The 144179-nt window shown below is 36.3% G+C and overlaps 2 protein-coding genes and 2 long non-coding RNA genes across 4 annotated transcripts; 1 reads left to right on the top strand and 3 right to left on the bottom strand.

Moving 5' to 3' along the window:
• Nucleotides 1–60687: 60687 nt before the first annotated feature.
• Nucleotides 60688–74215, bottom strand: LOC121416437. Its single transcript, XR_005970170.1, has 4 exons — nt 74140–74215; nt 73165–73359; nt 70692–70892; nt 60688–60841 (listed from the first exon to the last, which is right to left on the bottom strand). It is a non-coding gene; the product is annotated as an uncharacterized LOC121416437 (long non-coding RNA).
• A 1936-nt stretch (nt 74216–76151) lies between these two features.
• LOC121416718 lies at nt 76152–101425 on the bottom strand (the record flags this gene model as incomplete). The annotated part of the gene is made up of 6 exons (XM_041610177.1): nt 101383–101425; nt 93188–93303; nt 92646–92825; nt 91586–91702; nt 84762–84965; nt 76152–76286 (listed from the first exon to the last, which is right to left on the bottom strand). Coding segments are annotated over exons 1-6 (795 nt in total), but the record flags the coding sequence as incomplete, so codon positions are not given.
• A 20402-nt stretch (nt 101426–121827) lies between these two features.
• On the bottom strand, nt 121828–124812 carry LOC121416434. Its single transcript, XM_041609934.1, has one exon. The coding sequence runs from the start codon at nt 124810–124812 to the stop codon at nt 121828–121830; it is 2985 nt and encodes a 994-aa protein (XP_041465868.1).
• A 6902-nt stretch (nt 124813–131714) lies between these two features.
• Nucleotides 131715–134206, top strand: LOC121416436. Its single transcript, XR_005970169.1, has 3 exons — nt 131715–131754; nt 132649–132775; nt 133277–134206. It is a non-coding gene; the product is annotated as an uncharacterized LOC121416436 (long non-coding RNA).
• The last annotated feature ends 9973 nt before the right edge of the window (nt 134207–144179 follow it).

Here is a 144179-nt window from a genome sequence, read left to right as displayed (position 1 = left end):
GGTGAACCCAGCTGGGTTCACCGTATAAAATACACACATACATGTGTTTAGAGGATGGAGAGCCAGAGAGAGAGAAAGCATGATGGATTGTTCAATGAAAATATTAATCCATATACTGTTCACATTATTGTAAGTTTGTGCCAGATGATCCAACCATCTTGGAGGATGGCAATATCCATATAGAGGAAAGTCATTCGTCTATAGATCTGGACGTCTTTATTTTGTCCAATATATGGTCCACGGTATGACCATAGACCAATAAATCATAATACAAATGTTCATTTCATCTACTTCAGACCTTGTAGTTTGAGCTAGGGGTTAAACCCTTGACCCATGGAGCTATTAGCCCCATTCTCAACCACTGCCAGGAGGACTGGACATGACTTGTGTCATGCAGAACATGGATATATAACTTCCACATCCAAGTAGGCAATATATGCAAGCATTGCCCGCCAGTAATAGTATTTTCATTAGAGATAATCAATACGCACCTTGTGAAGAGAAATGTACTTAAAAGAAAAAATATTAATTGATTAATGTTCAAATAATAACGCGTGAATTCATAATTTAATGCACTCAAAATGTTTTATTTTGCCTATTATTTTGCATTCTAAAAACGAAAAGTTCCTCTGCGGTCTTTCCGCTTTTGCAGTCAATCATGATATAATATTTTTTTTTGTTTCTAATTCATTTTATCTCGATTTTTAAGTATACATATTTTTTTTATTTATTGTGAATATCAATCATTTCAGATTCTCATTATTCATATGTTACTGTGTACATAATATTGTGCACAATTAAGTCTATGACCGCAATCATGTTTCTTATCATTAACGGCTCCGTATATGAACTGTATGATTTCATTAACTTTAATAATATAACTTTGATCATGAACCGAACCATCCTGACATTCACTGGCGTGGATGTTAGCGGTGTGTGTGGAAGCGAGTGACATATTCTTTTCTTCTTTTTTTAATACTTCAAAACAGTTAAGTGTATATATATGATCAATGTCATTAATGAAACACTTATACGATAGGACAACAACATTTCCGACATATCTCTACAATTTTATTCATTTTATAGGGTAATTACATCATCTCTGCATAGTTTTAAAGATTGTTCAAACTCTGTCCTTTTCGCAATATTTTCCTTTTCATTTTAATCATCGTGATATTTCCAAGTTTTTTTTTGAAGTTGTGGCCTGTAATGGCATAATCATTTCATAAGACATCCCTATACCCGATAACCATCGTCTAAATATCTCACCTCTAAAAAGTTAGGAAACTAGTTTTCATTTCAATTTTAGTTTTATTTTATTGTTCACATGGAAATTTGTTCTGCTCATTATATTAACATTTGTAATAATTACCTAATACTTAAATGATTCGACTTCAAAGAGCAATTTGTTTTTGTTTTTTATCCTTATTTGCCAACTGTGATGTAACAACTAATTTATATTTCGTTTTCCAATTCTTATTAGAGTTCAAGTCCACCTCAGAGCAATGTTGATTTGAATCAATAGAGAAAGATCAGACAAGCACAATGCTGAAAATGTTATCAAAATCGGATGTAAAATAAGAAAGTAATGACATTTCAAAGTTTCGCTTATTTTTAACAAAATAGTTATATGAACGAGCCAGTTACATCCAAATGAGAGAGTCGATGATGTCACTCACCCACTATTTATTTATTTTGTTTTATTGTTTGAATTATACAATATTTCACTTTTTACGAATTTGACGATTAGGACCTCCTTACCTGACGCACACAATGTTAAAATAATGGAACTCCACGTGTTCAGGTAGGAATAAAACTTCATTTCACATGACAATGATGAGAAAATACAAAAGAAATAGTGAGTGAGTGATGTCATCAGTTCTTTATTTGCTTACCGACCGAGATGTGCATATAGGCCTAACTGATTTGTAAAATGAAGCGAAACTTTAAAATGTCATAACTTTCTTATTACATCCGATTTTGATCAAATATTCAGTGTTATGTTTGTTGAATTTTTTCTCTTTTTATTCAAATCAAGTTTTTGTTGGGGTGGACTTGTCCTTTAAGTTTTCGTTCTTCTTGCACTTACTTTCTTCTGTAATAATATGCACATTACTTTCTAAGCAATCTTCAAGGCTCACTCACTACGCTCGCTTACATACCCCTTGAACGACGTTTTAGATACTATTCTGCCTTTAGCTGCTAAAGATCTAATTTCCATAGCAATAGCCATCTGGAAAAAAAAATCGAGAGAGGCCTTATCTGTTAACACGATATTAAATTCAGAAATGGTAGTATTATTGTTCACGGAGCCCCATATGCGTGTGATAAATACTGTAAACTACACATTACTTGAAATATGGTTTGGACAACATAATTCTGTCCTTTGATGTAGTAATAATTGAAAACTGTTTCACTCGCCTAGTTCCCACATTGATTTATATCATTTACGCCATCAAATAAATAAAGGCACAATCTATCTGGGTCGAGGGGACCAACCTGAAGCGAGCGGACATACTCAGCAGACACTTTGATATCGCGATATCACAGATTGTCCAATTTCCGCCGATGTGAACACACGGCGATTTCCCGTTCTAATCACGTGTAGTCTCTCTTTCGCAGACCCTTATTTCTATTTTCAATTGAAGTTGTCTCTTAACCCTTATAATACCAATATTGTTAGTTGCTACCTTTTTTTTCTTTTATTACAGATTCAAACATCCAACCGAACATGGCTTGTCGGCGAAATACCGGCAGGAAGAAGAAACATTTTGCCGTGAAAGAAGAAGCAATAAGTGGATGCCCGAACTTTTGAGAACTCTTCATGATTTAAGATTGATTTGTTTAGAGAATTCATCTTTGCATACTCGAATGAAAGCATCGTATTTAGATTATTAATTTTAGTACTGAGGCTGTTAGCATTAAAAAAATATGCCGTTAATGGGGAAATGTGTTGAAATCTCAACCCTTATAATATTAATATGTACATGCGGATAAGCAGGATTTTCTTTTACTGTTATTTGGTAGATAAGAGAAGTTTAAAAAATGTATTGAATATGATGTGCTATTGAAATATGTTGTAATACGAATTAATTGGACCTACCCAGGAAAATTGATATGAATAATGGAAGGCCCAATTACCACCCCTTCTAATCCATTTTTGCTACCTGATTTCAGTCCATTAATTTTACCAAAGACATTTTAAAATTGTGATTATGCTTGTGATTGTAATTGCAATAAAACTAATAAGCAATAATAAAGTAACGTGACCTCATAACTTTAATTGTCCGGTATAGTTGCACAATTTTCATAGGGGGATCTAAGGGGCGGGGAAACCCGAGGCGCCCCCCCCCCCCCCTCCCCGAAAAAAAGAAACAAAACAGGAAAAGAAAGAAAAAAAGAAAAGAAGGGGAAAGAAAGGAGGGAAGAAAGAAGAAGAAAAGAGAAGGAGACGAGTGAATAAGACACTGGCGTTAATCCTGGGGGGATGGGGGGTATATCCCCCCCCACTTTTCGAGGAGGTGGGATGGCTTGTACAAACATCCCCCCACTTTTTACGAAAGAAAATAAAAAAAAAATCACAAGAGATTGTTGCTTTATTGGTAAAAATCCTTCCTAAAATACCGCTTAACAAATAAAACAATATTATTGAATCATAAAATGCAAATAAAGAGCCAGTTCACCATTTCCAAACGAAATACTTATGCCCTTATTATAACATTGAAGAGAAGCCCTCGTTTCTTCCCTTTCATCAATGTTGGGGTCTTTGGGAAGGGATTAAGATGGAAAGTCAATTTTTTTTAATGTAATCTCTAATAAAACCATTGACCATCATGGGGTAAGAAAAATAATAATATTGGAGGGGTATTTGCCATATGGACATACAGTGGCGTAACTACGGGGGCACGTACCCCCCCCCCCCCCTCTGGCTGATCCCCCCAAAAAAGGGGGAAAATGAAGAAAGAGGGAGAAAGGAAGAGAAACGTAGTGGGAAAGAAGAAAATATTATTCATTATAATGTTATATTACATTATATTATAATTATGTGATGTTCAGGGACCTGGGAAGCGGGGGTGCTGGGGGTGCTTCAGCACCCCCAGAAATTTTCCTGGGGGTGCTGCGTGTATTATTTTCCATAGGCAGCACCCCCACGAAATCAGGTTCCCTTTGTGTTTTTTTTTCACTCAACGTTCATGGGGGTATATATGTTATGATTTAAATAATTATCCCATCCGACAATCGCAAATCATTTACATAGTCTTTCACATATTCCAATAACATCCCTGCAATAACGCGACTCAATCAAGCTCGGCACTCAGATACAGACGTGGTCGCACGCGAACCATGCACTACTCGATAGCAGGGAGGGACATAGGTGTGGCTGGACTTCAAACTTCTAGGTTTTATGTCGAATCAAGTATGTGCGCTTCCGACCGCCCGTGTTTTGTATAAACAATAACAATTAAGACAGACAAAATAAATCAAATTTCAGTCTTTTTCGCCCTGCCCCATGGCCCTGGGAAGCGGGGGTGCTGGGGTGTTATTTTCCATAGGCAGCACCTCCTGGAAATCTAGTGGTAAGTTGATAAATGGCAGAAATGTCATGAAAAAACGTTTTGTAGAACCCCCCTACTTCAGAATTATCCATCACAGAATTTAAAATAGTGTTTAAATTCACCCTTTTTCAGATCGGAATATCAAATATTTTCTGCTCGCGCTTCGCGCTCGCAATATTGATTTTTATAATTGAAAAATGTATTTACAATACCCAGATACTAAGTCTAACTCTAAACACGCACGTTTATTCAGATACGAAGCTTGTTTTGGGGCTACTCTGGGCTGAAAATATATCAAATAAAATTTCATGAAAATCTGATAACAAATATTTAAGTTATCTAATTCTAAATGGTGATATGCATGTCATCATGAATATTTAACATTTTTTTTTTAAAAGTATTTTTGGTAGGGGGGACACGTCCCCCTGTCCCCTCCGGGATTTCTACCTATGTGGGTTGAAGATGTCACATCCCCATTATCCTGTTTCTTGTGTTTCTTATTGCATTGAATAATAATCGTTTCATTTTTTCATACCAGTGTGAATGATATCTCTCCCGTATATTGAAATGAGTTGCAGCAAAGAATATCTCATAGACTAAATCGGTTGTCAATTTAACTGTTTTTGGTTTTTGAAGGGAAAATATTGAAGAAACATAATTTCATATAATAAAATGCAAACGAACAAGTGGGGATATGGCATCATCAGTTTGCTCATTGAATATTAATGAAGACATGCTTAAAACTTTTTCACCGGAATAATGATAATCTTTAAAATGCAATTACTTTGAAATTCTTTGTCGGATTTATATCAAATATTTATTCTTACATTCGTCTGATTTTTCTTCATCTGTTCAAACCATATTACATTCAGTGTGGAGTTTTAGATCAAAATATCAATAATTTTCTGCTCGCGCTTCGCGCTCACATTATTAATGTAAAAATATATCAAATTACCCATCATTTTCTTGATTGATAAAACATGAATAGAATGTCCCAATTATAGGTCTGAAATCTCAATTTTGTTCTCGCTCGCATCAATTTTATAGTTATATATTAAAAAAGTGCTTAGAATGTCTCGTGTTTTTTTGTCTGAAATCTCAATTTTGTTTCCACTCTTGCATCAATCATATAGTTATATACCTATCCTCTTCATTATTAGAAAAGTGCTGAGAATGTTTCGGGTTTTTTTGTCTCAAATCTCATGTCCCGTTTTTAGGCCTGAAATCTCATTTTTATTTCCGCTCGCATAAATTGTATAGTTATATACCTATCCTGTTCATTATTAGAAAAGTGCTTAGAATGTCCAGTATTTAGGTCGGAATGTCAAAATTTTCAGCTCGCGCTTCGCGCTCACATAATTTGGTTGTTGATATATGTATCGTCTTAATGGGTAACTGCAAATAGTCCTTATAACACTTCCCTTTCGATCAGACCAGAAAGTATATAAAATATATCTGCTTGCACTGATCACTTTCGCAGTTATTATTTTATTATACATGCATCTTGTTCAGGACCACAAACATTGCTCAAAATGTACAATTTTTTTCAGGACAAAATACATGAAATCCCCCCCAAAAAAGCTTGTGCTTCGCGCTTTAATTTTATATCTATATTCTTTCATAAAAAGAAAGCTAAAGAGTGACTGTCATATATGATTTTATGTATGTACATGTGTGGGGGTGTCCTTAGAGGTGTGTGCGTAATTATGGAAAACTCGATTGTGTCCCCCCCCCAACCTTTGAGGAGAGATTTCAGCACCCCCACTGAAAAAATCGTTCCCAGGTCCCTGGTGATGTTACATCACATAAGAAACATTTTTATCATAACTTTATGAAACATAATTTGCCCAGGGCCTACGTCTCCATTGTTCCTGGTGCTCGCATTGTCTGTTTAACGAGATATATAATCCTGAAGTACTAAAACATCCCGTTTTCAAGTCAATAAAAACCAAATATATTTCCTAGCACTTGAGTTATCATTGTTTTATGTAGTGACATATGCTTCTTTTACATGACTCAAAAAGTGATTGCCCCATATGGCTTATTTCGAAAGGGTGGGTGCTGTCCATAGAGTTAATAACTCTATGGTGCTGTCGCGTTAGGGTGCGTCAACGCGAACGCGAAGATTCGTCCAAAGCCCCCCCCCCCCCCCCGGTTTGGACGAAAGGGTGTGTTTAATAATAATGAATAAATAAATACAAATATTTATAAGAAAGCTGAACAAACAAAAAAGACGAGTGATATGTGAAATTTGCATAGGAACATAAATCATCATATGGCACAAACATTCTTTTTAAGGTAAAAAAAAAACAATGACGGCATGCTGCATGAGGATTTTTCGGTGGAAATGTTTTATGGTGTAATATTGATACATGTAAAATTTATGACTGATTTCAAGATTCTTTCAAATAAAAAAAGTAACTTACCTTCAATTTTATACTTTGCAGGTGTGTATTTATTACAAAGAAAAACATTTGTATACCTGGAGATATTTGCTGTCCCCCAAATTATAAAACTTACGGCAGATGAGTCCTGGAAGGGCAAGGCCAAAATTGATGTCGGGTCAGCATTCACAACGTTTAACTATTTAGACCCTACCTTACTATATTTTACACTTGAGACCCTGCCTCAGTATATTTTGTGAGATATATCTGTTGTGTATGTGTGCGTGTTGTGTGAATAATAATAATAATAATATGTGCGTGTTGTTTGTATAATAAAAATAATAACAATAATAATACTTATAATAATGATAATAATAATAATTTTCACCCCAAAGAGTGAATTTATGGATATGAATTTGGAGTGAAAAATTGGCGCCAAGTGGCTTATTGCAAGGGTGGGTATCTGATTTTATTATCATTATTATTATTATTATCATTATTATTCTTAGATGAACTTTTCTTTCTTTTCCTCAAATTGTCAATGCTTTAAATGATTGAAAATCCACTATTTTACGTGCAACTTTGGCAATGTTTAACAAAATACCTTATATTCAGCTTTCTTATAAATATTTGTATTTATTTATTCATTATTATTAAACACACCCTTTCGTCCAAACCGGGGGGGGGGCTTTGGACGAAAGGTCGCGTTCCAGTGAACGCGACGCGACGTGGCGCTCCCAACGCACCCTTTCGGCCAAACCGGGGGGGGGGGGCTTTGGACGAATCTTCGCGTTCGCGTTGACGCACCCTAACGCGACAGGACCCACCCTTTCGACATAAGCCGCCCCATATTAAGATCTTCGTACATATGAAACATTTCCTGTCCCTGATTACGTTCGCATTAGTGGATTGGTGAGATATGTCTGCTCTTCATGAATTTCTAAAATCAGTCCTTAAAATGTCCCTTCTGATCTGAATATAAAAAATTGTCTAAATTTTCAGCTCGCGCTTCGCGCTCGCAATATCTGATTAGTGAGATGCGTATGATAATCATGATTGCAATGACTACAAAAAGTGTTTCATGAGTTCAGATGTAATTCTAATAAAATCAGCAAGCGCTTGGCACTCGCATTAGATGACTTGGTGAGATATGCATACTCTTAATGGATTTCTAAAATATATTCCTTAAAATCTCGCAGTTTGGGGTCAAAATATGCGAAAATTTCAGCTCACGCTTCAGCTCGCTTTATTTAACAAGACGGGTACCTATCGTGATGACCAAATTTGATTATAATGTCCCTTTTTAGGTGTGAATATAAAAAATTCAGCTCGCGCTTCGCGCTCGCATTATTTGATCAGTGAGATACATATCCGTTTAATGACATTATCCTTAAAATTTCTCAATTAGGTCAGTATAACTGTCAAATGAGCGCCCTTCGCGCGCTCACTCAGTGAATCAAATATTTTGCTGGTGCCCCCACAATGCCGTGACCCACGGTACACCACTGTGGACATATTAATGACAATTCCTTGCATATCTAAATACATGATTGCAAAAAATGTAAACAAGTTTCACTCGCGCTCGCATGGCCTGTTCGTTGAGATACATATCTTGCTAAATAGGCTGAAATAAATTGCTTTATCTGGTTTTGAAGTCAATATACGAAACATATTTCATCGTGGACATCGAGCTTTTATTAATTTGTTTAATTTACAATTGAATTTTGTCAAGAGTGCTCTGTAAAATGTCCTTTTTATGATGTGAATTTCATTTGCAACTTTTTGTGCTGTGTCCTGGTATTATTTGATTTGCCAAGTAGGCCTACATAATTGTCTTAGTTTATTTCAAAATATTCTTTATATCAATTCTGTAACAAACTTCTTAAAATCACTTTTATTACGTTTATCAAAAGAAAATCATCTCGCGACTTGCGCTCGCGTTAATAGTTAGAAATATATCAACTCATGAATCTATTCATAATTTCAAAAGTGCTTAAAGCATCCAGTTGACTTGCCTCATAATAACTATCAACAAATTTCACTCAATCATAAAGCTTATTACATTTTCATTCATAAAATGTACATGAATGTCTAATAACTAAATTGTCCCCTCTTCAGAAAGGAATATGGACGCGCTTAGAAAGGGAAAAGGAAGATAGTCATCATTTTCATAATGATGACCAAAATAATGTCCTTACGGCTAGACCGTCCAGATCCTAGGTTTAAATAAAGATAGAGATATCAGCTCGCGTTCCGCACTTGCTCCATTAACAATGATTAAGGGCTCTATCCACATACATTTAACAATTTGCAATTTCCCTACACAGTGCTTTAAATAGTGCTTAAATTCACCCTTTTCATACCGGAATATCAAATATTTTCCGCTCGCACTTTGGGCTAACAATATTTATTTTTATGGGGAAAAAATAAAATGTATGCAGAATTACCAGATGCTTTCTAACTCTAAAACACGTGCACACTAATGTCTTGTGATTTGAGTTACGCAGCTTCATTATTTATTCAAAACGTGCTAAAATAATATAACGTTGGCGCTCGCATTAATGTTTGAACATCCCTTTTTATGATTCAACAAACATGAAGAAAGCGTCCCATTTTTAGATCTAAAATCACAAATTTTTCGCGCTCGCATCAATAATTGTTGTATTTTTTTTACCTAATTTACCGTTTATTTCTAAAATTGCTTAGAATGTCAATCTTTTAAGTCACAATGTCAAAAAAATTGAACTACAAGTTGAAAGATGTATCGTCTTACGACTAAGTGCAAATCGTCCTTCACAGGTTATTTTTCGATCAAGCCAGAACCCATATTGAAATAATGCCTGCTTGCGCTTCGCGCTCACAGTAATTATCTTTGTACATACGCATGTTCTTCAGGTTCGCAAACATTGCCCAATTATTATATTCAATTTTGCGAACAACGATCATGAAGGTCACAAAATAATCAGCTCGTGCTTCGTGCTCTCACTTTTTAAATAGGGCTATGATATTATTACTTGTTTTTTCAAGTTGTTTTTTAAGAACAAAGCTAAGAAATTACTCTAATGACATCGGCGTTTTGCCAACCCCCCAAAGTAAATGGGGAGAAAAAGAAAAGGAATAAGTAAAAAAATATAGGCCTATAATTTTTCAAATGTTACTTCAAAGTCACACAAACTTTGATTTTGTGATTGGAATGTCATAATCTCGCTGCGCCCGCTCGCAAATTTTTATCAAATTTAGGCAATATTCCATGTTGAACCCCCCAAAAAATTTTAGCTCATAACGCTACTAAGAAAACACCTTCCAAAAAGCAAACCAAAATCAAATTTGAGGGGCAGATCGGGGAAAATAATTTTATGGGTGAAAAAATCCAAACATGCTCCTTCATTTTTATGATGGTATTTCATATCACGTTTCCACTCAAATACCTTTTTTTAACTTTTTTACACGATTGTGGTATTTTGCTCCTTGTATTTTAATTTCCGTAGTGGCTCCATTGTGGAAGACCGCCGTCTACGTAGGGTCCTCATATTACGTGTATTCGGAAGCACGCGTCTAATGGGATCCAGGAATTTCGGGATTCCCCTTTGGACCCGTACCTAAAATGACGTAATGGTTGGAAAAATAAACACTGGATAAGACAGTAATGGACGCCTGACAATTAACCCCTGGATTAAAAATTTTTGTGCCACCTGTATCGCTTTGGATTTATTAGAACTTGGTATTCCTGGAGTTTGAGCCTCTTTAAAGGTGACTGAACTTATTGGGGGCACTTTGAAAATGGCATGAAACCCCGATTTCGGCCTGATCATGGCTAAAGTGCCGCAATTAGCATGGGTCTTTAATGGACGCCTGACAATTAACCCCTGGATTAAAAATTTTTGTGCCACCTGTATCGCTTTGGATTTATTAGAACTTGGTATTCCTGGAGTTTGAGTCTCTTTAAAGGTGACTGAACTTATTGGGGGCACTTTGAAAATGGCATGAAACCCCCATTTCGGCCTGATTATGGCTAAAGTGCCGCAATTAGCATGGGTCTTTAATGGACGCCTGACAATTAACCCCTGGATTAAAAAATTTTGTGCCACCTGTATCGCTTTGGATTTATTAGAACTTGGTATTCCTGGAGTTTGAGCCTCTTTAAAGGTGACTGAACTTATTGGGGGCACTTTGAAAATGGCATGAAACCCCGATTTCGGCCTGATCATGGCTAAAGTGCCGCAATTAGCATGGGTCTTTAATGGACGCCTGACAATTAACCCCTGGATTAAAAAATTTTGTGCCACCTGTATCGCTTTGGATTTATTAGGACTTGGTATTCCTGGAGTTTGAGCCTCTTTAAAGGTGACTGAACTTATTGGGGGCACTTTGAAAATGGCATGAAACCCCGATTTCGGCCTGATCATGGCTAAAGTGCCGCAATTAGCATGGGTCTTTAATGGACGCCTGACAATTAACCCCTGGATTAAAAATTTTTGTGCCACCTGTATCGCTTTGGATTTATTAGAACTTGGTATTCCTGGAGTTTGAGCCTCTTTAAAGGTGACTGAACTTATTGGGGGCACTTTGAAAATGGCATGAAACCCCGATTTCGGCCTGATCATGGCTAAAGTGCCGCAATTAGCATGGGTCTTTAATGGACGCCTGACAATTAACCCCTGGATTAAAAAATTTTGTGCCACCTGTATCGCTTTGGATTTATTAGGACTTGGTATTCCTGGAGTTTGAGCCTCTTTAAAGGTGACTGAACTTATTGGGGGCACTTTGAAAATGGCATGAAACCCCGATTTCGGCCTGATCATGGCTAAAGTGCCGCAATTAGCATGGGTCTTTAATGGACGCCTGACAATTAACCCCTGGATTAAAAAATTTTGTGCCACCTGTATCGCTTTGGATTTAGTAGGACTTGGTATTCCTGGAGTTTGAGCCTCTTTAAAGGTGACTGAACTTATTGGGGGCACTTTGAAAATGGCATGAAACCCCGATTTCGGCCTGATCATGGCTAAAGTGCCGCAATTAGCATGGGTCTTTAATGGACGCCTGACAATTAACCCCTGGATTAAAAATTTTTGTGCCACCTGTATCGCTTTGGATTTATTAGAACTTGGTATTCCTGGAGTTTGAGCCTCTTTAAAGGTGACTGAACTTATTGGGGGCACTTTGAAAATGGCATGAAACCCCGATTTCGGCCTGATCATGGCTAAAGTGCCGCAATTAGCATGGGTCTTTAATGGACGCCTGACAATTAACCCCTGGATTAAAAAATTTTGTGCCACCTGTATCGCTTTGGATTTATTAGAACTTGGTATTCCTGGAGTTTGAGCCTCTTTAAAGGTGACTGAACTTATTGGGGGCACTTTGAAAATGGCATGAAACCCCGATTTCGGCCTGATCATGGCTAAAGTGCCGCAATTAGCATGGGTCTTTAATGGACGCCTGACAATTAACCCCTGGATTAAAAAATTTTGTGCCACCTGTATCGCTTAGGATTTATTAGAACTTGGTATTCCTGGAGTTTGAGCCTCTTTAAAGGTGACTGAACTTATTGGGGGCACTTTGAAAATGGCATGAAACCCCGATTTCGGCCTGATCATGGCTAAAGTGCCGCAATTAGCATGGGTCTTTAATGGACGCCTGAGAATTAACCCCTGGATTAAAAATTTTTGTGCCACCTGTATCGCTTTGGATTTATTAGGACTTTGTATTCCTGGAATTTGAGCCTCTTTAAAGGTGACTGAACTTATTGGGGGCACTTTGAAAATGGCATGAAACCCCGATTTCGGCCTGATCATGGCTAAAGTGCCGCAATTAGCATGGGTCTTTAATGGACGCCTGACAATTAACCCCTGGATTAAAAAATTTTGTGCCACCTGTATCGCTTTGGATTTATTAGGACTTGGTATTCCTGGAGTTTGAGTCTCTTTAAAGGTGACTGAACTTATTGGGGGCACTTTGAAAATGGCATGAAACCCCGATTTCGGCCTGATCATGGCTAAAGTGCCGCAATTAGCATGGGTCTTTAATGGACGCCTGACAATTAACCCCTGGATTAAAAATTTTTGTGCCACCTGTATCGCTTTGGATTAATTAGGACTTTATTCCTGGAGTTTGAGCCTCTTTAAAGGTGACTGTACTTATTGCGGGCACTTTGAAAATGGCATGAAACCCCGATTTCGGCCTGATCATGGCTAAAGTGCCGCAATTAGCATGGGTCTTTAATGGACGCCTGACAATTAACCCCTGGATTAAAAATTTTTGTGCCACCTGTATCGCTTTGGATTTATTAGAACTTGGTATTCCTGGAGTTTGAGCCTCTTTAAAGGTGACTGAACTTATTGGGGGCACTTTGAAAATGGCATGAAACCCCGATTTCGGCCTGATAATGGCTAAAGTGCCGCAATTAGCATGGGTCTTTAATGGACGCCTGACAATTAACCCCTGGATTAAAAAATTTTGTGCCACCTGTATCGCTTTGGATTTATTAGAACTTGGTATTCCTGGAGTTTGAGCCTCTTTAAAGGTGACTGAACTTATTGGGGGCACTTTGAAAATGGCATGAAACCCCGATTTCGGCCTGATCATGGCTAAAGTGCCGCAATTAGCATGGGTCTTTAATGTACGCCTGACAATTAACCCCTGGATTAAAAATTTTTGTGCCACCTGTATCGCTTTGGATTTATTAGAACTTGGTATTCCTGGAGTTTGAGCCTCTTTAAAGGTGACTGAACTTATTGGGGGCACTTTGAAAATGGCATGAAACCCCGATTTCGGCCTGATCATGGCTAAAGTGCCGCAATTAGCATGGGTCTTTAATGGACGCCTGACAATTAACCCCTGGATTAAAAATTTTTGTGCCACCTGTATCGCTTTGGATTTATTAGAACTTGGTATTCCTGGAGTTTGAGCCTCTTTAAAGGTGACTGAACTTATTGGGGGCACTTTGAAAATGGCATAAGACCCCCATTTCTACCTGATTATGGCTCGAATGCCGCAATTTGCATGGGTCTTTAATGGACGCCTGACAATTAACCCCTGGATTAAAAATTTTTGTGCCAATTGTATCGCTTTGGATTTAGTAGAACTTGGTATTCCTGGAGTTTGAGTCTCTTTAAAGGTGACTGAACTTATTGGGGGCACTTTGAAAATGGCATAAAACCCCCATTTCGGCCAGATTATGGCTCGAGTGCCGCAATTAACAAAGTGCCCCCAATAAGTTCAGTCACCTTTAAAGAGGCTCAAACTCCAGGAATACCAAGTTCTAATAAATCCAAAGCGATACAGGTGGCACAAAAATTTTTAATCCAGGGGTTAATTGTCAGGCGTCCATTAAAGACCCATGCAAATTGCGGCACTCGAGCCATAATCAAGCCGAAATGGGGGTTTTATGCCATTTTCAAAGTGCCCCCAATAAGTTCAGTCACCTTTAAAGAGGCTCAAACTCCAGGAATACCAAGTTCTAATAAATCCAAAGCGATACAGGTGGCACAAAAATTTTTAATCCAGGGGTTAATTAAAGACCCATGCAAATTGTCGGCACACGAGCCATAATCAAGCCGAAATGGGGGTTTGATGCCATTTTCAAAGTGCCCCCAATAAGTTCAGTCACCTTTAAAGAGACTCAAACTCCAGGAATACCAAGTTCTACTAAATCCAAAGCGATACAGGTGGCACAAAAATTTTTAATCCAGGGGTTAATTGTCAGGCGTCCATTAAAGACCCATGCAAATTGCGGCACTCGAGCCATAATCAAGCCGAAATGGGGGTTTTATGCCATTTTCAAAGTGCCCCCAATAAGTTCAGTCACCTTTAAAGAGGCTCAAACTCCAGGAATACCAAGTTCTAATAAATCCAAAGCGATACAGGTGGCACAAAAAATTTTAATCTAGGGGTTAATTGTCAGGCGTCCATTAAAGACCCATGCAAATTGTGGCACTCGAGCCATAATCAAGCCGAAATGGGGGTTTGATGCCATTTTCAAAGTGCCCCCAATAAGTTCAGTCACCTTTAAAGAGGCTCAAACTCCAGGAATATCAAGTTCTAATAAATCCAAAGCGATACAGGTGGCACAAAAATTTTTAATCCAGGGGTTAATTGTCAGGCGTCCATTAAAGACCCATGCAAATTGCGGCACTCGAGCCATAATCAAGCCGAAATGGGGGTTTTATGCCATTTTCAAAGTGCCCCCAATAAGTTCAGTCACCTTTAAAGAGGCTCAAACTCCAGGAATACCAAGTTCTACTAAATCCAAAGCGATACAGGTGGCACAAAAATTTTTAATCCAGGGGTTAATTGTCAGGCGTCCATTAAAGACCCATGCAAATTGCGGCACTCGAGCCATAATCAAGCCGAAATGGGGGTTTTATGCCATTTTCAAAGTGCCCCCAATAAGTTCAGTCACCTTTAAAGAGGCTCAAACTCCAGGAATACCAAGTTCTACTAAATCCAAAGCGATACAGGTGGCACAAAAATTTTTAATCCAGGGGTTAATTAAAGACCCATGCAAATTGCGGCACTCGAGCCATAATCAAGCCGAAATGGGGGTTTGATGCCATTTTCAAAGTGCCCCCAATAAGTTCAGTCACCTTTAAAGAGACTCAAACTCCAGGAATACCAAGTTCTACTAAATCCAAAGCGATACAGGTGGCAGAAAATTTTTTAATCCAGGGGTTAATTCTCAGGCGTCCATTAAAGACCCATGCAAATTGCGGCACTCGAGCCATAATCAAGCCGAAATGGGGGTTTTATGCCATTTTCAAAAGGCCCCAATAAGTTCAGTCACCTTTAAAGAGGCTCAAACTCCAGGAATACCAAGTTCTACTAAATCCAAAGCGATACAGGTGGCACAAAAATTTTTAATCCAGGGGTTAATTGTCAGGCGTCCATTAAAGACCCATGCAAATTGCGGCACTCGAGCCATAATCAAGCCGAAATGGGGGTTTTATGCCATTTTCAAAGTGCCCCCAATAAGTTCAGTCACCTTTAAAGAGGCTCAAACTCCAGGAATACCAAGTTCTACTAAATACAAAGCGATACAGGTGGCACAAAAATTTTTAATCCAGGGGTTAATTCTCAGGCGTCCATTAAAGACCCATGCAAATTGCGGCACTCGAGCCATAATCAAGCCGAAATGTGGGTTTTATGCCATTTTCAAAGTGCCCCCAATAAGTTCAGTCACCATTAAAGAGGCTCAAACTCCAGGAATACCAAGTTCTACTAAATCCAAAGCGATACAGGTGGCACAAAAATTTTTAATCCAGGGGTTAATTGTCAGGCGTCCATTAAAGACCCATGCAAATTGCGGCACTCGAGCCATAATCAAGCCGAAATGGGGGTTTTATGCCATTTTCAAAGTGCCCCCAATAAGTTCAGTCACCTTTAAAGAGGCTCAAACTCCAGGAATACCAAGTTCTACTAAATCCAAAGCGATACAGGTGGCACAAAAATTTTTAATCCAGGGGTTAATTGTCAGGCGTCCATTAAAGACCCATGCAAATTGCGGCACTCGAGCCATAATCAAGCCGAAATGGGGGTTTTATGCCATTTTCAAAGTGCCCCCAATAAGTTCAGTCACCTTTAAAGAGGCTCAAACTCCAGGAATACCAAGTTCTATTAAATCCAAAGCGATACAGGTGGCACAAAAATTTTTAATCCAGGGGTTATTAAAGACCCATGCAAATTGCGGCACTCGAGCCATAATCAAGCCGAAATGGGGGTTTTATGCCATTTTCAAAGTGCCCCCAATAAGTTCAGTCACCTTTAAAGAGGCTCAAACTCCAGGAATACCAAGTTCTACTAAATCCAAAGCGATACAGGTGGCACAAAAATTTTTAATCCAGGGGTTAATTGTCAGGCGTCCATTAAAGACCCATGCAAATTGCGGCACTCGAGCCATAATCAAGCCGAAATGGGGGTTTTATGCCATTTTCAAAGTGCCCCCAATAAGTTCAGTCACCTTTAAAGAGGCTCAAACTCCAGGAATACCAAGTTCTAATAAATCCAAAGCGATACAGGTGGCACAAAAAATTTTAATCTAGGGGTTAATTGTCAGGCGTCCATTAAAGACCCATGCAAATTGCGGCACTCGAGCCATAATCAAGCCGAAATGGGGGTTTGATGCCATTTTCAAAGTGCCCCCAATAAGTTCAGTCACCTTCAAAGAGGCTCAAACTCCAGGAATACCAAGTTCTAATAAATCCAAAGCGATACAGGTGGCACAAAAATTTTTAATCCAGGGGTTAATTGTCAGGCGTCCATTAAAGACCCATGCAAATTGCGGCACTCGAGCCATAATCAAGCCGAAATGGGGGTTTTATGCCATTTTCAAAGTGCCCCCAATAAGTTCAGTCACCTTTAAAGAGGCTCAAACTCCAGGAATACCAAGTTCTACTAAATCCAAAGCGATACAGGTGGCACAAAAGTTTTTAATCCAGGGGTTAATTGTCAGGCGTCCATTAAAGACCCATGCAAATTGCGGCACTCGAGCCATAATCAAGCCGAAATGGGGGTTTTATGCCATTTTCAAAGTGCCCCCAATAAGTTCAGTCACCTTTAAAGAGGCTCAAACTCCAGGAATACCAAGTTCTACTAAATCCAAAGCGATACAGGTGGCACAAAAGTTTTTAATCCAGGGGTTAATTGTCAGGCGTCCATTAAAGACCCATGCAAATTGCGGCACTCGAGCCATAATCAAGCCGAAATGGGGGTTTTATGCCATTTTCAAAGTGCCCCCAATAAGTTCAGTCACCTTTAAAGAGGCTCAAACTCCAGGAATACCAAGTTCTATTAAATCCAAAGCGATACAGGTGGCACAAAATTTTTTAATCCAGGGGTTATTAAAGACCCATGCAAATTGCGGCACTCGAGCCATAATCAAGCCGAAATGGGGGTTTTATGCCATTTTCAAAGTGCCCCCAATAAGTTCAGTCACCTTTAAAGAGGCTCAAACTCCAGGAATACCAAGTTCTACCAAATCCAAAGCGATACAGGTGGCACAAAATTTTTTAGTCTAGGGGTTAATTGTCAGGCGTCCATTAAAGACCCATGCAAATTGCGGCACTCGAGCCATAATCAAGCCGAAATGGGGGTTTTATGCCATTTTCAAAGTGCCCCCAATAAGTTCAGTCACCTTTAAAGAGGCTCAAACTCCAGGAATACCAAGTTCTACTAAATCCAAAGCGATACAGGTGGCACAAAAATTTTTAATCCAGGGGTTAACTAAAGACCCATGCAAATTGCGGCACTCGAGCCATAATCAAGCCGAAATGGGGGTTTTATGCCATTTTCAAAGTGCCCCCAATAAGTTCAGTCACCTTTAAAGAGGCTCAAACTCCAGGAATACCAAGTTCTACTAAATCCAAAGCGATACAGGTGGCACAAAAATTTTTAATCCAGGGGTTAATTGTCAGGCGTCCATTAAAGACCCATGCAAATTGCGGCACTCGAGCCATAATCAAGCCGAAATGGGGGTTTTATGCCATTTTCAAAGTGCCCCCAATAAGTTCAGTCACCTTTAAAGAGGCTCAAACTCCAGGAATACCAAGTTCTACTAAATCCAAAGCGATACAGGTGGCACAAAAATTTTTAATCCAGGGGTTAATTGTCAGGCGTCCATTAAAGACCCATGCGAATTGCGGCACTCGAGCCATAATCAAGCCGAAATGGGGGTCTTATGCCATTTTCAAAGTGCCCCCAATAAGTTCAGTCACCTTTAAAGAGGCTCAAACTCCAGGAATACCAAGTTCTACTAAATCCAAAGCGATACAGGTGGCACAAAAATTTTTAATCCAGGGGTTAATTGTCAGGCGTCCATTAAAGACCCATGCAAATTGCGGCACTCGAGCCATAATCAAGCCGAAATGGGGGTTTTATGCCATTTTCAAAGTGCCCCCAATAAGTTCAGTCACCTTTAAAGAGGCTCAAACTCCAGGAATACCAAGTTCTAATAAATCCAAAGCGATACAGGTGGCACAAAAATTTTTAATCTAGGGGTTAATTGTCAGGCGTCCATTAAAGACCCATGCAAATTGCGGCACTCGAGCCATAATCAAGCCGAAATGGGGGTTTTATGCCATTTTCAAAGTGCCCCCAATAAGTTCAGTCACCTTTAAAGAGGCTCAAACTCCAGGAATACCAAGTTCTAATAAATCCAAAGCGATACAGGTGGCACAAAAATTTTTAATCCAGGGGTTAATTGTCAGGCGTCCATTAAAGACCCATGCAAATTGCGGCACTCGAGCCATAATCAAGCCGAAATGGGGGTTTTATGCCATTTTCAAAGTGCCCCCAATAAGTTCAGTCACCTTTAAAGAGGCTCAAACTCCAATAATACCAAGTTCTACTAAATCCAAAGCGATACAGGTGGCACAAAAATTTTTAATCCAGGGGTTAATTGTCAGGCGTCCATTAAAGACCCATGCAAATTGCGGCACTCGAGCCATAATCAAGCCGAAATGGGGGTTTTATGCCATTTTCAAAGTGCCCCCAATAAGTTCAGTCACCTTTAAAGAGGCTCAAACTCCAGGAATACCAAGTTCTATTAAATCCAAAGCGATACAGGTGGCACAAAAATTTTTAATCCAGGGGTTATTAAAGACCCATGCAAATTGCGGCACTCGAGCCATAATCAAGCCGAAATGTGGGTTTTATGCCATTTTCAAAGTGCCCCCAATAAGTTCAGTCACCTTTAAAGAGGCTCAAACTCCAGGAATACCAAGTTCTACTAAATCCAAAGCGATACAGGTGGCACAAAAATTTTTAATCCAGGGGTTAATTGTCAGGCGTCCATTAAAGACCCATGCAAATTGCGGCACTCGAGCCATAATCAAGCCGAAATGGGGGTTTTATGCCATTTTCAAAGTGCCCCCAATAAGTTCAGTCACCTTTAAAGAGACTCAAACTCCGGGAATACCAAGTTCTACTAAATCCAAAGCGATACAGGTGGCACAAAAATTTTTAATCCAGGGGTTATTGTCAGGCGTCCATTAAAGACCCATGCAAATTGCGGCACTCGAGCCATAATCAAGCCGAAATGGGGGTTTTATGCCATTTTCAAAGTGCCCCCAATAAGTTCAGTCACCTTTAAAGAGGCTCAAACTCCAGGAATACCAAGTTCTATTAAATCCAAAGCGATACAGGTGGCACAAAAATTTTTAATCCAGGGGTTATTAAAGACCCATGCAAATTGCGGCACTCGAGCCATAATCAAGCCGAAATGGGGGTTTTATGCCATTTTCAAAGTGCCCCCAATAAGTTCAGTCACCTTTAAAGAGGCTCAAACTCCAGGAATACCAAGTTCTACTAAATCCAAAGCGATACAGGTGGCACAAAAATTTTTAATCCAGGGGTTAATTGTCAGGCGTCCATTAAAGACCCATGCAAATTGCGGCACTCGGGCCATAATCAAGCCGAAATGGGGGTTTTATGCCATTTTCAAAGTGCCCCCAATAAGTTCAGTCACCTTTAAAGAGGCTCAAACTCCAGGAATACCAAGTTCTACTAAATCCAAAGCGATACAGGTGGCACAAAAATTTTTAATCCAGGGGTTAATTGTCAGGCGTCCATTAAAGACCCATGCAAATTGCGGCACTCGAGCCATAATCAAGCCGAAATGGGGGTTTTATGCCATTTTCAAAGTGCCCCCAATAAGTTCAGTCACCTTTAAAGAGGCTCAAACTCCAGGAATACCAAGTTCTATTAAATCCAAAGCGATACAGGTGGCACAAAAATTTTTAATCCAGGGGTTATTAAAGACCCATGCAAATTGCGGCACTCGAGCCATAATCAAGCCGAAATGGGGGTTTTATGCCATTTTCAAAGTGCCCCCCAATAAGTTCAGTCACCTTTAAAGAGGCTCAAACTCCAGGAATACCAAGTTCTACTAAATCCAAAGCGATACAGGTGGCACAAAATTTTTTAATCCAGGGGTTAATTGTCAGGCGTCCATTAAAGACCCATGCAAATTGCGGCACTCGAGCCATAATCAAGCCGAAATGGGGGTTTGATGCCATTTTCAAAGTGCCCCCAATAAGTTCAGTCACCTTTAAAGAGGCTCAAACTCCAGGAATACCAAGTTCTAATAAATCCAAAGCGATACAGGTGGCACAAAAATTTTTAATCCAGGGGTTAACTAAAGACCCATGCAAATTGCGGCACTCGAGCCATAATCAAGCCGAAATGGGGGTTTTATGCCATTTTCAAAGTGCCCCCAATAAGTTCAGTCACCTTTAAAGAGGCTCAAACTCCAGGAATACCAAGTTCTACTAAATCCAAAGCGATACAGGTGGCACAAAAATTTTTAATCCAGGGGTTAATTGTCAGGCGTCCATTAAAGACCCATGAAAATTGCGGCACTCGAGCCATAATCAAGCCGAAATGGGGGTTTTATGCCATTTTCAAAGTGCCCCCAATAAGTTCAGTCACCTTTAAAGAGGCTCAAACTCCAGGAATACCAAGTTCTACTAAATACAAAGCGATACAGGTGGCACAAAAATTTTTAATCCAGGGGTTAATTGTCAGGCGTCCATTAAAGACCCATGCAAATTGCGGCACTCGAGCCATAATCAAGCCGAAATGGGGGTTTTATGCCATTTTCAAAGTGCCCCCAATAAGTTCAGTCACCTTTAAAGAGGCTCAAACTCCAGGAATACCAAGTTCTACTAAATCCAAAGCGATACAGGTGGCACAAAAATTTTTAATCCAGGGGTTAATTGTCAGGCGTCCATTACTGTCTTATCCAGTGTTTATTTTTCCAACCATTACGTCATTTTAGGTACGGGTCTAAAGGGGATTCCCGAAATTCCTGGATCCCATTAGACGCGTGCTTCCTAAATAATTATGAGGACCCTACGTAGACGGCGGTATTCCACAAAGGAGCCACTACGGAAATTAAAATACAAGGAGCAAAATACCACAATCGTGTAAAAAAGTTTAAAAAAAGGTATTTGAGTGGAAACGTGAAATACCATCATAAAAAGGCAGGAGCATGTTTGGATTTTTTCACCCATAAAATTATTTTCCCCGATCTGCCCCTCAAATTTGATTTTGGTTTGCTTTTTGGAAGGTGTTTTCTTAGTAGCGTTATGAGCCAAAATTTTTGTGGGGGTTCAACATGGAATATTGCCTAAATTTGATAAAAAGTTGTGAGCGGGCGCAGCGAGATTTTGACATTCCAATCACAAAATCAACGTTTGTGTGACTTTGAAGTAACATTTGAAAAATTATAGGCCTATATTTTTTTTACTTATTCCTTTTCTTTTCTCCCCATTCACTTTGGGGGGGGGGGCAAAACGCCGATGTCATAAGAGTAATTTCTTAGCTTTGTTCTTAAAAAACAACTTGAAAAAACATGTAATAATATCATAGCCCTATTTAAAAAGTGAGAGCACGAAGCACGAGCTGATTTATTTTGTGACCTTCATGATTGTTGTTCTCAAAATTGAATAATATATAATTGGGCAATGTTTGCGAACCTGAAGAACATGCGTATGTACAAAGATAATTACTGTGAGCGCGAAGCGCAAGCAGGCATTATTTTAATATGGGTTCTGGCTTGATCGAAAAATAACCTGTGAAGGACGATTTGCACTTAGTCATAAGACGATACATCTTTCAACTTGTAGTTCAATTTTTTTGACATTGTGACTTAAAAGATTGACATTCTAAGCAATTTTAGAAATAAACGGTAAATTAGGTAAAAAAAAACAAAAAATACAACAATTATTGATGCGAGCGCGAAAAATTTGTGATTTAAGATCTAAAAATGGGACGCTTTCTTCATGTTTGTTAAATCATAAAAAGGGATGTTCAAACATTAATGCGAGCGCCAACGGCATATTATTTTAGCACGTTTTGAATAAATAATGAAGCTGCGTAACTCAAATCACAAGACATTAGTGTGCGCGTGTTTTAGAGTTAGAAAGCATCTGGTAATTCTGCATACATTTTATTTTTTCCCCATAAAAATAAATATTGTAAGCCCAAAGTGCGAGCGGAAAATATTTGATATTCCGGTATGAAAAGGGTGAATTTAAGCACTATTTAAAGCACTGTGTAGGGAAATTGCAAATTGTTAAATGTATGTGGATAGAGCCCTTAATCATTGTTAATGGAGCAAGTGCGGAACGCGAGCTGATGTCTCTATATTTATTTAAACCTAGGATCTGGACGGTCTAGCCGTAAGGACATTATTTTGGTCATCATTATGAAAATGATGACTATCTTCCTTTTCCCTTTCTAAGCGCGAAGCGTCGATATTCCTTTCTGAAGAGGGGACAATTTAGTTATTAGACATTCATGTACATTTTATGAATGAAAATGTAATAAGCCTTATGATTGAGTGAAATTTGTTGATAGTTATTATGAGGCAAGTCAACTGGATGCTTTAAGCACTTTTTAAATTATGAATAGATTCATGAGTTGATATATTTCTAACTATTAACGCGAGCGCAAGTCGCGAGATGATTTTCTTTTGATAAACGTAATAAAAGTGATTTGAAGAAGTTTGTTACAGAATTGATATAAAGAATATTTTGAAATAAACTAAGACAATTATGTAGGCCTACTTGGCAAATCAAATAATACCAGGACACAGCACAAAAAGTTGCAAATGAAATTCACATCATAAAAAGGACATTTTACAGAGCACTCTTGACAAAATTCAATTGTAAATTAAACAAATTAATAAAAGCTCGATGTCCAAGATGAAATATGTTTCGTATATTGACTTCAAAACCAGATAAAGCAATTATATCAGCCTATTTAGCAAGATATGTATCTCAACGAACAGGCCATGCGAGCGCGAGTGAAACTTGTTTACATTTTTTGCAATCATGTATTTAGATATGCAAGGAATTGTCATTAATATGTCCACAGTGGTGTACCGTGGGTCACGGCATTGTGGGGGCACCAGCAATATATTTGATTCACTGAGTGAGCGCGCGAAGGGCGCTCATTTGACAGTTATACTGACCTAATTGAGAAATTTTAAGGACAATTGACAATTGAATTTTTTATATTCACACCTAAAAAGGGACATTATAATCAAATTTGGTCATCACGATAGGTACCTGTCTTGTTAAATAAAGCGAGCGCGAAGCGTGAGCTGAAATTTTCGCATATTTTGACCCCAAACAGCGAGATTTTAAGGAATATATTTTAGAAATCCATTAAGAGTATGCATATCTCACCATAGTCATCTAATGCGAGTGCCAAGCGCTTGCTGATTTTATTAGAATTACATCTGAACACATGAAACACTTTTTGTAGTCATTGCAATCATGATTATCATACGCATCTCACTAATCAGATATTTCGAGCGCGAAGCGCGAGCTGAAAATTTAGACAATTTTTTATATTCAGATCAGAAGAAGGGACATTTTAAGGACTGATTTTAGAAATTCATGAAGAGCAGATATATCTCACCAATCCACTAATGCGAACGTAATCAGGGACAGGAAATGTTTCATATGTACGAAGATCTTAATATGGGGCAATCACTTTTTGAGTCATGTAAAAGAAGCATATGTCACTACATAAAACAATGATAACTCAAGTGCTAGGAAATATATTTGGTTTATATTGACTTGAAAACGGGATGTTTTAGTACTTCAGGATTATATATCTCGTTAAACAGACAATGCGAGCACCAGGAACAATGGAGAAGTAGGCCCTGGGCAAATTGTGTTTCATAAAGTTATGATAAAAATGTTTCTTATGTAATGTAACAAAACATAATTATAATATAATGTAATATAACATTATAATGAATGATATTTTCTTCTTTCCCACTACGTTTCTCTTCCTTTCTCCCTCTTTTCTCATTTCCCCCTTTTGGGGGGGGGTCAGCCAATGGAGAGGGGGGGGGGGGGTATGTGCCCCCCGTAGTTATGCCACTGTATGTTCATATGGCAAATACCCCTCCAATATTATTTTTCTTACCCCATGATGGTTTAATGGTTTTATTAGAGATTACATTTAAAAAATTGACTTTCCATCTTAATCCCTTCCCAAAGACCCCAACATTGATGAAACGGAAGAAACGAGGGCTTCTCTTCAATGTTATAATAAGGGCATAAGTATTTCGTTTGGAAATGGTGAACTGGCTCTTTATTTGCATTTTATGATTCAATAATATTGTTTTATTTGTTAAGCGGTATTTTAGGAAGGATTTTTACCAATAAAGCAACAATCTCTTGTGATTTTTTTTTTCATTTTCTTTCGTAAAAAGTGGGGGATGTTTGTACAAGCCATCCCCCCCCCTCCTCGAAAAGTGGGGGGGGGGGGGTATATCCCCCATCCCCCGGGATTTACGCCAGTGTCTTGTTCACTCGTCTCCTTCTCTTTTCTCCTTCTTTCTTCCCTCCTTTCTTTCCCCTTCTTTTCTTTTTTTCTTTCTTTTCCTGTTTTTTTTTTTCGGGGGGGGGGGGGGGCCTCGGGTTTCCTCGCCCCTTAGATCCGCCTATGAAAATTGTGCAACTATACCGGACAATTAAAATTATGAGGTCACGTTACTTTATTATTGCTTATTAGTTTTATTGCAATTACAATCACAAGCATAATCACAATTTTAAAATGTCTTTGGTAAAATTAATGGACTGAAATCAGGTAGCAAAAATGGATTAGAATGGGTGGTAATTGGGCCTTCCATTATTCATATCATTTTCCTGGGTAGGTCCAATTAATTCGTATTACATACATATTTCAATAGCACATCATATTCAATACATTTTTTAAACTTCTCTTATCTACCAAATAACAGTAAAAGAAAATCCTGCTTATCCGCATTTACATATTAATATTATAAGGGTTGAGATTTCAACACATTTCCCCATTAACGGCATATTTTTTTTTAATGCTACCAGCCTCAGTACTAAAATTAATAATCTAACTACGATGCTTTCATTCGAGTATGCAAAGATGAAACTACTTTTTGGTAATTCTCTAAACAAATCAATCTTAAATCATGAAGAGTTCCCAAAAGTTCGGGCATCCACTTATTGCTTCTTCTTTCACGGCAAAATGTTTCTTCTTCCTGCCGGTATTTCGCCGACAAGCCATGTTCGGTTGGATGTTTGAATCTTTAATAAAAGAAAAAAAAGGTAGCAACTAACAATATTGGTATTATAAGGGTTAAGAGACAACTTCAATTGAAAATAGAAATAAGGGTCTGCGAAAGAGAGACTACACGTGATTAGAACGGGAAATCGCCGTGTGTTCACATCGGCGGAAATTGGACAATCTGTGATATCGCGATATCAAAGTGTCTGCTGAGTATGTCCGCTCGCTTCAGGTTGGTTGCACGGGGGAGGAAACTTTCCATCTCCTGCGATCAAACGAAGTCGGGAAACTCTTTCATGGAATTTGTAGACGTGTTTCGTAAACAATAAAATCTTGCTATAAGTCAGTGCTAACAATAATGGAACCCCGCCTTGACCCCCTGACCCATGGTCTGCACGCTTTATAGTAGGTCTAGTATTAATAGCTCTATGGTCTGAGGCATTTATACTTTCTGGCAGGAGACGATTTTTTACATGCTATACATGCATGGAGGGAAGGAGAGGGGGTGCAAATGGAGCTTCAAAGCTTACCACTTAATATTATACATCTCTTTCGGAACATAGCCCCTTGATTGTTATACCAGTGAGAAGAAAACAAAATAAAAAGAAAGTTGCATAACATACGAGAGAGGCAAAATAATTTTTCTATTAAAAAAATACTCCCTGCTAACATAAATAATTGTTTATAGCCTAAATGATTCGTAAAAAATATTTTTAGCCAACACGCCAAATTTAGACTCTGAAATAGTATATTTTGCTTTAGAATTCAAGGATGAGACCCCCCCCCCCCACTTCGGATCGTCGGGTGTGCCAAAAATGTGGCAGCCAAAAGGCATATGCAGCGTGCAACGATCTTTGGTCGATATCATGGTGCGTGTGCTTATCTGATTTATTTTTACATGAGTCATGGCAGGCATAACTTTAACATAGGGGCAATGATTTTCTTTTCTTCAGCTGATTTTGTTTTCTGTTATGTTGTCAATTACAGCTGAGATTCCGAAAAAAATATACGGTAATCAAATGTAGACCGTGAGTGTAACCCCGGGGAGTGTAACCCATCAGTATGTCAGTGATCTTATAAATTTGCAAGGAATCCTGTCCTCCTAGCGCCGAACAGTATTGGATTAAACGAAATAATTAGAAGTACAGCAATCACACCACATTGGTTTGCATAGCTTAATACAGTTAGCATTTAAAAACAATCAACAGGAACCATGATCGTAATATTAAGGCTGTGTGAAACATTTTAAGCCAGAATACTATATTTCCTACGTTTTTCAGTTTCATTTTACAGCTATAAATGATGTATCGATATTTTTTGTTGCTTCCCAAACTTTCTGTTGGCCAAGAATTATTCATTATCGTCACAGTTATTATCATTGTGTTGTTGAATAACTATCATTGTTTTCTCGTACAAGATATATTATTCCAGAGGTCTTTTTTTAATTTACTTAATCTACTGATGGGTTACTTTTCTGTACATTGTTTTTTTTCTCTTATCCTCTTAATCGAGGTATTTATTCACAATAACATGTACATTTATATACAAACAATAAAAAAAAGCCAATTCAATTCAATAATGCAATAATTTTTTGGATATCACATTTTTTCAAAATTCCGAACTTGTTTTTTGTTTACATAAATTTTTTAAATAAATAATCATAGTAAGTTTGAATTCAATCCATAAAGAATTCGCATTATATCTTTTTCCTTTGAATATGCTTTTTATGTAATTTCGATAAATAACAAATTGGGCAATAACACAAAATAGATTACACATAATATTGCTGGCATTTTGCAGATCATAACCTATAATTAATGTTTTTTCATCTATAGAAATAGTAATCTTGAAAATATAAAATACCAACCTTTCTATAACTTTCCAAAATAATCGAACATATTTACAATGCAGTATGAAATGAAAAGTGGTATCAACTTCTCCACAAATGTTACATGTGTTGCTTTCTAATACATGCCACTTAAATAAATTGTCTCTTGATGGTAAAATCTTGTTTAAAAATTTAAAACTAAACTGTTTAACTCTGTTATCCACAATTAAATGCAACTTGAAATAAAATGCATGGCTCCAATTAAAGGAAATTGGTAATGAGAATAGATTAGACCAAAAAGATAAAATGCCTGGTTCTTCCGATACCTCTGAACACAATAAAGAATATATCTTTCTTGTTGGTAAAGATTCTAGAGTTATTTGTACTCCACTTTTTAATGAAATTAAAATTCGTTCACTTTTCTTTAATTCTAGTACACGATTTTCCTTAAACAACTTATTCAACCAATAAACAGGAAAAGACTTTTTTAACTTAACATATTCTAAATCAAATAAAAGCTGAGACGAATAGACAGATTTATTCAAAATAATTGGTGATAACCACTGACGATTTGTAATAACATCTTTTACCCTAATTATACCTGCATGCTTCCATTTCTCAAATATCAGCATACGTTTATTAAAAGTTATATTGCTGTTATTCCAAATAATTTCATTTTCAATGTCTTTTACTCCAAATATACCAATATATCTTAACTTAGACCAGCTACAAAAAAAATCATAGTAAAAACTGGGCATATTTGCTTTTGTACAAATAAAATGCATATCTTTTGTTGAAATATTGTATTCAAAACATAGAGGAATTTCACCAATCTTTGATAACCAATAATTAAAAAGAAATTTCCAACTACGTTCGCTTTGCTCTAACAGCTTGCTTATCCACGAAATCTTAAGTGATTCAATTTTCGATTCTAAGTGGACCATACCGAGACCACCTTCGTTTGTTTTATTTATACAAACATTTCTTTTAACCTTTTCTTTTGAAGAATTCCAAATAAAAGTATATAACATTTTATTTAGAGATACTTTTCTGTACATTGTTAATCCATAGATCTGTAATTAAACTTTTATAAAGGTGCACCCCCGCACGGACCTCAACATTTCTTAACTACAAAATATGAAGACTGGATTCCCCTTAAGCCCGCGGTGCTAAACGATTCGTAGCGATCCGAAAAGCAAATAAATTGTAATAACATTTGATGCAGATTTTATATAACATTTCATCCAATAAAATCTTAGCGTTCAAAGTAGTGGTAATGAAATCGAAATTCTATCTTGTTCGAGCCTTTGTGTACGAGAACAAATTTATTTTGATAATGAAATTCATCCCCATAACCTCTAAATTATTGATTGTCCTACATAGTAAAAAAAATATATACAATGCTGTTTACTATACGAACCTTACAGTAATTGTGTAAAATGATTAAACAAGGGTTAGTGTTTTACTCTTAAGCAACAAAGTTTAATTTTCAATATCTTATCTTCAATAAATTAAACAGGATTGTTTAAATGGTTAAACAAATACTGCAAGGTTCATATAGTAAACAGCGTTGCATAAAGTCTTAAAACATACCATTGTTTACTTTTGATAAATTTTCAATTTGATAATGTTCTAATAGCGTCCCTTTTCCTTTTGCACAAGTTTTCCTACTACATGTATAAAGATTCTGGAAACACACATTTTAAATTACTAAATATTATATCGAGCCTCGAGGAAAACGAGGCTGTTGCTAAAATCAAATGATAAGCTATGTACATTAGTTTCATGTCAAAGCTTTGTGAGTGCAGTGAGTGCCATTTCGGGAAAAAAAATGTGCCCTTAACCCTCCCCCTTTTCAACTTCGCTCCACCACCCCTGGAATTCTGTGAGCTCTTATTAAGCCATACGGGCCAAATATGACTTTCCTTGTCTGATGACAGTTCACCGTTGATTTCCTTCAATTTAAAGGTACACATATGCAAAATGTTAGGAAAAATACTGTCCACACAAAAATTGATTTGAAATTTTTATCCAACTCTGGGTAGTTTTCAAACAAAGCACACATTATTGGTTTAAAACTACCCAGAATTTGATAAAGTTTTAACCAATTGTTGTGTGGACTGTATGTTGCCAAACAGTTTTGAGAGTGGGTTTTACAACACTTCTCAAACGCATGGTTTGACCGATGTAGATTACTGAAATTAAATTGTTAAATGCTGTAATTTGAATTAAACCATCTTGATCCATATCCCGTTATTGTATACCAATGCAGATTTTCTCTTGAATATGATCGACTGTATTTTGTTTAAATAATAATAATAACACATTGATATAAAGTCATTTTATATATACTATTTAATTTGTATTCAACTTTGATCCTGCCTCATTTAAACTATGGTATAACAGCATGGGGGAATTGTGCTGACTGCCTCCTGAACAGAATTTTACTTTTGCAGAAAAAGGCTATTCGTATTATTTGTCATGCTGATTTTCGTTCACACACTGACGAACTTTTCTATAAATATAATATTTTAAAGATTGGTGACTTGTATACAATCTCGGAAAACTCATGTATAGTTTAGATAAAAATGAACTTCCAAATATTTTTTATTCCATGTTTACTAAAAATGTCGATATTCATCATTATCCTACTAGGTCTGCCGGGCTCTTTCATCCACCAAGAGCTAGAACAATCCTCTTGAATAAAACATTTATTTTTACAGGTATCAAACTATGGAACTCCCTTATAGAATCATTACGTAACAAACCAACACATTTAAGTTTCGGTCGAGGGTTGAAGAAAATTTTTATCCTTCAGTATAAACCCCAGAACTCAAACATTTCTGTGTAAGCAGCTACCACCTCTTTTGTTCTTCTTCCCTTATTTTCTTCCTTCTTATCTTTCTCCCTCTCCTCTCACATTTCTTTTTTCTCTCTCTCTTCCTGTCATCTTTATGTCTAGTTCTATTGCTTTTATAATCTTTCTGTCCGTCTATGTTTTGTAGTGTGTTTTGTTATGTTTCTTTTCCTTTTTTCTGCTGTCTTGTCCTGTTCTGTTTTTGTTTGTGTGTGTGTGCCATTTTGTTTCTTTTCCTTTTTTTTTTGCTGTCTTGTCCTGTTCTGTTTTGTTTTTTGTTTGTGTGTGTGCCGTTTTTGTTTTTGTCTTTGTTTTGTTTTAGTATTCGTCCTCTCTTGTCCAAGTGATTGTCTGTTCAAACACTCCTGAACTTAGGTTTTTTTATTTATACAGCAGGGGCACGATATAACATTTTTTTCTGTTAATTGTAACTTATTTAGTAAACATAAAAAGCTTGACCCACTGGTATTCTTTTTCATTGTACAAACCTTTTTAATTTACGAATTGAATTTCATCGATCAAAGATATACTTTAACTATTTATTGCAGGGAACCCATACTAACAAGCTTTGCTTTCCAGTGGGTTCCCTTTTTTCATTTCTGTATATGATATTTTTGTGTTATGCTTTACATTGTAACTTTTGTTAAATTTGGAATGAAAAAGAATAAATGCAATCAATCAATCAATCATTTTTCGGTGCTCTTCCCACCAATTATTACCACTGCAACTTGGCTGTTATAGAGCTGTGGGATAACTTTGTATTCTTGATATTAAACAGATCATACTGGTGGAATTTTTTAAAAAATATATCTTACCAACCACCAACAAATACAAATTTCACAAATACAAATTCAATTTAAAAGGCTTCGGTTCATAAATAACTCCATCTGTATGGTGATGTGTTGTTCTAATAGGGAATACACGACTATGTTTGTGTTCTCTTTAATCCGTTTCAATTATGCAAATTAACTTTTAATGGATGTCATGTAAATTGTATAATATCCAGTTATCTCTATAAATCATATAAACAATCTTCACTTGATTTTTCTGTAAAATGTGCAAAGAATTCTAAATCATGTCAAGCCTGACAATTCCAGCCTGCTGCTTCTACGGCTACGCCTGACACATCCCGCCTTGAGTTCCGGGGGAATTACAGTCCGGGACGGGCATCATTCCTGCTGGATATTTTGAAAGATTTTATGCCATATGTAATATTTATGTTTTCTCCTTGTTTTCGATAAGATCCGTATAATTGTCCCGTTAACAATATAATCAAATGTCATTTCAACAGAGTTTTCGTTAGATTTGCTCCTCTGAAATTACATGCAACATGTTTGGGCCTATAAAATGAGGTCATTTTGAAAGCTGTAAGAAAATTAACCTTTCTCCAGCTTCTTAATCAAAGCACTCGCTATTCGATAAAAAGAAATTTTACAAGGCTGATTTTTTTTATGCTGACTAATTAGACATATCAATAATTTATTTCAATATTTGCATGATTTTATTTGCATTTGATGATTTTTAAACAAATATTTTTGTTTTGAAATTTACGCCCTCTATGGTTGAACATTGATTCAGTATGAATATTATAGAATTATTGTAACAGTTTTCTTTCTTAAAATAGTTTAAAAGTAACATGATTTTATACCATAATACAATGATATTATAGTTCATTCCTTTCCCATCTTTTTAAGACTGGATTCAATGTATAAAAACTTCTGAAATATGGTCATTTTGTGATGTTTGAAGTCAAAAGGCCTACTTTTTTCCATTACATTATGCATGTACTGGTAAAAGGGCGAATGCGATGTTTTTCCTTGTCTGATTATACTTCACTGTTGCTTTCTTTAAATTTACAGGTTCACACATGTACTGTAGTATAAACTTCTCAAACACACCCATGCATCAAACCAAAGTTTGACAGACTTCCCAAATGAAATTGTAAAATGCTATCATTATTTTGAATAAAAGTTAATAATCTTGATCCATATCCCCGTTATGGCATCGACCAGATCTTCTTTTGAATAGGACTGTATTTTTTATAATAATAACTAAAAATACACTCTTAAACTGTTGGGTAACAAACTGTCCACACAACAATTATTAAAAAAATAAAATTCTGGGTAATTTTCAACCAGTACTGTAGTTTCACCCAAAGCACACATTAGTTTAAAACTACACAAAATTGAATTTTTTTTTAACCAATTATCGTTGTGTGGACAGCATGTTGCCAAACATTCTAGGAGTGTGGGAAACATTCTAGAATATCATATATTGCCAACCACCAACAATGTTTGACAACTGTTCGCTATTCAGGAACACCTTTCACAAATACAAATTTAATTTAAAAGGCTTTGGTTCATTTAAAATAACTCCATCTGTATGACTGAATCTCTGATATATCGAGATCTTACATCAATACATTTATATGTTATATACATTATATAGACATCTGTTTTATTTCTTAGATAGCCCTTAGCCTACACTTTGAGAACCACCTAAATGGAAGGGTCACGGTGATGTGTTGTTCTGATAGGGAATTACACGACTATGTTTGTGTTCTCTTGAATCTGTTTCAATGAATATGCAAATTAACTTTTAATGGATGTCATGTAAATTGTATAATATCCAGTTATCTCTATAATTCATGTAAACAATCTTCACTTGATTTTTCTGTAAAATGTGCAAAGAATTCTAAATCATGTCAAGCCTGGCAATTCCAGCCTGCTGCTTCTACGGCTACGCCTGACACATCCCGCCTTGAGTTCCGGGGGAATTACAGTCCGGGTCGGGCATCATTCCTGCTGGATATTTTGAAAGATTTTATGCCATACGTAATATTTATGTTTTCTCCTTGTTTTCGATAAGATCCGTATGATTGTCCCGTTTAACAATATAATCAAATGTCATTTCAACAGGGTTTTCGTTAAATTTGCTCCTCTGAAATTACATGCAACATATCCAGGCCTGTATGAAAATGAGGTTATTTGAAAGCTGTAAGAAAATTAACCTTTCTCCAGCTTCTATAACAAAGTATTCGCTATTCGATAAAAACAAATCGTGCAAGGTTGATTTGTTATTCTTATTGATTAGACAAATCAATAAATTATTTCATAATTTGTATGATTTTATTTGCATTTTACTGATTTTTAAACAAATATGTCTGTTTTGAAATTTTACACATTCTATGGTTAAACATTGATTCAGTATGAATAAAATTGAAAGTAATATGCCTTTATACCATAATGCAATGATATTATAGTGTATTCCTTTTCCATCTTTTTAAGACCGAATACAATATATAAGAACTTCTGAAATATGGTCATTTTGTGATGTTTGAAGTCAAAGGCCTATACATTTTTCATTATAATTATGCATGTACTGGTAAAAGAGCGAATATGATGTTTTTCCTTGTCTAATTATACTTCACTAGTGCCTTCGTTCAATTTACAAGTTCACACATGTATATACACTTCTCAAACACGTAAAATGCATGCATTCAATCCAAAGTTTGACAGACTTCCCAAATGAAATTGTAAATTGCTATAATTTGAATAAAAGTTAATAATCTTGATCCATATCCCCATTATACAGCAGTATCAACCATATCTTCTTTTGAATAAGACTGTATTTTTTGTAATAATAACTAAAAATACGCTCGTAAAATGTTGGGTAACAAACTGTCCAACAACAGTTTTCAACCGGTACTGTAGTTTTCACCCCAAAACTACACAATATTTAATACAGTTTTAACCAATTGTTGTGTTGCCAAACATTTTAGGAGTGTGGGAAACATTCTAGAATAACATGTCTTGCCAACCACCAACAATGTTTGCCGACTGTTTGCTATTCAGGCCCACCTTTCGCAAATTTGAATTCATTTAAAAGGCTTTCCGTTCAATTGAAATAACACCATCTGTATGACTGAATCTCTGAATTTATCGAGATCTGCACATCCATCTCCTGTCTGTTTTGAATATCACTGAAGTTTTTTAACCAAGTTATATAGAGGTTATTTCCAAGCCTCGCCTACACTCTAAATTACAGGGATTTAAAATAAGTCCACATGGACTGTAGTTAGGGACCAATCGAATTCCAGATTTAGTTTGAATCCTTAAGATTCATTTCTAAATCTCGAAAGATTTAAATTTAAATAATTTGAGATTTAAATTTAAGTCTTTGTGATTAAAACTAAGTCCAAAAATCGATTGGTCCCTAACTACAGTCCATCTGGACTTAATATTTTAAATCCCTGTAATTTAGAGTGTACATGGAAAAGTAAAAGTCCCGCATCTAGCTTGCAGCATGTATATGCCTTTCATAATCATGTTGAGCTCTTTTTTCTTCGTACTCGAGTTATATAAAGAATATCAAAACTAGAGCAGGTTAAAGTTTCAGAAAAAGTTCTAAAATTCAGAGGTTCAACGCCATTCGCGGGAAGGAGTATTTGCTCCCTTTGCACATTTTACTGACAGATCAAGTGAATATTATTTATATGAATCACTGAGATATAAACTGGATAGTATACAATTTGCATAACATCCATTAAAAGTTAATTTGCGTATTTGAAACGGATTAAAGAAAAAAATGAACACAGTCGTTCACCCAAAGCACACATTATTGGTTTAAAACTACACAAAATTGAAAAAAAAAGTTTTAACCAGTTATTGTTGTGTGGACAGCATGTTGCCAAACATTTTAGGATTGTGGGAAACATTCTATATATCATATCTTGCCAACCACCAACAATGTTTGACAACTGTTTGCTATTCAGGCCCACCTTTCACAAATGTGAATTCATTTAAAAGGCTTTCAGTTCAATAATTAAAATAACTCCATCTGCATGATCTGTATATCACTGAATCTCTGAATTTATCGAGATCTTACATTTGAGAAACTCAATACGTTTGGAAGTGTGTCACGGTGATGTGTTTGTTCTGATAGGGAATTACACGACTTTGATTGTTTCCTATTTTAATCCGTTTCAAATATGCAAATTAACTTTTAATGGATGTCATGCAAATTGCATAATATCCAGTTATCTCTGTAATTCATGTAGATAATCTTCACTTGATCTGTCTGTAAAATGTGCAATGGGAGCAAATACTCCTTCCCGCGAATGGCGTTGAAGCTCTGAATTTTAGAACTTTCTCTGAAACTCTAACCTGCTCTATAGTTTTGATATTTTTATAAATTTATAACTCGATTACGAAGAAAAAAAGAGCTCAACATAATAATGAACGGCATGGTGCAAGCTAGATGCTGGACTTTTACTTTTCCATGCTGAGGCATGGAAACCTCTGTAACTATGATTAAAACACTATTCAAAACAGACAGGAGATGGATGTGCAGCGATATAAAAAGTTTCATCACATATACATTTTCATGTAGCATGACACGAATTAAATGCCTCCGCCCCTGTGAGCAGATACTTTGCTCAAAAATTGCTTGCTGAAAAGCGGAAGAAATAGTATTTTGGAACTCGGGGAGTGACGGAAGTGTTAATCCGCTCCGAACAGAAGAGCCGAAATTTTGTGTATTTATGTGCAATGAAAAAAATACTTTTCATACCCTTACATCGTGTATACTTTACAATTTCTGGCAAGATAGGGGAAAACTGAGTAGAAAAAAGGTGTGGGAACTAATGGAAACCAAAATTTATATGGAGAGAGAGGAGAACGTCTGGAATATAGGTTTTATTCTTTGGACAGAAAGAAAAAAACACAAAGCCATATAGAGGACTGTGTATTAAACGTTTGTTCTATCATGTGCAAAGGGACCGTGTTCATTATTAGCTGCCATGGCATTTGAAGCTTCATATCCCAGAGCAACAAATAGACAAGGTTCTTATTCCCCGGTCTTATTCGCGTTTCACTGTTCATTTGAAATCATGATCATGTTCACAACTTTTACTATACAACATGGTGATCGGTCCAAACACACCCATCTTTCGAGACGGTGGCACCTTAGTCTACATGCAGACCCACATCTGCACCTCAGCTGATTCAACGAGTCTGCACAGCAGACTAGGTCTACTGAGGCTGCAGAAGATGGATGAGGCTGCAGAAGATGGATGAAATGGCTCGCTTCGCTCGCCCTTTCAGGCTGGTTTGCTTCGCAAACCAGTAGCAGATCCCACCTCACGAGCCATTCAGAGTCTGCATAGCAGACTAGTGGCACCTTTGTTTTCCCTCTGAAGTACCCATAAAAAGGCTAAGGGTTAAGGTCGAGAATAGTTTACCTACATCATGGACCCTACCACGTAATAGGTCCATGATGTGACCATAGAGCAATACATTGGGAACAACTTAAAGGTCTAGTCCACCTAAAAAATAGTGTAATTTGAATCAAAGAAAAATCAGACAAGAATAATGCTGACAATTACATCAAAATCGGATGAAGAATGAGAAAGTGGGGACATTTTAAAGTTTCGTTTATTTTTCACAAAATATAGTTATAGGGCCTATGCACAAGTCACATGCAAATGACAAAATCGATGATGTCCCTCACCCTCACTCACCACTTCTATTGTGTTTTATTGTTTGAAATCTACAATATTTCAATCTTTACAGATTTGACAATAGCTCTATGCTGTGACTAACAATTATTTACCATGTCATTACCGAGTCATAAAAGGTTTATTGTTTGAACATGTTTCTTAATAAGAATAAACAAATCAATCACTCATTTCATCATTTGGATAATTTTATTTCCATTTATTGAAAGACGTTCAAGTGCTAATTGATGCCTCTCCATAGCCATAAGACACAATATGAACAGGCGCGATTCTAGACGAAAGTGTTTTTTTTTATTTGGTGGGGGGGGGGGGGCGCTTAGTTGGGAAAATTTTGACGTTGGTTTACTCATTACACTGAAAATGACCTATTGCTGCTAGCCTTATACTGACCAAGAAGCTGTACACCCCCTCCATTAAAATATTTGTAATATGCGAGGGAGCGTAGCGACCGACAGACGAAAAAAAATCAAACTTTCAAAATGCTTGAGAACACCCTAATGGGTGTTAGGGCATTTAACGATAGGGGGGGGGGGGCTGGGATTCATGGGACTGGTACGTTCAGGATTTTTCATATTTTAGAGCCCTTAAATGCAAAAAAATGTATTATACAGAATAAAGCAAGATATTGGGTTTTAATGTCAATGACACCCTTTTATTACGAGGGAATGTGGTGACCAGGTAGAAACATGTGGTGACCAGGTAGAAACATTTTGAAGTGAAACCTTAATTGCATTTGGAGCACTTTATGAACATCCGAATACATCTGCAACATCGTTAAGTTACTTAATTGGATACTCAGCATGTATACAGGCTGCAAATGAATGCACCCCAATAATCACTGCCTTGTATACATAAGTCAACACGATCGAGTATTGTAGAAAATAGAATCAAATCATTCTACATGTTATGATGTTGCTTCTATCAGGAGGCCGCGCGATCTCGTGAGACCGCGACGTTTGTAGAACGAGCTGACAAAGGTGTGAACATATAGGTATATTACAGGCAAAAATAAGTATGTCCCACTGTTTTTTCGCATGTTCTTATAATAACAAACCATGGTTTTTCATTTGCTTTCCTCGGATGAATAAAAGTTTTGGCATTGAAGATTATAGCTCTTTATTTTCAATTAGTCTCAAGCCAATTGCCAACTCGTCTATCATAATTATGATTTACCATCAGCCTTTCCACTATCCACATGGTCTAATTGCCAATGTATCCACTCACCATATTAACCAGTTGGTTAAAAAGCCTGTAGTATTTTCAAAATCTTATCGCTTTCCATTTCTCAAATTTGCCCATCATCTTCGAGAGGACATCACCCTTGGATACAGGTTACCTCCACTCCTTAGCAATAAACATGCCAACAAGTGGTGACTCTCAAACACCGCACACTCACCTGTGACTCATAAATTCTCTGAATTGGTACCCCCTCTCTCTCTCTCTCTCTTTGTTTACATTCTCCATCTCATTTGGGATGAAAAGTATTCCATGTACATGTACTTTCTTTTCTGGCACACTTCTCAAGGTTTCCTACTTTAGTAAACACGTGTTTTGAGAACGTCGTCAAATTACTTTATACCCCAGGCTTTATATTATGTGGACTTCCATCATCTCACTTGGAGCAAACTTCATCCACTTCATCTCACATACCAGTTATCGTACTACCCTTTTTCTCCGTCATTTCACTCAGAGAAAAATCCCAAATACCGCTTGTGCTAGTCAAGTTATTTTTTGGTAATCTGTGTGATCTTGTGTATATTTTATACACGTATAAATACAAATACTGGGATCGTGCAATAATAATTGGACACATTGAAGAATTGTCTGTCGGATTTCTCTACACGACGCATAAAGTCGGTAAGTGGAGATTGGCTTCCATTTCCGCTTCAAGCCAATTACTCCATATAGCACTTGGACTAAATAGTTATCGGCTTGGCCTTTAAAGTCAAGGACACTTTCCCCTCAGTACACCGTTATTCAAAAGCAGAACTGAACCAAAGAAATATCAAGATTGCTTTCGTGATTCCGACCATGTTCCAACCACATACATTAAAAAATTGTGCCACGCCCATCCACACCCTTTCGATCGGTCACTCTGCCAGCAGCCACTGCCCTGCAAATATGGTCAGTCCAGCATTCAGTGACTACTAAGTACTGAAGCTAATGAAATATGGAGAATAATACCAACCACGTTCCGCCAAAAGAGGCAAAAACAGTGCAATGCCCTGCCAAAGGAAAACTTATCCGGCACGGTAAGTGGATCAGTTATCATATTTTATGTTTGGGTGTGCGTATGGGTGTATGTGCGCGGGTGGTATGCCTTTAAAAGAAAACTTGCAAATTAACTACAAATAACAAAGCAGGAACTAGGGACATGTACATAATGGTGTAAAAAGACATAAAATATTGGAGAAGTGGATGATTGTAACAGAGTAGTTCTCCCGGAGACGCTACACATAAATTGTTATATTCCTTTACTGGCATACCTTGGGTTGCGGCATTGAAGGGGGGGGGGGGGGGACCGGCAAAAATTCCAGGTATTTACTTTGACTGACCTATTAGGGACAGTGCCATTGAACGGATATGTATCTCACTCATCAAATAATGCGAGCGTGATGCGCAATCTCAAGTTTTGATATTCAGACCTAAAAAGGGACATTACAGCAATTTTTGTAATCACGATACGTACCTGTTTAGCTAAACAAATAATGCAAGCGCGAAGCGCGACCTGACATTTTCGTGTATGACCCCAAACAGAGACATTTGAGGAATACAGTTTAGGAATCCATTAAGAATATTTCGGCCTACTGTATATCTAACCATAGCCATCTTATGCGAGTGCCAAGACCAAAAAAGGAAAGAGATAAGGGTGAAGTATGATATTTTATTTTCTGAATATTATGTCAAAATCTATCACAAAATTTGATCTTTTTTGTTTGCTCGCTTTGCTCCATCGCAACTTTTTTAAAAAGATAATTTCTTTCCGATACGCCATATCTGACCCCCTCAAAAATTTTGCCTCATTAAAGGGGAAGTTCACCCTGAAGAAAACTTTGTTGTAAAAATAGTAAAAAATATTGGTGAAGGTTTGAGGAAAATCCGTTAAAGAGTATAAGAAAGTTATTAGATTTCACAATTTTGGATTTGTGACGTCATAAACGAGCAGCTGCCCCATGTGTTATATAATATAAAATGTATGAATTTCAAATTTTGTATGGTTCATGATGACTTAATTTTGTTTTCTTTTCATGATCGGGTGTGAAATGATTTGTCTATTGATATACAAAAGTTACAGTGAAAACCATTTTCAATTTTCTGAGAAAATGGCATTTCATTGATTTTTTACCATTCGCTATGTAGGAATGCTGCTCGCATATGACGTCACAAATCAAATAATTGAAATTCTAATAACTTTTTAATTATTTGATGATTTTTTCTCAAACCTTCGGCAACATTTTTTATCATTTTTTCTGCTATTTTTACAATAAACTTTTTGTCAGGGTGAACTTCCCCTTTAAACCACTGCCCGTTCATACCATGATATGACTGGTAAATCCCCCCCCCCCTTCACCAACGACGCCTGTTACGCCCCTGCACACAATGACCTAAATAGTTTGCAGGCACAGACCCTGATTGAAACTTTGATCAACAGGTGTGTCTCCACGCAAAGACTAGCAAATACAAAACTTTCTGTTTCACACAAGGCATATAGGCTGCAAGTCAGACCCTTTACTCGAGTAAGGGTTTGCACAGCAGACTATGTCGTAAAGGGCTTACACGTGATGAAATTTATCTTTACCTGTTTTTTTTTTTGTAGAATCTGATCTATAAAGTGGGCATGTTGAAGGTCGCACGCGCCCGATGATGTCGCTAATCACGGACCCTACTAGTATTTCAGGGGAATCCAACCCAAATTCAAACGGTTTTGACTTTAAGAAAAAGAAAAATCAGAAGTTGAAAGGGGAAAGTTGAATAGCGGACAAAGTGCTTCTCTAACTCCTTTACACCATTCTGTTTTATTTATTTTGCCCTTTCTACCACAACATTTTATGATCAACGCTGGATTCCCCTGTCCATATTCAGCATGTTCAGGGGGGGGGGATATAGTCCCTCCATACTTACAAATGTTGATGTATATGTAATAAACACACTCACACAAATCACACACTCAAATGGACCCCGCCCCCACATACAAATTATTTGACCCTGGGATTTGACCTATATTCATCGTCAGTTCTACTCAAATCTCATCGCGTAAATATTTGTAATATTAGTGCAACATAATGTTGAATTATTAATTTTTACCATGGATCCTATAGAACCATGATTTTACAAAAAGAAACCTCTGCAGATTATAAGTATGTTTAATTTTAGACATTCCCTAGACAGTCTCTTTTATTCAAACATCCTTTATCGATCGAATCTTGCCATATATACTCGGGTATAACCACCAAGAATTACCCTACTTAAAGGAATGGTCCGGGCTGAAAATATTTATACCTAACTAAATAAAGTGAAATTTTCAGTGCAATATGCTGAATATTTCATCAAAATCGGATAACAAATAACGAAGTTATTGAATTTTGAAGTTTATCAATATTTTGTGAAAACAGTTATATGCACATCGTCATGGGGTGGCCGATGATGTCACATCCCCACTTTCCCTTTTCCTTGTGTTATTACATGAGATCATAAGTGTTTCATTTTTCCATGCATGTGTAAATGATGCATGTCTCTCATTTATGATAAAATAAGTTGCGGCAGTAAATAACTACATGTAATGAATTTAATCGGTTGTCCATCCAATTGTTTTAGTTCATGTTAGAAAATTTTTGAATAAACCTAATTTCATATAATAAAATTCAAAAGAAGAAGTGGGGATATGACATCATCAGCTTACCGAATGTTATAAAGACATGCCTAGAACTGTTTCACTGGAATAATGCAAATCTTTAAAATTCAATAACTTCGTTATTGTTATCCGATTTTGATGAAATTTTCAGCATTTTGCTTTGTGAATTTTACTTTATTTTTCAAGATATAAATATCTCCAGTCTGGATCATCCCTTTAACAATTTATTTTGAGAAAAAGTGTCGCCTGCCTGCAAAGAACTCTTACAACATTTACGTAGGACCCGTTTATACTCACTACGCCCCAATGCTTCCTGTCAATAGAACTAGCTTGTAGCTTGATCGTGCCCCCTTGATTAGATGCCTCCATTATTGTTGTTTCCTTCTTCTGTTGTATCATTTTCTCTCTTTTATTGAAGCCCCACCCCATTTATCCATGGCCATCTGCTAAAAAATTTCGTCCGTTTTATATTTGCGTTCATTTTGAGTGTTATAAGCCTCTCGCTCCTTTGCTGTTGATCTCATTTTAAACGCATTCATTCAATATGTCATATATGCCTAATTTCAGAATTGTTTAGTTTATCTTATGAAAATGTCGATATGAGATTATTGTATTGAGTTTGCTTTGCTATAACACGATGATTTACATCTGTACGCTCATTAACTTTGTTGACTTTGTTTAAAATTGAAAATAAAACGAATAGGTGAAAACTGGGAGTAATAATTCTTTAGGGTGTTGTCTGAGCTAATGTTTCCTTTATTTTTTTATTCGCTGCGAATAATGATTGTTCAGCCACAGATGCGATGAATGCATGCAGTATGTACTTAACAGAGCAAAAATATACTTGGGTATACTTTGTATTTTTTTGCATCTATTTTTTCAATTTACAAGAACTGAAGAAAAATCAACTGTAACTTTTAACCCTTTTTTTGCCATTACGCTTTCTACAGGGATCTGTGGAAAATAGCACAGAACAGTAATTGATTTAAAATGTGATAAAGTTATAACATTTACAAATTCATGAAATATTATAGAAGTCATGCTGTGATATGATACTTTTCGAAGACAATTATGATGAAGAGTTTTCCTAGTAAATTTCAGATATGAGAACAGCCACTATCTAACAGCACAATTTTCTTTCCTGTTCGACGGTGCCACAAAATTCTGGGCCTTTCAGATCCGTAGAAGTATAAAACAACACAAACGTGATACTGCCAAAGGATGCTGCAGAACACCGTCTATCAAAAGCTCTTTTCAATTTCAAACTTATTCTAATATTTTTTTATATCGGTTTTTATGTACAGTTCACTGCATAAGCCTGCACTTTTTTTTTTAATTTCATGAAAGCCTGGGACTGAGATTAAGCGCACTAGTGGCCACGATCGAGAGGGAACGGATACTCCCTGTAGGATCGTAAATCCCATCAGCGAAGTGATTCGCTTGGGCCATTCAGGGTCAAACGGCCATTAAATTCTAGGTGTGGCCTTCGAGAGGATCATAAAAACTAACTTTACTCTCGAAAATTTTGAGATGAAAATCCGTTAAAAATAGTTCAAACTGAGACACTTTTTCGGGAGAAGTGGCTCTCGTTTTATTGAGAGTAAAACGAGAGCAATTCCTGCTCGTGTTCATAGTGATAGTCACGACTTCAAAAACTGGAGAAAAAAAATCCCTCGATATTTCATCAATCGGACTACGAATACGCTTTATAAGGACTACAGAATTTTCAGAAACATGTCGACCTGTGATCTTATCGTTTGGAAGGATTTGGACTTTAGATTGCCTAAATTTTTGAACTTTTTTACAACCAACTGGGTGGTAAGATGGCGGCTAGTGGGCTCTCCCGATGTTCATCCTACGCTAGCGTCAAAGCAGGCGCACACGAACACAAACGTCACGCTATGAACACGGAAGGTAGGCCTGTTTTTATCAAGCACAGTGATATACCTTTGTCCAAAGACAATGCCGTAACAAGCCCTGACTAAAACAATTTCCTTCACGAAATTTCGAGGCATTCACAAGATAGGACTTTGGAGGTCATACTTGTCGGATCAGAAAAGTAGAATTGACCTATATCAAAAAGGTCTAGACTTACCAAACTCATGTGTCACTGTCTTTGAACTAAACCCATATGCATACTTACCTGCTAGCAAGGGCAATCTAACCAGAGTACTGATCAAAGATTTGCCATTATCTGGTCTTGATGATGTTATCATGAATGAATTCCAAGCTAGGAAATTGAAAATAGTGGAAAAGATCATACTGCAAAGACTTCGAGTCGTTTGTAAACTGACAGAATTTCTAACCGGGAACAGAGTCTTATACATCGAAAACCCCTCCCAATCCCTGCCAATGTTTGTCAATTTTGGCGCCTTCAAAGCGAGAGTCTTCTACCCAAATCAGATCACGGACGACAATACGACCACGGTTTGTTCGAATTGTCTGGAAATGGGCCATCACCGTTCCATGTTTAAGGATGAAGTGATCTGCCGCTTTTGTCACAAACATCATGAACATGGCTCTATCAGAGAGACTGCACGACTACAGACCCGGACCCTTACCACCTTCTACCAAACGTTTGTTTGTTGAAAATATTTATTAATGGCGACCAGTCATATTTGACTATTACCGCCAACTCGTTGGGCCAACTATTCTTTTCTTTTTTCGACGTGTCTTTAAAAAATCGTTCCTCTCCTTCTCTCCTTTTTTTTCTTTTCACCCTTCCAATGTAGCACAACAATTTAAGCATGATCACGTTATTCTTGCAGAAAGAACGAGAAGCAGTTAGCATTGTCACGGAGAATGTGGTTCCCACCTTCGAGCCGCAATCTTCGAACGACGATTCTAGCAACGACACAGAGATGACGAGAGCGAACCGTCAAGATCGACGTCACAATCGAAGATAAGACGTTTGCTCTCCGCTACACGCAACCCGCAACAAGATCTTTTCAGCAACAACTCGCCTCTTCTACAAGACCAAGCTTCTGGAGTTTCTTACAGCGATACACCAGAGTTTGTTCGACCTCGTTTAAAATCTGGAAGCGTCAATAGTCAAAATAGGAGGCAGAAAGGAATCAATAAAGAAATGAGCATATTTGAATACATCTACATCCCTTTTTCCGATGTCAGTCTGTCATCTGATCAGTCTAAATGTCAGCGGACTTAGAAATGAAGAAAAGAGATGACAGATATTTCGATGATTGCAACGACAAAAAGCTGATATAATCTTTGTACAATAAACATATAGGACAACTATAGAGAATTTAATCAGAAATGAATAGCATGGACCATGTTACTTTGACATGGATCGAATCATTTCATCAGGAATTTTAGTTCTTTTTAATCAAAAGTTTATGTTGATGTTATTTCCGTAAAACAGAATAATTATGGGAGAATGATGCTTCTGAAAATTGTTATTGATACTATGCATGTATAACTCTTGTTAATATATATGGACCTACATAAATAAAAAATAAGGAGAGATTTTTTAGAAATTTACAACTTTTTCTTACTAGGAATGGTGTGAATTATTCATATTCTAATCTCATCTTAGGTGGAGACTGGAATTGTGTATTAAATGCTCGTGATGTTCAAGGTACCTACAGTAAATTGAATAAAAAAACACGAAATTTTTGTAAACTGTTAAAACAATATTCCCTTTGTGATATTTGGAGAAGAATGAACCCATTATGCAGGCAATTTACATGGAGAAATCAATCTCTACGAATCGCATCAAGACTAGATTATTGGCTTGTAAACAAAAATGTACAGCCCAGAGTAATAAAATCAGATATTAGACCGGCAATAAGAGCCGACCATAATGCAATATCGCTTAAGATTAAAATTAAAAACAACAATAAAGGTCCTGGGTATTGGAAAATTAACACTATTATTTTGAAAGATGAAAACTATTAAGACAACGTTCGTAATATTAAATATAAGGTTCAAACTAAGGATTTATCTTCTTCCGAAAATTGGGAACTATTGAAAATAATGGTTCGTGAATTCACACAAACATTTTGCAGTAAAAAGAAGGAAAGGAAAAAAGAGAGAAAAGATTTTTACAGGAAAGAAGGATTTTCTTGAAAAACAGATTGATGAAAAAAATAATAATATTGAAACAGAAATGAATTGTAAATCAGTAAAAGAACTTGAAAATACTTAAAAATCTGAATCAAATGGTGCAGGTGCTGTAAAAATGTTACACGCTAAACGTGTGGATGTTAAAAGAATCACTGGTTAAATATTCGTGTTAACTTCGCGGCTTTTCCGAGACATTTGTAAAACGTTACCGATCTCAGTTTGGAAGTACAACGTACACGCAGGTGTAATGCATACAGTTTGCGAAATGTGATTGATGGACATCAGGATATGTTTTCACATTTTCCTCTGCACAAAAAGTTTCGTTACGCACCCCCCCCCCCGCCCCCTAAAAATGCATCTACCAGAGAATAATTAAAAACACTATTGATTCAGGGAATTCATGATGCTTTATACAAAATTTGAAGACGCCTATATTTTTAATCATTTCTTATCACTTGATTATGGTAGGCCTCGTTGGCAGATATAACATAATGAGACTCCTCTAAAGTCTGGACACGTGCCATTCAATCAAACCTTTATCGTGCAAGTTTTGCAGCCTATCTTCTTTATTCACTTTTATCTCAAACCGAATCACTGAAAGTATCACGCATAGCTAATCTTTGGATGTGGCATCTCTGACATGTGCTATCAGACAGAAGCAATCAACATATCAATTTTCGCATACATTCGTAATTCCGAAGCTTCGTAATTCCGAAGGTTCGGTTATTCCGAAGGTTCGTATTTCCGAAGGTTCGTAATTCCGAAGGTTCGTAATTCCGAAGGTTCGTCAATCCGAAAACGAAATAAGGTTCGTAATTCCGAAGGTTCGTCAATCCGAAAACGAAATAAGGTTCGTAATTCCGAAGGTTCGTTAATCCGAAAACAAAATGAGGTTCGTAATTCCGAAGGTTCGTCAATCCGAAAACGAAATAAGGTTCGTTAATCCGAAAACAAAATGAGGTTCGTAATTCGGAAGGTTCGTCAATCCGAAAACGAAATAAGGTTCGTAATTCCGAAGGTTCGTTAATCCGAAAATTAAATAAGGTTCGTATTTCCGAAAATGAAAAATTATTCATTTTGGTAACAAAAACGGTGTTGTCATTACAAGATTACACGATATTATGCAATGACGATCGATGATACATGCATGTGTTGTGGCCAAAAGCATGTATTTCATTAAGAATAGGCGCCCTGATCAAGCATAGGCTAATTTCGATTTTATCTGAGCAATTGCTGCCTAAGCAAATGGTTTAAAGATGCAGGGGATCAAGTGTGTTGGTCGCGTGCGAGTAACCTCTAGATAATAGGATTTGTATTGGAGGGGATGTCATTTTTAATAACAGCTTCTGCTGGTAATAAAAATAATAATAATGATCCTTGTGAGATGTTGAAAGCGCGAATCGCAAGCTCAAACTAGTAGACATTTCATGTAACAAGACGTGAACTTAAACATTCTGAACAGTTTTTTAATCGTGAGAAAGATGTGTATCTTTCTAAAGAAATTATTAACTCGAGGGTGAGCTGTAATTTGTTTATATACTGACCTGTTTTAAGGACTGCATTTAGTGACTGAATAGAATATATATCTCACGAACTAAATAATGAGAGCGCGAACCGCAAGCTTAAAATTTGTGATATTCCACCTGAAAACTGGACATTTTATATTTTTTTGTAACCAGGGATAGAATGAGTTCCTCAATAAACAATACTTGATGCGAGCGAGAAACGTGAGCCAATATATTCCGATTTCCAACCTGAAAACTGGACAATCTAAGCATTCTTGCAAAAAAAAATAATAGCTGGGAGAACAGTTTTCAGAACTGAAGTGGCTTCCCTGGGTAAATAATATCTATATCATTATTATCATTCTAGGCCTTCATGAAATTTCCAAAAGTTTGAGCACGTGATTCGATCGCAACATCTCACAAGGATGCCCTTTTAACAGTAATTGACCAAAAAGGCGAATTTTACATCTTCAGATTTGATTTCTTCCCCCCCCAAACCGCTTGCTCGCTACGCTCGCAGAAATGGAACGTAAATATTTAATTTATCAATCAGTGATCACTTAAATTTTTTGCTCAATTCAATTACTACAAAACACACAACCTCTTTACACAGATAATAATCTCATGGTGAAAATATACGTTTGCACCAAATTGCCCCTATTGGCCGCTTTTTGGCTTTGCCCCCCCCCCAGGAAAATATATTCCGCCGCCACTGGTTGAAACACGCATCTTCTTCATGGCTAACTGCAAAAAGTTCTTTAAATGTCCCCTTTAGATCAGGTCAGAGCTTATATATTTAAAATTTCTGTTTGCGATCTTGCTCGCAGTTATTATCTAAAGTTAGTTACATAGGCATTTCGTTTTGAAGATCACAAACATATTGCCCATCATATTAAAAAAAATATATAGCTCGCGCTCGCATTATTTAAAAAGGGTTTATCATGTTATTACATATTTACTTTATTTTATAAGTATAAAGCTAATGACTACCCTTTCAAAGAAACAAACAAAAATCAATTTTAAGCTGCCGATCGAGGAAAATGTGGCTGAAAAAAATATTGCCCCCCCCCCTATTTGACGAAAGTTGGATCCGCCGGGAGGGAGGCAGGGGTACTTGCACCCCCAAAATGAAATAAAAAACAGGGAAATGAATATTTTCCAAAATGGGAAAGTTCCTTTTTCAAAAATAAATATGCCGTTTTTCGTGTTTTTTCGAAATAAAATACTCTTTTTAAAGTATACAAGTTAAGTTTTCAGGCTGGAATATTGCACATTTTCAGCTTGCGCTTCGCACTCTCATTCGATTGGTGAAATATGCTTCCTAAAGAGGCTACTAAATGCTTTCTTTAACAGGTTCCTTTTCTTGTCAGTATGTTTAAGCTGCGTTTTGCGCTCGTGTTAATTTTTTAGTTAGATGCACATCTTTTTAATGACAGCAGAAATCTGCTCGGATTTTTATTCTATTAAAATACCCTAGAGTTTTAGCTTGTGATTCACGCTCGCAACACCTCGCAATTATGCCATTTTAAGAATAATTGACCCCCAAAACATTTTACAACTTCACCTTTGAATTTGTTTTACCAAGCCGCTCGCTCATTACACTCTCTCCCAAAAAATAAAGCCTAAATATACGTTTTGCCATAATAAGAAATCACTTCAAAAAAGGTTTTTCTCTACTTAATCACTATCAAACACACAATGACTTCAAGCAGATGATAATCTTAAGGGGAGAATATTACCAAAGTGTCCATTTCGACGTATGAGTTTCATTTTTTGGTTTTACCCCCCAAACGAAAATTCGTTCGGCCGCCCTTGCCTTCCCATCCTCATAACGATTGAACGGTAAACAGTGTCCCCCGCCCCCACCCCCTTGCCTCTGCTTTCCCGGTTTTCATTTTTCGGATTAACGAACCTTATTTTGTTTTCGGATAAACGAACCTTATTTAGTTTTCGGATTAACGAACCTTATTTCGTTTTCGGATTAACGAACCTTATTTCGTTTTCGGATTAACGAACCTTATTTCGTTTTCGGATTAACGACCCTTCGGAAAAACGAACCTTATTTTGTTTTCGGATTAACGAACCTTCGGAACAACGAACCTTATTTCGTTTTCGGATTATCGAACCTTCGGAATAACGAACCGTCGGAATAACGCCACAAATGTTCGGATTAACGAACCCTTTTTCGTTTTCGGATTAACGAACATCGAGGTATAGGCAATTTACGTGTTTCGGAAATACGAACCTTCGGAATAAAGAACCTTCGGAATTACGAAGCTTCGGAATTACGAAGTGTAACCTCAATTTTAATGTAGTTTAGAGTTCTTTCAACCAAGATCGGCTAATGGACTAAAAAAATCATATAGTTAAGTCTAATCAAACGTTCAGCCAAGAGATAAATTGCAAAATGGAAGAAGCAACAACTAAATATTCAAATAAATGAAACATTTATTTATTCCGACTGATATTTCATCGAATTTCATCTAAGATATACAAATAAATAATACGATAAACAAATAAATGTGAATGCAAAATTTTTTTTGTACATGGAAGTCGTAGAAAAACAGAAAGCAGATACTTGTGTAGGGATACGCCTAAAAACGAATAACTATTAAAGAGTTAATATAGAAAAGGGCTAGGAGAAGGAAAGGAAATGGGAGAGAGGGGTAGAAAACGACCAGAGATGCGAGCAAGTAGAAGGGAACGGGCATGTTTTACTTTTCATGATATCATTTATTTATTTATTGTTTCATGTGTGTTCACATCATCCACAATCTCATATGAAAATACAGTGATACATGATTATTACATAAAGACAATATTACATAATCTCTCATTAACAGAGCACACAAAGGTCTTGCAACATAAGCTTGAAGCTTGAGTCATTACAAAACCATTATTTTACACTAACCAAAAAAAAACCTGATGAAAGGGTATATATGTATACAGGTACATGTATATACAATATTTACATAGAAGTATACAGAGAAGATGAAACAAGAATAGAAAGGAGGGTACCCCAATTTATATAAGAATATATGCATAATTTGTCAAGCAAATACAACGACATGAATTATCTTCGAAGAAAACATTATATGCCTACATTTTCATCATAGTTTCGAGATGAGCATGCTCTTAACTGCCTTCTTAAAGGAATATGTTTTACGTAAATTGCGAATACTTTGCGGTAAAGAATTCCAAATATCTGGACCATTATGCCTTATCGACTCATGGGCTAATGCGGTGAGAGGATTGTTTAAGTGTATATTAGATGCCTGTCTTGTGTAGTGTGAGTGAACTGCACTATTCGTTTGAAACAGAAGTAAAAGAGACCGGCAGGAGTCCTGCGTTTTATCGAAACATGAATATGGCAGTTTGAAGAAAATGTATGTCGTCAACTTTCAAACACTTTAATTTTACAAACAGAGGATTTGTGTGGTCTCTAAAACCAGATCGAGTACATATTCGAATAGCTTTCTTTTGCAGAAGAAGAATATTATTTGTCAAACCCTTAGCTGTTGCCCACATATTGCAGTACAAAATGTAAGGTAAAACAAGAGTATCGTATAGCATCAATAATATACACAACAAAAAAATAAGTCCCCCCCTAAACAAACATCAATAATTTCCGAACCAATGGGTGTTTTTTATATATTTTTACATGAGCGTGTAGGTAATTTTATAAGCTACCCTCTGAGTAAATGTTGTGGACGTATCTTACGTCATGCTTCAGTGAGCACCGTCAGAAGGCAAAAATGTCACTTTTCAAAAGTCACAAGCAAAATATCATGACTTTGATTCCATTTTATTAGAACTAATTCCACATTCTCATCATGAAAAATAGTCAGAAGGCTTGTAAAAGGTACTTTCTAAAAGACAATACAACTTTTTAAACTAAATTTCACGGTTGAATAAACTCAAGTCCAAATTGGCTATAATTGGATTTTTACACATTTCTATCAATAAAAATGCTAGAATATGATGACAGTTATTTTGGGGAAGACTATCTTCAACAATATTCATCGTTTCACGGTTCAATGAACATTTATTGGAAACAAAAAATGCGATTTTAAAATATCGTAGGCAAGTATTGCTTTATTTTGGTAACTGAAAATGATCTTTTCTCAACTTTTTTGTTATGTTCATGACCAATTAACATGCTTCAATGATTCAAGGTGTCAAATTAAACATTTACGCTTGAATGAACATGTGGAATGTGATTAGCTCTTTTTTACGTTATTGGAAAAAATGCAGTTTGTAACTATGGATATCTGTCACAAAACTCCTTGTACAGTTCATTTGATTTGATTTTTATGAAAATCCCGATGCTTAATGCATCAGTGAGCACACAATATTCGAAAATTATGCAAATGAGAAGAAAGTTCAAGGCCTTGGCCCCACTCTGTACCGTATCAAATGGTTATTTTGGTGTGCGCACCTTTTGGATAGTGTTACTCAGAAGCCATGTGCGAAGTTTCATGAAATAACTGTTAGCAGAAGTAACAAAAACCGTCCATGAAACAAACCCTCATTTCATATTTGTTAGAATTTTGACTTCCTCTCTCATAGACTTGTGTACATTATGGGTGCGTATGTTTAAGCATATGTAACCCCTTATTCAATATGGTGGAACTTTTTTTAAGGCTGTCTTTAGCAATGTCGTTTGGCAGTAATGTTTATCAACCTATGGGCAGAATTCTGTGCAAAAATGAAATCGATTTGTTTAGTTATGGATGAGTGAGCACGCATCAAAGTGGGAAAATTGGTATTTTCAATGTCACAGACTCATTTTAAAGGGTAATAAAGTGAGTATTGGGGGCAAATTTGGTTTCAAATGTGTCTTTAATTGCTATTGTTTTTATCATCAATCATTTCTATCACCAAACACTTTCCGAACTTTAGCCATTTTCGTGGTTGAGCGAGCACATTAGAAAACTTAGCAATGAATACACTATACTGCATAAATGTATTCTTTTCCTAACAATTTCTAAGGATCAGTTGAATGTATGGACAGATCAGTGGTGGATCCAGAATTTTAAATGGGGGAGGGGCCTATAATCGGGGGAGCCATCAACATTTTCAAATTTTAACATGATCTAACAAGTTGTAGAAGATACTACCACCCCCCCCCCCCCTATGATGATACGTCACAATACAGGGGCCACAGAGCAGTTTTCAAAGTGGGGGGGGGGGGGGGGGCTGACCATGCCAAAAATCACAATCGTATTACATTTTTGCACTTGCTTTTGGAAAAAAGTGGGGGGCTGAAGCCCCACAGCCCCCCCCCCCCGCTTCCGCGGCCCCTGCAATACATCGTGCTCACTCAACCATGAACATACGATATCAAAATTTGGTCTGAAGTGGTTAAATGATGGATAGTAAAACAGCATAACACCATAAAATTCACCTAAAAACAATTTTTGCCCAATATTTTTATTTGCACAATCTGAAAAACGACACTTGTGACTTTCAAAAATGGTCATTTTTAATTCAATCTTTAATTACTCATGCATGACTCAACCGATCAATCTCATTTTTCCCCAGGAGTTGCATAATGAGTGTAGAAAACCACCCATGAAATATCATATCTCAAAATAATTTGGTTCAAAAGTTACAGCAATTTGATTTAGGGGGGACTTACTTTTTTTGTTGTGTATATATTGGTGGCAACGTAATATCTAACTTTGTACAACACACCGATATTTCGAGAGATTGGTGCACTGATGTGATTCACTTGGTCTTTCCAATAAAATGTGTAAACATGATTAAATAGTTTTATAGCAGGCAACTATGATATACAAAGTAGCAACTTCAAATATATAGTTATTGTATTATCATACATCTTTTATAACATCATGTTAAGCAGGGTCTGCTGGCAGAACAGCTTTCAGAACTGAAGTGGCTTCCCTGGGTAAAACACGACGTTATCATTGTTTATTTTTATTATCATGATTATTATGTAATGTTGTATTTGATTTTGATTGATTTATTTACCAACAATATTCACATGTTTACAGATCATGAAACAAATTGCATAATATTTACACTTACATGTAAGAAGCATACAATGATAAAAGGGACTAGAAAATAGCAAAAGTGCTATAATCGAGTCATCCCCACAATTTTAAAATGCATACATGTATTCAAGAAGAAAACACATTGTAAAGGGTTACCGGAAACATACATCTTTTTAAAGGACATATCCCTAACAAAAAGTTGATTCGAATAAAAACTCACTATTTATTTCGTACTTTATTATGTAAAATATGAAATATTACAATTATATCCCTGTTGTAAATTGAAACAACGATTAATTCCTCCCTGAACATGTGCAATTAGCATTGTTTAATGCCAAATGGTTCAATCAAGTTGGTCCTTATTGTCAAATCTGTAAAAATGAAATATTGTAAAATTCTGACAATAAAAAGCAAAAGAAATACTAGTAGTGAGTGACGGAACACCAAGGACTGTCTCATTTGCATGTCACTGAGTTGTACATATCACTGTTTAGTGATAAATGAGCGAAACTTTAAAATATCATACCTTTCTTATTTTACATCCAATTTTGACTAAATTTTCAGCACATTGCTTGTTTGATTTTCTCTTTTTATTCAAATCACAATTTTTCTTGGATGGACTTGACCTTTAAGTTTCATCAATTAGGTAATTATATACTGTAAAGTGCATGTACGGGTGTGAATTTATGATAACATTTTTTTTTTGATAATTCCTAAAACCCATTTTTCAGTTTGAATTCAACCGGTACTATATTCCAGAAAAAACCGAAAATGACATCAAAACTTGACCCTGTTCTTAGTCTTGGGAAAATCATTGAACTGTATTAATATAGAAATGTCATTGTAATATAGAAAACTCGTTGCACTGTAGGCTTCAGTACCAAAATTCTACTAAGGGGGTTTGGTAAAGTTCTGTTAATTTAGAAGAAAGAGCTTGAGGAAAAAGCCTAACACACTTTAAGTGAATGGACTTTTTAAACATTAATTGTACATAAGTACCGCATTGTTCATTATCCTCTAAAACAGAATCATGATGGGAAAACCGTATTTACAATTATCATTAAAAATAATGAGTATGTACCGTAGCAAGCATAATTCACTCTTATGAATATGTTTCGAGAAATAAAACGTGCATAATTACCATCAAGTTCATTTTCATCTTTAAAAATCATGATGGAAAAACAAGAACAAATTTACACGTATCATTAACAAAGGTACAGGCCACTGTTAAGTAATTTAATTCATTTATTGCTTGAATCGCCTGGAACACGTGATGGTAAATCACGTGGAGGCTCTGAATGCAAAGAATGTTGTTGGAACTGATGTGTCAATGATCGTAAAGGCGTATGGTGTGGATACTGCTGCTGGACATTGTGATGTTCTGTGTAGGGATGTCCATTGGGATGTGATACTCCAAAATAAGATTTCCCTCTTTGTTGCTCGTACGTGGGCTGACCTTGTCTTCTTGTTTGTGAAGGTAGCTGCTGTGAATTGTGTAAGGCGCCTCGATAATGTGAAACATTTGCCCGAGGATGCTGAAAGATCGGCGGTTGACTTTGCTGTTGGTCGATGTTAACTGACGACGGAAATGATGAATGAGCGGGTCTGGCATACAAAGGGTAACTACCGTCTGATCGAATTGGTGCCCCTGATCTCGTCCAATGGGTTTGTGAATACAAATGTGCCATTTCTTGATGTGGCTGGGTGGGCTGTGATGAGTGCATTATCGTATCATTTCCCCATTGCCTATTGTTACCATGTTCGGTGAATTGTTGCCAGTTCATTTGTCCTGCTGATGATTGTAAGTAGGATGCAGTAATTGATTCTCCGAGTGTTGGTGATAATTGTGTGGTATGGTGATACTGGTTGATAGTGAAGTGTGCTGTACCCTGCAATGCTGTTGCGCCGTATATTGCATGCCCTGGTGATGAAATTGGCTGATAAGCGTAAGTTGGGTTTTGTGATGGCATAAAGGGGTATTGTGGTCTTTCATATGTATGAAATTGTAGATTTGGATCAGTAGCATGTACACCATACGCATTAGACATTTGACATTGTCTTGCGATTTGCTGAGAGGCCTCATTCGGTGGCGCACTGTGCATGATATTCCTACCCTGTGTAATGTCTCCTTGATTTTGACTAGCCGATGATTGTCGCTGAATAAACGGTTGAACGAATCTGCTTTGGTGTGGAAGTTGCCCTGTATCTAACGGAAAATGAGCGTTACAAGGAACCTGTTGGTATGCGTGCGCTGGCATTTGCGATTGGAGGAAAGCACCTTGTACTTGCACTGACCCCGATGATGGGAGCCAATTACGAGGTCGGTTTCTTGACTGCGTGGCCGTCCACTGTGGATCAGCTAGAGAGTTCGGATGTCCGGTTGTGGATTGCACTGATAGCTGATGAAAGTACTGCTCACCTGTTCTGAATCCATGAGCTTGATGATAATCATGCGACACTGATTGTCCCGTCTGATTCGTGTATGATTGATCCTTTGCGTTGGTCATATGAGAAGTACAAGCCTGGTATGATACATCAGTATGGGATGGTTCTATTGCAAAATGAGTAACTGGCACTAGAGGTGGTTGATAATTTACCAAGGGGAAATTTTGCACTGGAGCAGCTGGGTGTGTTCCGCACCAAGTAGCTTCTTCGAACTGGGATGGGAATATTTCACCAACTCTTGTTGAGGGCAATGTTGGAGGAGCTACCTTCTTGTAGTATGGTGACTGCCTGTGTTCCTCTGGCCATGCTTTCCAATTAGAATTGTTAGTGAAGAAATGGTTCTGGAGTGGAGAACAAAACAATAAAACATCACAATAAATGACAGTAATTCTGGATACGTACATTAATGCAAATATATAGAAAATAACAGAAGAACCAGCACACAACTGTAGTTCATTCTTCCCATAGTATCATTAACAATATCAATTCAGTTTAGACAATCCATGAGGATTTATCGCTATTCCTGGTATATCCAACATGCTAAACGTGTCATGGAGGAGATGGAATAGCTCAACCGGCGTCATGTAGTAAATTGAAATGGGTTATATTCTTTGATAGATTATATTTCTTAAATGACACATCCACTCGAACTAAAAAGTTGTCTTGAATGAAAAGTGCAAAATCCAACAAGCTCAACACTAAACACTTTGATAGATTATATTTCTTAAATAACACATCCACTCGAACTAAAAAGTTGTCTTGAATGAAAAGTGCAAAATCCAACAAGCTCAACACTTAAATAAGAAAGAAATGACATTTTAAATATACGTCGTATATTGACGTCATTATAACGTCTCCAAGATTGGCTACGACGTCTAAATGACGTCTTTGCAACGTTTTAACAACGTTTTCCTGACCAGTATGAAGGGTCAGATTGACGTGATTATGACGTCTTCGAGAGTCGATTACGACGTCTGAATGACGTCCGTGCAACATATTTCTGACCGGTTTTAGATGTCATATTGATGTAATTATGACGTCTTTAAAAGTCAACTACGACGTCTTAATGACAACTTTGCAAACGTATTCCTGACCAGTTTCCGACGTTATATTGATGTAATTATGACGTCTTTATAAGTCAACTATGACGTCTGAATGACAACTTTGCATCATATTGCTCACTAGTAATAAACGTCATATTGAAATGAATATGACTTCGTTTGGAGTCAACTATGATATTCTAACGTATTCTGGCGTGATGACATAAACATTTACATTAAATACATGCAATGTAAACACTCCACTTCAAATACCTTGTCAATGAGGATTATATATTGTTGGTGAATACTGAGGTGGTCTGACAATGTCCCGTATTCCCAGTAACAATATAATGATCCTCCATGCCAGGGTCTTGCATAATTTGACTCAGTCTCAAGAACATGACCCCCCCCAGAAAAAGAATAGATATCAAAATACTAAACGAAATCAAATACATGTACGTATTTCAGTTAGGAAATCATGAAAAATATTCTATTAATAAAAAGAAGTTGCATAACATGATATTACCAGCAAAGAAAAATGAAAAGAAAAAGTTTAAAAACTCTAAATAAAAAAGAAACACTTTTCTATGAAAATGCAGTATTAGGGTCAAGGGATGAAATATTTACAATGGTTGTTATACCAATACATCAATGCACATTAATACATACATGCAAAAGAGGCATTATAAATAATAATGATCTCCAAGAATTTAGCTTTTATGTTGAAATTGTAATTAAATATACCTTCATAGACAACTATGTAATGTAGGTAAATATATACTGTATGTAAAAACAAAATAGTTGCAATTATTTAAGGATTTATGGAAGCTTGCATTTGGGTGAAAGAATCATACATGTAGGGGAAGGCGGGGTAAGTTGAGCATAGGGGCAAGTTGAGCCACCAGCCCCAGGCCAATAATGAATGAGCCAGACATTGTGGTGGTGTCATGTATTGATGACCCATAGCATAACCCCTAACCCCACCACATTGTTTTCCACTTTGAAACAAAAAGTAGTTTTTTAGAGGGAAAAGTATGAATTTCAGCCAAAAAAGTAAAAAAGAGTGTGAAATAGATAAGTGCTTTATACACACACACGTCTTTAAATATAGTAAAGACATGATAACAACATTGTTAGTCCAGGTATGGATCTTCATTCTTGTCATAGTCTTTTATATGATGGATGCATAATAAATGTGTGGATACAAAATTATCGCACTAAGTTCGGACTGGGGTAAGTTGAGCCATGGTAATTCCTATGGTAATGTATCTTAAAAAACAAACAAACCATAAAAATCGATTGAAATGCAGGCTGAAAGGAGCAAATTTACATGACTGCTCTTTTCCTTTTAAAGGGTGTTAGTATTTATAGAGAATTAGCAAGTGAAAAGACTTTAAACAAAAAATTGACGTGCTGGTTCTCCCCCATACATTTTGTACGTAGTTTTTGTGGCTCAACTTACCCCAGACGGTGGCACAACTTACCCCATATATGGGGCAAGTTGAGCCATTTGACATCGGTTTTTTCAAAGGTCACGATGACTTTCAGTGTGGGGGTAGAAAGTTATATGTAGGTGAAAAACATTTCCCAAGAATCAAATTTAAAGGCAAGGTACTTATTTCTACAGTAGTACTAGACATATTAATTCTAACATGCAAATTGCAAAAAGTGTCACAACTTATCCCGCCTTCCCCTACATTAATTATTCTGAAAATTTTATAATTGTATTACATTATCACTTAGGGGTAGAATACAGTAGTTGCAGCAAACAATTATTTCTTAAGAAAGTCTTAAAATCAAGGTTAATTGTTAAAACATTGTACATGATCTAGATCTGGTACAAGAAGGTAAACTTGTATATTTGTAAAATCTCGAATTTTGAACTTAAAATAAATATTTCTGACGATTACTAACTCAGAAAAACATATGTGAGACAGGACAGTGTTTTATAATAGATTCGAAAAATACCAGACATTTGATAGATTTACATGCTTATTTGGCTGATTTCTCAGTAATTATGCATTTTCTTCCCTAGCTATTTGGCACGCATCTATTACATACAAACACTTTGCTAGTAATTCTATGGGATCTGTTCGAACTCATGTTAATATTGTTGTTACTACAACTGGTAATTTATCTTTAAAGAGTTACTTGTATATGATCCGGGATCAAAATAATTATATCTATGAAAAATGGAGTGATTTTTAGCATGCATGTAGCGAAGGAACTTCCAGCAATAATCAATACAGTTGAGTCACATCAATACAGTTTACAATCCAATTTAAATACACAATTTTATATACAACACGTTATTTTTGCCACTGCTTTTGGAGCTTTTTTAAAGATTACATAATTTCCTATTTTTGTTTTCATGTACTATTTTACTTTATTTTATTATTATTTTACGTTTTTTTCTAAATAGAAAATAGCCTTGTTAACATGGCAATGTTGCAAAATAGCAACTAATATGCGCTTTGAAAATGAAATTGTAAATTTCTCTTTGATTGGCAAATATAATTGATGTCATAATCACGTCATAATTTGGTCAAATAAAAACGCAAATTTCCTCGTCGTCGATTGGTAAATAAATGATGTCATAATCACGTCATACTGTGGTCATATAAACATGCAAATTTTCTTGTCGTAGATTGGTCAGTAAATGACGCCATAATCAAGTCATAATCTGGTCCAAAAAATGTCCCTCTGATCGAACGTTAAATTAATTGTAAAATAAAAAAACTATTTCAAAATTATACCATCATGTTAAATGCACATTTCTTAATGTAATATATGATAGAAAAATGTTATGTTAAATATATATCTTATAACTCTTTAAAGGATAATGAGTTTGACGTCCATTGTCGGTGAACGGGGCAGCAAGCACAGGGGCACCAGGCTCCGCTAGGATGTAGCTGGGAACTTTAGTGGTAATGATGCAGGATGACACTTGTATTGATTTCAGATTTATATGTCAATTTAGTTTTATATCTAAGCTTTGTAGTTGTTTTACATGTATGAACGATTTGTATGAGGATAAAACAAATCATGCACCCTCATGGTAGAACTAGTCATATAGAACAAGTGATTGGCTGTAATCAGGATCAAATTCCTTTTATTGTCAGGTCAGTGAGACAAGGTAGAAGAAAAAGAAACCTAGCTAGATCATGTAATCAAGTTGAATCATTCCTTTCGAGATTAATACCATCAATATCAATCTTTTTAATTTGTAAAACAATGACATTTGATAAAAATGTTATTGCGCTGCAAAGTAACTTTACATAACTTAAATCATAATGAATTTGACGTCCATTTTACCAAAATGGTTATTATGGTTTGATACAAACTCCATAATACTTCCCGTACTGATGGGAAACATGAAATGATAAGACATAGTCACTCCTATATCAAATCACTAGAATATTAGATTGACACATTCATCGTCGACGTTGTTTTGACTGAAAGTATCGTTCATTGAATAGGATTTAATTAGAATATTTTAGAACTACCTTTGAGTTTGAAGCTAGTGTTGCAATCTCATGATAGAACTGGTCATGTAGAAAGAATGATGAATCGTAATCAGGATCATATCCTTTTATTGTCAGTTCGGTGAGACAAGGTAGAAGACAGAGAAACCTGGCTAGATCACGCGATGCAGTTGGGTCATTACTCTTGAGATTACTACTAACAATAGAAATCGTTTGGATCTGAAAAACAACGGAATTCGATAAAATTGTTATGCTAAATGCATTAGAACAATACAAAATGACTCAAAATGTCTTATAATAACTCTTTAAAGGATAATAACTTTGACGTCCATTGTCGGTGAACGGGGCAGCAAGCACAGGGGCACAAGGCTCCGCCAGGATGTAGCTGGGAATTTTAGTGGTAATGATGCAGGATGATACTTGTATTGATTTCAGATTTCTATGTCGATTTTATTTTATATCTATGCTTTGTAGTTCTTTTTATGTATGACCTATTTGTATGAGGATAAAACAAGTCTTGCACTCTCATGGAAGAACTCGTCATGTAAGAAGATTGACTGGCTGTAATCAGGATCAAATCCCTTTATTGTCAGGTCAATGAGAAAAGGTAGAAGACAAAGAAACCTAGCTAGATTATGTAATCGAGTTGATTCATTCCTTTCGAGATTAATACCATCAATAGAAATCTTTTTAATTTGTAAAACAATGACATGTGATATGAATATTATTTCGCTGTGGTACCTTACAAAAAAGAACAATGCAAAATAACTCTATATACAGTAACTTAAATGATAATGACTTTGACGTCCATTTTAGCAAATGGTTATTAGTTCAGTTGGTTGTTCAGTTCAGTTGGTTTATTTTCATTTCAACTCAAATCAATTTAACAGCAAAAGAAATCATTACAAAGATATAAAGGAATATGCAAGTGTGTACAGTATGGCAATATGGCATAGATAAATAAATATTTACAATAGACACGAAACAATATAATCATAATAATAATGATATCAACAATGAACTAGATAATCATAATAATAACTGCAGACTATTCATGCTAAAAATGTTTTCATATTATTTCTTTTATTCATCTTTACTATTTAAATAAATTTTGAGGAAATGGAGGGATCCACTAAAAAGCAGGGCTTGTTGAGTGTGGATTCCTCAAAGAATAAGTTAAAAGACAGGTTTGTAGGTATAAGTATGAAAATGAAAGAACGAGAAAAAAAATCCTAAAAATGCTATTGTGACGGATGGAGTACAGAAATGATGGATGAAAGTGAAAAGAAATGTAACCGAGAAGAAAGACTGGTGCATCTGTGTGGATGAAAGAGAATGAAGGGGGGGGGGGGAATAAGGGTGATGGCAGATGAAAGGGAAGGACATAGAGGAAAGAAGAGAGAGAGAAAGAGAGAAGTTGGGTCCTGAGCGCTCAATTTGGACTTACTCTAAAAGATTCGAGAATGTACTTTTTTAGTTTGATTTTAAACATGTTAAAACAGTTCAGACTAACGGAGTTAATGATATCGTGACTGAGTGTATTCCGGTATTTAGGACCGTAAAACATTTTTTTTTGTGCAAGTTGAGTGCGGGTACGGGGAAGGTGAAAACGGAGGGATTGTCTTGTTGGGTAATTGTGAATGGCGTTATTTTTTGTAAACATTTTAATTAATATGTTTGGGAACTCGTTTGAACTCAATTTGTACATGAATTGCCCTGTTTGAAAAAGAAATAGATCTGGAAGTTATAAAATATTCGACTTGTAAAATAAATTGTTAGTATGAGAACGAGGAGCATTATGTATAATTCTCATAAAGTTCTTTTGTAAGATGAGAATTTTGTCTCTAAGATATTTGTTGGCGTTACCCCCATGTCATTATTCCATAATTCAGGTAGGGAAGTATTAGGGAGGAATATAGTGTAAAAAGTTTTAAGTTTGGAGAAAAAGTTTCTTATTTTATTCATTATACCAATATTCCCGGATATAGTTTTGGATATATTTTGAATATGAATGTTCCATTTCAATTTATCGTCAATCATGAGACCTAAACATTTGGTTGAAGAGACCCTATTTAGAGGAGTGTCGTCCAAAAGGATGTCTCCAGGTAGATTTTGCAAAGTGTTTCTAAATAACATAAAGTTTGTCTTCAGGATGGTAAGGGATAATTTGGTAGCTTTAACCCATTTAACATCATGTCTCAGTTTACAATTTATAGTAGACAATGGTGTATTTTGGTTCGCATGAGAATGAAATAAGGTCGAATCGTCTGCAAATAATATGAAAGATAGAACATCTGAAGATTTATACAAGTCATTAATGTATATTATAAAAAAAACAAGGGACCCAGTAAACTACCCTGCGAAACTCCACAATTTATTGGTCGCAATGCAGAACTGTGATTATCTATTTGTACAAATTATTTTCTATTTGATAAATAATTCCTGAACCATTCCTAGGCTTTGCCTCTAACACCATAGTGTGCCAACTTTACCAATAGGATATCATGGTTAATTGTATCGAAAGCCTTGGAAAAGTCCAGAAAAAAAGAGAAGTTCTACAAAAAATATGGCAATGGTCAGATATATCAGAAATAACGATTCGTGATTCTAAAGGCATATCTTGCATATTAGTAAAAATGTTATCAATTAATGTGGAAGATCGGTCTGTTACTCTCGTAGGTTTAGTTGTGGTAGATAAAAAAGAAGCCCAAAGAATCATTTCAAGAAAATCATGAGGAAATCCTTGAGCATTGGACTGCAACAAATTGGCATTGAAGTCACCCATTAAAAAAAAAGAGTTTATTTTGAATAATAGGACTTTGTAAAATGTTTTGGATATCTCTTAAAGAAATCATCATGGGGACACTGTGGAGGGCGGTAAATCCCCCTATTATAACATTCCTACTGTGTTTATTTTTAACCTGTATAAAAAGTGATTCAAGACTGTCATTCATGTGGGTAAGATTTTTTAAACAAGAGTAATCTAGTCGGTTCGGTATATACATACCAACACCGCCTCCTGGTCTATTATGTCTGTTGTTTGTGAGTAAATAATAATTATCAATATTCAAAAGAGAGTTACTAGAGTGTTGGAGCAACGTTTCAGTGAGACCAATAATAGGGCTATTGTGTGAATTAAAATGTTCTAGAAATAGATCAAGCTGATTAAATTTCTTGTTCAGGCTCCGTATATTTAAGTATAAAAGAAACGTGTTTTCATTTACATTTGATTGGTATTCATTTACCGTATAGTAGTTAGATGAAGCAAACTGTTGTACTGGGTCATTGTCATCAAAGTTAAGGGGCAACTCTTCTGAGTTTGTGTTTAAATCATAAGAGATGCTGTTGTCGTATTCGGGATTATGTATAGCTCTAGTGATTTTCCTATCTGCATGAAGCTGGAACAAAAAGTCGTCGTCGTCAATAGAATTGAAAGGAAATTCCCTTGCTAACGCAAGAGAGACTAGGAAACGAATCCCAATAATACATAAATAAGTTTAGTAATAAATACTTTCAAATTCCAATTGAGCAAGCCAGATAACGATCCCAACATTTGGAAATAGGGACTAGATAGGGCAATGCATGTGTGTAGTGAAATATACCGAAGTGATGAGGAGACAATGATATGAGAGAATAGTATCCCTAAATTAGACCCCAAAATAGCCAATCTGGAATAAAATTATTGGAAATGGTTTTTTGACTGATTTGAGTAGGTATATGTGTGAACATTTACCAAAAAAAGTTAGGAGGAATACGGGTTGGGGAAAGTGTTTTTTTTTTTCAAGGTCAATGACCTTTTCATATATACTTTATAATGGTATCTCCGAGATGGAAAGGCCCAGGTTGGTGATAATGGTGTCAAAATGCACTAATTCTTACCAGAATATAAAAAAATAAGTACCTAGAATGCACATTCACCGATAAAATTCAAGGTCAAAGCTTTTCGAAGGTCAATGACCTTTTTTACATTACATACCATATACGGTATTATGGTATCTCTGAGATGAAATGACTGGTGATCTTGGTGTCAAAATGCACATATTCTTACAAGATCAAATAAAATCAAATCAAGTACCTACAATGCTCATTCACCGATGAAATTCAAGATCAAAGCCTTTTAAAAGGTCAATGACCTTTTTACATTTTATATATACCATACTGCATAATGGTATCTCTAAGATGAACAGGAACAGGTTGGTGATCATGGTGTCAAAATGTACAGATTCTGATCAGAAGATCAAATAAAATAAAATTAAGGACATAGAATGCATATTCACCCATAAAATATAAAGCCAAAGGTCAATGACCTTTTATGATAATATTATCTCTAAGATAAAACGGCGCAGGTTGGTGTTCTTGGTGTCAAAATACACAGATTCTTACAGGAAGATTAAATAAACTAAAATTAAGCATCGAAAATGCACATTCACCCTTAAAATTCAAGGACAAAGATCAATGTCCTTTTCACATAATGATAATGATAATGGTATCTCTGAGATAAAAAATCGCAGGTTAGTGATCTTGGTGCCAAAATGCAATGATTTGTACAAGAAGATTAAACACCAAAATAAAAAAAATAAAAAAAAATAAAATGAAGTATATAATTTGAAATGATTTTTATCTTAAGTAGCAGCATTTAATGCATCATAATATCTAAATCAAGGTTGTATTGTCTTTTTCTCTCGAGTGATAGGCCACTCGCCTCATTGCTATAATAAATACTATAAACTATTAGCTTAATCTTCTGAAAATGAATAGGATACAGGTCTAACTCTCATGTCACAGCTAGCATCATCTGAGAGCATTTCCAAACAGCAGAAGAATGATGATGAAGATGAAATAAAGGCCATAATTAGAGCTGCAACTTTTGTCATAGTAAATGGCATGTATCTCAACTTCAACAAAGATGAATTCTCGTATTATTATTAATTACCACTCATTGCGAGGTGCCAGAATCTCTTGAGATGCTAATGCTGCAGGACAAAACTTCATATCTGCTCTATGCCGTACGTCACCCATGATGCTATTTCTATTAGGTATCAGTTTGTACAAGGATCATGTATTCTGGTCCAGAACAACTGATTATAATCATGCACAAATTAGGCATATAGTAATGAAATTCAAAAGGAGATAATAGCTTACAAGTACACTTCCATTGACCTAACAAAACTCCTACAGCACCACTTCTAGTTCTTGAGAATCAAGCTGTGCAATATATCAGTAATAATATAGATCCTGGTCTGATACACCCTTACAGAAGTTAGGCTTTCATTGAATGGGCCAGATCAAAGTCTTGAAAATGTCATCAGGTTTTCAAAAGTTTAATTTGCTCTTTGCTGAAGCATTTACTATGACAAAAGCTGCAGCTCTAATGATTGCCTTATTTCAATTCTTCATCATTGTCCCTGGCTATATGAAAATATTCTTGGATGATGCTTGCCATAAGAGCTAGGCCTATCCTTTCCATTTACAGATTAAGTTATAGTTTATAGTATTGATTGTAGCATTTGATGCTAGTGACATATTGCTACAGAGAAATTAGTACCTTGGTTTAGATTTCTAAAATGCATATCTAAATACTGCTACTTTAGACAACTTCCGCCATTTCTCGTACATGATCTTTTTTTTACACTTTTGGCAATGCATTACTACAATATATATTAAAAAGTGCTATTTGATCTCAATTTCACCTCGAACTTGTATTTGACATCATCATTGGTAAAGGAATCAACTATTAAATTTGTGTTTATTTTTCACGCAGGTCAGTCTTTTTCCCATCAGAATCACTATATACCTACATGCCACAATCAAGTTATCGACCTATTTACTTAAATTCCCTGACGTTATTGACATTGTTGATTGACCTCTAACCCCTAGACATATTTTTCATGGCCATTATTTATCCTTATTTCAGAGTGAAATTATTAAACATCCAAGTTTTCATTACAAATAGCTATCTTTCTATTATTCAAAAATAAAATGTGAATATCATGGATTGATTTCTTTTTTGGGGGGAATCACGCATGGATATATAAATATTTACTAACTTTTGACCTGTAACTTTGGATATCAAAGGTGAAGGATAAAAAATTATGATTATTTTATGCCTTTATATCTTCTTTAAAAAATTGCTGTTTGACACCAAGATCACCAACATGCAGCGTTTTCTCTCAGAGATACCATTATACGATACATAGCCTATGTAAAAAGGTCATTGACCTTTGACCTTGAACTTTATGGATTGATATGCATTCTGTGTACTTAATTTTATTTTATTTGATCTTCTTGTACGAACCTCTGCATTTTGAAACCAAGATCAACAACCTGCACCTTTTCATCTCAGAGATACCATTATACTGTACATGGTATATAATGTAAAAAATGTCATTGACCTTTGAAAGGACCTTGAACTTCATGGATTAATACGCATTCTGGTTACTTAATTTTATTTTATTTGATCTTCTTGTAAGAACCTCTGCATTTTGACACCAAGATCACCAACCTGCGTCATTTCATCTCAGATACCATTATACCGTATATGGTATGTAATGTAAAATAAGGTCATTGACCTTTGAAAGGCTGTGACCTTGAATTACATGCGTGAATGAGCATTTTAGGTACTTAATTTTATTTCATTTGATATTCTGGTAAGAATCTGTGCATGTTGACACCATTATCACCAACCTGCCCCTTTCCATCTCGGAGATACCATTATACAGTATATATGAAAAGGTCATTGACCTTTGACCTTGAAAAAAACACTTTCCCAAACCCGTATTCCTCCTAACTTTTTTTTGCTAAATGTTTACACCCATACCTACTCAAATCAGTCAAAAAAATAAAATAGAAAGAAATAGAGGAAACATGACATGAAATGAAAACATAACATTTAAATAGAGCATTTGAGATAAGCGAAATTGTGAAACGGCGGTGGGTTAACTCCTGCTTGTGTATAGATTAAGCTATTTTAGAAGTTCCAATTGGTATTTACGAATTTCTGCATGATTGGTAGGAACCTGCTTGAACAAAATTGTAAACAAATAGCCAATAATAGAAATTAGATAAGTATGATATCCCGAGAAATGCTATTCAAAAAATTGTAATGGCCTGCTCAGTATCTATGCAAGCAAATAAAATCAAGTTTGGAGAAGCGTGATTAGAATAATAATGAACATACAGTGCAAAAGAAACGTGGTTTCATTTACATTGTTCAAACTATTTGATTTGTATTCATTTACCGTATAGTATTTAGATGAAGTAAACTGTTGTACTGGGTCATTGTCATCAAAGTTAAGGGACAACTCTTCTGAGTTTGTGTTTTAATCATAAGAGATGCTGTTGTCGTATTCGGGATTATGTATAGCTCTAGTGATTTTCCTATCTGCATGAAGCTGGAACAAAAACTCGTCGTCGTCAATAGAATTGAAAGGAAATTCTGTTGCTAACGCAAGAGAGACTGAGGAATGAATCCCAATACTACATAAATATTTTTAGTTATAAATACTTTCAAATTCAAATTGAGCAAGCCAGATAATGATCCCAACATTTGGAAATAGGGACTAGATAGTGCAATGCATGTGTGTAGTGAGATATAACTAAGTGATGAGAAGGAGACAATGATATGGGAAAAAGAAATAAAAGAAAACATGACATGAAATGAAAACATAACATTTAAGTAGAGCATGTTTGAGATAAGCGAAATTGTGAAACGGCGGTGGTTAACCCCTGCTTGTATAGACTAAGCTATTTTAGAAGTTCCCTTTGGTATTATTCTGCATAATTAGTAGGAACCTGTTTGAACAAAATTGTAAACAAAGAGCCAGAAATAGAAATTAGATGAGTATGATGTCACGAGAAATGCTATTCAAAAAAATGTAATGGCCTACTCAGTATCTATGCAAGCAAATAAAATCAAGTTTGGGGAAGCGTGATTAGAGTCATAATGAACATACACATTTATTTGTGTTTGGAAGGGGGGTGGGTATTTACAGGAGTCTCTGTAATTAACTGTTCAAAAAATTCAGATGATCGTACATATTTGATTCTAATTAGACATTTGGTCACTCAATGAGACGGAATATATTAATAATAATTAAAGCTGTAAAAGCAGAGCAAAGAATTTATTTTAGATTCCTGAATACGTCACGCATTGTGTTCACAAGCATGACAAGTGAATTCGTGAATAGATTTAAGCATGAGTAAAACATGATAATGCTGACAAGCAAATGCAGTATTTTCTATGGCATCTATGACATGTACAATGCATTTAAAATGCTGATTGGATTTATGTTATCTTAGTCCAAAAAGGCATCAAATTATAATATTAAAGTACATCCAGGACTACAATGAGAGCGCCACAAATCATACGATATATTTCAATTGAACTTGATTGTGGACAATCCAAGATATTTCTCAATTACATATTGGCTGTGGAAAATTTACAGAAAATCTCGAAAAGATCTTGGTTGTGAACCATCTATATAATGCATCTAAATAAACTCCAGGTTGTGAACCAAGTATTTTAGATCTTAGTTGTGATCAAACTACAATAAAGATCTTGGTTGTGAACCATCTTTATAGTGCATCTAAATAAACTCCAGGTTGTGAACCAAGTATTTTAGATCTTAGTTGTGATTAAACTACAATAAAGATCTTGGTTGTGAACAATCAAAAATGATAATGCATCACATCAAGATCTCACTTGTGATCAATCTACGATGTAGATCTTTATTATAATAAATCCACATTATTCAAAGAGCCTGGATGAGATCGATCTTCAATGTGAACAATCTTAGTTGTAATTAAACTGCAATACAGATCTTGGTTGCGAACAATTACTAATAATAATGCATCACATCAAGATCTAGTAGTGATCAAACTACAATATAGATCTTAATTGTAATAAATCCACATTCAAGAGCCTGGTTTGGATCAATATTGACTGTGTCCGGGGGGGGGGCACTTCCATTCACGAGTGGATACCATGCGCGACCATGGGGTCTCGAAAAGCACCCTAAACACGTAATTTCCATATTCTGAAAATGCACCCCCTAACAAGTATTGGCGAGTGAAACCCTACCCTTAACAAGTAATGGTAACAAAACGATACTCTTGGCAAATATTCCCTGAAATGAACTTCTAAACAAGTACAGGAATGTTTTATTGTTACGGGTCCTTCGGTCGTCGGGTTTACCTTATTTGGTTTAGTACGATCCCACCTTCTACACCTCGCGCAAATCGGACTCTAAACACGAAGTGTTGGGGCAAAAAGGACATCCTTTATAAAAACATTTTAATTTTGTTTGATCATCCTCGCAAATTCGACCCTAAACACGTAATTTTCTTATCGAAATAGATACCCTTTTTTCCTTATTTTTGTGTTTTTGATACCCTTATCACGTTACGTACGTAACGCGCCCCATCGTGAAAAAGACATCCTTTTTACGTGTTTTTTTTGGGGTCGCGCATGGTATCAACTCGTCAATGTAAGTGCCCCCCCCCCGGGGACTGTGTTCAATCTATAATAAGATACTGGCAGTGAATAATGCCATTAGACATGTTAGATATTCGCTTTGATCAATCTACAATTAGATCCTGGTTGTTATCAATCTACCATACACATCTCGGTTGTAAAAGTAAAAAAATAAAATTAAATGAAAATACATTTCAATAAGATCCTGGTTGTGATTAAACTGCATTATAGATGTTGGTAGTGATCAATTAACAATATATTCCAATACGATCTTGATGGTGAATAACCAGAAATGTATCTCATTAAAAACTAATTATGAATAATCTGAGATGTATATCATTTAGATCTTGGTTGTGAAAAAAGCTGAAATACGTTTTATTAAGATTTTGATTGTAAGCATATTACTAACATCTCACTATTATAGATTCATACGAAACTTCATAATACTAGCCGTACTGATTGGAAATATGAAATGATAAGAAATGGTCATTCCTATATCATATCACTAGAATATAAGATTGACACATTCATCATCAACGTTGTTTTGACTGAAAGTATCGTTTATTGAATGGGATTCGATTAGAATATTAGAATTACCTTTGAGGTTGAAGCTAGTGTTGCAATCTCATAATAGAACTGGTCATGTAGAAAGAATGAAGGGCGCCCGTAATCAGGATCAAATCCCTTTATTGTCAGTTCGGTGAGACAAGGGAGAAGACAGAGAAACCTGGCTAGATCACGCGATGCAGTTGGGTCATTACTCTTGAGATTAATATTATCAATAGAAATCGTTTGGATCTGAAAAACAACGGAATTTGATAAAATTGTTATGCTAAATGCATAACAACAATACAAAATGACTCGAAATGTCTTATAATAACTCTTTAAAGGATAATAACTTTGACGTCCATTGTCGGTGAACGGGGCAGCAAGCACAGGGGCACAAGGCTCCGCCAGGATGTAGCTGGGAATTTTAGTGGTAATGATGCAGGATGATACTTGTATTGATTTCAGATTTCTATGTCGACTTTATTTTATATCTATGCTTTGTAGTTGTTTATGTGTATGAACTATTTGTATGAGGATAAAACAAGTCTTGCACTCTCATGGAAGAACTCGTCATGTAGGAAGATTGATTGGCTGTAATCAGGATCAAATCCCTTTATTGTCAGGTCAGTGAGACGAGGTAGAAGACAAAGAAATCGTTTGGATCTGAAAAACAACGGAATTCGATAAAATTGTTATGCTAAATGCATAACAACAATACCAAATGACTAGAAATGTCTTATAATAACTCTTTAAAGGATAATAACTTTGACGTCCATTGTCGGTGAACGGGGCAGCAAGCAATGGGGCACAAGGCTCCGCCAAGACGTACCTGGGAATTTTAGTGGTAATGATGCAGGATGATACTTGTATTGATTTCAGATTTCTATGTCGATTTTATTTTATATCTATGCTTTGTAGTTGTTTATATGTATGAACTATTTGTATGGGGATAAAACATCTTGCAATCTCATGGTAGAACTCGTCATGTAGGAAGAGTGATTGGCTGTAATCAGGATCGAATCCCTTTATTGTCAGGTCAGTGAGACAAGGTAGAAGACAAAGAAACCTAGCTAAATCAGGTAAATGAGTTGAATCATTCCTTTCGAGATAAATACAATCAATATAAATCTTTTTAATTTGTAAAACAATGACATATGAACAAAATGTTATTGCGCTGTGCTGACTTCCAACAAACAAGTGGAATGCCTCTGGCCGTCTCACCTGCATCACGCGGTTCAATATAGCAGCAGTGCTGACTATGAATACTACTCTAACTCGCACAAGATGTTCAGTGATACATGGTTACTCTTATGTCCAAGTTTAATGAACTAGACCACTTTTTATGAACTAGACCAATAAACTTACAGAGATATGATGGTTATTCAACAAAAAACCCCAACATGGCCAAAGTTCATTGACCTTACATGACCTTTGACCTTGATCATGTGACCTGAAACTCGCACAGGATGTTCAGTGATACTTGATTACTCTTATGTACAAGTTTCATGAATCAGATCCATAAACATTCAAAGTTATGATGGTAATTCAACAGATACACCCAATTCGGCCAAAGTTCATTGACCTTTGACCTTGGTCATGTGACCTGAAATGAGCACAGGATGTTCAGTGATACTTGATTACTCTTATGTACAAGTTTCATGAATCAGATCCATAAACATTCAAAGTTATGATGGTAATTCAACAGATACACCCAATTCGGCCAAAGTTCATTGACCTTTGACCTTGGTCATGTGACCTGAAATGAGCACAGGATGTTCAGTGATACTTGATTACTCTAATGTCCAAGTTCAATGAACTAGACCAATAAACTTTCAAAGTTATGATGGTAATTCAACAGATACCCCTGGTTCGGCCAAAGTTCATTGACCCTAAATGACCTTTGACCTTAATCATGAGACCTGAAACTTGCACAAAATGTTCAGTGATGCTTGATTACTATTATGTCCAAGTTTCATTAATCAGATCCATAAACTTTCAAAGTTATGATGGGAATTCAACAGATATCCCCAATTCGGCCAAAGTTCATTGACCCTAAATGACCTTTGACCTTGGTCATGTGACGTGAAACTCATGCAGGATGTTCAGTAATACTTGATTAACCTTATGGCCAAGTTTTATGAACTAGGTCCATATACTTTTTAAGTTATGACATCATTTCAAAAACTTAACCTCAGGTTAAGATTTGATGTTGACGCCGCCGCCGCCGTCGGAAAAGCGGCGCCTATAGTCTCACTTTGCTTCGCAGGTGAGACAAAAACAATGCAAAACATTTTTATATAACTTAAATGATAATGAATTTGACGTCAATTTTAGGATATTGGTTATTATGGTTTGATACGAAACTCAATGCTTTCCGTACTGATGGAAAATATGAAATGATCAGACATGGTCATTCCTATATGAAATCACTAGAATATTAGATTGACACATTCATCGTCGACGTTGTTTTGACTTAAAGTATCGTTCATTGAATAGGATTCAATTAGAATATTAGAATTACCTTTGAGGTTGAAGCTAGTGTTGCAATCTCATAATAGAACTGGTCATGTAGAAAGGATGAACCGTAATCAGGATCAAATCCCTTTATTGTCAGTTCGGTGAGACAAGGTAGAAGACAGAGAAACCTGGCTAGATCACGCGATGCAGTTGGGTCATTACTCTTGAGATTAATATTATCAATAGAAATCGTTTGGATCTGAAAAACAACGGAATTTGATAAAATTGTTATGCTAAATGCATAACAACAATACAAAATGACTCGAAATGTCTTATAATAACTCTTTAAAGGATAATAACTTTGACGTCCATTGTCGGTGAACGGGCCAGCAAGCACAGGGGCACAAGGCTCCGCCAGGATGTAGCTGGGAATTTTAGTGGTAATGATGCAGGATGATACTTGTATGGATTTCAGATTTCTATGTCGATTTTATTTTATATCTATGCTTTGTAGTTGTTTATATGTATGAACTATTTGTATGGGGATAAAACAAGTCTTGCAATCTCATGGTAGAACTCGTCATGTAGGAAGAGTGATTGGCTGTAATCAGGATCAAATCCTTTTATTGTCAGGTCAGTGAGACAAGGTAGAAGACAAAGAAACCTAGCTAAATCAGGTAAATGAGTTGAATCATTCCTTTCGAGATAAATACAATCAATATAAATCTTTTTAATTTGTAAAACAATGACATATGAACAAAATGTTATTGCGCTGTGCTGACTTCCAAAAAAAAAACAATGCAAAATAACTTTATATAACTTAAATGATAATGAATTTGACGTCAATTTTAGCATATTGGTTATTATGGTTTGATACGAAACTCAATGCTTTCCGTACTGATGGAAAATATGAAATGATCAGACATGGTCATTCCTATATGAAATCACTAGAATATTAGATTGACACATTCATCGTCGACGTTGTTTTGACTTAAAGTATCGTTCATTGAATAGGATTCAATTAGAATATTAGAATTACCTTTGAGGTTGAAGCTAGTGTTGCAATCTCATAATAGAACTGGTCATGTAGAAAGGATGAACCGTAATCAGGATCAATGCCCTTTATTGTCAGTTCGGTGAGACAAGGGAGAAGACAGAGAAACCTGGCTAGATCACGCGATGCAGTTGGGTCATTACTCTTGAGATTAATATTATCAATAGAAATCGTTTGGATCTGAAAAACAACGGAATTTGATAAAATTGTTATGCTAAATGCATATCAACAATACAAAATGACTCGAAATGTCTTATAATAACTCTTTAAAGGATAATAACTTTGACGTCCATTGTCGGTGAACGGGGCAGCAAGCACAGGGGCACAAGGCTCCGCCAGGATGTAGCTGGGAATTTTAGTGGTAATGATGCAGGATGATACTTGTATTGATTTCAGATTTCTATGTCGATTTTATTTTATATCTATGCTTTGTAGTTGTTTATATGTATGAACTATTTGTATGAGGATAAAACATCTTGCAATCTCATGGTAGAACTCGTCATGTAGGAAGAGTGATTGGCTGTAATCAGGATCAAATCCCTTTATTGTCAGGTCAGTGAGACAAGGTAGAAGACAAAGAAACCTAGCTAAATCAGGTAAATGAGTTGAATCATTCCTTTCGAGATAAATACAATCAATATAAATCTTTTTAATTTGTAAAACAATGACATATGAACAAAATGTTATTGCGCTGTGCTGACTTCCAAAAAAAAAACAATGCAAAATAACTTTATATAACTTAAATGATAATGAATTTGACGTCAATTTTAGGATATTGGTTATTATGGTTTGATACGAAACTCAATGCTTTCTGTACTGATGGAAAATATGAAATGATCAGACATGGTCATTCCTATATGAAATCACTAGAATATTAGATTGACACATTCATCGTCGACGTTGTTTTGACTTAAAGTATCGTTCATTGAATAGGATTCAATTAGAATATTAGAATTACCTTTGAGGTTGACGCTAGTCTTGCAATCTCATGATAGAACTGGTCATGTAGAAAGAATGATGAATCGTAATCAGGATCATATCCTTTTATTGTCAGTTCGGTGAGACAAGGTAGAAGACAGAGAAACCTGGCTAGATCACGCGATGCAGTTGGGTCATTACTCTTGAGATTAATATCAATAGAAATCGCTTGGATCTGAAAAACAACGGAATTCGATAAAATTGTTATGCTAAATGCATTAGAACAATACAAAATGACTCAAAATGTCTTATACTAACTTTTTAAAGGATAATGAGTTTGACGTCCATAGTTGGTGAAAGGGGCAGCAAGCACAGGGGCACAAGGCTCCGCCAGGATGTAGCTGGGAATTTTAGTGGTAATGATGCAGGATGATACTTGTATTGATTTCAGATTTCTATGTCGATTTTATTTTATATCTATGCTTTGTAGTTCTTTTTATGTATGACCTATTTGTATGAGGATAAAACAAGTCTTGCACTCTCATGGAAGAACTCGTCATGTAGGAAGATTGACTGGCTGTAATCAGGATCGAATCCCTTTATTGTCAGGTCAATGAGAAAAGGTAGAAGACAAAGAAACCTAGCTAGATTATGTAATCGAGTTGATTCATTCCTTTCGAGATTAATACCATCAATAGAAATCTTTTTAATTTGTAAAACAATGACATACGATAAAATGTTATTGCACTGTGCTGACTTTCAAAAAAAACCAATGCAAAACATTTTTATATAACTTAAATGATAATGAATTTGACGTCAATTTTAGGATATTGGTTATTATGGTTTGATACAAAACTCAATGCTTTCTGTACTGATGGAAAATATGAAATGATCAGACATGGTCATTCCTATATCATATCACTAGAATATTAGATTGACACATTCATCATCGACGTTGTTTTGACTTAAAGTATCGTTCATTGAATAGGATTCAATTAGAATATTAGAATTACCTTTGAGGTTGAAGCTAGTGTTGCAATCTCATAATAGAACTGGTCATGTAGAAAGAATGAAGGACGCCCGTAATCAGTGTCATATCCCTTTATTGTCAGTTCGGTGAGACAAGGGAGAAGACAGAGAAACCTGGCTAGATCACGTGATGCAGTTGGGTCATTACTCTTGAGATTACTACTAACAATAGAAATCGTTTGGATCTGAAAAACAACGGAATTCGATAAAATTGTTATGCTAAATGCATTAGAACAATACAAAATGACTCAAAATGTCTTATAATAACTCTTTAAATGATAATAACTTTGACGTCCATTGACGGTGAACGGGGCAGCAAGCACAGGGGCACAAGGCTCCGCCAGGATGTAGCTGGGAATTTTAGTGGTAATGATGCAGGATGATACTTGTATTGATTTCAGATTTCTATGTCGATTTTATTTTATATCTATGCTTTGTAGTTCTTTTTATGTATGACCTATTTGTATGAGGATAAAACAAGTCTTGCACTCTCATGGAAGAACTCGTCATGTAAGAAGATTGACTGGCTGTAATCAGGATCAAATCCCTTTATTGTCAGGTCAATGAGAAAAGGTAGAAGACAAAGAAACCTAGCTAGATTATGTAATCGAGTTGATTCATTCCTTTCGAGATTAATACCATCAATAGAAATCTTTTTAATTTGTAAAACAATGACATGTGATATGAATATTATTTCGCTGTGGTACCTTACAAAAAAGAACAATGCAAAATAACTCTATATACAGTAACTTAAATGATAATGACTTTGACGTCCATTTTAGCAAATGGTTATTAGTTCAGTTGGTTGTTCAGTTCAGTTGGTTTATTTTCATTTCAACTCAAATCAATTTAACAGCAAAAGAAATCATTACAAAGATATAAAGGAATATGCAAGTGTGTACAGTATGGCAATATGGCATAGATAAATAAATATTTACAATAGACACGAAACAATATAATCATAATAATAATGATATAAACAATGAACTAGATAATCATAATAATAACTGCAGACTATTCATGCTAAAAATGTTTTCATATTATTTCTTTTATTCATCTTTACTATTTAAATAAATTTTGAGGAAATGGAGGGATCCACTAAAAAGCAGGGCTTGTTGAGTGTGGATTCCTCAAAGAATAAGTTAAAAGACAGGTTTGTATGTATAAGTATGAAAATGCAAGAACGAGAAAAAAATCCTAAAAATGCTATTGTGACGGATGGAGTACAGAAATGATGGATGAAAGTGAAAAGAAATGTAACCGAGAAGAAAGACTGGTGCATCTGTGTGGATGAAAGAGAATGAAGGGGGGGGGGGGATAAGGGTGATGGCAGATGAAAGGGAAGGACATAGAGGAAAGGAGAGAGAGAGAAAGAGAGAAGTTGGGTCCTGAGCGCTCAATTTGGACTTACTCTAAAAGATTCGAGAATGTGCTTTTTTAGCTTGATTTTAAACATGTTAAAACAGTTCAGACTAACGGAGTTAATGATATCGTGACTGAGTGTATTCCGGTATTTAGGACCGTAAAACATTTTTTTGTGCAAGTTGAGTGCGGGTACGGGGAAGGTGAAAACGGAGGGATTGTCTTGTTGGGTAATTGTGAATGGCGTTATTTTTTGTAAACATTTTAATTAATATGTTTGGGAACTCGTTTGAACTCAATTTGTACATGAATTGCCCTGTTTGAAAAAGAAATAGATCTGGAAGTTATAAAATATTCGACTTGTAAAATAAATTGTTAGTATGAGAACGAGGAGCATTATGTATAATTCTCATAATGTTCTTTTGTAAGATGAGAATTTTGTCTCTAAGATATTTGTTGGCGTTACCCCCATGCCATTATTCCATAATTCAGGTAGGGAAGTATTAGGGAGGAATATAGTGTAAAAAGTTTTAATTTTGGAGAAAAAGTTTCTTATTTTATTCATTATACCAATATTCCCGGATATAGTTTTGGATATATTTTGAATATGAATGTTCCATTTCAATTTATCGTCAATCATGAGACCTAAACATTTGGTTGAAGAGACCCTATTTAGAGGAGTGTCGTCCAAAAGGATGTCTCCAGGTAGATTTTGCAAAGTGTTTCTAAATAACATAAAGTTTGTCTTCAGGATGGTAAGGGATAATTTGGTAGCTTTAACCCATTTAACATCATGTCTCAGTTTACAATTTATAGTAGACAATGGTGTATTTTGGTTCGCATGAGAATGAAATAAGGTCGAATCGTCTGCAAATAATATGAAAGATAGAACATCTGAAGATTTATAAAAGTCATTTATGTATATTATAAAAAACAAGGGACCCAGTAAACTACCCTGCGAAACTCCACAATTTTTTGGTCGCAATGCAGAACTGTGATTATCTATTTGTACAAATTGTTTTCTATTCGATAAATATTTCCTGAACCATTCCAAGGCTTTGCCTCTAACACCATAGTGTGCCAACTTTACCAATAGGATATCATGGTTAATTGTATCGAAAGCCTTGGAAAAGTCCAGAAAAAAGAGAGAAGTTTTACAAAAAATATGGCAATGGTCAGATATATCAGAAATAACGATTCGTGATTCTAAAGGCATATCTTGCATATTAGTAAAAATGTTATCAATTAATGTGGAAGATCGGTCTGTTACTCTCGTAGGTTTAGTTGTGGTAGGTAAAAAAGAAGCCCAAAGAATCATTTCAAGAAAATCATGAGGAAATCCTTGAGCATTGGACTGCAACAAATTGGCATTGAAGTCACCCATTAAAAAAAAAGAGTTTATTTTGAATAATAGGACTTTGTAAAATGTTTTGGATATCTCTTAAGAATTCATCATGGGGACACTGTGGAGGGCGGTAAATCCCCCTATTATAACATTCCTACTGTGTTTATTTTTAACCTGTATAAAAAGTGATTCAAGACTGTCATTCATGTGGGTAAGATTTTTTAAACAAGAGTAATCTAGTCGGTTCGGTATATACATACCAACACCGCCTCCTGGTCTATTATGTCTGTTGTTTGTGAGTAAATAATAATTATCAATATTCAAAAGAGAGTTACTAGAGTGTTGGAGCAACGTTTCAGTGAGACCAATAATAGGGCTATTGTGTGAATTAAAATGTTCTAGAAATAGATCAAGCTGATTAAATTTCTTGTTCAGGCTCCGTATATTTAAGTATAAAAGAAACGTGTTTTCATTTACATTTGATTGGTATTCATTTACCGTATAGTAGTTAGATGAAGCAAACTGTTGTACTGGGTCATTGTCATCAAAGTTAAGGGGCAACTCTTCTGAGTTTGTGTTTAAATCATAAGAGATGCTGTTGTCGTATTCGGGATTATGTATAGCTCTAGTGATTTTCCTATCTGCATGAAGCTGGAACAAAAAGTCGTCGTCGTCAATAGAATTGAAAGGAAATTCCCTTGCTAACGCAAGAGAGACTAGGAAACGAATCCCAATAATACATAAATAAGTTTAGTAATAAATACTTTCAAATTCCAATTGAGCAAGCCAGATAACGATCCCAACATTTGGAAATAGGGACTAGATAGGGCAATGCATGTGTGTAGTGAGATATACCGAAGTGATGAGGAGACAATGATATGAGAGAATAGTATCCCTAAATTAGACCCCAAAATAGCCAATCTGGAATAAAATTATTGGAAATGGTTTTTTGACTGATTTGAGTAGGTATATGTGTGAACATTTACCAAAAAAAGTTAGGAGGAATACGGGTTGGGGAAAGTGTTTTTTTTTTCAAGGTCAATGACCTTTTCATATATACTTTATAATGGTATCTCCGAGATGGAAAGGCCCAGGTTGGTGATAATGGTGTCAAAATGCACTAATTCTTACCAGAATATAAAAAAATAAGTACCTAGAATGCACATTCACCGATAAAATTCAAGGTCAAAGCTTTTCGAAGGTCAATGACCTTTTTTACATTACATACCATATACGGTATTATGGTATCTCTGAGATGAAATGACTGGTGATCTTGGTGTCAAAATGCACATATTCTTACAAGATCAAATAAAATCAAATCAAGTACCTACAATGCTCATTCACCGATGAAATTCAAGATCAAAGCCTTTTAAAAGGTCAATGACCTTTTTACATTATATATATACCATACTGCATAATGGTATCTCTAAGATGAACAGGAACAGGTTGGTGATCATGGTGTCAAAATGTACAGATTCTGATCAGAAGATCAAATAAAATAAAATTAAGGACATAGAATGCATATTCACCCATAAAATATAAAGCCAAAGGTCAATGACCTTTTATGATAATATTATCTCTAAGATAAAACGGCGCAGGTTGGTGTTCTTGGTGTCAAAATACAAAGATTCTTACAGGAAGATTAAATAAACTAAAATTAAGCATCGAAAATGCACATTCACCCTTAAAATTTAAGGACAAAGTTCAATGTCCTTTTCACATAATGATAATGATAATGGTATCTCTGAGATAAAAAATCGCAGGTTAGTGATCTTGGTGCCAAAATGCAATGATTTGTACAAGAAGATTAAACACCAACATAAAAAAAAATGAAAAAATGAAATGAAGTATATAATTTGAAATGATTTTTATCTTAAGTAGCAGCATTTAATGCATCATAATATCTAAATCAAGGTTGTATTGTCTTTTTCTCTCGAATGATAGGCCACTCGCCTCATTGCTATAATAAATACTATAAACTATTAGCTTAATCTTCTGAAAATGAATAGGATACAGGTCTAACTCTCATGTCACAGCTAGCATCATCTGAGAGCATTTCCAAACAGCAGAAGAATGATGATGAAGATGAAATAAAGGCCATACTTAGAGCTGCAACTTTTGTCATAGTAAATGGCATGTATCTCAACTTCAACAAAGATGAATTCTCGTATTATTATTAATTACCACTCATTGCGAGGTGCCAGAATCTCTTGAGATGCTAATGCTGCAGGACAAAACTTCATATCTGCTCTATGCCGTACGTCACCCATGATGCTATTTCTATTAGGTATCAGTTTGTACAAGGATCATGTATTCTGGTCCAGAACAACTGATTATAATCATGCACAAATTAGGCATATAATAATGAAATTCAAAAGGAGATAATAGTTTACAAGTACACTTCCATTGACCTAACAAAACTCCTACAGCACCACTTCTAGTTCTTGAGAATCAAGCTGTGCAACATATCAGTAATATAGATCCTGGTCTGATACACCCTTACAGAAGTTAGGTTTTCATTGAATGGGCCAGATCAAAGTCTTGAAAATGTCATCAGGTTTTCAAAAGTTTAATTTGCTCTTTGCTGAAGCATTTACTATGACAAAAGCTGCAGCTCTAATGATTGCCCTATTTTGATTCTTCATCATTGTCCCTGGCTATATGAAAATATTATTGGATGATGCTTGCCATATCCTTTCCATTTACAGATTAAGTTATAGTTTATAGTATTGATTGTAGCATTTGATGCTAGTGACATATTGCTACAGAGAAATTAGTACCTTGGTTTAGATTTCTAAAATGCATATCTAAATACTGCTACTTTAGACAACTTCCGCCATTTCTCGTACATGATCTTTTTTTTACACTTTTGGCAATGCATTTCTACAATATATATTAAAAAGTGCTATTTGATCTCAATTTCACCTCGAACTTGTATTTGACATCATCATTGGTAAAGGAATCAACTATTAAGTTTGTGTTTATTTTTCACGCAGGTCAGTCTTCTTCCCATCAGAATCATTATATACCTACATGCCACAATCAAGTTATCGACCTATTTACTTAGATTCCCTGACGTTATAGACATTCTTGATTGACCTTTAACCCCTAGACATATTTTTCATGGCCATTATTTATCCTTATTTCAGAGTGAAATTATTAAACATCCAAGTTTTCATTACAAATAGCTATCTTTCTATTATTCACAAATAAAATGTGAATATCATGGATTGATTTTTTTTTTTTTTTTTGGGGGGGGGGGAATCATGCATGGCTATATAAATATTTACTAACTTTTGACCTTTCACTTTGGATATCAAAGGTGAAGGATAAAAATTATGATTATTTTAAGCCTCTATATCTTCTTTAAAAAATTGCTTTTTGACACCAAAATCACCAACATGCATCGTTTTCTCTCAGAGATATCATTATACGATATATAGCCTATGTAAAAAGGTCATTGACCTTTGACCTTGAACTTTATGGATTAATATGCATTCTGTGTACTTAATTTTATTTTATTTGATCTTCTTGTAAGAACCTCTGCATTTTGAAACCAAGATCAACAACCTGCACCTTTTCATCTCAGAGATACCATTATACTGTACATGGTATATAATGTTAAAAATGTCATTGACCTTTGAAAGGACCTTGAACTTCATGGATTAATACGCATTCTGGTTACTTAATTTCATTTTATTTGATCTTCTTGTAAGAACCTCTGCATTTTGACACCAAGATCACCAACCTGCGTCATTTCATCTCAGATACCATTATACCGTATATGGTATGTAATGTAAAATAAGGTCATTGATCTTTGAAAGGCTGTGACCTTGAATTACATGCGTGAATGAGCATTTTAGGTACTTAATTTTATTTCATTTGATATTCTGGTAAGAATCTGTGCATGTTGACACCATTATCACCAACCTGCCCCTTTCCATCTCAGAGATACCATTATACAGTATATATGAAAAGGTCATTGACCTTTGACCTTGAAAAAAACACTTTCCCAAACCCGTATTCCTCCTAACTCTTTTTTGGGTAAATGTTTACACCCATACCTACTCAAATCAGTCAAAAAAACATTTCCAATAATTTTATTCCAAATGGTTACTAATTACAGGATACTAGAAAGAAAAAAAAGAAACATGACATGAAATGAAATGAAAACATATTATTTAAATAGAGCATTTGAGATAAGCGAAATTGTGAAACGGCGGTGGTTAACCCCTGCTTGTCTATAGATTAAGCTATTTTAGAAGTTCCAATTGGTATTTACGAATTTCTGCATGATTGGTAGGAACCTGCTTGAACAAAATTGTAAACAAATAGCCAATAATAGAAATTAGATAAGTATGATATCCCGAGAAATGCTATTCAAAAAATTGTAATGGCCTGCTCAGTATCTATGCAAGCAAATAAAATCAAGTTTGGGGAAGCGTGATTAGAATAATAATGAACATACGCATTTATTTGTGCTTGAAAGTGGAGGGGGGGTATTTACAGGAGTCTCTGTAATTAACTATTCAAAATCAAATGATCGTACATATTTGATTCTAATTAGACATTTGGTAACTTAATGAGAGGGAATATATTAATAATGATTAAAGTTGTAAATGCAGAGCAAAGAATTTATTTTACATTCCTGAATAAGTTACGCATTGTGTTCACAAGGGAATTCGCGGATAGATTTAAGCATGAGTAAAACATGATAATGCTGACAGGTAAATGCAGTATTTGCTATGGCATCTATGACATCTACAATGCATTTAAAATGCTGAATGGAATTATGTTATCTTAGTCCAAAAAGGCATCAAATTCTAAACAAATTTAGCGATATTATGTACATCCAGGACTACAATGAGAACGCCACAAATCATACGATCTATTTCAATTGAACTTGGTGGACAATCCAAGATATTTCTCAATTACGTATTGGATGTGGAAAATTTACAGAAAATCTCGAAGAGATCTTGGTTGTGAACCATCTATATAATGCATCTAAATAAATTTGTTTGTGATCTACAATAAGATCCAGGTTGTGAACCAATTTTTTTTAGATCTTAGTTGTGATTAAACTACAATAAAGACCTTGGTTGTGAACAATCAAAAATGATAATGCATCACATCAAGATCTCACTTTTGATCAATCTACGATGTAGATCTTTATTATAATAAATCCACATTATTCAAAGAGCCTGGATGATATCAATCTTCAATGTGAACAATCTTAGTTGTAATTAAACTGCAATACAGATCTTGGTTGTGAACAATTACTAATAATAATGCATCACATCAAGATCTAGTAGTGATCAAACTACAATATAGATCTTAATTGTAATAAATCCACATTCAAGAGCCTGATTTGGATCAATCTTCAGTACAAATCTTGTCTGTGTTCAGTCTATAATAAGATTCTGGCTGTGAGTCATATAATGTCATTAGACATGTTAGATAGTGGCTTTGATCAATCTACAATAAGATCCTTGTTGTTATCAATCTACCATACACATCTCGGTTGTAAAAATAAAAAATCTTAAATAAAAATACATTTCAAGAAGATCCTGGTTGTGATTGAACTGCATTATAGATGTTGGTAGTGATCAATTTACAATATTTTCAAATACGATCTTGATGGTGAATAACCAGAAATGCATCTTATTAAAAACTAATTATGATAATCTGAAATATATCTCATTAAGGTCTTGATAGTGAATAATCTGAATATGTTTTAAGATTTTGATTGTAAGCATATTACTGACATCTAACTATTATAGATTCATACGAAACTTCATAATACTTCCCGTACTGATTGGAAATATGAAATGGTAAGAAATTGTCATTCCTATATCATATCACTAGAATATTAGATTGACACATTCATCGTCGACGTTGTTTTGGCTTAAAGTATCGTTTATTGAATAGGATTCAATTAGAATATTAGAATTACCTTTGAGGTTGAAGCTAGTGTTGCAATCTCATGATAGAACTGGTCGTGTAGAAAGAATGATGAAAGGTCGTAACCATAATCATCATGTCCATTTATTGTCAGTTTGGTGAGACAAGGGAGAAGACAGAGAAACCTGGCTAGATCACGTGATGCAGTAGGGTCATTACTCTTGAGATTACTAAGATCAATATAAATCGTTTGGATCTAAAAAAACAAACAACGGAATTGGATAAAAAATGTTTTTAAATGCATAACAATACTAAATGACTCGAAATGTCTTATAATAACTCTTTAAAGTATAATGAGTTTGACGTCCACTGTCGGTGAACGGGGCAGCAAGCGCAGGGGCACCAGGCTCCATCCGGATGTAGCTTGGAACTTCAGTGGTAATGATGCAGGATGATACTTGTATTGAGTTAATATTTCTATGTCGATTTTATTTTATATCTATGCTTTGTAGTTGTTTATATGTATTGTTACGATACTGCAACAAATAACAAGTAAGATTTAACTTAAATTTCCTTTTTTTATTACAGGAAATAAATCATGTACTTAAACAAAATAAAACCAAATAATCTTACATTAATCTCTTAAAGTGTCCGATGTAAGATCCCGAAGTGATGATACTACATCCACGTAATAATCCAAATGATAAAATCCCAGTTGGCTGGCGAAAATTCACAATGATGGCGATGATGAAACTGATGTTGAAGTACGATGAATAATAAGAGTCACTGTAACGAGTTGAAGCGTCCGTGAAGACGATGTTGATGATGATTAACAGTCAAGTTCAGCAATCCATGGGTCGAAGAGTGGTCAATAAAACGGGTTGATGACCTCGATGAGAACTGAGAATTCCTCTCTCAAAATAACTGCAAACAGTTCATTGATGGTGTGCAAATAATTCCACACAATATAGATATTCCAGGTGGAAATAAACTGCTCTGATCTGATCTGGTGAAGTGATCTCATAATGATGTGATGATCTCATATGATGTGATGATGATCTTGAAGAATCTGCCAGCTTTTTCATTACAGCTGTCCTTCTAGAATTCACTATAATGAAAAGTTCTAGCATTGTATTCCAAAAGAATATTCTTCCTCTTTCAGGAGCCTTTTTCATTTCTAAAACATTCTTGAATGACCTCATTGAAATCAACATGTGTAAACAAAATACCTAAGCCTATTCATTTCCACTACAAATACAATTCTATTGTTTGGCTTTTCCCTATTCAACAATAAAACTCCTTGGCCTTTAAATAGGCAATGCCTGCATAATTAAAGATATTCTGGAACGTTCTTTACAAATCTTGGCTATCCTTAAAGGGGAATAACTAAGAAATGAATGTAATTGCTTTTAAAACTCTTTTACAATTATTCTTATATATAACACCTCCCCCATCGGGGAAAAGAAAGCTTTACCGTAGTAAAGGTTTCTTTAAGATTACTTTTTTTTCTTTTAACTGTTCAGAGTCATCTTGATAAATTGTTTACAGTTATCGTGCACAAAGGTATAGTACTTAAGGAACATGATAAAATAAATGAACATCAAAAATGTTTTCTTCAAATGACACACTTGGTCAAAATCATGAATAATTTCACTTTTTATACTCTTGACAGAGCATCAGCAATTACATTATTCTTTCCCTTTATGTGTATAATTTTCAAAGGGAATGGTTGGAGCATTAGGCTCCATCTATACAGTCTTTGGTTCTTTGTTTTGAATTTCTCCAAAAACACAAGAGGATTGTGGTCTGTATAGACTGTAATCTCTACATTGGTTAGATACACCTCAAACTGCTGAAGGGCTAGTACGAGACTCATGGCCTCTTTTTCAATAGTTGAGTACTTCTTCTGAAATCGATTGAGTTTCTTAGAGAAGTAGCACAGTGGTTTTTCGATGCCTTCTTCATTTTCTTGGAGCATTACTGCTCCTACTCCAACATCACATGCATCAATAGCTACTTTGAATGGCTTTGTGAAGTTTGGAGCTGCCAAAACAGGCTCATTCACCAAAATGGCCTTTAATTTCTCAAACAATCTTTGACATTCGTCAGACCAAACATACTTCACTTTTGCCTTCAGCAGGTTTGTCAGAGGACTAACCACTGTACTGTAATTTGGAACAAATTTCCTGTAGAAGCCACTCATACCTAAGAATCTGAGCAATTCTTTCTTAGTTGTGGGGATTGGGAAGTCTAAGATAGCTTGTATCTTGGCTTCTCTTGGTAGCACTTGCCCTTGACCAACTTCATGACCAAGATATGTGACCTTTGCCTTGGCAAATTCACTCTTCATCAGATTCACTACTAGATTGGCTTTATCCAGCCTGTCAAACAGTGCTCGCAAATGATTCAGATGATCATTCCAAGTATCACTGTATACTAGGATGTCGTCTATGTATATGACACAATTGTTAAGTCCGGCAATCACTTGATTTGTTAACCTTTGGAAGGTTGCAGGTGCATTTTCCATTCCAAAAGGCATGACTTTGCATTGAAACAGGCCTTCAGGTGTAACAAAGGCTGATATCTCTTTGGCTCGGTCAGTCAGTGGCACTTGCCAATATCCTTTAAGCAAGTCTATCTTTGTGATATAGGCAGAATTTCCAACCCTATCAATACAATCTTCTAACCTAGGAATTGGATACGAGTCAGTCTTAGTTACTGCATTTACCTTTCGGTAATCAATGCAAAATCTCTGAGAGCCGTCTGGCTTTGGAACCATTACAATGGGAGAACTCCAACTACTCTGACTCGGTTCGATTATGTCATTATCTAACATAAACTGTATTTCCTTATTCACCATTTCCAACTTGCTTGGATTGAGCCTATAAGGATTCTGTATGAATCACCTACGTCTACACCATGTACAGTTAAGGGTGTACGATCTGGTTTGTCTTTACATACATTCTCATATTCTCTTAACAGGCCAGATATATAATTTCTCTGATCTTCAGGCAGGTGTTTTAATGCCTCATCCATATTTCCTAACATCTCTGAATTAGACAACTTTACACCACATGGTTCGTTCTTAGATACATCTGTATAAGACAATTCATTATCTGTCTTTCCATAGCATTCTTCTTCATGAACATCTACATGTTTTTCTTCTTCTTTGACCTGTGTTGTACCTATTGGCTGACTAGCCTCTCGCTCAAAGTATTCTTTCAACATGTTTACATGACAAACTCTTTGAGACTTTCTTCGATCAGGGGTACTGATCACATAGTTGACATCATTCAATTTATTTTTGACTATGTAGGGACCACTAAACCTAGCTTTCACGGGCTCACCTTGCAAAGGCAACAACACGAACACTTTGTCTCCAGGCTTGAAACTTCGCTCTTTTGCATTTTTGTCAGCTTGAGCTTTCATTTTCCCCTGCGACTCTTTCAAGTGTTCCTTAGCCACATCACAAGCTTTTGAGAGCCTTTCTCTAAACTTTGACACATAGTCTAGAAGGTTTACATCATCATCATGGACCATAAACCTCTCTTTGATAAGCTTTAGGGGACCCCTAACCTCATGAACATAGACCAATTCAAATATACTAAAACCTGTGGACTCATTCGGGGAATCCCTAGTTGCAAACAGTAGGAATGAGATCCCTTTATCCCATTCATCGGGATAGTCTTCACAATAAGCCCTAATCATGGTTTTCAAAGTCTGATGATAGCGTTCTAACTCTCCTTGGGACTGTGGGTGATAAGCAGAGGACTTGATCTGCTTTATTCCCAACTCCTTTATAACTTGCTGAAATATTCCTGACATGAAATTTGACCCTTGATCAGAATGAATTTCCTTCGGCAGACCGTACCTAGTGAAACACTGCACTAACGCCTGCACCACTGTCTTTGCAGTGATACTCCTCAAAGGTATCGCCTCTGGAAACCGTGTAGACAAGTCCATAATCGTCAGGAGAAATCTGTGACCCGACCTCGTTCTGGGTAAGGGTCCGACACAATCAACAAGAACCCTAGTAAAAGGTTCATCAAATGCAGGAATGGGTATCAATGGAGCAGGCTTGATAGAAGGCTGTGCCTTACCAATAATCTGACATGTTTGACGTATCTTACAGAAATGCACAACATCTTTGTGCATCTTAGGCCAATAGAAATGCCTCATAATTCTATCTTCTGTCTTCCGAATACCAACATGACCTGCCATAGGTAACTCATGAGCCATTTTCAGAATATCTGTGTGGTAACAAGGAGGAACTATAACCTGGTGAATTATACACCAATCTTCATCAGCTGGTCTCCGGTGAGGTCTCCATTTCCTCATCAAAATGTCATCTTTGACATAAAAGCACTCAGGAGCCGTATCAGCCTCAGCCTCAGAACATGCTTTTTGTGACAAGCTTTTTAATTCTGGGTCTGCCTGTTGTGCCTGTACAAGGGAGGATTTACTAAACAAACTATCATTGTTAGCAACAGAGCCTTCAACACTATCCCCATTCAAATCCTTGAAAAAGGTTTCAGCTAACCAGACATCAGTACTCTCCTCTACATCAGCAGATTCCGCATCATCCTTTTCAGCTCTACGAGTCTGAGACCTAGTAACACCACAATCCGGGAAAATCCCTTGGAAATCTTCCTGCAACTATTCAGTTTCAGCTACCTCAACGGGCTTCTCCGAAACCACTGGAGACGCAACAATTCTATCTCCAGCCAAGTCGTTACCTAACAAGAAATCAACACCTTCCATGGGTAATTCTGGAACGACACCAACAGTCACAGGACCACTAACTAGGTCACACTTTAAGTCGACCTTATGCAAAGGAACCGACATGAAATTTGGGCCAATACCTTGAACTAAGACGTTGGCATTCTCTGAACTCTCCGGATGAAGAGCCGAATCCCCTGCCACCATCAGGGACTGTGCAGCCCCTGTATCCCTAAGGATCACCACTGACCTACCAGCAGCACCAGTCGAATAAGGGGATGCTTCACCATCATGCAAAAATTTTTTAAAAGTTTCATCAACCTGTTTGACTTTATCAGCAAATACCAGACAAACACTCTCAACATTTAGATTGGGCTCTGATGGAACAAAGTCCATCGAGGGAACACTTGTTTGCTTGACAAAACCCATGTCTTTCTTAGTTTTGGCTGGCATTCCAACCAATTTCCAACATGATTCTTTCAAATGTCCCGATTTATGACAATGAGTACACATTTTGGAACTACGACTCTCAGACCTTTTGGTTGATCCTGTGCTCCCACTAGCCTGATTCTTGTGTCTTTGTCCTTGCTTGCATATTTTCCCTCACTAGGTTTATTGTGGGATTCAAATGACCCTTTACCTTTCTTTTTCCAATAATTCTTGAAAGGAGGCCTATCTCCACTACCTTTATGTGTGACCTCAAATTCATCAGCTACTATGGCTGCTTTACTGACTTCAGTAACTCTATGGTCATCTAAGTGAGATTTAATGCCAAAAGGAAGACTCTTTTTGAATTCTTCTAGGAGGACAACTTCCCTAAGGTGAACAAAATCTTTGTCAACTTTCAGTGATCTGTACCACTTACCAAACATCATTTCTTGTTCCCTAGCAAATTCATCATATGACAATTCTGTCATTTCAAGAAATTCTTCAACATCAAATGTAGCCATAGTGAATATACATAAATACAAGCAAGTAATAACACAATACAGTATATTCTAGAACTTTCCAAAAATTTCCAAAATGTTTCCAATTCAAATTGGCTTTTGTTTTAAATTGACTTTTGTCTCAAATTGGCTTTCGTTTCCTGAAAAACTGTTTTTAGTTTCAAATTGGCTTATACCAATTTGGTTTTCGTTTCCCGGACAAGTGGTTTTAGTTTCAAATTGACTAATACAAATTTGGTTTTCATTTCCCGGACAAGCCCCCAAAATTATGTGTTACGATACTGCAACAAATAACAAGTAAGATTTAACTTAAATTTCCTTTTTTTTATTACAGGAAATAAATCATGTACTTAAACAAAATAAAACCAAATAATCTTAGATTAATCTCTTGAAGTGTCCGATGTAAAATCCCGAAGTGATGATACTATATCCAAGTAATAATCCAAATGATAAAATCCCAGTTGGCTGGCGAAAATTCACAATGATGGCGATGATGAAACTGATGTTGAAGTACGATGAATAATAAGAGTCACTGTAACGAGTTGAAGCGTCCGGGAAGACGATGTTGATGATGATTAACAGTCAAGTTCAGCAATCCATGGGTCGAAGAGTGGTCAATAAAACGGGTTGATGACCTCGATGAGAACTGAGAATTCCTCTCTCAAAATAACTGCAAACAGTTCATTGATGGTGTGCAAATAATTCCACACAATATAGATATTCCAGGTGGAAATAAACTGCTCTGATCTGATCTGGTGAAGTGATCTCATATGATGTGATGATGATCTTGAAGAATCTGCCAGCTTTTTCATTACAGCTGTCCTTCTAGAATTCACTATAATGGAAAGTTCTAGCATTGTCTTCCAAAAGAATATTCTTCCTCTTTCAGGAGCCTTCATTTCTAAAACATTCTTGAATGACCTCATTGAAATCAACATGTGTAAACAAAATACCTAAGCCCAATCATTTCCACTATCAATACAATTCTTTTGTTTGGCTTTTCCCTATTCAACAATAAAACTCCTTGGCCTTTAAATGGGCAAGGCCTGCATAATAAAAGACATTCTGGAACGTTCTTTACAAATCTTGGCTATCCTTAAAGGGGAATAACTAAGAAATGAATGTAATTGTTTTTAAAATTCTTTTACAATTATTATATATAAAACAGTATGAACTATTTGTACGTGTTTAAAGATAAAACAAGTCTTGCAATCTCATGGTAGAACTCGTCATGTAGGAAGAGTGATTGGCTGTAATCAGTATCAAATCCCTTTATTGTCAGGTCAGTGAGACAAGGTAGAAGACATAGAAACCTAGCTAGATCATGCAATAGAGTTTAACCATTTCTTCTGAGATTATTACAATCAATAGAAGTCTGTTTTAATTTTTAAAGCAATGATATATTTTTTTTGCAGGAGTTTCTGCATTTTATTCAGAAATCAATGATAAATTGTCATGTTGACATAATTGAATGAATATAATTTAAATGTGACAATTTAAAAGATACATTGTAAATAATACAGAAAAGACTGATGATTAAATCATACCTAAGCACGTGATATAGTTCGGTAAAATACAGGGGCCAGCTATTATAAGCACAGAGGTGCTTGAAGCAATAGCAGCCAGGAGCGGTGGCTACATGAAAACATCATGAATTATATTTGATAAACTGATCGTCACGAAATATAAGATTTAAATATATATACATTGGTAGAATTTTTTTATGATAAAAATGTTATTGCGCTGTGCTACCCCCCCCCCCCCTCTAAAAAAATGCAAAATAAATTTATATTACTTAAATCATAATGACTTTGACGTCCATTTTAGCAAAATGGTTATTATGGTTTGATACAAAACTCTTATCGTCAAGTCAGTGAGACAAGGTAAGATACCTAGCTAGATCATGTAATTGAGTTTAATCATTTATTTTGAGATTAATACAATCAGTATAAATCTGCTTAATTTGTAAAACAATGACATTTGATAAAAATGTTATTGCACTGAGATAACTGCAAAATATCAATACAAATAACTCCATATAGCTTAAAATTAATGATAATGTCTTTGACGGCCATTTTAGCAAAATGGTTATTATCATTTGATACGAAAATCAATAATACTTCCCGTACTGATGGGAAATATGAAATGATAAGACATGGTCATTCCTATATGAAATCACTAGAATATTAGATTTACATATTTATCGTCGACGTTGTTTTGACTTAAAGAATCGTTCATTGAATAGGATTCAATTTGAAAATTAGAATTACCTTTGAGGTTGAAGCTAGTGTTGCAATCTCATGATAGAACTGGTCATGTAGAAAGAGTGATGCTCCCTTTATTGTCAGTTCGGTGAGACAAAGTAGAAGACAGAGAAACCTGGCTAGATCACGCGATGCAGTTGGGTCATTACTCTTGAGATTACTACTAACAATAGAAATCGTTTGGATCTGAAAAACAACGGAATTCGATAAAATTGTTATGCTAAATGCATAACAACAATACCAAATGACTAGAAATGTCTTATAATAACTCTTTAAAGGATAATAACTTTGACGTCCATTGTCTGTGAACGGGGCAGCAAGCACAGCGGCACCAGGCTCCGCCAGGATGTAGCTGGGATATTTAGTGGTAATGATGCAAGATGATATTTGTATTAAATCAGATTTCTGTGTCGATTTTATTTTATATCTATGCTTTGTAGATGTGCTATATATATGAACTATTCGTATGAAGATAAAACAAGTCTTGCACTCTAATATGGTAAAACTCGTCATGTAGAAAGAGTGATTGGCTGTAATCAGGATCAAACTCCTTTTATTGTCAGTTCGGTGAGACAAGGAAGAAGACAGAGAAACCTGGCTAAATCACGTGATGCAGTTGGATCATTACCTTTGAGATTGATACCATAAATAAATTCTTTTGAATCTGTAGAAATTTGATGAAAATTTGATCGTGGTAACTTCATCAAAACAATACAAAGCTATAAAAAAATTAGACAATAATGAATTTAGCAGTATTTTTTCAATTGTATTTATTGATCATCAGTTTGTAAAAAAAAAATCATAATCTGCTTTACTAGAATATTACACAAAAAAGAATGACATGATTGTTATTGAGAAACAAACATATAGAGGTTACCAAATGCATAGAACTAGGCAGATAGGCTGGGGCGAAAAAGACGGGCATTTTTAATGTCGAGCTGAAGAAATCATGATATTCAGACATAAAAGAGGGGCATTAAACTATTTTTGTAAATTACGATATGTACCACGTCTCACTAAACAAAAAAAACCAACAAAAGATGCTCACGTAAAGCGCGAGCTGATTTTTTTTTGTTAATATATTGCCCCCCTACTGGAACATCTTAAGCACTATTTTTGAGGAATCCATGATGAGCATACATACAGCGCGTCCCCCCCCCCCAAAAAAAAAAAAAAATGTCCCTCTGAAATAGGACAGAATTAATTCAAAAATGTGGTAGGGTTCTCAAATAAATGTTCACAAGTAGAAAGCTCATTTCATGTTCTAACCTCTCTGAAAATTTCATTGGTCGCGCTTCAGCGGTTTTGAATACACACTATGTTACGTAACAATGGTGCATTAATAGCTCATTCCAAGTTTGCAGCATTGATGCATTTCTTCATTGTCTATGGCATGTTAACCCCCATTCTTACATCCAGGATCTGAGCAGGGATAATTCCCGAATCATATCTAGGCTCATCAAATCATAAACTTGACCATGTTCAGAAGGACAAGAGACATAAAAATTTAATTTGATGATTGATAAGGGGAATCAGTGCATCAACTTGAAAGAAAATGTGAATGATGGATGAGTAAAATGAGCTGAATAGGGGGAATCCACAAGTTAATCACCCTTTGCGAAAAGGAAAATTTTGACTTTTTCTTTTAAAAAGTTACACTAAATTATTGAACTTGACCTCAGTAGCTAATTAACAAAAAAAAGTAATGAAAACAAAAATGCAGTATTGTTGGAATTATGCATGAAACAGACATGACCCGTTGTCCCAATCATTGTGCATCTCCCGTTTATCAAACATGAAATGAACTGTCAAATACTGTTTTTGCCCTTCTGAAGATGCTCAAGGTTGTGATTTGATGAGCCTGGTTAGATCATGGAGATTTCCCTGGTCAGATCAGGGAATTCCTTGGTCAGAACAAGGACTCCTTGGTTAGAATGGTCAAAGGGGGTTGATATGCAAGAAAGTGCAGAACACAAAGCAGTGTTGCATGCATACAAACTTGGAATGGGCTGAAAAGCACCACTGTTACATAATAGGCTGTGTATTCGAAACCACTGAAGTGAGACCAGTGACATTTTTATAGAAGTTAGAACATGAGATGGGCTTCCTATATCCATACATTTCGTTGAGAATAATTTTTATTTTTGGAAGTTATTAAGCCGCATATCAGAGGGACATTTTTTGGGGGACGCGCTATATATCTCACCCTAGCCATCTAGAGCAAGTGCCACGCGCTTGCTAAACTGCATTAGAATTACATTTTAGCACATGCAAAATTTCGTGTTGTTATTGTCATCATAAACATGATACGCACCTCACTAATAAAATTTTAGTTGACGCGAATAATTGGGGAATATTATTATTTTATTCAATTTCTCTTGTTTATAGAATGCGGTTATATTATTAGCAATAAGATAATAGAGCTGTATTCATTTTAGAATATTACCGTTTGGGAATTGTGATATCGTTTTTATTTTGGGAGCAGGTTGTAAAGCGAAAAAAGGTCGGGGATTCGAGTCCACCCCGGAAAGATGAATAAATAGTGAATTTCTGTTAAACGTGTCACATCTTCGTGCGATATATGGCGGCCATGTTACAGTGGGAAACACTTCGTTCCTCTGACTGGACGTTAAATGGAGGCTGCGTGCAGATGAATGTCACCATCTTTTTACAGTATGAACCCATTTCAATATTCGTACGAGGGTACAGGAAACAAAAAGAGTAATATTTCATAAAAGTATTCTAAGTAACACATAATTTTAGTGATATGCCTTTACCTCCGATGCCTATTTTCTTGTTACTGTTTAGGGCCACATGTTTTAAACTTAATTCAATGCAACATGGAGTGTAGCTTCTAACATTCTTCATATTTCCTGGTTTTTGTCTCACCTGCATAGCAGAGCGCCGCTTTTTCGACGACAGTGGCGGCTGCGGTATCAACACCGAATCTTAATCGAAGGTTAAGTTTTTGAAATGACGTCCTAACTTATCAAGTATACAATCCTAGTTCATGAAACTTCGACATATACTTAATCAAGTATTACTAAACATCCTGCCTGAGATTCGGGTCACATGACTAAGTTCAAAGGTCATTTGGGGTCAATGAACTTAGACCATGTTGGGGGAATCAACATCAAATTGAAATATTAAAATATCATCATAACTTAGATAATATAGAAACCTAGTTCATGAAACATAAAAAAAGGGTTAAAAGAGTATCATTGAACATTCTGCCGGAGTTTCAGGTCACATTATCAAGGTCAAAGGTCATATAAGGTCCATGAACTTTGGCCAAGTTGGGACTATTTGTTTAATTACCGTCATAACTTTGAAGGTTTAGGAATCGGATTCATGAAACTTGAAGGTAAGGGTAATCAAGTATCACCAAATATCCTGTGCAAATATCAGGTCACATGATCAAGATCAAAGGTCATGACTGTAAGCTCAATGAACGTTTGCCAAGTTGGGAAATATTTGTTGAATTACCATCATACCTTTGAAAGTTTATTGGTCTAGTTCTCACAAACTTTGAAATAAAACTAATTCAGTATCACAAACATCCTGTGCGAAAATCGGGTGAAATTACCAAGTCAACGGTCAATGAACTTTGCATATGTTGGGGATATCTGTTGGTTACCATCGTAACTTTAAAAGTTTATGGATCTAGTTCTTAAAAAAATAGAAGAGTAATCATGTAGCACGGACTATCTCATGCGAGTTTCAGGTCACATGGCCAAAGTCAAAGGGCATTGAACTTTGGCCATTTTAGAAGTAAACATTAAATTGCTGTCATAACTTTCAAAGTTTAAAGATATAGTGTACAAAATGTTGATATGAGGGTAATCAAGAATTACTGGCAAGTCTTAGGTCGCACGATCAAGAACAAATGACATTTAATGTCAATGAAACAAGAATTTTATCATTATGTGAATTTTATAGTAGTTTTCAAAGTCAGCACTGCTGCTATAGTGAATCACGCGATCCAGGGGAGACAGAGGCGCTCCACTTGTAATAAATTTATTATTGTTCATTAATATACAGAAACCGTAAAACCGTGCATACGACTTGAATGTGTGCGAATTCCACCGCTGTGCGGACTGACTGAAAAGGGCAAAATAAATTTTGAATTAAGTGCGTGAGGTATGTGAGCTAGCCAAATATATATTTCTAATATATAAATCAATTTGTTATGACAGATTTTGTCATGATATTTAACACATATATCAAATTCAGTTGCAAAAAAATGATTTGTCCATTTAAACTGCTATTTTTGGCTCGGTCACTTCCCTCGCAAACAGCATTCTTAAAGTATTTTAGCCTTTTAGGTTATGTCTTGCCCCGAAAATTTTAGTCTCATTACGCTTCTGAGCTCTGCCCAAGCTAAAAGAATGATAACTTAAAAAATAAAAAAAAAACCTTACAAGAGGAAAAACAGCCCCAAACCATGAATACAGATCGACACCCATAACAGCATAACTTGCCAGTATATGCTACAACAGTGATTTTTTAAAATTCTATCAAGATAATTATGAAATATGGCGCTTTCAACATTGCTTGACGTAGATTGCGCTCTTTAAAACTGATGAACGAAGAGCAAATCAGATATCACAGAGCCGGCGGCAATTTCGATGTTCGCTGTGCGATTGTTCGAATACAGAATCACGGAGAGAAAACCGTGTTCTGATTTTGTTTTTGATACATAAGAACACACATATAAACCCCTCAAAAAAAAAAGTTCCGCAACTCAAGTTTGAGTGTTATAAATTTCTTAGTGTGCCATCATCATATGTAAAAGGAGTATCATCGGAAAGTATGATTATTCCTCTTTACGATCATGTGTCATTTGTAATGCTAGTGTTATCATGAAATACACAGACATGATAAATATGCAGCAATGTAAAATAATGAAATGTTGCAAAATTCGTTGCCATGTCATATTTGAGTTCTGCAACTCATACTGCAAGTTTTAGTGCTAATAAATTTCTTAATGTGCCATCATCATGTGTAAAAGTGATATCTTTAGAAAGCATGATTATTCTTCTTTACAATTATGTGTCATTTGTAATTCTAGTGTTATCATGAAATACACAGACATGATAATACGCAGCAATGTTAGACATGAAATGTTGCAAAATGCGTCATTTGCAATAGCGAATTTCCAATTGTTTCGAGGATGGACCGAGTGCATTTACTCTCACCTGCATGGTTGAAATTCTATAGAAATGGATACTCTTGTTGGAAATCAATGCATTTTGCAAGATTTCACTTCTGACTTTTCTCGATATTCAGGGTGACTGCATATTCCATGATTACATAATCACGGAAAATGGCATGTCATTGTAAAGAAGAATAATTCAGTTTTTCAAAGATACCAGTTTCATCTTTTATACTTCATTAACCAAAAAGATATCATCCCCCAAATCTGAGTTGCAAAAGTTTTTTTGAGGGTTTAGAATGAGAAATCGAAAGAGCCCAAAAGTATTTCCGATTTCAATATTCTGTTTTTTAATCTACAAAAACGAAATCACAGCACGTTTTTCTCGCTGTGATTTCGTTTATGTGTTTTCAAAGACAGAACCACGGGGCTGATTTCCGTTTTTGCTCTTTGATGATTAGAAAGGAAAAGCGAGTTATCCATTAGTACCCTGATTTTCCCACGCCGCCTGTAGCCGACGGGATTTCCCCTACGTCCGTAAGCCCCTCCGCCCGTGATCGCACCGTCCTCGGCTTCTAAATGGATAGTTTCGCCGACCAATCATACCATGGCAGTTCCGGCACCTACGGCCCACAGCCTACGGTAAAGTGTCCACGTTATTGCCTGACGAATACGAGCAGGTGCAGTCGAAACGTCACAATTCCAGTTTGCCACATCGTGAGACAACAGATTAATTCTTTACTCAGATTCAACCTACCACGATGATTAAAGGTATTGTTTAACTTTGTGAGCAGCAAGTTTAAAAAATTCTCAAACCAAGATGAAACATGTGCGCAAGTGCATGTATTAGAACTAATAAACCCTGAAAACATAGTCTACAAATGTAGACCCACATCTGCAGTGTGTGTACCTTAGCTGATTCAACGAGTCTGCATAGCAGACTAGGTCTACTGAGGCTGGCTCGCTACGCTCGCCCTTTCAGGCTGGTTTGCTTCGCAAACCAGTAGCAGATCCCACCTCACGAGCCATTCAGAGTCTGCATAGCAGACTACTGAAAACAACCATTATTGAGAATGAAAAGCCAAAAGTACAAGGCGAACCCCGATCTTGTAAATCGAGGTCTTATAGACGCCTAAATAGTACACATAAGTGTAAGGGACGAAATTAAGAAGGTGTTTCCGGTCACTTTATACTTCAGTTTTTGAAGCACTAAATAATTATTTTCGAACGCAATTTTTTCAGGGCTTCATTTTTGTAACATATCAGAGACACAGGTGACAAGTTTGACCTTTTAGCTCAGATTTTTTAAAAGTCAAACCAATGTTAACCAAAATAACATTGTAGCTGAAGCATCTCTATAAAGGACAATTGGTCATTTCTTTGGGGTTCCAATCATTCTTTAATTATATCAAATGATCCATATACTCTGTATGCTCCGTATGCTCCGTAAAAACTGTATACAAATGAAACAAATCGAACGAATAATAAATCAACCGTTCACGAATAGGCATGTACAGAAAACAATGACCTAAAGAAATATGCATCTTACATTGTCTAATTATAACCCTTTGTCTTAACTTCAACTTAACATATTTCCATTATAATACCATGATTTCATTGTTCTGTGCTTTCATACATTATGCACACATATAATCTATCTGAAACCATAATATCATCTGTATTCTTCATAATGTAACCTTTCTCATATTTGTTATCCTTCATCAGCATTCAACGAAAGTCAAGATTTCTAACCATTTGCATTCTTTGTATCTCAACTCTGTTCATAACGATAACATGTCTTAAACCTGTATAACTCTTCGTTCCTAACTATACTTCTATCAGAATGAATCAACCTTTCACTGTATCAAACTTGCATTAACCTTCTCAATTTCTCCATGTCATGCACTTAATTTACTCATAATAGTACATCAACCTAACAGTGGCAAACGTTTGTTTACATTCTTTCATTCATGTGCATTTCGTTCGCGTGCCGTAATCTACATTACATAATGACAATTGGAATTTGCGAATCAACATTGGGTCGGCCGCCGGAAAGTAATGTACATCGGCCTAATGTAATGTAACAGGTCAGAAAATATATGTACAAGAGAGAGATTTTCTATGTGTATTTTGATTTTTTCTATGTGTATGTAAAACTGATCTGTTGAGAAGGTCCCTGAATGCATTGAAGCATATGTATTGTCCCTGGAAGCATTGTATTGAATTCATCCCTTTCAATCTAAATACTTCTGAGGAGATCCCTTCAAGGAAGTCCTCCTTGACCTTGGGTCAGTGAGGGTGATCTTGGGACAGCTTTCTTGATAGCTTGCTTGACACATGACCAAAGGAGAGGGAAAGAGACTGACCACCCTCTTGCTTGGGAAGGTCAAGATTTCAGTTACTTTTTGATGATCTATTTGAAGGTGGTTTGATTTGTCTTTACTGTCAAAAAAAGCTGTATATGGGGTGAGTTTCTCATATGTTAATGATTGTTTTAAACATTTATTGTGATGCATTTTTTTGTGAGATTTATAATATAAATAGAAAGTACTTGATTGCTGTGATATGTATATGCTATGAATGTAGCAAAAGGAATTTATAAGTGAATCCTCTCTTTTATGAATTTGGATGGATAGGTATTTGGAATTATTTGATGGCATTTAAGTATTATTTGGTATATTGAACATGAATTGCACCTGTCAGGATTTATGTTTCTGATACTGTACTGTAAACAGAATGGTTGTGTGTAAAGTACACATAAGTATAAAATAATTTGTTTCATTTGTACAATTCAAGATTTTATCAAAGATGTTATGAATATTTGTATTTACAGTGGTCGAACCCTCGATTCGTTGATGATGCTATTGCTATGTAGGTGACTTTCAATCTGCATGTAGATTTGTCCTCCTTGAGAACTCAAGAGGGGTGAGTTAATGTTATATAATTTAAAGACAATTTATAACAAAATATATAGTATTAATATTTTGTGGTAATTGATCGTGATAATTTTCTTGTTTATGTAATGTATAAAATTAGATACTGTACATCATGTTTTGTATTATTGGACAATGTATGTTGAAAGATTATGAGGAATATAAGATGTTTCTAATTATGTTAATGCTATACAGTATTTCAATTGAACATGGTAAAAACTAAGTGACTAATTTAATGTATCATGCCAGTTTAGTTGAAGAATAATCATAACATTTAATTGGTTGACACCTTAGTAATCTTAAACACATTGAGGTTTGAATGGTTTAAGAATGCAATGACTCATTATTGTTTGTGCTGGTGATGTAAAAAAAAAGATATATATGTACTCATCATTTCTTTCTTTTGTTTCTTTCAAGGGTTGATCTACCCTAAAAATTAAATACCACATAAATTCTAAATGACTGTGTCATGCGTCATTTATACCTGCCGTTACAAAATGGCGTTGCGAGTAGGATTGTGGTTTTGAGAGTAGATGACCCGTTTTTGCATTAGGAACCCCCTCTTGAGGATGTAACTGATGTCTGAGGACGTGACTGCTGTCTTGGAACTTGGTTGATGCAGGAGATTATACGGGACGTGGAATGTTAGACTTACCCACACGCTGGATTTCAGATGCGCAAACTGGATCGATGCACATCTTCCTAGGAGTGATACAGTTATTGAAATATGAACTTTAAATCATAGTAACAGATCCAAGTTTCCAAAGAACTTTAAAAGAACTTTAATTGAACTTCAATTTTAGTAGTATTTTGAAGTATATTGTGATCTATTTTTACATGTATGTTTATATACACAGTTTGTATTAGTGCATTTATCTCATTTCACAGTTTGCATTAGTGCATTTGTATCGTTTCATTTGTATCCTTTCAGCCAGTTGCAAAATCATGGCTGAGAAGAAAAGAAGTCCAAGTCCTGGTAGAGAAGTAGTGGAGGAGGAACTTCGAAAACTTCAGGTAGAACTGCATCAGTTGAAATTACAGGGAGCAAGTCAAGCAAGCCATAATGAAAAGGTACCACCCGTCGTGTACGTATCTGCAGAGCGTCAGATAAGGAAATTTGGAGGTGACGAGGGGATTGATGAATGGATTTCAGATATTCAGAGTTTATTGGCAGACAAGGTCGCCTACCAAACCCCCAAGGAAAGGTTGCAGACTGTGATCAGACATACCCATGGTGCAGCTCGCATGGAACTTGTCAGTCGGGAAGATATCGGTAGCGCAGAGGATGCATTCCAAGTTCTGAGGTCAGTTTTTGGAGAAGTAGGAAGTCAAGCGTCCCAGAAGCGAAAGTTTTTCAGTCGCCTGCAGAAGAGAGGAGAAACATTAATAGAATATACCCATGAACTGATCCGGTTGTTGCAGACGTGGAGAGGAGTGGGAAAGCAGGATCGAGAAGAGACCCTCATCTCACAATTCATTGAAGGAGTTTCTGATGCTGATCTTCGTCGGGAGCTTCTTCGTCGATCTCAAGAAAACCCAGCACCCTTTGTGGCCCTCCGAGACTGGGCTGTACAGTGGGAACGGCAAGGCTCCCATAGCAGAAGGTCAGATAGAGGTCAACTAGGGGTAGAGTGTCAAGAGCAGGGAGTCAGCTCGACTAATAACCAGAGCATCTCTCTTGTATTAGAAGCACTTCAACAACAAAATAAGCTGGTATCTGCCCTCCTTACCCAGCAGGAAGAGCAAAGCAGAGTACTGAATAGCCTCTTAGCTCAGAGTCGTCCACGTTGGCCTCAAGGTTGTTTTCAGTGCGGAGCCAAGGACCACATCAGACGTAATTGCCCTCGCACACGCAATTTAAACGAATAAAGCCCGCTGCTGGACAGGAAGTGGCGGGCGTGATACCATCGTTCAGCCCCGAACGAATCCTGAAGAAGGCCATCGGAAAGTGTCCTTATAGTGAGGTTCAGGTGCAGGGGGTTGCAGTTTCCTGTCTAATGGATTCAGGTTCACAAGTTTCAACCATTACAGAGACATTCTTTCGGAAGAACTATGGTACCCTCAAGTGGCAAAATATTCCTTTCCTGAAATTGACAGCAGCTAATGGACTCTCTATTCCATATTGTGGGTATGTTGAGTTGGATGTTGTTATAGGAGAACACTACTTACCAGAGATGGGCTGGCTTGTGGTAAAGGAGTCAGGTGATGAAGATACCCGTAGTAGGAAAGAGAAACATCCTGGAGTTATCGGAAGTAATATTATTGAGGTGCTGCGAGAGGCTGTCCAGTCAAGTTCAGTAGAGTCAGGACAGGTGGGACAGACTCCTTTATCAAACCTGTCATTCTACACAGAGGCAAATATGTCAGATATCACAATTACTACATCCACTGTAACAGCAGAGAGCAATTTTCAAGGATGTACTAGGGTAATGGGGAAGCAGCCCATTCTCATTCCTGCAGAGAGCACCAGAACTATTACTTCCTCCGCTCGTGGGCATGATGAAGTCATGTTAATTGAAGAACTTGAAGAGAGTTCCCTTCCTCATGGGCTATCGGTGCTGCCTTCATTAGTTTGTTCCAGGCATGGACAAATCCCAGTCACCGTTACAAATTTCTCCCGAGAGGATCAGTACCTGTATCCACACACCCCGATAGCAAAGATTGACTTGCCTCAAGAGATTCAGAACTTTCCAAGGAATTCTGTAGAGACAATTTCAGTCGAAGAAGTGATGGTGCTCCAAGGCCATACCCCAGGTATTGTCAAGTCTGAGGATTCTAAAATCCATGATGTATTTTCCAAACTTGACATTGGTGACATAAGTGTAGAGGAGAGAAGTAGGCTACAATCACTTATCACACAGCATGATGAAGTGTTCAGCAGGGGAGATCATGACATGGGGTACTGTGATAAGATCAGACATTCAATAAAGACAGTGGATGATACTCCAATCAAGTTGCCTTACAGACGGGTTCCACCAAGCCAGTGGGAGGCAGTTAGAGATTTCTTGGAAACGCAGTGTTCCATTGGTGTCATCCGTCCAAGTACCTCACCGTACGCTGCTGCCATGGTTTTGGTAAGGAAGCCTAATGGAAAGATCAGAGTTTGTGGTGATTTTCGACTGTTGAATGCAAAGACTATCAAAGACGCACACCCACTCCCACGAGTTGATGAGGCATTAGAGGCATTAAACGGAGCCAAGTACTTTGCATCCTTAGATCTGGCACATGGATTTTGGCAGTGTGCTATCGAGGAGACTGATATACCCAAAACTGCATTTCGAGCTGGTCCTTGGGGTCTCTTTGAATACACACGGATGCCCATGGGTTTGTGCAATGACCCTGCCACATTTTCCAGGTTAATGCAAGCTTGTCTGGGAGATGTGAACCTACAGAGTGTAATAGTCTACCTAGATGACATTCTGGTCTTCGGCAGCACTTTCGAAGAAACCTTGGATAGACTAGATATGGTCTTGCATCGCCTTCATGCATTTGGACTCAAGATTAAGCCAGAAAAATGCCACTTAATGAAGAAGGAGGTTAAGTACCTGGGCCATGTTGTTTCTGAAGCAGGAATTAGTACTGATCCAGAGAAGGTATCTGCTGTCAAGTCGTGGAAGCTTCCTAGGACGGAGAGCGAGCTGAGGTCATTTCTTGGGCAAGCCAGCTATTATCGCCGTTTTATACAGGGCTTTGCCTCGATAGCGAGACCTCTTCATGCCCTCTTGGGACCCACCAACAGGCAATTGGCTAAGAAGAAAAAGAACAGACCGAACAATCATGACAGTCGGCCATTTCAAGACAAATGGACGGATGAGTGCACCCAAGCCTTTGAGGAAATGAAACGAAGTCTTACATCTAGCCCACTGTTGGGATATCCAGACTTCAAATCTCCCTTCATCGTTGAAACTGATGCCAGTTTTAGTGGACTAGGTGCTGTTCTGTCACAGAAACAGAAAAGCAGGACGGTAGTCATAGCCTATGCCAGCCGCTCCCTACGTCCAGCAGAACGCAATGATTCCAATTACAGTGCTATGAAGTTAGAACTGTTGGGACTCAAATGGGCGGTGACAGAGAAATTCCGGGATTATCTACTTGGAAACACTTTCACAGTACTTACAGACAATAATCCTCTTGCCTACTTAGACACTGCCAAATTAGGAGCCACTGAAATGCGATGGGTTGCGCAGCTTGCTCAGTTCAACTTCAAGGTGCGATACCGTTCTGGACGAACCAATCGTCATGCCGATGCCCTGAGTCGCAACCCGGCCCCATCTATTGGCAATACCCTGGAACAAGATGAGACAGATGTCTTGTCTCACTTGGTGACAAGCAGCGAACTGCCTCAGGAGTTGAAGGTTAGGGTGGAGGAATTGATGACGGAAGCTACATCCACACAGATTCACTCAACTGTAACGATTGATGAAGTGAGAACCCGATCTAGCAATATCAATCCTGTTGGATGCCAATCCACTCTTCCAGGTTTTACTCATACAGATATCTGTCGGCTCCAGGAAACGGACCCAGACATTGGTCACCTTCTACGACTAAAGAAGTCGCTACAGAAACCTAGTGGAAACATTCTTCATTCACTGCCAAAGAATGTAAGACTCTATGTTCGAGAGTGGGACCGAATTGTCTGCATTGGCAAAGTGTGGGTCCGGGAAGTTCAGTTTCGAGATCAATTTGTTCAGCAACTTTTGCTCCCTACGTCTTTGAAAGGAAGAGTCCTAGAAGAGTTACATGATAATCTTGGCCATCAGGGAGTAGACCGTACACTGTCTCTATGCAGGAGCCGCTTCTTCTGGCCAGGCATGTCAACAGATGTAGAGAGATATTGCCAAAACTGCCATCGCTGCCTGTTCGCCAAGGCCAAGCCCAAAGTCCGCCCAGCTATGGGTAGTATCATTGCCCAGAAGCCGCAAGAAGTAGTAGCAATTGACTTTACGGTATTGGAGCGCTCAGCAAATGGCTTTGAGAATGTTCTAGTGATTACAGATGTCTTCACTAAATTTACCCAAGCCATACCCACCAGAGATCAGAAGGCTAGGACAGTGGCTGAAGTCTTAGTGAAAGAATGGTTTGTGCGTTATGGTGTGCCAAGAAGGCTCCATAGTGATCAAGGACGTTGTTTTGAGGCTGATATCATACAGGAACTTGGTCGTATGTATGGAATCAGAAAGAGTCGTACCACCCCATACCATCCAACTGGTAATGGGCAAGCGGAGCGATTCAATAGGACCATGCATAATCTTCTCAGAACCCTGGAAATTGATGAGAAACGGAGATGGAACCAACATATCGCGGAACTTGTCTTCGCTTATAATGCAGCACCACATGCAAGCACAGGATATACTCCCTACTTCTTATTCTTTGGTAGAGAACCTCAACTTCCCATAGATCAGCTTTTCAAACCTCCAAGCCAAGGTGACAAATCAGCTAACATAGACGAGTGGGTGTCTAAGCATCAGAGTCAGCTAAAGGATGCTTGGGAGAGAGCTGCCGGGAACTTAGAGAAGGAAGCACGACGACGTCAAGAGATCCAAAAGACTAGTGCAAAGGATGTCGAACTTGAGGTTGGCCAGAGAGTGTTGCTTCGACAGCAAGCTTGGACAGGAAGGCACAAAATCCAAGACATTTGGCAAGGAACCCCATACCGCATCCGAAAGAGACTAAACCCCACTGGACATGTATATGAAATTGAACCAGTCAATGGTTCTGAGAAAACCAAAGTGGTGAACAGATCTGACTTATTGATTATTCCAGAATCAATCCCAGAATCAACTGAATTGGTCCGTCATTCCAAGCCTAGGACTCTTCCTACTTCCATATCCAAGCCGGATAAATCAGATGATATCCCTAATGTGCAGTGGAATGTAAGCGACATTGCCCAGGCTCTCAACCACTCTCAAGCCCCACCCTCATTTCCAGAAAATGATCAGCCGGTAGACGAGCCTGTGTTGGAAGATGGAAATGAGCAGTCACAGACCAAACCGTATGAAGCATCTCTGACTCCCATTCATGACTCTTTAGATGAAGAAACCGTCAATGAGGAGGAATCCCCCCTTGTCAGTGAGAATGAAGTGCCACCATCGGAACAAGAGAAGCCGATGTCTCCCTGTCTTCGAAGGTCAACTCGCTCCACAGCGGGTAGAAATAATAACCCATATAATCTTCCGAGATCTGTTTTGAGCGAAGGGATTGACCTTTCAGCAAACAGTTCAAATCTATTCAATGTATTCTGGTAACTATAGTTATGGATATTGGAATTTATAGAAATAATTCATACTTTGTAATTATGAGGTGTTTATTTATGTTGCTGGGACAGCAACCTTTTAGCAGGGGAGAATGTAACAGGTCAGAAAATATATGTACAAGAGAGAGATTTTCTATGTGTATTTTGATTTTTTCTATGTGTATGTAAAACTGATCTGTTGAGAAGGTCCCTGAATGCATTGAAGCATATGTATTGTCCCTGGAAGCATTGTATTGAATTCATCCCTTTCAATCTAAATACTTCTGAGGAGATCCCTTCAAGGAAGTCCTCCTTGACCTTGGGTCAGTGAGGGTGATCTTGGGACAGCTTTCTTGATAGCTTGCTTGACACATGACCAAAGGAGAGGGAAAGAGACTGACCACCCTCTTGCTTTGGGAAGGTCAAGATTTCAGTTACTTTTTGATGATCTATTTGAAGGTGGTTTGATTTGTCTTCACTGTCAAAAAGCTGTATATGGGGTGAGTTTCTCATATGTTAATGATTGTTTTAAACATTTATTGTGATGCATTTTTTTGTGAGATTTATAATATAAATAGAAAGTACTTGATTGCTGTGATATGTATATGCTATGAATGTAGCAAAAGGAATTTATAAGTGAATCCTCTCTTTTATGAATTTGGATGGATAGGTATTTGGAATTATTTGATGGCATTTATGTATTATTTTGGTATATTGAACATGAATTGCACCTGTCAGGATTTATGTTTCTGATACTGTACTGTAAACAGAATGGTTGTGTGTAAAGTACACATAAGTATAAAATAATTTGTTTCATTTGTACAATTCAAGATTTTATCAAAGATGTTATGAATATTTGTATTTACAGTGGTCGAACCCTCGATTCGTTGATGATGCTATTGCTATGTAGGTGACTTTCAATCTGCATGTAGATTTGTCCTCCTTGAGAACTCAAGAGGGGTGAGTTAATGTTATATAATTTAAAGACAATTTATAACAAAATATATAGTATTAATATTTTGTGGTAATTGATCGTGATAATTTTCTTGTTTATGTAATGTATAAAATTAGATACTGTACATCATGTTTTGTATTATTGGACAATGTATGTTGAAAGATTATGAGGAATATAAGATGTTTCTAATTATGTTAATGCTATACAGTATTTCAATTGAACATGGTAAAAACTAAGTGACTAATTTAATGTATCATGCCAGTTTAGTTGAAGAATAATCATAACATTTAATTGGTTGACACCTTAGTAATCTTAAACACATTGAGGTTTGAATGGTTTAAGAATGCAATGACTCATTATTGTTTGTGCTGGTGATGTAAAAAAAAGATATATATGTACTCATCATTTCTTTCTTTTGTTTCTTTCAAGGGTTGATCTACCCTCAAAATTAAATACCACATAAATTTTAAATGACTGTGTCATGCGTCATTTATACCTGCCGTAATCTACATTACATAATAACAATTGGAATTTGCGAATCAACATTGGGTCGGCCGCCGGAAAGTAATGTACATCGGCCTAATGTAATGTACACACATTGAGTTATCTATCATGGATCTGTGCTTATTGAATGCACTTATACAGAGATAATCTTATCATTGAACTTTAATTATTCTTAATAATCACTACCTTGGATCGTTACATACCTCCTTTCTGCCTTCTTATGTGTATATTTTCATAATACACGTCGATGTCTCCAAATTAGACAGATTTCATCAACTGGAATTCGAAAATGGTGCCATTTCCAGATAGCAAAATTAGTAGCCTGAAGATGGCGCTACATAACTAAATTTAAACCAATCCAAATAATTGTCAAAAAATATCGATCACTGAAACAAACATCTTCCGTACTATTAACTCTATTCATGTTCAAAAGATTATCCAAAACTTTAGTTCTTGACAGATTATGATTATTTTCCTTCAATATGTATTTTAAGTTGATGTATTTGTATTTAAGTTGATGGCCTACCCAGAATGTATGTTGTTTAGTATGTGCATAATGTGGGTTGATGTGGTTGTGTGTATATGTGTGTTTGTAATAGTTTTCAATTCTATTTTTAGCATCTTAACCATATGTATATTTTGTCTCCTTTTGTATGTTGTATATTAGTATATCCTATATGTTTTATATTAATATTCCTGGGCCCTACTGACAAGCTTTGTATTTAAAGGATTCCTAAAACCAATTCGTCTATCAGTCTATGCTATAATCTAATTGATGTATGTCTACGTACTCATTTACGTGGTATGTCTGTTTTCATATGATGTGATGAGTTTGGTTTTGAATAACTAAACTTGAACATGAATTTCCTGCTTCAGTTAGCCAAGCTTTCACCTCTGTTTATCCCTCATCATTGCCACTAATATCTTATTACCCTCCTCGCACCCATCTTGCTGCATATGTTATGACCCACTTCCTCAGATACATTCTTAAATTCATCATATTCGCTTAGAGAAATTACTTCAAAACAACAACCAACCTGCGGATAGCCGCTGATCTTAGAACACTGGTGGGATGAACAACAAAGAAGAAGAAATTAATAAAAACATAACATGAAGGAAATGAATAAGGAAATCATGCCTTATTTTCCCACCCACATTTGTTTCAATTGGGAATGCCGTACATTTGCATAATTATGTGAGTTGCCAAACAAGAAGCAAGCGTGCAGATAACATTATCACAAACAGTAATCACTTTACATGTATGAACTGATGTATGTTTTGATTCATCCAGAAAGAAAGACAGAATACGAATAGTATTAAATCTAATCATCTGAACTTACTGTTTCGAAAGGGAGAGAAAAGATCCGATCCGGGACACTTCTTCAGCTCATCTAAACTGCTGTCTCTATATTAAATAGTAAGTCCAGATGATAGAATTTCTATTCGTAACTTTACACGTGTATATTTTCCAACATTTTAAGTGTAGAAATAAAGTGAGGTGTCAAAAGCATTTACACAATCCAGTTTTATTTCAAACTCGAATCGTAGCTGCCCCACATTTATCTCAGTCGTGCACATGCATGTAATCATTCATTCTTGACATATTATTGTCATGCAATCAATCTTGAATAAGGTTTATTTTTTTTACCTTAGAATCCATTGTTTGTTGACATTCAGCTGATAGCCATTCTCCGTCGGAGATTATTCCACTCACTTCCAGCTCCTTGACAGATGTCCGATGGCATAGAGCATCAGCCAAACCGGGTGTAACTTTCTGGTATTCCAAATATTGTTGGTACTGTAGATGCAAAATCAACGTGATGGAATATTGTAATTAGAACCGATCTCAAATGCGTCCAGACAGCAAACCTTCATGAGCTTTACCATCTTGTCAATGTTAACACAAATAACATGCAATATTAGAAAATGTGAGGAACTGGTAATATAATTAAATTCTAATTTGACGTAATGTGCATCGATCCGAATCAAAACAAAAACAAAACTACATTTTTTAGGTAAATCATAACATAAACTTGTCTAATATATAGGTCTAAGTAATAATCATTTACTTGTTTTGTTGTTAGTCACATGCTCTCTAGTGCATTCGACAATGGAGTGAGTTATTGCCCTATATACCTATTAACCAGTCTCTTAATATGATACATTTTCATGTTCCTTTTTATATTCTTGTTCGATCCATTTCGATCCACACACTCCTCCTCCCATCTTCCTCCTTCTTCTTCATTTTTATATCCTTCATCTTCTTTTCTCATTTTATTCATATTTTTCTCCTTCTTCTTCTTCTCCTTCTTCTTCTTCTCCTTCTTCTTCTCCTTCCTCATCTTTTTTTTATTTTTACTTCACATTCCATATTGCCTTTTCACTATCCTAATTTATTCTAAACGAACTGGTTTGACCGCTATACGTCCGTTTTCAAAGAAATACAGTTTAGGTTGCCCCCCCCTTCTTTTTCTAATTCTTGTGAGTGTTGTGTCAAATTAAAATGAGATATCAATTTTGCCGTGATTCCTTTCTTCTTCGTCATTTCCCGCTTTTTCTTTTTAATGGTATATTACATTCCTCCTTCATTGCACGTCTTCCCTGGTCTTTATTTATACAGACTATTAATGTACTATGTTGTTACGCATAATTTCTCACTATTTTTATATGTATTTAATTGATATGTAATTTTGTATTTAATTGTAACATTTTCACTTTTTCACTGTAAATAATCCAACTGTCATGAAGTCAGATACAAAAAACAATAATCAGGAGAACATAACAAAACAAGTGGAATGCCTCTGGCCGTCTCACCTGCATCACACGGTTCAATATAGCAGCAGTGCTGACTTTGAATACTACTCTAACTCGCACAAGATGTTCAGTGATACATGGTTACTCTTATGTCCACTTTTTATGAACTAGACCAATAAACTTACAGAGATATGATGGTTATTCAACAAAAAAACCCAACATGGCCAAAGTTCATTGACCTTACATGACCTTTGACCTTGATCATGTGACCTGAAACTCGCACAGGATGTTCAGTGATACTTGATTACTCTTATACATGTCCAAGTTTCATGAATCATATCCATAAACTTTCAAAGTTATGATGGTAATTCAACAGAATACACCCAATTCGGCCAAAGTTCATTGACCTTGGTCATGTGACCGGAAACGCGCACAGGATGATCAGAGATACTTGATTACTCTAATGTCCAAGTTTAATGTACTAGACCAATAAACTTTCAAAGATATGATGGTTATTCAACAAAAAACCCCAACATGGCCAAAGTTCATTGACCTTACATGACCTTTGACCTTGATCATGTGACCTGAAACTCGCACAAAATGTTCAGTGATGCTTGATTACTATTATGTCCAAGTTTCATGAATCAGATCCATAAACTTTCAAAGTTATGATGGGAATTCAACAGATATCCCCAATTCGGCCAAAGTTCATTGACCCTAAATGACCTTTGACCTTGGTCATGTGACATGAAACTCTAATAGGATGTTCAGTAATACTTGATTAACCTTATGGCCAAGTTTTATGAACTAGGTCCATATACTTTCTAAGTTATGACGTCATTTCAAAAACTTAACCTCAGGTTAAGATTTGATGTTGACGCCGCCGCCGCAGCCGCCGTCGCCGTCGGAAAAGCGGCGCCTATAGTCTCACTCTGCTTCGCAGGTGAGACAACAAAAACGAAGTAAAAAGTGGGTTTTCTTCAGAAAAAAAAGAAACGTTGAGGTAGTAACAAAATAATCGTGTTTGTGTGTGCGTGTTTTTTTTTATTTAGTAACGTTTTCGTACCGCTCATTGCTGCATTTAAAAACAATGAACCAGTGTTTTCAAAGGTTTTTCTAACGATCAGTACATGTACCTGATGATGTTTAATTTCAACTTTCATCTTTTTTCCTTGTTGATGTCTGACACCATCGGATCAAGCTCTTCATCAGTATAACAACGGATAACACTGCATGAATATGATATAAAACAAATAGCAATCATTATCTCAATCGACCAGGTGACAACTAGACATGCTAGACCGGGACATCTAGACTGACCCCCCTAAAGACTGAACAACAGAAATACATCTTAAATGTTTACACCATAAGAGCAATCGAGGGGTGGGGTGTGATGACCATCAGTAAGATAAATAACGGACTTCGCCCTCCAACTTGGCTCGCCCCTCGGTTCATCATCCGTTAAGCACATTTGCAACAGAAAACATGAAAGAAATGAAAGTGATCTAGCGTTGTGGTATAATTTTATAGTTAAATCTAAATCTTCAGAATACTTATGATCATAAAACGCATTATTAACAATTGTACTTTATTTTTTATATTCATAATAATGTTCATGGTAATTTGTTCTTTAATTGGTTTCGATATTACTAGAATTACTATCTCCATTATTATATCATGATAGCGAGAATAATTACAAAGATGATCATTATTCATTTTATCGTTGTCACATTTACGGTACATTCATCAACATTATCATAACTTTTTTTCTTTTTATCCAATGACCAATCTTTTCATAGCTGCAAGTAGAATTGTTTTGTTAAGAATCCGTTGTCTTGCCATTACAATTATGCCCATCAATATTTTTCTGCGAATTGCGTAAAGAGAAGACATGTTGTGCATGAGCCTGTCGTTCAATCTACGGGGTATAGCGAAATGAAACAAATAGTACTATACCTAACTTTCTGTGTTTTCCGATGTTTCTTGAGGGAGTTTAGGATAATTTTGCATCTAATGTTTCCTATCATAATGTCGTTGAATGCAATATTGATAAGTTGTGGGAATAATTGCAGGAAACATCTTTCCAGTGAGGAGCCATCCCCAATCAATGGGACAGGGCTTTCTTCATCATCACGAAGATCTCCGTTCGATTCTGAAAATGACAATTCTTTTATTCCAGAATGGGCCAAAGCGCCTACAGTTTCAGGTGACACGGTTTGGCGAGTACTGTAATGAAGACTTTCCAGATTTGGAAACAGCCTATCCAGATTGAAGCCATGCTTTACCACATCGTTCAGGAACCGGTGATCCAAACGAAGGTGATGTATCGTGCTACCTGACGTTCCATGCTATTTGGAAAATAAAGAGACAACTTATAATATCAATCTTGTCAATAGAGCAAAGTTAAAACTTCGAAAACAAAATTAAAGATGCAAACTATTAATGTCGATCTTTCTGATATATGTGAATGGTTCAATAGATGGTTATTTATTCATAATTATGTAGGCCTTTTGATATAGTGGTTGTATTAACTACTCCCATAAAAAATATTTGTGGCAAATTGGAGCCTATATTTCTGTTTATTGTGCATGGGCTGGAAGTAAGTAGTACCGATCAGGAATCAAATCTTCATCTTTCCATGAACATTAAAGTAAAGTTGCATCATTTGTATTACTTTTATCATCACTGTTAACATTTTTATCAATTTAAACACTATATATTATTATATTTTTAATATTTGTCATCATTTTATACGGAAAGGTAGACAAAGTATAACAATGCTAAAATAACAAAGGATTTTCTTGTTGCCGTCTACTCTCTCCGCAAATAATCTGCAATAGCTCTTTTAACCATGGAACAAGTTACCTTGTGTTAAAGCAGAAAATGAAATAATTACATTAAAGAAAGTTTTACTAAAATTTGAAAAAAAAGACAGTCATAAACATTTGAATATCGAGAACACTGATGCCGAGGGGATCCTTTCACCATTGTCCACTGGCAATAGGAGCAGGAAAGCCCTACTACATGTACTATCCTCTTTAGATTCTGAAAGCATACCAAGAAGATGAACGCTTTTTTGTTTGTTTGTTTTTTGCTGTAGCTGATGGGCCAATGTTATCTATTCAGTTTGGTTTGGTTTATTTTATTTTCATTTCAACTCAAGTCAATTTAACAGCAAAAGATATCATTACAAAGATATAAATGAATATGCAAGTAAGTACAGTATGACAATATAGATAAATAAATATTTACAATAGACACGAAACAATATGACCATATTAATAACTATATTTACAATGAACTAGATATTCATAATAATAACTGTTGACTATTCATGATACAGAATTTTGCATGTAATTTCTTTTATTCATCTTTACTATTTAAATAAATTTTGAGGAATTGGTGGGATCCACTAAAAATCAGGGCTTGTTGAGTGTCGATTCCTCAAAGATAAATGCAAGAACGAGCAAAAAAATCCTAAAAATTCTATTGTGATGGATGGAGTACGAAAATGATGGGTGAAAGTGAAAAGAAATGTAACCGAGAAGAAAGACTGGTGCACCTGTGTGGATGAAAGAGAAAGAAAGGGGGAATAAGGGTGATGGCAGATGAAAGAGAAGGACATAGATGAAAGAAGAGAGAGAGAAAGAGGGAGAGAGATAGAGAGAGAGAAAGAGAGAAGTTGGGTCCTGAACGCTCAATTTGGACTTACTCTATAAAATTCGAGAATGTATTGTTTAGCTTGATTTTAAAGCACTGAGTGTATTCCAGTATCAAAAAGGAAATGTTTTTTGCGCAAGTTGAGTGCGGGTACGGGGAAGGTTTTTGGTAAACATGTTAATTAATATGTTTGGGAGTTCGTTTGAATTCAATTTGTACATGATTTGCCCTGTTTGGAAAAGAAATAGATCTGGAAGTTTTAAAATATTGGACTTGTAAAATAAATTGTTAGTATGAGAACGAGGAGGAGCATTATGTATAATTCTTATAATGTTCTTTTGTAAGATGAAAATTTTGTCTGTAAGATATTTGTTGGCGTTACCCCATGTCATTATTCCATAATTCAGATAGGGAAGTATTAGGGAGGAATATATTGTAAAAAGTGTTGATTTTGGAAAAAAAGTTTCTTATTTTGTTCATTATACCAATATTCCTTGATATAGTTTTGGATATATTTTGAATATGAATGTTCCATTACAATTTATCGTCAATCATGAGACCTAAAAATTTGGTTGAAGAGACCCTATTTAGAGGAGTGCCGTCCAAAAGGATGTCTCGAGGTAGATTTTGCAAAGTATTACTAAATAACATAAAGTTTGTCTTCATGATGTTAAAGGACAATTTGTTAGCTTTAACCCATTCAACTACATGTCTCACTTCACGATTTATAGTAGATAATAGTGTAGTTTGGTTCGCATGAGAATAAAATAAGGTCGAATCGTCTGCAAATAAAATGAGAGATAGAACATCAGAAGATTTATAAAAGTCATTTATGTATATTATAAATAACAAGGGACCCAGTATATTACCCTGCGGAACTCCACAAATTATTGGTCGCAATGCAGAATTGTGATTATCTATTTGCACAAATAAGTTTCTATTCGATAAATATTTCCTGAACCATTCCAAGGTTTTCCCTCTGATTATCTATTTGTACAAATTAGTTTCTATTCGATAAATATTTCCTGAACCATTCCAAGGTTTTCCCTCTAACACCATAGTGTGACAACTTTACTAATAGGATATCATGGTTAATTGTATCGAAAGCCTTGGAAAAGTCCAGGAATATTGCAATTGTATGTAAATGTTGATCAACGGCATGTGATAATGTATCGATGCATTTCAATACCGCTTGAGTTGTATTGTGATTTGCTCGAAGCCAAACTGTGATTCGCCAAAAAATAATATGTTTGTTTAAGAAGTATGTTACTCTAATAAATACGATCCTTTCCAGAACTTTGGATAAGGATGGTAACAGTGATATTGGTCTGTAGTTTTTTGTTTCAGATGTGTCTCCTTTTTTAAATATTGGGATTACTTTCGCAATTTTAAGTGAGTGATAGGTTAAAAATATGGGCCAGCGGAGTCGCTATTGTTAAGATTATGGATTTGAGGAGACAGTTATCAATTTCGTCGTGTCCTGAGCTTTTCTTTCCTTCTAACCTATTCACTATACCGATAATTTCCTCACGGTCAGTAGGGACAAAAAACAAAGAAGATGGGTTATTTTTCCTCAGATAATTATCTAATTTATTGCCAGTTGTCGGAATATTTTCTGCAAGTCTTTCTCCAATTTGAGAGAAGTACGAATTAAAAGTCTCAGCTATCGCTTGAGGTTCTTCAATAAGATCGTTAGACTCTGATATAATTTTGATAATTTTTGCATTTTACTGTTTCTGTTGCATGTTCTGTTAATGATTGTCCATGTGTTTCTCATGTTATTTTTATTAAGCTCAAATTGCATTGCATAATAATGTTTTTTCGCTTGTCGTAGTAAATTGGTCAAAATATTTTTATATCGAGTGTAATTGGTCAAAATATTTTTATATCGAATGCATTTTCACGAGTCTTATTATTTGGATTAGTTTTGTATTTATAAATTATCTTTCCAGTTTATCGATCTTAAGATAGATTTAAATCAACATATCTTTCACATACTGATCCTCTTTTTTATCGTCTAAAAACGTATAAGATATATAATATGAATACCATACAATTTTTTTTTATGTATAAATATCATTACAAACTGCTTCCTTCTGTAATTACCGATTTCTTTTCATATAATAACAACTTACACTCATATCCAACACGGACTTGTCAGAATATTCACTTAGAAAATCCTAGAACACTATTAGCACATAAAACACTTAGAATCATGGGCCTGACATATGGAATACATTGCCAAGTTCGCTGAAACAGTTAAGAAGATTCATTTCTCCTTTCTAAAAGGTATAAATCACTATTATTGAATAAATATTCACAAAGTTTATAGGCCATTTCTCTATATCTTTTGAAACACATGATTTAAAAAAACAGAAAAACAACAACTATAAGAATACAAATAAAGCATACATTATGAGGACCAAGCGCCCCCCCCCCTCCCCCCCGCCATTATGCACCTGCACCCTTACGTTAAGATATGCAGTAAGAATAATTATCATCGTTTACTTGGGGTGCCACGCAGTCAAGCTTAGCTTATAGTGGCAACCCCTGCAACCTTCTAATAATCGATGTTTTAATAGAAAATGCAATTGTTTTTTTTGTATGTTTTGCTTGTCAGTTATATGTATATTATTATTGTATTTTCTTATTTAATATGTTCATGAAAAAGTGTTGCAGAAACCAATAAATGAAATGAAAATGAAATGAAATTTAGTCACCCATGGAGATCTACGGTATTTTTTATAGTTACTCACTCGTTCTCTAAATGGTATACAAATATCAAATTTATCCTTTAAAATATCAATAAAATTATCGTAAGCCTCATTCACATCTTCAGAATCATATGTTTGTTGCCAGTCAACTGTACGTAAATTTTAATTTAGGCGTTCTAAATTTCTGGCATTTAAAGATCGAGTTTTTATTTTAGAATTGCGAATTTAATCTCGTGTGTTGAAAAGAGTAGTTAAACAAAAAAATATGGTAATGCTCAGATATATCAGAAATAACGATTCCTGATTCTAAAGGCATTTCTTGCATATTAGTAAAAATGTTATCAATTAATGTGGAAGATCGGTCCGTTACTCTCGTAGGTTTAGTTATGGTAGGTAAAACAGAAGCCGAAAAAAGCATTTCAAGAAAATCGTGAGGAAATCCTTGAGCATTGGACTGCAACAAATTGGCATTGAAGTCACCCATTAAGAAACAGTGTTTATTTTGAATAATTGGACTTTGTAAAATGTTTTGGATATCTCTTAAGAAATCATCATGGGGACATTGTGGAGGACGATAAATCACCCCTATTATTACATTCCTATCGTGTTTATTTTCAACCTCTATAAAGAGTGATTCAAGACTGTCATTCATGTGGGTAAGATTTTTTAAACAAGAGTAATCAAGTCGGTCCGGTATATACATACCAACACCGCCTCCTGGTCTATTATGTCTGTCTAGAGTGTTGGAGCCACGTTTCAGTCAGACCAATAATAGGGCTATTATGTGAATTAAAATGTTCTAGAAGTAGATCAAGCTGATCAAAATTCTTGTTCAGGCTCCTTATATTTAAATGTAAAAGAAACGTGTTTTCATTTACATTGTTCAAACTATTTGATTTGTATTCATTTACCGTATAGTATTTAGATGAAGCAAACAATGGGTCATTGTCATCAAAGTTACGGGGCAACTCTTCTGAGTTTGTGATTAAATCATAAGAGATGCTGTTGTCGTATTCGGGATTATTTATAGCTCTAGTGATTTTCCTATCTGCATGAAGCTTGAACAAATACTCGTCGTCGTCAATAGAATTGAAAGGAAATTCCGTTGCTGAGGAACGAATCCCAATACTACATAAATATTTTTAGTAATAGACACTTTCAAATTCAAATTGAGCAAGCCAGATAAGGATCCCAACATTTGGAAATAGGGACTAGATAGTGCAATGCATGTGTGTAGTGAGGTATAACTAAGTGATGAGGAGACAATGATATGAGAGAAAGAAATAAAAGAAAACATGACATGAAATGAAAATATAACATTTAAATAGAGCATGTTTGAGATAAGCGAAATTTTGAAACGGCGATGGTTAACCCCTGCTTGTGTATAGATTAAGCTATTTTAGAAGTTCCCTTTGGTATTTACGAATTTCTGCATGATAGGTAGGAACCAGGGGCGGATTGCACGAAAGAGTCCGGTTTGTATTGCATGTCATTCGATTTTAAAATACATATTGGTGTGGTTTGGTGGACTATAAAGAAAATAAATTTGGGTAAAATAAAATGGGGAATGTTTACACTTGTCACATCACCGATCTTGGTTACGTCAGGATCTGCGTAACATTCAAATTCAACCATTGTTTGAATAGCTAACACTATCTCACATGTATTATTAATTCAATTTTGTTCGAGCTTGCACTTATTGGTATGAAATTTTTTTGTATGAATTGAACGGAATACTGTGGTGGCCCTGAAAGGACATCGCATATAGACCAAATCGCGAATATTCACGACGAAATTGGCGACGAAATTCACGACGTCGCCAATTTCGTCGTGAATTTCGTCGTGAATTTCGTTGTCATTTTCGTCGTGAATTTCGTTGTCATTTTCGTCGCGAATTATTCACGACGAAAATCACGACGTCGTGAATTTCGTCGCCGATTTCGAGTGAATTTATTTTACTTGTGTCATATCAGGGAGGGGAGCTTAAGAGAACACCCTTCCTGGTACGACTATCACAACAACGACATCAACAATACAAAACAGAAAAGAGACGAAAATAGAGACAAAATTTGTAAAGTTACCTTAACACTTCTTTTAATACGCAAAGAGCGCCCCCATGCGCTGACAAATATCGCACATGTACATGACATAAAAACATATGCCAATACAACAAGGTGACTTAACTCTGCAAGACTTTTTGTCTTTTTATATACATATATATATATAACCTTTCCATAGCAACATTAAAATGAAATTAAGTCCTTCAATGCAAGAACTTTGATCCAGCTTCATGTTTACAAATGCAGAACCTGAAGAGAGAAAAAATAAATAAATGAAGAGAACAAGAGTTAGAATATGAAGACTTGTTAGAACAAAATGAATTGTTCCATGTAATTGATATATCGATTTTTTGTCATTAAAAGATAGTTATTAATAAACTATTATAGACATTCATCTCAAAACATTGCTTGACCACCTGGATAATGGAGTAAAAAGAAGAAAATCACTTTTCTTTTAAAATTATTATTATTGTTAGTGTTATTTTTTTATTATGTGAATACTAGTTAACGACCGGTTTGCAGCTTTCCGGGGTTTTTTGGTGTCGTTTTTTTTTTATTGTTTTGTTTGTTGTTTCTAAGGAGGTTATTTGGCAATTGACTGTAGATTAGTGTACACTCTAGAAAGCGCATCCGCAATAACAATGTCATTTCCTTTGATATGAGTCACGTTCAGCCCATAAGGCTGAAGAAACAGACTCCAACGGAACAGTCTCTGATTCTTGTTCCTAAACCTTTCGAGGAAGGTTAGTGGATTGTGATCCGTGAAAACGGTCACATCGGGACAGCTACTCAAGTACACATCAAAGTGTTGAACTGCCAGCACAAGACCTAGGCACTCCTTCTCTACCGTAGAGTATCTTTGCTGGTGTACATCAAGCTTCTTCGAAAAGTAGCTCACAGGTTTCATGAAACCCTCTTCATCCAACTGAAGGAGAACTGCACCAACTCCTACCTCACTTGCATCAGTGGCCAGTAGGAACGGATGCTCAAAGTTAGGAGCCTGCAACACAGGCTTTGAGATCAGAACAGCTTTCAATTTCTGAAAGGCAATCTCACAGGGTTTGTTCCAATCAAACTAAGTCCCCTTCTTGAGAAGATCTGTAAGAGGAACAACAATGTCACTGAAATTAGGAACAAACTTGAGGTAAAATCCACACATGCCCAGAAACCTCATCGCCTCCTTCTTTGTGGAAGGGGCAGGGAAATCCACAATAGCTTGGACCTTTGCCTCTCGTGGGGCAACGCATCCATGCCCTACTACATGACCCAAGTAAGTAACTGTCGCCTGCGCAAATTCACACTTTGACAAATTCACATCAAGTCCTGCCTTGGTCAATCTGACAAACACATCTCTCAAGCAAGTAGATGATCTGACCAGGTATCACTAACTACTAGAATATCATCAAGATATACTACAACATTGTCAAGTCCTGCAATTACGCAATTCATGAGCCGTTGAAATGTCGCTGGAGCATTCCGCATGCCAAAGGGCATAACCCGACACTGGAATAACCTCTGCGGGGTAACAAATGCAGAGATTTCCCTTGCCCTCTCTGTTAATGGCACCTGCCAATAACCTTTCATCAGATCCAGCTTTGTGATATACCTTGCATTGCCAATCTGATCAATGCAATCCTCAATACGAGGTAGCGGAAACGAGTCAGGTTTTGTTACAGCATTAACTTTCCTGTAGTCAATGCAAAAACGCTGACTCCCATCTGGTTTTGGAACAAGAACTACAGGTGAGCTCCAACAGCTCTGACTAGGCTCAATGACACCACATGCAAGCATATACTCAAGTTCCTTCCGCACCTGGCTCTTCTTTCTTGGATTCAAACGGTAGGGATGTTGTTTAATAGGCAGATGATCGCCTACATCAACATCATGAATAGCCTCTCCGGTATATCCCAACTTATCTCCACATACTTCAGGGTAATCAAGAAGTATTTGTACTACATCCTGCTGTTCAAAATCTGATAGATGACCCAATATCTTTGAGGGATTAGCCATCACATGTGAATTATTCACCTTTCCAGACATCCCTTCACCAATCTCCGCTTCCACTGGGATTTCAAGTTCTCCAGGAATATGTTCTGCTGCCTTTTCACAAACAACAGCAACTGTCGCCACCTCGTCACGATCATAATACTTCTTCAGCATATTAATGTGGCAAACCCTCTTTGTTTTTCTCCTGTCTGGAGTACTCACAAGATAGGTTTCTTTATCCCAAGTTCTTCTCTACCACATATGGCCCACTGAACTTAGCTCTGAGAGGTTCACCCTGGATGGGCAGTAACACAAGGACTTTGCTACCAGGCTTGAATGAGCGAGGTTCTGCCTTCTTATCTGCACGGGCCTTCATTACACCTTGAGACGACCTCAAATGTTCCCCCGCGAGTTCACACGCCCTCAAGAGTCTTTCGCGAAATTGTGACACATAATCTAGCACATTCCCACTCTCCACCTCAGACTCTGACAACATGTGCTCCTTCATTACCTTGAGAGGACCTCTTGGCTCATGGCCAAACACAAGCTCAAATGGGGTGAATCCTGTAGATTCATTAGGAGTATCACGAGAAGCAAATAAGAGGAAAGGAATACCCTTTTCCCAGTCTCCAGTGTTCTCAGAGCAGTAAGACTTGATCATTGTCTTTAAGGTCTGATGGTACCTCTCAAGGGCATCCTGCGACTGTGGGTGGTAAGGTGACGAGTTCACCTGCTTGATTCCTAATTGATGCATCACTTCCTGGAATACACTAGATGTGAAATTAGAACCCCTATCCGACTGGATGTCTTGAGGGAGTCCATAGCGTGTGAAAAACACCAAGAGGGCATCAATAACTGTCTTAGCCTTAATGTTCCTCAACGGAAAAGCTTCTAGAAAGCGTGTGGTTGAATCCATGACAGTAAGCAAGTACTGATAACCTGCCTTGGTTTTTGGCAATGGGCCAACACAATCTATCAATACACGGCTAAATGGTTCAGGAAAAACAGGAACTGGAATAAGTGGGGCTGACTTGATGTGATGTTGTGGCTTGCCCACCACCTGACAGACATGACATGACTTACAATACTCAGACACACACTTCCTAAGCCCAGGCCAGTAGAAATGGGCCCTAATCCTGGCCACTGTCTTCCTCACACCTAGGTGTCCAGCAAGGGGAATATCATGAGCTAACCTTAGAATCTCTGCTCGATACTGGGGCGGGACAACAACCTGATCCACGGCCACCCAATCTTCATCAGCTGGGCGACCAGGAGGACACCATTTCCGCATCAACACACCAGACTTAATGAAATAACACTGTGAGACCTTCTCTGTCTCTCCTGCTGTCAGAGCAACATGATACAAACCTTTCAAATCCGCAGCTGACTGTTGGGCTGCAATCAAGGCAGGCTGGCTGAAAATAGTCCTATCATCACCAGACTGACTATTCATACTCTCACTCAGATCTCTAAAAACTGTATCCCCTAAATCTATGTCACCACCATGTTCAACCTCTCTCTCATCTCGCCCTGCCATAGCCTGTGCCCTGGTAACCGCACAAGATGGAAAAATACCCGGGATAGCTGTTTTCAAAGCCTCTGTCTTGGAATCCACTACCGGCACGTTACTCAAAACAGTAGATGGCTGCACCTTACCTCCAGCCAAATCATTGCCAAGCAGCATTGTGATTCCCTTTATAGGCAATCGAGAAACAAAGCCAACTGTCACTCTCCCAGAAACCAGCCCACTACAAAGTTCTACATCATACAGAGGAACAGATTTGAAACCTTCATTCACATCTTGGATCAGAGCTATCATGCCCGTGAAACAAGATTCCAAGGATGACTCATCAGCAATTAATAACGTCTGAACAGAGCCTATATCTCTCAAAATCACAACAGGAAATTCTTCACCATCAACAGTGAACTTCACCGTGCCATCAGAAATAAATTCCTTGTATCCTTCATCCACCCCATCATGAAACTTGTGCTTCACCCCATCAACACACACAGGGTCTCCCACACAAACCGTAGCCGGCCGAACAAAACCGCTGGCCTGGACTTTATTCTGACCAGTATACTTGTCCTTTAGTTTCTGACAGTGAGAAATAAGGTGCCCATCCTTCTTACAGTATGCACAAAACAACCTGCCCTCTGGTCTAACACCATTAGACTGGCTACCACCACTCAACTTACTCTTTGGTGACTTTGACCTCTCCACGTCCTTATGTAACGTCTCGGACCTACTCCAACCAAAACCACTCGCTAACGGACTAGGAGGTTGAAGCTGCGACGCGCTACTTCTATGTGACGATTCATACCCATCTGCCAACATTGCTGCATTTCTGACACTAACAACAGCATGATCATTCATGTATGTTTTAACATCACGGGACATGCATGTTGTGAACTCATCAATTAAAACAACCTCACGCAGTGATTCATATGTCATCTCAATTCTCAGAGACCGGATCCATCTATCAAATGCAACCTCTTTGCGACGTGCAAACTCAACACAAGTCTCTGCAGGATCCCTCTTGAGATCACGAAACATCTGACAGTATGCCTCTGGGACTAGCTCAAATGCCTGAAGGATGGCATCTTTCATTTTCCAATAATCAAAAGCATGATCATAGCTCAATGCAGACACGACAGACTGTGCCTTGCCTGAAATGACTTGCTGAATGAGCAAAGCCCAGTCACTTTCAGGCCATTCCATTTTCCTAGCCACCCTCTCAAACAAAAGAAAGAACGAGTCTAAATCAGTCTCATCATACTGTGGAATAAGCTTTACCCTGGCAGAGAACCCAGCTTCCATCGGCCTTTTCTCTCTCTCACCCGACTGCCCACTCTGAGACACCATTTCACTATGACGCATCATCTCAAATTCCAGTCGCTTCCTTTCCATTTCCCTCTCATGCTCAGCAGCTCTCAGCCTATCTCTTCTTTCTTCTAGTTCAGTCTGAGCCAGTGCAAGCCGCACCCCATCACTGTCAAGTTTAGTTCTGTAATCACAATCATCAGAATCACCACTCACACTTTCAGGCATCAATTCCGCGCGGGCCGCAATAGCAGAAAATAGCTGTGCCTTAGTCTTCAAACCCGAAAGATCTAGCGACATTTTTCGTCCAACCGCTATCAGATCATCTTTACGCAGCTGACGCAAGCGAACAAGTGTAAGGTCTTCCTCCAAAAATGTATCTGCATTAAACTGTGCCATATTTCTCTATCAAGTAAAGTGACAAAAGGAATATAAACAAAAAGAAAGAAAGAAGATCCAGCAATATTTAGGAGACCTTTTACACTGTCTAAAAAAATCATGAAAATGTCATGTGATGAAGTTTCTAAACCAAAACTGCTTAGGCAAAGTATGATCCAGTCTAACAAGAGACAAAAAAAAAGTCACACCAAAAATTCCTCTAGAATGACATAGGACCTGATTAAAGAAGGATAGGTCTAAATCATTGAAGTAGACAACGTTACGAACTGAAGACTATTCAGTTGCCGGCCAAACTTATCCAGGCAATGAACATACAGAGCAGTATCGCAACGAAAAAATGTCCTAGAAGAAAGTGCGGAAAAAATGCACAATAAAAATATCAAATAGCACCAGCCAACGACTGCAGTACAAGCTATTTAATAAACAGACCTAAATCCTAAAATCAGGATCATAACGCCTACGCTACGTAACTACATGTACGCACAGAGCTCAGAGGTAGCCCATAGAGAATGGGAGGCAAAAGCCATAGCAAAGCAGAGAGAAAAACCCGACATCAAATTAGATACGTGGGACAACCACAAAAAAAACCAACGCGAGATCGGACACAACCCGAACAAGAAAATGGCTTGGAAAATCAAATTTCGGACAAGCCCTCACATGTCATATCAGGGAGGGGAGCTTAAGAGAACACCATTCCTGGTACGACTATCACAACAACGACATCAACAATACAAAACAGAAAAGAGACGAAAATAGAGACAAAATTTGTAAAGTTACCTTAACACTTCTTTTAATACAGGGGGTGGAAACTCCGCTTCTGCATCCGGTCAGAATTGAAGAAAATTTTGGAGGGTCAAAAGTGCACACTGCTCCCATTTTACATGTACAAGCCTATGGACACCGCCACTGTTTTGGTACACCAGCGAAATGGAGGCGTGGTCATTAAACGTCCTTCGCGCATAGCGTAAAAATATGTAAATTAGCATTTGGTCACTAATTAGCATAATGCGCGACCTAATTTGATATCGTTGGTGTCTGTGATTATGGAATACATCATGCCACTCATTCATTCTTAAGTAATCTTATTTTTATTGATTTTAGCTGCAAGTTGCCAGGATCTTTGTTTAGGCAATAACTGGAAACTTTGTGGGAGGGAATTTAATTTGAGCTTGATTTGCCCTCTTTTTATATAATTTTCATTGTAATTACATTCACTATTTATATTACAGAAGGGGTTCCCAAAGAAAATGTTGCCATAATAATTTTTGTTCCCTTAAATCGTGTAAGTGTTCATCGGTTGACAATAATGGTTGAATGTAATTACGATGGCATCTATTTATGTTTCTGAAGCCCTTATTTGAAGAGCTCACTTGCAAAGGGGTTAGGTCCATTTTTCATCAAATTTTTTTTTTTTGTCTCAATGTATAGATTTTTAGTAGATGATACCAAAGAACAGTTGAAATTCCCATTAAAAAGTGATCTAAAATGGCCAAGAAAAATCACTTTTTTTTCAAAAGGGGTTAAGGTCCATTTCGGTTTTGTTGCAAAAGGGGTTAGGTCCACACAATTTTTTATATGAAAATGAATATTTTACAAAATATGAAGACAGGTAGATTTCTTTCATAGCCAATTTTATGTTCTCATGGTAGGGCGTCATAAAAATTAGTTTTGCACTAAAATATCGCAATATGGGAGAGTGGACCTAACCCCTTTTGCAAAGAAACTATTCTGAAGAGCTCATTTGTCAAAAGGGGTAAGGTCCATTGTTCATAATTTTTTATTGTTTTCTGTCTCAAAACCTCTATATTTTTAGTCGTTCTAATGAAAACAACGAAAATTTGAAATTCACATGAATTAAATCGTGAATAAAAGTGGCAAAGAAAAATCACCTTTTTAATTAAAATTGATTGGATTCATTTCAGTTTAGTTGCAAAAGGGGTTAGATCCACAATGATATTTTTTAAAGAATATATGGAAAAAAATTGAAGACAGGTAGATTCCTTTTATACCCAATTTTAAGTTCACATGATAAGCTAGTACATCATGACAAATTAGTTTCTCATAAGAGTATATTAATGCAGTATAAAAAACATGGATTTTCTTGGAATGGTAAAAAGTGGACCTAACCCCTTTTGCAACTAAACTCTTCATTTATATTTTTATCTTTTCTGTTCATCTTAATTGCAGAAAACTAAATGAGCATTTATTTCATTATTTGAACAAAAATAAAAACAAATCAAATTCTTTTACATAATATAGGTCCTATTATAAATAGCAGTCGGGAGCACTTAATTTTAAATGGCGACTTCTATGTCACCATCATTTATCAATAACCATGACCTAGGTACAATATTTTAGGGGATTCTCAAAATTATCTAGGCAAGAATGCAAACCGATCGTAGGCTATAGGATATTTATTTTTCATTTTCAACTGGAAATGAATCTGGTATAATTTTTATGTGGAAAGAAAAATACATTTTATATACAGGTTCCACATTTTGTAGAAATAATTCCCCTCCCCGTATACCCATCATGAACAGTAAGGTCTTATGATTGCTTCTTCCAAAACAAACAACTTTCTCTAACTGCCCCCCATTTCCTGCCTCTTCTCTCTCTCTCTCAGAAACTGACACACACAAATATATGCATAAAGGCAAACAATTCTGTCATTTTACTTACTTTCCCACTCTTATCCTTATTTCTCTTGAAGAATATTTTAACTGCTGTTTGCTCTCATGATGTCACAGTAGTGTCATTACATTTGAGTACAGAGTGCAACATCTTGTGCCATTTGTGCATAAAAAATTTTGGTAGCAATATATCATCACAAATTGGTGATTAAGAAATGAAAATGACCAAGATCAGATAATTTAATTCAAAATTAACATGTTTATTAAGAAATCCATTTTCTAAAACATTGAAAATAACATAACAATAATAATTAGAGTCTACAAGCATTAAATTAGATTTTAAAAAAAATTAAGGATTGAGTACATTTTTCTACACTTAAGTCAAAATATACAATGTTTATAAAAATTTCATTCAAAAGATGTCAATGAGCCTAATAGTTAATTTCATAAAAAGAGCATAAAAATCTGTGATATTCTATTTATTTTTTTTCACAAAAGTTGCCACTAAAAAAACAGAGGTAAATTCCTTCCAAATTTGGTGACAAGAAATATTCTACTAATGTGAAAGCACTCCATGTAAAAAATGGGGGATAATTCCAGAATCTCCCTAAAGAGATTTGATATTGTCTAGTGTCATTGTGGCTAGAATTCAATCTATTTTTTAAATATTATATTTATATTTGAAGAGGTAATCCATGTCAATTTTTTTTAAAGTAAGATAACAATAAATGCAATTTAATATCCCTACATAATTATTCAGCCATTATATGAAGACTTGCAATTATGGTAACTTTGTCCAAGCCCATTGCAGCTACCATACAGACCTTGAGTTCTAGTTGCTCAAACCTGTTACCATGGTAATTGTCATAGTGAAAAGATTACAATAGTAATAACTAACAGGAATGATACCAAAATTATTTCTTAATCCTCTGATCAGCTTTATTAACATTTATCTACACATGATTTTTATTTCAAAAATATAAATTTTTGTCTTGTATACAATATAGGCCTTTAAACTGGAAATTATATCTAATTTCACGAAAACTTCTAAGAACTAGTATAAGTATTAAATATCAATAAAAGTTGATACATGTGCCCATTGGAAAAAAAAATCTTACTTGTATTTTGTGTGAAATTTGTATACTTTAGTATCATTGCCTGCTGATGAATCTGAACTTGAACTACACTCTTTCTACAGATTGCAGTTTAAAGAACATTCAATGCTTTGTTGATCTATTCAAATTAATTTAAAGTAACTACTTATTAACTTGGCCTTCATATTTCTTGCGTCTTGGTACTTGTATTGATACCGGTACTTAAACAGCTTGGGCAGTGGGAAACCTGCATTGCAAAAAATAGAGAAAGAACATAATGAACTGCTGATGTAAATTATTCTTACTCATCTAGTCCAGTTTTATTAAGAATATTTAATACTTTTGTCCTTCATCCAGATAAATTGATATATCAATATAACAATTTACAGTATGTTTTGATAGTAAAGAGTGCAAATTATTTCAAATATTTATCAGATGATAACTGTTAATATCATGTTTTTTATGTACATGTACATGCACATAGACATAAGGTATAGTCGGTGAAAATGGAAATACTGGTGAATCTGAATTCAAGCAAATATTCAATGGAGCTTTAATTTTACGTGATATCTTATCTTGATTCAGCTCAATTGGCCATACCCCCCCCCAAAAAAAGGGAATATTTATTTATCTAGACTATTTTTTGGGGGAGGGGGTGATGAGCTTAGAATTAGATACAGCCTATATTATTATTAAAACAACAAGCATACCTTGCAATTTTCCAATCCAGATGTCCTGTTTTGCTCATTAGTGTAACTCACACTTGCTGATCTGCATGGTTCTCAATTTTGTCCCTCTGACCGGGTGTTAACTGCTAAGATCTTGGTCCTATTGGATCTGCAATAAACATTTTTTACAGTTTGAGAGTATTAGAGATAAATGAAACTACTCTTCTTAAACTATATTTAAAAAAAAAAATCCAGCTGCCCATATCATTGGCATATGAATATTCCGAACTAAATTATCTGGTCCAAAAACTTCATTCTCTCTCTATCATGAAAAGGTTTCACAGATAGGCATACGCATACCAGGTACCCGACTGTTTATTGAAATGAAATGATTCCAACCAAATATTGCTCCAGCTGTATAGCTGAGTCGGGACCTGGTCTATGCTGGTCCTGTATATAACTAAAGAATCACATCACATTTGAATGAAGTAAACACTAGTAAGAACATTTTCAGAATACCATCCCAGGCCAGGCCCAGGGCATCCTGTTCAAATAGAAACTTGATTTACGTCTAAGTCATTTCATTCAAATCTAACACTAAATCAATTGGATTTCATTCATGATTACTCTGAAGTAAAAAGTTTCTGAATAAAAGAAGCTGCTGAGAATTATACTTATTCATATGAAGATGAAATAGCGTGGACGGACTAGGCCTAAACTTCAACTTTCAAGCTAGAAGTTTGGGCTAGTCCGTCCCCGTTATTTTCATACCCCATGACTACATCGACAATCTCGCTAGCCGGCTAGCATCGGCGATATCAAGGCCGGATCTCGATCTGGCCAATATCGACAGTTTGTAATTTCTATCCGAGGTCGGAAACAAGTCCACATTTTGCCTACATGAAGCATTCCGATGAAGGTCTAGATCTACGACAAATGGCCTATTTTTTTGAGAAACTCACTGACACTGATGATTTTTAATTTGGAAGTCAGGCAAAAGAAATGGGAGTGCATGGAAATGAAGGTTTACGTACAGTAGTAAAGTAATACGGGATGGGCCCCGAACCCCGGTAAACATATCATCATTGCAAGTGAGATCAAAACATGAAAATGAACTTAATTTACTTTTATTCATATGGAATGTCATTAGATTAATATTGATGTTCCCTCCAATATTTTCTGCTGCGATGAAGTTCACTCAGAAATCACGATTTCGAACATCAATTCTATAAACTTATTATTAGTCGAGCTATTTCATTGTAGAAACTGGAAATTCGCAGAGTCCAAAAGAACAACACTTCGCACAGATCTCGTGGGGAATTGTGGGAAGTAAAAAACGTGTTTAATTCATAAGATATGAATAAAACATTAGCGTCTTAGCCAATCATAGAAGTGTATTTTGCGTAATTTGACGTCATTCTCATGAATTAAACATTGACCCTCCAAAATCAACCTTCGAATTGTCCGCCGGCAGCCATGTTGGCTATGTACAAAACCTATGGGAAATAAAAACGCGCGAAAAGAGTTACCTCTCTAGCTCGCTTTGGGAGCTTACATATACGTAAGATCGTATCTCTGTGTTTTAATCACAGAGATACCATCTTACGTATATGTAAGCTCCCGAAGGGAGCTAGAGAGGTAACTCTTTTCGCGCGTTTTTATTTCCCATAGGTTTTGTACATAGCCAACATGGCTGCCGGCGGACAATTTGAAGGGTGATTTTGGAGGGTCAATGTTTTATTCATAAGAATGACGTCAAATTACGCAAAATGCACTTCTATGATTGGCTAAGACGCTAATGTTTTATTCATATTTATGAATTAAACAGGTTTTTTCCTTGTCTTCTCTGCTCCCCTTCGGACTCGTACAGAACCTCTCCGACTGGAACTCCATTGGTTGCCTGTGAGACAGAGGATAGCCTTCAAAATTTTGCTGCTAGTCTTCAAGTCGCTCAACCACAGAAGCCCGGAGTACATCGATAACATTCTCATTCGTCGTTCTCAAGTCCGTACTACTCGATCATCTTCGTCAATCTGGCTCACTCAACGCCTTTCCAAGAAACGTGCGGGTGAAACGTCCTTTCCTGTGATTGCTGCAAAACTATGGAATCATCTACCAGCTGCAGTGAAGATGGCCTCCTCTGTTGAACAATTCAAGAAGGCCATTAAATCCCATCTATTCTGCTAAGTGGACAATTAATTGCAAGGACTAAACTGATCATTCCGAGGTGTAGAACAGTTGTTTTAGTGGCCAAAGCAAATATGGAGTAGTGTGTGTGCAGCGCTTTGTAACCGAAAGGAAAAGGCGCTATATCAAATGACTTTTGGATTGGATTGGATTGGATCCTTCCCACAATTCCCTACGAGATCTGTGCGAAGTGTTGTTCTTTTGGACTCTGCGAATTTCCAGTTTCTACAACGAAATAGCTCGACTAATCATCTGTTTATAGAATTGATGTTCGAAATCGTGATTTCTGAGTGAACTTCATTAGAGCAGAAAATCTTGGAGGGAACATCAATATTAATTTAATGACATTCCATAAGAATAAAAGTAAGGTAAGTTCATTTTCATGTTTTGATCTCACTTGCAATGGTGATGTGTTTGCCGGGTTCGGGGCCCATCCCGTATTACATTACTACGTAAACCTCATTTCCATACACTCCCATTTCTTTTGCCTGACTTCCAAATAAATCATCTGTCAGTTAGTTTCTAAAAAAAATAGGCCTAACTTACCATTTGCCGTAGACCTTCATCGGGATATGCTTCATGTAGGCAAATAGCAAACCTTTATTTCAGTTTTATTGTCAATTATCAGGGGTAGATGTGGACTTGTTTCCGACCTCCTGTTTTAGTAACGACAAACTGTCGATTTTGGTCAGAGCGAGATCCGGCCTTGATATTGCCGGCGCTGTTCCATCCACGCTATTTCATCTTCATGTGAATAAGTACAATTCTTAGCAGCTTCTTTTATTCAGAAAATTTTTATTTCAGAGTAATCATGAATGAAATCCAATTGATTTAGTGTCAATGAAATGACTTATTAGACGTAAGTCAAGTTTCTATTTGAACAGGATGTACTTGGCCTGGCCTGGGCTGGTATTCTGAAAACGTTTTTAGTACATAGTTATTACTTCATTCAAATGTGATGTGATTCTTCAGTTATATACAGGAACAGCATAGACCAGGTCCTGATTCAGCTATACAGCTGAAGCAATATGTGGTTAGAATCATTTTACTTTAATAAACAGTCGGGTACCTGGTATGCGTATGCCTCTGTGAAACTTCATGATAGAGAGAGAATGAAGTTTTTGGACCAGATAATTTAGTTTGGAATATTCATACTTCAATGATATGGGCAGCTGGATTTTAAAAAAAATATTGTTTAAGAAGAGTAGTTTTATTTATCTCTAATACTCTCAAACTAAAAAAAAATGTTTATTGCAGATCCAATAGGACCAAGATCTTAGCAGTTCACACCCGGTCAGAGGGACAAAATTGAGAACCATGCAGATCAGCAAGTGTGAGTTACACTCTAATGAGGAACAGGACATCTGAATTGGAAAATTGCAAGGTATGCTTGTTGTTTTAATAATAATACAGCCTGTATCTAAGCTCATCCCCCCAAAAAACAAATAGTCTAAATAAATAAATATTCCCTCTTTTGGGGGAGGAGGGGGGGGGGTATGGCCAATTGAGCTGAATAAAGATGAGATGTCATGTAAAATTAAAGCTCCATTGAGTTAATATTTGCTTGAATTCAGATTCACCAGTATTTCCATTTTCACCGTCCATACCTTATGTCTATGTGCATGTACATGTACTGTGTACATAAAAAAAAAAAAAAACATTAACAGTTATCATCTGATAAATATTTGAAATAATTTGCACTCTTTATTATCAAAACATACTGTAAATAGTTATATTGATATATCAATTTATTTGGATGTAGAACAAAAGTGACAAAAGTATTAAATAGAGTTTAAATCTTAATAAAACTGGACTACATGTAGATGAGTAAGAATAATTTACATCAGCAGCTCATTTTGTTCTTTCTCTATTTTTTACAATGCAGGTTTCCCACTGCCCAAGCTGTTTAAGTACCGGTATCACAACAAGTACCAAGATGGAAGAAGTATGTAGGCCAAGTTAATAAGTAGTTACTTCAAATTAATTTGAATAGATATATCAACAAAGCATTGAATGTTCTTTAAACTGCATATCTGTAGAAAAGAGTGTAGTACAAGTTCAGGTTCATCAGCGGGCAATGACATTAAAGTATACAAAATTTCACACAAAATACAAGTAAGAAATATTTGTTTTCCAATGGGCAAATGTATTACATTTTATTAATATTTAATACTTCTACTAATTCTTAGAAATTTTTTGTGAAATTAAATATAATTTCCAGTTTAAAGGCCTATTGTATACAAGACAAAAATTTATATTTTGAAATAAAAATCATGCGTAGATAAATGTTAATAAAGGTGATCAGAGGATTAAGAAATAATTTTAGTGTCATTCCTGGACCTCCATTATAAACAAGTTATTACTATTATAATCTTGTCACTATGACAATTACCATGGTAACAGGGCTGAGCAAGAAATCAAGGTCTTTATGGTAGCTGCAATGGGCTTGGACAAAGTTACCATAATTGCAAGTCTTCATAGAATGGCTGAATAATTATGTAGGAATATTAAATTGCATTTATTGTTATCTTACTTTTTAAAAAGTTTTGACATGGATAACCTCAGCAAAAATATATAAATAGACTATATTTTTAAAAATAGATTGAATTCTAGCCACAGTGACAGTAGACAATATCAAATTTTGTGAATGATTCACCAATGTATTGACTGGGAAAGGCACTCTTTAGGGAGATTCTGGAATTATCCCCCCCCCCCCTTTATGTGGAGTGCTCTCACATTAGTAGAATATTTCTTGTCAGCAAATTTGGAAGGAATTTACCTCCTTTTTTTTGAGTGACAAACTTTTGTGGAAAAATAAACAGAATATCACAGATTTTATGCTCTTTATGAAATCCTGGATGCATCCCTCATATTAACTATTAGGCTCATCGACATTTTTTAATGAAATTTTAATAAACATTGTATATTTTGACTGAAGTGTAGAAAAATGTTCTCAATCCTTTATTTTTTAAATCTAAGTTAATGCTTGTAGACTCTAATTATTATTGTTATGTTATTTTCAATGTTTTAGAAAATGGATTTCTTAATAAACATGTTAATTTTGAATTAAATTATCTGATCTTGGTCATTTTCATTCATTAATCACCAATTTGTGATATATTGCTTCCAAAAATTGTTATGCACAAATGGCACAAGATGTTGCACTCTGTACTCAAATGTGATGATACTACTGTGACATCATGAGAGCAAACAGCAGTTAAAATATTCTTCAAGAGAAATAAGGATAAGAGTGGAAAAGTAATAAAATGATAGAATTGTTTGCCTTTATGCATATATTTGTGTGTGTCATTTTCTGAGAGAGAGAGAAGAGGCAGGAAATTGGGGGGGGCAGTTAGAGAAAGTTGTTTGTATTGGAAGAAGCAATCATAAGACCTTACTGTTCATGATGGGTGTACGGGGGAGGGGAATTATTTCTACAAAATATGGAACCTGTATATAAAATGTATTTTTCTTTCCATACCAAAATTTACCAGATTCATTTCCAGTTGAAAATAAAAAATAAGTATCCTATAGCCTACGATGGGTTTGCTCTCTTGCCTAGATAATTTTGAGAATCCCCCTAAAATATTGTACCTAGGTCATGGTTATTGATGAATGATGGTGACATAGAAGTCGCCATTTAAAATTAAGTGCTCCTGACTGCTATTCGTAATAGGACCTATATTGGAGACTACAATGATTATATAAAATAATTTGATTTGTTCTTATTTTTGTTCAAATGATGAAATAAAGGTTCGTTTAGTTTTCTGCAATTAAATATGAACAGAAAAGATAAAAATGTAAATGAAGAGTTTAGTTGCAAAAGGGGTTAGGTCCATTCTCATTCTCACTTATACTGCATTACTCTTATGAACTAATTTGTTATGATGTACTACCCTATCCTGTGAACATAAATTAGGTATAAAAGGAATCTACCTGTCTTCAATTTTTTTCTATATATTCTTTAAAAAAATACCATTGTGGACCACTGAACCTAACCCCTTTTGCAACTAAACTGAAATGAATCCAATCAATTTTGATTAAAAAGTTGATTTTTCTTTCTCATGTGAATTTCAAATTTTTGTTGTTTTCATTAGAACGACTAAAAATATAGAGGTTTTGAGACAGAAAACAATAAAAATTTATGAACTATGGACCTAACCACTTTTGACAAATGAGCTCTTCAGAATAGTTTGTTTGCAAAAGGAGTTAGGTCCACTCTTCCACTTTGCGATATTTTTATTTAAAACTAAATTGCAATATTCTTATGCGAAATTAAATTTCCATGATGCCCTACTATGTGAACATAAAATTGGCTATGAAAGAAATCTACCTGTCTTCATATTTTGTAAAATATTCATTTCCCCCCAAAAAAATGTGTGGACCTATACCCCTTTTGAAAAAAAAGTAATTTTTCTTGGCCATTCTAGATCACCTTTTAGTGGGAATTTCAACTTTTCTTTGGTATCATCTTATAGAGCTACTAAAAATGTACACATTGAGACAAAAAAAAAATCAAATTTGATGAAAAATGGACCTAACCCCATTTGCAAGTGAGGTCTTCAAATAAGGGCTTCAGAAACATAAAGAGATCAACCGAGGAACATTTACACGATTTAAGGGAAAAATTATTATGGCACCATTTTTTTTTGGGGGGGGACCTCTTCTGTAATATAAATAGTGAATGTAATTAATAGAATGAAAATTGTAAGGAAAGAGGGCAAGTCAAGCTCAATTAAAATCCCTCCCATAAAGTTTCCAGTTATTGCCTTAGAAAAAATCCAGGCAACTTGCAGCTGAAATAATGCAGTAATAATCGTGACAGGCAAGAACAAATGGATCAATAAAAATACGATTACTTATGAAGAATGAATGAATGGCCGTGGCATGATGTATTTTATTTAGACATTTAGTAAATGCTAATTTACATATTTTACGCTATGCGCGAAGGGCGTTCCATGACCACGCCTCCATTTCGCTGGTGTACCAAAACAGTGGCGGCGTCCATAGGCTTGTACATGTAATATGGGAGCAGTGTGCACTTTTGACCCTCCAAAATTTTCTTCAATTCTGACCGGATGCAGAAGCGGAGTTTCCACCCCCTGGTTTTAATACGCAAAGAGCGCCCCCATGCGCTGACAAATATCGCACATGTACATGACACTTGTGGTGCCATGAGCCTAATTGCATCAGGAGGGCTCAAGATATTCGTTCGACCCAACCCATTCGAATTTTTTTCAATTTGATGTGCCTGATTGACAAAACTGTATGAATATGATTCAAGATCTAACACTGATTCTAGAAATGGTAACTACTGAACTTCCTTCGCCCAAATTGGGAAGATAAAAAAAGTGACTTGGAACTATTTTTTGACTGGCGGACTAATTAGGGCTATTTTACTGTTTGAGACGATGAATTTGATCCATTCATAGTTATCTTCATAAATGGCAATTTATTTTTAAAATGAGCTGGCTACGCTACCCTTTCCTGGTCAGATATGGAATGCCAGATATAAATCCTATCCAATGGTAGTAAACATTCCACCCTCTAGTTTCACATTTATTTTTTTATGAATTTTTCAAAAGTGCCATTTTAACACACAAGTCTATGGGGAATGTTTTACGCGCGTGACACCTTGTCTGGGCGGTATGCGGCCGGGTTGAAACCAACTCGCCTGCTGCTAATTCGTCCACTCACAACAGGGTCTACATTCATTTAGTATAATGCAAGTCTGTCCATTAACTTTTCGCCTAACAACCATGGTCCAATAACCATTTGGTCCAGTCATCATTTCGTCTTATCCCCAGTTCGTCTTTGACCATTTCGTCTCATAACTATAGTTGGTCTAATACCAATTTTATTTCCCTTCATTTCGCCCAATTAACACTTAGTTCAATTAGACCAAATGGCACATGGAATAAATGGCAATTGGACCAACTTGGTTATTAGACGAAATGGCAGTTAGACCATGTGGATAGTGGACGAACTGATGGTAGACCAAATGATAGCAGACGAGTTGGCATTAGACCAATTGAAAGTAAACCATTGAAACGACAGAACGATGTCCACCGAGGGGCCCGCCTCCCCCCCCCCCCCCCTATTGTCGGAGCAATAAAACATGAAAAAGGGAAGAAAGAAATAAAGACAAAAAGAGGGAATTAAAAGAGAGGAGACAAAAGAGGAGGAAGATGAGTGAAAATAAGGAAATAAGAAGAATCTTTCATGTCACTACATCAAATTTTCGCTCGCGCTCGCATTGCCTATAGGTGTTCCAGGGGCGGATCCAACCCATTGTGTTTGTATAGGCCTCCATGCATTCGCATATTGTCATCATTTCCCAGTAGCAGACTTTTCCTGGGTTAGCACATTCCATCCCCTACCCTATCTAATCTGTTCCCATGGTTACCCCTCACCATCCTGTAGAGAGTTATATAATACCCTGGACCATGCGTGGTACCACATGTTTCATATGTATGAATAAAGCACTTATTTCTCGACCAGCAGAGAGAGCAGTCATGTGTAAAGTGTGTTAGATACAGTGTTTATAGCAATAAACGCAAAACAGCCTTCGCCAAATAGGGGGGGGGGTCATTTTTAAGTCATATTTTCCCCGATCGGCCGCTCGAAGATGAATTTTGGTTTCTCTGAAGAGGGAGTCTTCTTAGCTTTATTGTTATAAATCAACATTAATATATAATATCAAAATCCTTAATTATATAATGTGAGCGCGATACGCGAACTATTTTTTTGTTAATCTTATGTATTTTTTCCTAAAATTTTAACATTCTTTGCAGTGTTTGTTTTCCTAAAAAAGATGTGCATGCAAATAAATCATTATTACGAACGCGAAGCGCGAGCGGAAATGAACTGGTGGAAATTGAAGGTACCTGTTAAAGACTGCATGCAGTTAGTCACGAAGACGTTATATATTTTAAAAAGCAAATAATGCGAGCGCAATGCGCGAGCTGGATTTTTTTTATACATTTTTACCTAAAAAATAAGAATTCTAAGGATATTTTGTAACTTAAACAGAATAGGAATACAATTAATAATTGATGTGAACGCGAAGCGCGAGCTAAAAAGTTTTGATATTTCAACACAAAGAATGGAAATTTTTAATCAATATTTGTAATCGTAAACAGGATAGCTATGTAACTAAATTGATGTGAGCGCGAAGCGTGAGCGGAAAATTCATATAGTGACATGAAAGATTATTTTTACTTCCATGTCTTCATCTTATTTTATTCATTCGTCTCCTCTTCCTTTTCTCTTCCCTCTTTTTTTCTTTCTTTCCTTTTTTCTTTTTTTGCTCCGCCAGTGAGGGGGGGGGGTTGCTCGTCCCCCCTGGATCCGCCTATGCTTATGGATAGCAGTGGACATCGTTCTGTCGTTTAAATGTTTTATTTTCAAGTGGTCTAATGCCAGGTTAGTTATGCCAAGTGTTAATTGGGCGATTAAGGAAATAAAATTGATATTAGACCAACTAGTTATGAGACGAAATGGTCAAAGACGAAATGATGACTGGACCAAATGGTTATTGGACCATGGTTGTTAGGCGAAAAGTGGTCTAATGCCAGGGTTAGTTATGCCAAGTTAATTGGGCGATTAAGGAAATAAAATTGATATTAGACCAACTAGTTATGAGACGAAATGGTCAAAGACGAATGATGACTGGACCAAATGGTTATTGGACCATGGTTGTTAGGCGAAAAGTTAATGGACAGACTTGCATTATACTAAATGAATGTAGACCCTGTGTGAGTGGACGAATTAGCAGCAGGCGAATTGGTTTCAACCCGGTCGCATACCGCCCAGGCAAGCAAAACAGATTCACTCGAAATTGGCGACGAAATTCACGACGTCGTGAATAATTCGCGACGAAATTCACGATGTCGCGAATTTCGTCGTCAATATTCAAATTGGCGACGTCGTGAATTTCGTCGTGAATATTCGCGATTTGGTCTATATGCTATGTTCCTTCAGGGCCACAATAGAATACAAGCACTTCATTCCTCTTTAATTTCCTGCATTAGGTGAATGGTGAATTAATTCAAGATTCCTGCCAGGATGATGGATGCTTTTTCACCAGGAGCGGTATTCAGAAAGTTCAATTAGCATGTATGTATTCTGAAAAGTCATAAAATGCCCCTTTCCTTATTTGGCAGTGGTGCGTTGCGCGCACATTGCAATAGTACGCGTTATGACCGCCGCGCGAAGACTTATACCGTGTTTACACTTGATGCAAAATCTGCTTTTGGATTATCTTGCACTGCATTTACAAGCTGTTACATCTAGCGGATCAGGGGAGTGTTTCATCAACATTTTTGTCCGACAAGTTGTCAGATCTGACATCTTTCTCTGACTCTGATTGGCTGTGAGGCACTGTTACTATGGTAACTGTCGGATAAAATGGGACTTGTCGGATAAAACGTCCGCAAGTCCTTTCATGAAACGCTAGAAACGCCCCAGAACCGCGAGCCGATGCAAGAGCCGATTAAGTGTAAACACGGTATGTATGAAGTAATTACGAAACATTTGGTATTCTGAAAAGTCTCATGGCGCTCAATATTCAGACTTTAAAGTGGAGAAAGATAATAGTGATGAGAGGTCCATTAAGTCTCATCATCTCTTGCTAAATGACGCTTTCATTTCGTATAAATATCATCAAATCGGTTTAATACAGCGACCAAAATTAGGAAGAAGGAAGAGAATAAAGGAGAAAGGTATAAAAAGGAAAAAGAATAAAAGGAAAGAAGGTGGTATATAGATACCCCATATAAATGACAAGCATGTTATTTAAAAAAAGTACGAATTAATCTAAAGAAGAACCCCCCCCCCAAAAAAAAAAAACTGGGCCCCGAGACAGAAGCAAATAACATATTGTAAAAAAAAAAAAAGAAAAAAAGAAAAATAATGCTACAAATGGATTCAAATAGGTGTATGTGAAAATCAGACCGCTTATGAAAAAAAAGAGCAAAGCACAAATGTACAATAGGTGAGAGAACGGGATAAGAGAACACTTAACTTCAACAACATAACAAACCTGTACATATATATATATAAACAACAAAATATATAACAACATAACAAATCTCTGACTCTGATGCAAATTACTTCTAGCATTATTTTTTCAGCAAGAAATGATCGTATCGGTGCGGTGCAACTGCAGTAGCTGTGAGCTGCGCTTCAAGCCAGGAAAGCGAAGAAACACTGCGCGCTAGTTAAACATTTACCCAATGATAGTGCAAACTATAACTGCACGGCTTGTGATACTATGATAATAATAACAATAATAATAATCATAACGGTCATGATGACCATGTTGACGATAACAACAAGATTAATAATGGTAATGATAGTAATGATGATGATAATAAAGGCATGTTTTACCCAAGGGAGCCACTTTAGTTTCAAAACAAAATGCTCTCCAAGCGGGACCTGATATCATTATTACCCCGGCTTTAGCACGGTTTCCATGAAATGGGCGTTTGAGCATTAGAGGAATTTCGTCCTACCAGGGGCCGTTTCATAAAGCTGTTCGTAAGTTAAGAGCGACTTTAAGAACAACTGGTGAACCTTTCTTATGCGCTTAACCATCGCCAATGTATATACCATTTACCACAAGAAAGGATCACCAGTCGTTCTTAAAGTCGCTCTTAACTTACGAACAGCTTTATGAAACACCCACCTGGTACCCATTCTTCTCACCTGAAATTCCTCTCCTTTTCATATTATCACTAATTTCAATTCGAACACTGGCGTAATAAGGGGACGGATAAAATTGCGAGCGGCGAGAAAAAAATGTGATAGAATGTGAAATAATATTCATACGATAAAATCATATTCCATCCTTCTTTCTCCTCTTTTTCTTTCCTTTTTTTTTCTTGGTCGAAATTTTTAATTCTGGAGGGGGTGGCCAAAAGCCTCCAAGATCCCATTTGTACGCAAATGCATTCGTGTTTTCTTTATGCTTGATGCTTTTTCATCGGTTATTTCCATACGTATAAGTGATAGTTCTTTCACCTATAATAATAATGATTATCTCGAAGCTAGTTATTGACCTCTGATTATAATAGGACTGGGTTAAACGAAAAGCAGATACCATAATACTATATCATGTCTATTAGCATATTAGATTTTTTTTCCATTTCTTTAAGATAACAATTAGATTACTTACCTCTGCTAGTGACTCCAGCTCTTCGTAAAAGCTATTTTCGAAGCTATTCTTCTGTAGCTCTACTCCGTAGAGTTTCGGCAATTTCATCAGGAATCTGGCCATATTACATGATGCTTGTCCATTAGATATTTCCATTTGTATGAGTGATATTTTTTCAACCTGTAATGATGATAAAATAGGTCCATATAATATTGTTTGTTTATATTTAAGGGTGCATAGAGTAAGTCGATAACCATTTGAAAGAAAAAAAATGATTTGTCTACATTGGCGTAATGGGCCAAACATTTTACAGGGCTACATTTGTGGCATCACGTAGACTTTGTAAGAAGTGGCAAGCGAGCAACTGTTTTGTTAAACGAAAATCAAATTTTGTGATGAATTTTGACATAATATTCACAAAATGATTTTATATTTAACCCTTATCCCTTTCGATTTACTTCCTTTTCTATTTAAAAAAATCTGTCCTGCCTTTCTCTTTCTTTCAAGCACCCCCCCCCCCCATCTGTATGTTACTATAATGACACTTCAAATACTAAACCTTCGCTTAGGAGTCGATATTCATGACGCCGCCACCGCCCCTGCCGCCGTCGGAAAATTGGCGCCTATAGTATCGCTCTGCTATTCCAAAAATCCCAGATCTTTCTCAGGTGAAAGGGGCACTTGCTAAAGGCATAAAAAGGATCCTTCTGAGGTGAAAGAGGTAGAGAGCACGTTCGTGAGGGGTACTTTTCTTGAGTAAAAAAGGGGCAATGATTCGAGAAGGAGGCACTTACAAAAAGGCAAGGGGGTCCGTCCTAGGTGAAAGGGGATGCGTTTGTTTGTGGGGGGGGTACATTTCTTTTGATAAGTTGAAATAAATAAAGATGAAACAATCCATTCAACGAGGCGTAGCTAAGTTTAAGGGATCATTCATTTAATCTTTCACCGATTGAAGTGTTCTGTCCATTGAACGAATGAAAAGAACATTCATTACTTGGTTTATATAACACCTTAAATACATTGTAGATTATTTTTCATATGAAATTTAATAATTTCGATACAAGCTAATGATCAGTCAGTTGATTGCCACATACATACAAAATGTGTGCTGCAAACAAATTACTTGTAGCGCGCCGGCAGCGATGCGCGCGTGGACAAAATCGTGTGGATCCAAAAATTTCACGATGAATTGATCTTAGATTGCACGGTTAATGACGTCATTGTGAATAATACTAAATGACCGATATATAACCAATCAAATAACAAGGATCTATCTAGGTGTCACATAAAACTTGCTGACAAATAAAACCAGCCCTTCTCATGCGCAAGGGGCACAGGACAAGGTCGAGAGGGGGTATTTCGGGGGTAAAAACTGGTACTTATGCGAAAAAGGGCACCTGGTCACATCTCCAAATTGTCTTCCTCAGGTAAAAGGGTTATACATTATTCGTTTGTGAGGGTATATCATCCTGCGTAAAAAGGGCTCCTTTTCAGTGCTTCCAAACGATGGTCGTGGTAATCTTTGTCGAAAATTGATGAGTCGCCCATCTTCCAGCAAGTCTTCAAATGCATGACCACCTCAACGCTTTTAGTTGGGTTGATATTGTACCCCCAACACTGTGAATATGTTAACGTGGTGTCTAACATTGCCTGAAACTCTATTGCAGAGTTGCTCAAAAGTGCCATATTATCAGCAAGGACAAGGACTTTGATCGGACATTGATGCGGCAACAAAGATTTTTTTTATCCCGAAGTGTCTTAATAAGTCCATCGTTGAAAAGAGAATAGAGAGAAGATGAGAACACTCCACCTTGCCTTACAACATGCTGGATATGGATTGGAGGAGAGTCTTTGCCGTCCCAGTAGACAGGCTATCCATACAATCATACAGGCTCTCTTTTGATCGAAGAATGAACTGGTCTGGTTCGGCGTCTCTCAGCTTGTTCAGCAAGCCTAGATGCCATATTTTATTAAACGCTTTTCAGCATCTAGGAATCCTCTTCTGAATCCAAATTGCAGCAGGTTGGAATATCTTTGACGGAGAGTTGGACTTTAAGAAGAGCTTAAGGCAAGTCTCTACCAGCTTTTAGATGGTAGATGTGAGGGTGATCCCACAGTAGTTGCGAGGCAATTATGTGCACTTCCTTTACCTCAGGATGGCATGAAGAAGGAAAAGCAGCAGCCTGCAGGCTACTTCATTGATGCTTTAGATGCTCAGAAATGGTGCTTTTCCAGTTTTTAGCCTAGTGAGGGTAGCTCTGAGGTCAAAAGGATGATTCGCCTGACTGGATGTGTAAAAAAGGGGTCAAGTATCTTCTGTTACTTGCTCAGCAGGAAACAGATCTGGTGCCCGTTACGTAAAAGACTTACAACTGCTGTAACCTTGCCATCATGTTAACAGGGCTCAGCCGCCAATCAGAATCAAGGTTACCATGGTAGTTGCAATAATGGTAAAGTTACAACAATTGCAAGTCCTTTATGAAACAGGCACCAGTTGTTTACTACCACTCATACCCTTTAGTCCAGTCAATCTAGCAAGAATAAGGGCAATCCACCACTAATTGCAACACGGCATATTCCACAGCAATGCTTTCAGGAATGCCCCCTACACAACATATTAAAAGTCCCCAAA

This window comes from Lytechinus variegatus, chromosome 6 (genome assembly GCF_018143015.1).
Source record: "Lytechinus variegatus isolate NC3 chromosome 6, Lvar_3.0, whole genome shotgun sequence".
Classification (NCBI taxonomy): domain Eukaryota; kingdom Metazoa; phylum Echinodermata; class Echinoidea; order Temnopleuroida; family Toxopneustidae; genus Lytechinus; species Lytechinus variegatus.
This window is presented reverse-complemented; position numbering and strand designations above follow the sequence as displayed.

Excerpts from the sequence above, each read along its gene's own strand:
- LOC121416434 (XM_041609934.1), bottom strand. The coding sequence starts at position 124,812 with ATGGCACAGTTTAATGCAGATACATTTTTGGAGGAAGACCTTACACTT.